The sequence below is a fragment of the Hetaerina americana genome, unplaced genomic scaffold, assembly GCF_022747635.1.
Source record: "Hetaerina americana unplaced genomic scaffold, ioHetAmer1.1.p SCAF_8, whole genome shotgun sequence".
Taxonomy (NCBI): Eukaryota; Metazoa; Arthropoda; class Insecta; order Odonata; family Calopterygidae; genus Hetaerina; species Hetaerina americana.
The window spans coordinates 30,582,937-30,727,115 of NW_027287427.1; the positions used below are offsets into that span (position 1 = coordinate 30,582,937).

General features: G+C 35.2%; 5 protein-coding genes across 10 annotated transcripts in view; 2 read left to right on the top strand and 3 right to left on the bottom strand.

Annotated features, from left to right (window-relative positions):
* The first annotated feature begins 5,135 nt into the window (after nt 1–5,135).
* larp (La related protein) lies at nt 5,136–24,327 on the top strand. 2 transcript variants are annotated; one of them, XM_071596605.1, is made up of 13 exons: nt 5,136–5,364; nt 6,055–6,244; nt 7,516–7,987; nt 9,488–9,612; nt 10,280–10,425; nt 11,726–11,939; nt 12,429–12,629; nt 13,571–13,845; nt 15,311–15,474; nt 15,562–15,706; nt 16,743–16,852; nt 17,691–17,824; nt 20,642–24,327. In XM_071596605.1, the coding sequence occupies exons 1-13, from the start codon at nt 5,246–5,248 to the stop codon at nt 21,182–21,184; spliced, it is 2,838 nt and encodes a 945-aa protein (XP_071452706.1). In that variant the 5' UTR covers nt 5,136–5,245; the 3' UTR covers nt 21,185–24,327. The 2 variants fall into 2 exon arrangements, with proteins under 2 accessions (XP_071452706.1, XP_071452705.1); XM_071596604.1 differs by having other exon boundaries at nt 5,137–5,364; nt 13,568–13,845.
* Nucleotides 24,328–28,624: 4,297 nt separating this feature from the next.
* Ufm1 (Ubiquitin-fold modifier 1) lies at nt 28,625–56,600 on the top strand. Of its 3 annotated transcripts, XM_071596975.1 has the most exons (6): nt 28,625–28,874; nt 28,956–29,143; nt 29,240–29,392; nt 29,565–29,758; nt 37,156–37,621; nt 53,388–53,474. In XM_071596975.1, exons 1-5 carry the CDS (start codon nt 28,726–28,728, stop codon nt 37,411–37,413), a joined length of 942 nt encoding a protein of 313 aa, XP_071453076.1. In that variant the 5' UTR covers nt 28,625–28,725; the 3' UTR covers nt 37,414–37,621; nt 53,388–53,474. The 3 variants fall into 3 exon arrangements, with proteins under 3 accessions (XP_071453076.1, XP_071453077.1, XP_071453078.1); XM_071596976.1 differs by lacking the exons at nt 28,625–28,874; nt 28,956–29,143; nt 29,240–29,392; nt 37,156–37,621 and adding exons at nt 51,811–51,867; nt 56,008–56,600 and having other exon boundaries at nt 29,576–29,758; nt 53,388–53,518; XM_071596977.1 differs by lacking the exons at nt 28,625–28,874; nt 28,956–29,143; nt 29,240–29,392; nt 29,565–29,758; nt 37,156–37,621 and adding exons at nt 51,427–51,553; nt 51,811–51,867; nt 56,008–56,600 and having other exon boundaries at nt 53,388–53,518.
* waw (Translation factor waclaw) lies at nt 40,231–50,996 on the bottom strand. The gene is made up of 11 exons (XM_071596974.1): nt 50,823–50,996; nt 50,447–50,628; nt 49,938–50,344; nt 48,246–48,514; nt 46,502–46,741; nt 46,288–46,415; nt 44,713–44,850; nt 44,402–44,616; nt 43,146–43,274; nt 40,518–40,601; nt 40,231–40,424 (listed from the first exon to the last, which is right to left on the bottom strand). Exons 1-11 carry the CDS (start codon nt 50,888–50,890, stop codon nt 40,299–40,301), a joined length of 1,986 nt encoding a protein of 661 aa, XP_071453075.1. The 5' UTR covers nt 50,891–50,996; the 3' UTR covers nt 40,231–40,298.
* Nucleotides 56,601–92,310: 35,710 nt separating the features above from the next.
* pod1 (coronin pod1) lies at nt 92,311–141,335 on the bottom strand. Of its 3 annotated transcripts, XM_071596304.1 has the most exons (20): nt 141,278–141,335; nt 140,791–140,988; nt 140,560–140,708; nt 131,636–131,822; nt 131,218–131,429; nt 130,945–131,027; nt 130,036–130,291; nt 128,397–128,543; nt 120,268–120,651; nt 114,670–115,504; nt 113,817–113,930; nt 113,239–113,409; nt 112,658–112,887; nt 111,699–111,889; nt 107,201–107,339; nt 105,422–105,628; nt 103,525–103,660; nt 100,876–101,024; nt 99,445–99,528; nt 92,311–95,535 (listed from the first exon to the last, which is right to left on the bottom strand). In XM_071596304.1, the coding sequence occupies exons 2-20, from the start codon at nt 140,948–140,950 to the stop codon at nt 95,527–95,529; spliced, it is 3,843 nt and encodes a 1,280-aa protein (XP_071452405.1). In that variant the 5' UTR covers nt 140,951–140,988; nt 141,278–141,335; the 3' UTR covers nt 92,311–95,526. The 3 variants fall into 3 exon arrangements, with proteins under 3 accessions (XP_071452405.1, XP_071452407.1, XP_071452406.1); XM_071596306.1 differs by lacking the exon at nt 120,268–120,651 and having other exon boundaries at nt 114,670–115,324; XM_071596305.1 differs by lacking the exon at nt 99,445–99,528.
* Nucleotides 141,336–141,762: 427 nt separating this feature from the next.
* Vps36 (vacuolar protein sorting 36) overlaps nt 141,763–144,179 on the bottom strand; it is a 9,178-nt gene continuing 6,761 nt past the window's right edge. Inside the window, exons 6-7 of the mRNA XM_071596848.1 lie at nt 142,163–142,378; nt 141,763–142,089 (exon numbers count right to left, since the gene is read on the bottom strand). Coding sequence (XP_071452949.1) covers nt 141,916–142,089; nt 142,163–142,378 — 390 coding nt within the window. The 3' untranslated portion in view covers nt 141,763–141,915. The remainder of the gene's footprint in view (nt 142,090–142,162; nt 142,379–144,179) is intronic.

Genomic DNA, 144,179 nt, shown 5'->3' on the forward strand with positions numbered 1-144,179 from the left:
GTGGCTTTTCACTTGCCGGTCGTACTTGACGGTGGTGTGTTGCGTGCACTCATCACGTCGCTTGAAAGTAATCTTCTTCAGCCATCGCGTGGGTTTCAGGTTTTGAGAGCGCAGACAACATATTAGTTCCCATTTTGTATGGCTTTCCTGATTCAAAGCGCGGCCTTATGCGAAAAAATATTGAAGTAGATTTTTCCACGTGACTAGTTTCCCGACATCTTGGGATTAGGAAAAATCCACGTGGTCACGCTTGGACGTCCATTTTACTCGCAACTCCAGCCAAGAATACTTCCTTAACATCTTTCTGTAGCAGTGAATTTCTTGCAAAAATACTTCCGCCAATTTTAAGGGTTCCCACGTGGGATCAGCCGTAGCTTGTGAATTTTACAAAAATGGCCGCAAGTGCCGGCGTGATGTCCAGCCATTCGGAATTCGTATTATGAAGGTTCTTCGTGTCCAACGGTACTGAAGCAGATTGGTGCCAGTTCTCGTGTCGTATTTGTGGTTATTCTAGGACGCAGTCAGCCTTCGTAGGCTACGGCAGCCGTAAACTCTTCCCGCGCTGCTCTTGCGAATTTTGTTCTGAGTCACGTGGCCCCGTCGTCATCGTGATTTGGCAGCCCTTGTATACTCGTTCGCTCCGTCAACCTGTTGCTCTCTCGCTTCCCTCTGGGTGAGGAGTTGTAGCGCGAAAGTATTTTGGTGGGGAGCGATGGCATCGCGTCTCGGAATATGTCTTCATCACCCCACATCACGCCTTGATTGCCGCGTTCGTAATAGGAAGCGTCGGCGTATCGTTGTTCTAGAATCGTCCTTGTGCGTGGATATGGACCCCGGAGGGGATGTACGCGGTGGAGGGTATGGCACCCAGCCTCCCCACGATCCGTTTCCGGCGTCCCCTTGGGCATGGACCAACTCGGCTTCATCCCAATCCGACGAGGTTAGGCGCTTCTGTTTTTTGATACGAGACAGTCGAGAAGCCGCTGTCGGAAACGTCTTGAGTGGCGTGCTGTTTCGGCTTGCCGAAAAGGCGTGGTTTTTTTAGAAATTATTTTCGTTTTGCGAAAATCTTGTTTTTATTCTAAACCTGTTATTTTTCTTTCTTTGCAGAGAATGGAACAGCCACGCCTGCCCAACCGACGGTAGTGAAGGCCAACAAGGATAGGAGGAAATACAATCACAAGGTAGGCAATCGGCCTATGAATCCGGGAAGTTCATGATGGTGTGTCGGGCGTTTAGGATAAGTAGCACGAGACTTGGGAAGTATCGTGCTACTCGGTTTTTTCGGGTGTTATTTCCAAGAAGCATTCACTACAGAAATTTCCGTATTAAGACGAGTGATAGGACCCTGCGGGCTATTTTTAATGATCACAACCCAGATTCTTGTCATCGCGAAAGGGAACTACTTTAAATCTATGAGTACTTAAAGAAATGTTCAAATATATACTCCTGAAGTGATAAATTTGCAAATATATAAAAAATATAGTTCAAGAGGGTGAAAAGATATCCTTTTATACTTCCTCTGCAGGTGTTACCATCGTAGTTACTCCTTCTGAAAATGGATACTATCGGTATGAAAAAAGCTCGAGAATTTGAAGTTGTATAATTAACCAGGAGTTATGAAGAAAATAATGCAATAAATACTTGTCTCAAGAATATCATCTTCCATGTTGTAACTTGTCGAAGGTTTGGCATAACTACCATAAGACTGGGTTTTTTAATGTACCCGCTTGTATAATACTATCTTGTGTGTGGAAGTTTCTCCTTTTAAATTTTGCCTTTAAATCGCCATCTTGAGTTGGATTTTAATCGTGTGGAATGCTCATCTCCATGTGTGCATTATTAAATGATTAGACATAGTTATTAGTGGAAAGTCCTTTGCTCTTTGTTGTACAGGTGCTGTATAAACTTTGGATCCTATCTTTAACATTAATTACTTTCTCTTTTAATATTATGTTCAACCACGTGTGCCATGTTTACTTTAAATGGCTCGGCATAAACTATGCCTGCATTATTTCTTAATGTTGCATATTTTATCTTGCTGACTAATATCATCTGTTCTATATTCTAGGCCAGTGATTTCACAGACATGGATGACTGGCCAACTCTCGGAGAAGTACACATAATTGAGGTAAGTTTTTTCTTTCCGTGTGAACAATCTATTTTGCTTCTTGAAGGTTTTCTAGAGTACCAATTTTCTAATAAACATTTGTGCTGAATATTCTGATGCTCTCTTGTTGTGCCAAAGAAGTCCTCATTGGTGCTAAACTAAATTCTTAAGATTTGCTTTTTAAGAATATTTTAATCTTTTATTTGACATTTTCTGTTTGCCTTTAGAAAAAGATGCCGGTAACGTCCACTTCTGCAGCTCCCAAAATGAATGGCCATGATAGGGTCTCACCACCAGCGGGAAGCACGACTGCTCAGTCCAATAACACGTCGTGCCCACCTGTGCAGAATGGGGTGAGCAGTGAAGAAAGTCATGGTGATGAAAATGACCAATGTGATCTCCAGGAAAATTGTGGCAATGCCCATTCGTCTGGTTCCTCTGAGAATGACCCAAGAGAGAAGAAGAAAAAAGGTGCGCTTAAACATTTTGGAATATGACCTTTTTTTATCATTAGGAACGTAAGTTTTACCCATAGAAGTAATTATTTTGCCATTAGTATGCATTTCAGCCTGTGGTAAGGTTCCAAATCTGTTAGTAGACAAGAGGTCTCGGAACGAAAAAATACTGTACCAAGCTGCATTTGTATGTTTGGCTGCGGCATCCAAATTATGTGCAACTCTGTCCACATGCTGGACATGGGGAAAATTACAGAAAGTCCTAAGTTTAAGTTGGAGGTTGTTAACGAGGAGGTTTGGAAGTGTTTTGGGTAAAAATGTGGTAGTAGGAATAAGAGTTGTTTAGTCAAGGAGATGGGGATATTTTGTAAGGATATTAAGAAAAGACTTGTTAAAATATTAATAGTGTGTGTGGTTCTGTGCATTGTGTAAACTTAATTGAAGCAAGACGAAAGGTATTTGATATGTGCGTGTAAAGAAAGGTAAAAAAGTTGGACAGAATGCAACAAACAAACTGTTGGGGGAGTATTGATAATTGTTGACACAAAGGTTATGATTTTTTTGAATGAATAGGGCAACTAAGTTAGTGTAAAAATTGTTGAACAAATTTTAAAATTGCAGGACATAAACTAATGCAGGTAGACCAATCCCATATTGGAAGTGTTTTGGACTAAGATGGTCAAAAATTGTTGGGCACAGAATTGTTTGACAAAGTAGGTTTTATGTACTAGGAGGGGATAAGTGGTAGTTGAATTATCTCCTGCCACACAACCTATAGGCTTCTTGAATGTTCGTGAACGTGGTGGAATTGAAGATGAGGATGTTTTATGAGAAGTTTAAAGAGAGAGAACTGTGAATGCATTAATAATGCCCTTAGTTTTGTACGCTGTAGAAACTTGGTTATTGAGGTCAAATGGAAGGTTTTAAGATAGACCAGGTAAAATGGACAAAAGGGAAATCTCTAAAAGAAATATCAGGCATGTGTAAGTATCGGAGAGGGTGGATGGGATAATTCAAGGAGCATGTGGAGCATTTTGATTGGCAATGGTATATAGATTGGGCAGAAGACATGTGGGAAAGGTGAGGTGGAGGGGAATGAGAATGTAGGCATGTTGGATGATATAGCAGTAAGTATGTGGAATTGAAGATGTGTATAGTCTAGTGGGGTGTCTGCGTATCGTTTGTTAGGCAACACTTGGAAGTGTAGTGATGTTCAGTCTGTCCATCCAAAACCTGCAATAAACAAACTTTTGTACCCTTATTATGTATGAATTTGCCATATGATATCAATATGCTGCTGTTCAATGAAATAAGTTTTCCATGTTAATGTTAAGATTAGATAAGTGAAGTTCATTATAAATTTGTGAAATTGGGCATTCAAGGATATGTGGTTTCAATTGTATATTTTCCTATTTATGTTACAGTTCTCAAACAAAAGTGGGTTCCCTTAGACATTAACCTTTCTAAATCAAGAGGCAAGTCATATAAGGCCAATAAATTCCATGGAGATCGTGGGAGAGCCAGAGATAGGAATGGAGACTCCGGTAAGTTTAATTATCCTAGTGTGCAAGAGTCAAATCACATTGGTATGAAAGAATATAAATCCCTAGTTATTTTTCTCATTCAAGAGGTTGTTTTTACAAGTGAAAATACGTATTAATATAAGTTGACGGTATGGCAATCATTTATATGTTTTTAGTTTTAACTTTTTTAGCATTCCTTTCCTTCTAAGAATTACCATACACTCACCCTATCAAGGCAAATGGTTTTTACAAATGAAATGCCTACCGTAACATAGGTTTCCTTTTGGATAATTTTATTTTTCCCCAAAATTATATCATCTATCACATATTTTCATTGTCTTAGCCCAAAGCAGTAGAGTAGCTTAGTTAGGTTGAAATACCATTTGAGTATTTTCTCATACTTTTTTTTTCTTTAGTCCTTTTATTCTCCTGTGTTTACATGGTGTGACTAGTCTTTTGTAAATTTTTGTCTGCTGCACTGATCTCACATTCACCATTGCATATTAATTGTTGTTTTAGGTCACCCTCTTGAAATTTTTGAAATTAATAAATCACAATACCATCAAATGCAGATAAATATTTTTCTTATTGCTCATATTTACATTATGGGTACTAAAAATATAGATAAGATAGTAAAAATAGCAGCCAACCTTGAAAACTTCTTTCAGTTGGAAAGTCTAATTACTGGCACCCTGAGATTGAAAGTATATGTAATTGAGAAAGGGATTTTGTTGTTTGGTTGTCTGGTTATGCAAAGCTTGGTAATGTACCTGTTAGTCTCTTCACCCCAAGCGTACCTTAAATTGTAAACTGCCTTAAAAAATAATTGACAGCCTGAAGAAATTTTGGTGCTATTAGCACTTGTGAGCTTCAGGTTGATTGCTGTGAGCATCCTTTTGTAAATCTAGTGACTTGTTGTCCCCCTAGATTCGTACAGCAAGGATGATGCCTGGAGTGGAGCAGAGGGTGACCGTGATGGTACCTACTATAGGGGCAGGGGTGGTCCCCGTGGGCGAGGAAGAGGGGGCCGTGGTGGGAGAGGAGGGCGAGGTGGAGGAAGGGGTGGGAGAGGTACAGGGCGAGGCAGCACCGACCATTCTGGGCGGTTTGTGGACTACCCAACTGACTACACCCAGGTTACCAAGTATGCATCTTTCATGATGCCATACATGGGTACATATTATTACAATGGGAACGTTGGTGGAAATTCAACAGCCCCCAACAACTATCTGAGGCTGGAAGAGCCAACCCTCAGGGAGTACATAAGGAAACAAATGTGAGTATTGCCTTTCTGTTGCATAAATTTCCCTTTAAGTCAATGCTCTTGTAGTGCTGAAATTGCTTATTTAGCCATGAAGTAGTTAAAATTCAGGCACACAATTTGTGTAGACTTTGCTTTATTGTATGTCCTTTAGTTTTCCACTTGAACATTTCAAGGGTTAATTTATGACAAATGACTAAGGCTGTTAAATCAGTTACTTCATCGATTTGGAACAAACTTAATAACATGCAATTAAAACTTGTTACTTTAATCAGCAATTGAATTTTTTTAAATTCCTTCAGCCATTCTGTTAAAAATCTAGTCCTTGGTTTCCATAAGATTCTTGAGGCCGGGGACTTTCAGTAACCAATGCTCTGAGGCTGTTATTAGATGGAACTGCAGTGTGTTAGCAGTACATTGTGGTCTCAGTTAATAGGATTTTCTATTAAATTTAAATTTATTTCCTTCCTGCCAGTAATGCATTCTGAATTATGTCAGAAAGATATTGAATCATATGGGGATCGCTGGATCAGGATAGATTTTAAATCCTTCACATCATTGCATGATTGGATCAGTGCTAGGGTGTTTAATGTCTATTGTAGTAGATTTTATTTCATATCTTTGCTTTAGGTTATATGTATAATATTCCTATATACCTCCATAGTAGTTGTATTATAACATGGCATACTTAACTTCTTATTTTAGCGAGTACTACTTCAGTCAAGAAAACCTCTTGCGGGACTTCTTCATGAGGAGGAAAATGGATGCAGATGGTTTCCTTCCTGTGACTCTAATTGCTTCATTTCATCGTGTGATGGCTCTTACGCTTGATCTTTCTCTCATCATCCAGGCAATCCAGGAATCTGAATTGCTTGAACTAGTCGATGGTGTAAAGGTATGTACCATTTCTTCTTTAATTCACATTAATCCAAAAATTGCACTCTGGCCTTATCATCAGGATTTTTTTTACCATGATATAACAACTGAAACTATTACAAACCCCCTAGCATAAAAATGGAAATAAAAACCACCTAAACAGGATCAAACTGGCAACCCCTGGGTTGGCAGGCTTAGATATTGCCCTGCTGCCCTTCATTTCCTTAAATCTGGTGTTGTAATGCTAAGTCAGTACATATCTCGGGAGTACTTGGTGAATTTTCAACTCCTTAAGAATTCATACTAAATGCTACAAAATTAAGTAGGCCTCAAGCAAACTTATTCATTTAGGTCTTTCCCGTCTTGGGTTGGTTTGGTAACTATTTTCAGATAATCACCTGGCTTACTATTGTTTCAAGTCTTATTTAAATTTGTGTGGTAATGTTATTATATGGCCTCTCATCTAATGGTGCTGCGTGTTTTAGTGGCAAGCAAAAGCTTTATTTTTACTGTGTAGATGCAACTAATGTGCTGAATATCGCCATGTTTTGTATGCATCGGAAAACAAAAGGAAAATGTGGTCAAGCAAGATGTGCCCAAACAATAAGGGATATGATCCAGTGTATGTGCATTGTGTGTCCCACAATGACATTTTTTCCTCGGAAATATTTATATAAATAGTGTATTATGAGATCACTCAGTGTTAGAATGGGAAGCATTTTACTAAAGAATTACATTGCTTGCATACAATCAAAACAAAATACTTGAAGTGCTGGATTACCTTAGCATGGGGTGGATGTTAATTTGCTTATCCCTCATAATGTATTTGTGCATATGGACTAAGAAAAGATGAAGTTCATGCTTAAGGTTACGCACATGAGTAATGAATTCTTGAGTAAAATTAAAGAACATCGGAAATGCCCTGTTAAGTGTTCAATGTACCTCCAGTTTTGCAGCCTGTTGTTGCTATAAGGTTAATCTGTTCCCTCTTGTTACCTGGCATATTGATGTACTGGTCATTTGTTAACCATATACTTCTGCTGCAGAAATATTTTTAGCTATGAATTAAGTTAAATATTATATTGATGTGGTTTTGCCTCAGAGATTTCTATTTGAGTTTTTAGCTATTTTTGTTTTACATTTAAGATTTATTTGGTTCTTGTATATTTCAAATTTTGAAGTCAATTAGTTTATATCGTTTGCTAAAAATTTTCCATGTTGTGTTAAGTACAGTTTTTTATTGTATATTAATATGCAATGTAATTGTAATATTGCTCCTGTCTGTCGTAGGTTCGGACTAAAGTTGACCCGACAAAATGGCCAATTCCGGATACAATAATGGTGCCTCAAGTTGTAGGCCAGGCAACGGCTCCAGCTGTGATTGGTGGCCCTCTGGTAGGCATGCCATTGGGCCCCCAGACAACTCCAAGTGCCATACAAGAATACCCAGTGATCCCTACCACAAATGGCATTGACTCTTACCCAAGCTCCAACGCTGATGATTCTGACAAAAAGAGTGTTAAATCATCATCATTTGGCTTAGATAATCTAAATCCAGAAGTTCCTGAGTTCGTTCCATTGTGTGTCCATGAGGTGGGGAGTCCTCCATCATTACCAGAAGAATCATCAAATGCTGAAGACCTTATGAAAGAAAGACTTGATGTTGATCTCCCTGTTGAGTCCTTGGCAGAGATGGTGCAATCTTCGCTAGAGTCTGATAATATTAGTGCCCCAGTTGATGCAAGCCCAGCTAAAGACACAGGTATGCTTATGAGGGTTTTTTTATGCTCCACTTTGTCATGATTGAACAGCTACAGGTATCTTTGCCATTTGTAGATGTTCTGGATATGTCAATAGGTCACTAATCAGCTGCATGTTGTGGCATAATGTGTTTCCGGTATAAATTATGAAATGTTTTGAATATTGTTATCTAGTGTTTCATTTTTTGTAATTCTAATATTTAAGAGGAGAAATGATTCCTTTTGTATTGTCAGTCTTGAAATAAGATAGGACTCTTATGATAAAACTTCATGAAGCTAGAATTTTGCTGAAGAAGTACGCTTAATTATGTTTGCTTGAATCCACAGTTTTAGGCTTCAAAATTGTGGTTTGTAGAAGTTTTTCCATTTACAACTTTAATGCTTCCTTTGTCTACATGGTCTTGCTGCATGGAGCTATTGCTCTAAGCACAAATTTTATGTGATGGCTTATTGCTGCACTGAGATTAAGTTGAATTATTGAGAGACATGGTCAATTAATATGACATGCAATGCAATGAGAACAATTTAAAGGATTTTAATAATGGCATGTATTGGAAATAATGAAAAATCAAGGTCAGATTTTTTGAGTGACTAAGAAATAAAATATTTAGTTGCTGTAAATGCAAGTTAAGTTTGGAAATATATTTCACTAGCTTTACACTTTTTTAAAATTAATTTGTCACAGGTAGTGAAAAATATGATTAATGTAAACACCATACATAAATGCAATCTCGTGTAACAAATGTAAAAGGAGTTCTCACAGTGAAATATTCGATTCTATTATCTATTGTTGGATTCCGAACCATTGAGTGTCTTAGGAAGAGAAGGGAAATGTCTTTGTCATTGTGTCGCCCACTCATTATATATATACACTCATTTATATATGCAGTACTGTTATTTGACTCTACTGGTGTCATGTGTTCCAAGTTTTTCCCTGGGATCCTGTTTTGTTGGACTGTGAATAAATTTGCTTTTGTCTTACTTCAAAAGAGTTATAATAACCATTTATAACTGAGAAACAGTAATATTGAATTTCCTGTCATTTGGGTAAATGCAGTTAACTTCTCCAGGAAGCATCAAATTTTGTTTCTTGTGTACTTCACATCCAATTTATTATTAGTAAGACTTGATTTTAAATTAACAATATGCTAGGTTTCGAAAATTTATTGACAACACAGTTGGAAATGAAGTCTTCATATGAGTTCTAGTATGAATTTCTAGTTCTAAAATTTTACAAGTGATGACATCACTGCCTATGGTCCAGTGAACACAATTTTGGTCCATGAGACATTATGTACTTATGAATGATGATAATTCTAGGTTTCAGGGTTTTCAGAAGGTGTTGGACTCAATGAATTTTCCGTTAAACTTAATTTTATTGTGTACATCATGGCGGTTGAAGAATAACCATACTTCTTTCCTTGGTCACTTGAAATAAGTTGATTCACTCTTGTGATTATGGGCTTTAAGCATATAATAATATGATATCATTTCTTTGTCAGAAATACCTCCAACGATACAAGAAAGTAATGTTGAACAAAGAGTAGCAGAGAGTCCAAAAAGTCCTGAAAAAGTAGTTGCATCTCAGCCGAAGAGCACCACATCCGAAGAAGACTTATGGAAAGAGGTAAATGAATGTTCAATTTCATGGTTTGTGCCTAGTTTATAGTATGCAGTGATGATAATTTTCTTTCCCCAACATAAGGGACACTATGTGATGACTATTTATTATCTGAGCATATTTTATCATTAAAAATCCAGGTAGAACATTTTTGCCTATTAGATTTTATCAACTGTTGCTAGCTTCAGTAATTGTGTTAAATGGAATGTCCATTAATATTGAGGGATTTAATTAATAGCCAGTTACTTATTTGAAATAGTTCACTGTTCTTCAGTGATGAGACAAGTTTCTCCAGTGAAAAGAATTCTAGATACTTTACAGCAAATGCACTAGACGGTAATTGTGATTTTTTTTCAATTTCAAAGAAAATCTTCCAATTCCATGACATGAAATGGTTTTTGGAATCTAATTTTTCTAAGACAAGAATTTAAACAATTCCCTGGCATGCAACATCTCAGGAAGCATGGAAAAGTGAATTTTCTGGGGATGGTATACTAGGGAACTTATTGTAGAAATGTTTGTATTGACACATTACCAGCCGATGTTATTTTTATTAAAAATTGGGCTTAGTGTAACAGTATACTGATATAATACATGAGATAGCTTCTTTGAATAAAGTAAATATTTTTATTCAAGTATGTTAAATTTTAATTGGTAATATTTGTTGGCCCAGGTTAAGAGGAAAGTGAAACCGCCTCCTAAGGACAAAGTTGAGGAAAAGAAAGAGAAAGAACAGTTTGAGGACCGTGAGGAGTTGGACTTTCAGTTTGATGAAGAACTGAATGTACCCACAGGCCGTGTCAACACATTCACTGACTGGTGAGTTATATTTTAAAATCAAAGTGCTTCAGCTTATTTTTGTTACTTGAATTCTTATTTTTCTGCCAGTGGAAACTTATTTTTTACATGAAAGCTTCAGCAATTAATGTATGCTGTGATGAAAACCTTCTTTCCCCATCATAATGGGACTATTTTGATGAATATGTTCCCTCTGAGCGTATTATTTGCTGAAGCTTCAGTATTTTCCTCTTTCAACATTTAATAAGTAATATTTTTCTAAACCTTTGTTTCAAAAGCCTTATTTTAATTGATACCACAACTATGTTAGCAGTTAACTATGGTTAGCAGGAAACAAATCAACCCGACCTTGGAGTTTAAAAGTTGTTTGTGCTTGGGTACATAATTTGAACTTAACATAAAATGTCATTTTTGGTTAAACAACATAATACTAGAATGTGTACTTTGTCTTAAGGTGTATTCTGCATAAAATGTGAGAAATGGTAGAAATGTGGCTGATACCTTAGTTTATTGTTAGTAGCTCTTTGTGATGGTTCTAACTAAACCTCGTATCACTTTCTCTGGTTCCCTCTTTATAAATGACCATTCTTAGTCTTTTTGTCTCCAGAAATTAAAGCTTGTGGTTGCATAACCTGTGCTGTATGTATAAATTTAGGTTAGTAGTCATTGGGTTTGGTCAATTGTAGGAAAAGATTTGTCAAAATTCATGTAATAATTCATAATAAAAGTCTCTTACTGCTCACCGAATGGCTCCTCTGTACTCTTGTCATGGATTTCCATAGCCATCATGAAATTTTTTTCAGAGTTATAGATTTCCAGTATGTAGAATGATGGCCATTGTATTTTGTTGCTTGAATTATGTTTGTAAATGATATTTTCATTACAAAGAGAGGAAATCTTTTTTAGTTAACATCTTCGTTCCATAATATGAACATAATAGGTGTTCATGGGTAGCATAATGTCAAAGTAATTCACATCACATTGTCAACTGAAAGTTAGCACAACCCATACTACATTAAACTGTTCTCTAGTTCTGTATACTCATCCTGCATTTAAAAGCCTTTCATTTTGTCCAGCATGCCTATATTGACAACATCTGTAATGGTTGTGCAAATTCACCTAGGCCACCTATTTAACTATATTATCTGTGTTGTATTCATTGATTCTACCTACCCTTCTCAAAATCTACGTAAAAAAAGAAATATATCCTGATTGTACTCTTGGTCTCTGTATTAGTGACCTCATTACAGTTTGCATTCCATGGTAATGTTGTAAAACTTTCGTGCCTTTAATCACTGCCATGATGTATGATTTTTTTCAGGTCTGATGATTCAGACTATGAGCTAAGTGATCATGAAATTAATAAGATTTTGATAGTCACACAAACATCACATTCTTCAAGATACCCAAAGCATGAAGGCTATGACAGAACAGGCGATTGGACCACAAGGGTAAAAATGACCCAGGAGTTGGGAAAAGCCATTAATGATGGACTTAATTATTATGAAGAGGACCTTTGGGGTACACATGAATGGGTATGTATTTTAGTTATTTTTTATTTCATATTTGTGGAGTTAAGTTATTAGTATATGCAACTAGGCAATATATTTCTGTTATTGTTGCTGTTAAAGTATTCCCAAGGCTCGTATTTTTTTAAATTTTTTCTTGAATGGAAATATGCTGTGATGATAATCTTCTTTCCCCGACATAAGGGATTTTATGTGATGACCATATATTATCTGAGCATAACTTTGTATACTAAATATGTAGCATCCTGGCTCTTAGTTTTTTTTCCATTTATTTATCATTTGTACTCTTTTAATGATGCAGATAGAAAATGCTATTAACCCATGAGACAAGTGCCTGATAGGGTATGGCTTAGGGGCATAAAACTCGAAACTAAATTCTAGCAAATCACATTGCTTTCAGTATGTACATAAGGACAGGAATTTCCCTTTATTATATTGGTTACATATTACAGCTATGATGGCAGTGCATTGTAACAAAAGTGAAAATTTTTCCAGGTCGCTCAATCCCAAGGTAGCTATAAGACTGTCAATGTGATCACTCAGGAGGCTTTTGCCAAAATTGCCCCAAGTCAGCCTCGTGTGGCAAATCCTGAAGTCCCACCACCACCACCTGTCTTCCAATTTGATGGTGAGGAGGAGGACGACGACGACGATGATGACAAAGAGGCAGAAACTGCAGAGGAAGCACATCCAGAGGTTTGTTTCTTAATTTCCTTGCATCTCGCAATTCAAAGGTACCAATGTGTGCCAGGAACATTTGAATTGAACAACTGAAGTATTCTGGGCTTGGATGGCCAAGTTGTTCAACATTTTTTCATTTATATTTAAATGGACTGACATGGGGCATTCAACCCGTTGGTATTGGCATATCACAATATGTTATTTTATTGGTATTATGTTTGAAATGGAAAGTGTTTTGTCTCTTTAGCTTTAGCTAAGTAGCTTAAACCCAAGTTTTTGGAAGTAATGGTCTATTTACCAGGGAACCTCTGTAATCAACCAAAAATTTGGGCTAATAGGATAAGGTCCTATCTTAGAGCTCACCCAATACTAAGCCCAATGGCTTGTGAAATTTGCACAGGGTGGACTGGCCAGCTCCTTTTCTCTTTGCGACACGTTGTTTCAAGTAGGTTTTAGTTGGCAGGAAGATTAGAAAATTGCACTGCTTGGGTGAAACTTGATTCCCAAGGGGCATCAACTTGAACTCAGTTCAGAAATCAGTTCCCTCTAATTTCATACCTATGTGAAAATGAAACTTTGTGTACTTCAATAATCAATGAACACAAATGCTTTAGTATAACTTTACACATAGACAGATGCCTCTTCTTTTATCTTAATGAATCAGCATGCTATATAATTATACTCGTACTGAAACTGATTGTCCATTCTTAAACTACTTGACAAGAGGATGTTAAGGATCACATGCTTAAAACTTTCTTTAGTAAAAAGAGTAATTTACGCGAGCTTAAATTCTAATGACTAAGATTTGGTAGGTGAAATGTGTAGTTAGCAGTATGTCAATGCTCTGTCCTCTCAATCATTAGTTAAAGTGCATCCCTCTATTATATTGGCATCATGTTCATGTCACTCTGTGTGTTGACAACCTTCCTCACTATGGCATGTATTCTCTCTAGCAGAGGCTGAGTCCTGCTAAAAATGAAAGTGAGAAGGTTCCTGTTCAGGCCACGATCCTGGCCAACAGGCAGCAACAGCAAAAGCGCAACTATAACCAAAGGCAAAGGCGTCCGAATGCTACACACTTCTTTGCTGTGGTTAAAGATCAATCCCCTCCAGCTGATGGCCAAACACCGAGGAAACGTAAAACAAGGCACAGCAATAATCCACCCGTGGAGCACCATGTGGGATGGATCATGGATGTCCGGGAACACAGGCCTCGTACTACCTCTGTGGGGTATGCATATTACTCTCTTGTTTTCCAGATTTTGCTCTTCCTAATCACTTTTTTAACTGAAGCAGGAATTACTGTTTAACACTTCAAAGACAATTGTCATCAAATGTCATGTTAATTTATGGTTTAGGTGCACTATTAGATTCAATTCCGGGTCATTTGTGTTGAAACTTGGCACTCCTGTACATGACCAATTACCTGTACTGACAGTTTTCATGTGAAATAACTTAACTTCTGCGCTTCTTTAATCATTTACAGGCTTGTGCATTTCCAAATTTCCTGATGAGCCTGTGCCTGTACAGTTTGGAAACAATATTTATCAATTATATTTAGTAAATTAAACAAGAAGTTTTCAGCAATTAAATTTTAGGTACACGGCAACCTAAAAAGGGATGATTCATGAAATCTCAAGCCTCTTGGAGTGCTAATTATTACCATTGGCGATTTTAACCTAGATAATTCCTTCATCTTTTAGGGTATTGCTAGCCTTACTGTGGGCATATGGCATGATTAGAATAAGCTAGAAAATATATATTTTTGCCCGTAAATTTTGTCTTATGGCAACATAAGGGGATTAACTGAGCATTGTTTATTTTATGATGCTTCAATACTTACTAATGGAGTTACCTTCCTATACCTGGAGTTACTGAATGTGCACTTGCTAGAGCCTTCATTCTTATAATTGGAATGAAAGGTGTGGAAATAGTGCTATACCATTCAGGATGTCTTCTTTTTCTTGTTTATTGACATTATGTTAATAAGCTTCAAAGGCTTCCGACACATAACTTATCACTCACCTCTAATGATGCTCTGAACTTCTATAGAAAATGGAAAGTACGTATGTAATAGAATGAAAATCACTCAATGTAATTTGGGCTTGATAATTTTTTATTAATTTTATTATAGCTGTGGTAGTACCTTTCAGCCTGAATATGTTGGTATGAAACAGCCTCTGTTAATTCAAAACTTTTGTATGGCAATATAATTGATTAGGATGATAACTTAGTTATATTTGTGGGGTGCCAGTCTTATAGCCAACATAAATTTATTTTGGAACTCAACTCTAATATTTCAGTCTATTGAGTAGCCGAAATATTGGAAGCCAATAGTGCATATCTTCATACTTGTTGAGACATCCGCCATAGCTAACAAGAAGCAAGTAATCTAGTCTGGTTTGCTAAATGAAAAGATAATTTTTATTTAAGGAATATTATTTTTAACTGGTCATTTTTATCTTCAATAAAATCTTAGCCCTAAAGGTTATGGCATTATAAAGCAACACTTTGAAAAATCTTATGTCTAGGGAAAAGAGTTCTTACACATTCAGGACCATAAGCAATGTAGTTTTTATAGCCGAGGTTGCTGCTTAAAAATAAGTGGTAGATTTTCTGATCAAAAAATATGGTAAATGTTAGAATTGTTCCAGTTGCATGTTCGTTCATATGTCATGTGTCTATCTTCCCAATAGGAGCAGCTGTAGTGGAACTAGTCCATCCGAGAGCCAACTCTCTACCAGTTATGGAAGTGCTCCTCAAGCCCTTCCCAACTTCCAGCATCCATCTCACTCAATGCTCAAAGAGAATGGGTTCACTCAGCAAGTATATCACAAGTATCACTTGAGGTGCTTGAAAGGTGAGGTGGCCAGAAATTTCTTTCTATTTAGTTAAAGTGTGAACTTAATACCTTAAGTGTATTAATTCTTTGTATTAAACTTTGCAGAGAGGAAGAGGCTGGGTATTGGACAGTCTCAAGAGATGAACACCCTTTTCCGTTTCTGGTCTTTCTTCTTGCGTGAAAATTTTAACAAGAAGATGTATGAGGAATTCAAGACTCTGGCTGTTGAAGATGCCCTTGAGAACTACAGGTTAGTTTTAATTTGCACCAGTAATGCTGTTGCTAAATGATTAAGAGATGTCAATTTTTCAGAGCATATATGTGGTGGGCACATCAATTGGGCATACTGCACCTTCAATTTTTCATATTCTTGGTTCATTCATGTACTTAGCACAAGATAAGGTTTTATGGGGAGAACTGTGTATTGTCTCTCTTTTTTGTCTTGTGCGAAAGGAATTGGGAGGATTCGCTGACGCCACTAGGGTCTGTGGCCCGATGGGTGGAGTTTGATAGTAGACCTCTCAACAAAGTTTGTACTAACTTAATTGCTAATTAACATGTAGCAATATTGATTATATTGCAGTAGATAAACTGGTTTGTATTGTTACACAATGAGGTGTGTGTGCAAACAGACGATATAATATATAAACTGTGGACTTCTTGCTAGGTGAAATTTTGCAATCTTATGAAAGTTGCATTGAGCTTTTCAAATATACAGATTGGAAGAGATGCCATTAGATCTGGACATCCGGAGGCATTTTCTTTTGCCAATATTTGTACAGGAATGTATAACTAATAGATATTAATACAATTTTAATTACAGCATTTCAAGCTTCAACAGCAAATCCAGATTTTCACTTAACACTTAAGAGAAGTGTTTATACTTCATTCTGTAGAAAATTTGGTTATTTAGAATTTAAAGCTTCTGTAATTGTATCATGGGTCAAGGGAAAAGAAATTCATATAGACTCCTAATATATGTCATGCTTGGTCGAAAAGTATTACATGGTGCTGACAAATTAAAATGCTTTTTTATCATCATTCTTAAAAGTTGCGTAGTTGTGAGATGTTTTCATGCATAAAGTGCCCCAACTATTCTTTGGATTTGGGTAGATTTGTTCCATATACTAATTTTGTAGCTTTAGCATGGGTTTCACTGGATGTCCAAATGCTTTGAAGGCTTAAGCCCCCATGCCCTATAGAATTCATAGCGACATAATGCTGAAAGATCAATCTTGGTAGGAAATGTATTGGGGACTTAAGAAACACTTAAAAACTTTTTCCAGGTATGGCCTTGAGTGTCTATTCCGGTTCTTCAGTTATGGTTTGGAGAAAAGATTCCGTCCTGATGTTTATCAAGACTTTCAACAGGAAACTTTGGATGATGTTGCTCGAGGTAAATATGCATTGCATTATAGGAAATGAATTTGTGACATTCTAGTAATTGTCAATTTTCAACATGCTTGCCTGTAACCTTGTATCCGAGTTAAGTCAATTATATTTAAAAGACAAACCGCCTTTCATAATGATCAGTTCCTAAGTTGTGCGAGTATTAAATTTGATCTTATAATCATAGGCATCTGTATTTCAATTCAAAGATTGTTTTGTCTGAGCCATTTCCGGTTTTCTATTCTTTGTTGGTCCATGTTTCCAATGCTTCCATGTTTCTGTTCCATCATGTGTAATATTGTATATGAAGGTTTCGACAAATTACTTTCTTTGCTTGATGTTGGTTGAACTTCTTCCATCCAAAGTTGTACTTATGCCCAGATAAACTGATTCCACTTTTAACAGCATTTCCTCTCCATTCCATCTGACCCTTATCATTGGTCCTTGTTATGTATGCATATGAGTGCAAGTTTGCGCCCTGCTCTTAAAAGTATTTCTTTTTTTAATTCTCAAAATTTTTTTTTACTCACAGTTAGTGCATTTCCCCTCACTCTTACTCTTTCCCCCATTGCCGCACACACGCAATCAGATCAATCCTGAGTTTTTAGGAGTGATTGTGATGATGTGCTAGCACGGATGGAATTTCATGCTCATAGTTTTTTGTAACTATGAAGTTTATCTGTCAAAGTGCAAAATTAATATTCTCTCTAAGCCAAAGGTACTCTGGCATAGATCATTGCATGGTATCCTAGGATGAGAGAGATACATGAGCAGTCATGTCTTTTGATATATTGTCTTATTTTATGCCTCATACTTTTTGGTTAACTGGAGTCCCTCAATTTCAGGTCAACTGTATGGTTTGGAAAAATTTTGGGCATTTATGAAGTATTATAAACACAGCAAGGACCTGCAGGTAAAACCAGAATTGCAGGAGTGTTTATCGAAATACAAGAGCATAGAAGATTTCCGTGAAGATACGGTGAGTGATTTTCATTAAAAATATATTTTTGTGCATTGTAATTTGTATATCCTTTTAATGGGTGGTTCCAGTTATGTAGTCTCGTAAGAATATTCTGTGTAGTGAGAACACTTGGTCGTTGATTGAGTTGCAATTACTAATTGTTTTCTATTGTATGGAACATGAGAATGGCAGTATTTCATATCTCAATCGAAGTCCTATATTAATGTTGGATTTTACAGGTCAAAAATTATTTTAGAATTTAGTTATATCTCCCTAACCACTTAAACATTTTTACACGGCACACTGATACACGTCTAAGTGTGACTGGCAATGAAAATGATGGTTAGTTCCATTAACCATTGCTAATTTGCCAGCCAAAATTGAAATGGCTTGTCATAGTACCAATGGGAAATATTATTTGCCCATTGGGTCTCCCAAACATCCGACAGTTATTTTAGATTGGATTTTCACCATTCCATAAGACACACACACGACCCATTGACTAATTTGATTTCCTCCTCTGGAATATCATTACTCATCATTTATTTCCATGGCTCCATGGTCTCCATGGCTCAATGGATGAACTGCCATGCCATGGATTATTTTCTTTAGAAGCCTCATGTATTATCCAAAATGGTTTTAATGTGGAAATATGAGGGACATGTATTGCATGGTTCTCAATATGTTAAAGTTTGCTGCAGAGGAAAACTTGAACAAAGGAATGAAACCATGGTCTCCATGGCTCAATGGATGAACTGCCATGCCATGGATTATTTTCTTTAGAAGCCTCATGTATTATCCAAAATGGTTTTAATGTGGAAATATGAGGGACATGTATTGCATGGTTCTCAATATGTTAAAGTTTGCTGCAGAGGAAAACTTGAACAAAGGAATGAAACCATGGTCTCCATGGCTCAATGGATGAACTGCCATGCCATGGATTATTTTCTTTAGAAGCCTCATGTATTATCCAAAATGGTTTTAATGTGGAAATATGAGGGACATGTATTGCATGGTTCTCAATATGTTAAAGTTTGCTGCAGAGGAAAACTTGAACAAAGGAATGAAACCATTAAGCTCGAAGTTTCATCAAGCAGGAAGTTGAACACCTGTTTCATCTCCATAATATGTATGATATTATTGATTTAAATGTACTCTGCCAAATACAATTTTATTATTAATTGGGGCTGTTACTGATGATCTCAAGTTTGCCATAACTAGAAGTCCTTTTTCTTCTATGCTGGTGAAATCACTTTTATGAAATACCTTCTCTAGCTGCTGATCTATTCTGACAAAATCAGTTCATGTGAGGGTGTTCTGTGGAATCTGAAATTTAAACTCGACTCAGTAACTTAAGTGCTGCAGACTGACTGAGATTGTATTGCAAATAAATCACAAAAAGCATCTTAGTCCAGAAATTGTGGGGTTAGCCAAAGGCTGTTAGAAATTTGTGCTCTTGACATGATGTAAAGATCCAATTTTCATGGTTATTTAGATTTATTTCAAAAGTAAATCCTAGGGCTGTAAGCTGTCCCTTACTGCCTTACATAATCCAAGATTCCTTTTTTTCCCTTCTCCTTGTATCAAGCTTCCTCTGCAGTGTGAATCTGGATATAAAAGTTTGAGATATGTGTAAATACTCAGGTAGGGAATTATATTCGAGCCTTTTTTTTTTAATTCAAATGAACATGCATGAAATGCTCGTGTGACCCTTTCTTTTGTTGACTACCATTTTTCTCGAAGAATTCTGCATGTCCGGGTTTTCACCGCGTTGTTGTTTGAAGCCGACAACAGTTTCGCCGAAGTTTCATCCGGCGTCTTCAGGTCGAAGATGAGGGACTCAGATTTTGGCCGTCCTTATATAGGTGGTCCCGTCCAGGTGCTGCTCTGCGATTGGTCCTTTTTCGGAGGACTCTCTTCCACGCGTTGTGGAGATGGTAGCCTTCATCTCTATTGAAATTCGCCGGGTTTTTGGCTATCTCAATAGCTTCAAGCCACCGCCGCAAAAATTTACGCAGCCATATACCATTTTTCTCTTTGGCCTTCATCCTACCAGTCGGGGATGTCTGACTTAATAAATAGTTTTTGGACCTGACAAGCCTAATCCTTCTGTGCATCCCCCTTTAGATTCTTCTCTTTGTGATTTTCTGATTGAATTCTCTGAAGTAGCAAATTTATTTGGAGGGATAAGGGGATTCATTCATTACTTGCAGATCTTACAAGCATTCATGCTTTCATTATGTTCAGAACCTTGACTGCCACAATGGTCTCAGGAAATAATAAATTGCATCTGTACACAGACATGTCTTGTGATTTTTCCCACTTTTCTAAGTAGTGCAATCTTAATAATCATTACCACGCCTATTTTTTGACATTGGTGTTGATTGGTAATGATTAATAACTGTGTATCATGCAAGGGGGCATTAAATACTTCAGTCGCATAATTTTTTTATTGCCCTACTTCCTGATTAACTGATACAAATCCTTAAGGGTGATCAGGATGGTCTGTCCGTACTTTAGGTAGTCTACTTATTGATTTTAGTTTTTGGGTTTTCCTTATTGACTATTAACCACCATCTGGGATTCCTCCGAGGCTGTATATCTTACACTTATTTACAGAAGTAACATTTATGTAAGCCAATTCTGAATTGAGTAATGATGAAGTAGAGAGGTGATACCTGTTAATAATTAGTATTAATTGTTCATTCCTATAATTTATTCTCTCTTTCATAATGTTTGTCATTCACATGCCCAAAAGGTGCATTTGGTGATTGAGTAGAAGTATTTTTTCCAGTTGATTTAGATTTTAATGTTTTGAATTTTTTTTATCCGCAGGACGATCCTGATAGGCGGAGAAATTTAAGTGGTAACAGGCCCTTTTCGAAAAGGAACCGCAGTGTTTCTGAAAGCCAGAGTGACTCACGCCATAAACAGGGGTCAGATGGGACCCATGGAGGAGGGAGGGGTCCATATGGTTTCTATGGATTCTCTGGCCAACAGCAAGGGAAACAACAGGGTGGAAGAATAAGGAGGATATCTGATGGCTGCGAATTTTCTGGGAGATCCAATTCCTTTGGAGGGGATTCAACCAGACCTCGTGTGACGTTCCTCAACACTCCAAACTCCATGGCACCCCCCATGAGGGGGCGAAAGGTGGTAGGTGGTGCCATACCCAAGGAAAGGCAGGAGAAGACTGTGGTGATTCAGAAAGAGATCCACAGAGGGGAGAGTTCGATGGGGACTTCGAGGGGGGCTGTTGCAATGGCAGCCACAGCCCACCCGAGGAGTGGAAAGTGTGGACCTCGAGCAGTGGCTCAACAGCAGGTTGGGAAGTCACCGGAGGGGATAACTGTCTCCAGTGGGAGTGGCAAGAATTGAACTGTGTTGACTTGAAGAGTTAATGGTGGAAAATTTAAAAAAATTAAGTACACTTTATTGATTGAGGATGGGCTATATCCTAACAGATCATCAGTAAATAGAGGGAGTCCTAGTTCACAGCAGTCATTCAGCATGCTTAAATTCTGATCTTGCTGTTGTGGTTGAGCTCCCTTGCCATGTTGAGAGCCACAAGATTTAATTCATGCTCAACGCTGCTCTCAGAGCGTGGGGTGCAGATTCAAGTTTGGTCCTACATTAAGAAATTCCAGCCTAATATGCTTCGTGCATTTAGTGTGGGTGAGTTAGATATGTATTGCCCCACACCAGGAATCATCTGAATCAGCAGCACTCTGCCCATTTTGTAACTCAAAACGGTGGCTGCATCAGTTTAGGCATGACCTGCGGTCAAGCCCACTGGCTAATATATACACAACCTCATTCCCAGACTGTTGGAATAAGTTACATGTATGTTGGATCAAGGATGTTCATTATCATTGGTGCTTTGCTCAATTTGCATGCAGAATTCTGACATAAGACGGTAGGTTCTCTTTCATTTATGAACTAGTGAAACTATTGAATCAAGTGGTGTAGGTTTTTGTTTCCTGATAATGTGATCACACCAAAACCTCATCAAACATCCTCTCCAGGAGAGGTTTTTCTAATTGCATACCAGTGCTGCATTTTTGTTTTGTGTTTGGTCTTCCAGTGCAATAATAATCATTCAAATTTGATAGCCAAGGTGTGGTTTAACAGGGAATTTTCTGTTGCAATAGACATTTTGGTGTTTTTGATGATGCCAGTAGTGCTCGAAAAACATATTGATTACCATTTGAGAGTGTCATGGGGAAGCTAACGATGCTTAGCTACTGCTGTGATGATAGTTTGCACTTATATTTCCTAATGCTGTACTCATTGTCTGTTTGATGATAATGAAAGCCTTTGATTTCTGATTTTCCCAGATGAATAATTTTTAGGAAAATTCACTTACCTCAAAATTCATTGCTTGTCCTTAATGAATGACAATGATTTGAAGAATGTCTAGGATGGATGACGATAGTTTTATAATTTTTTGTGACCATAGATGAGTGAATGTGCTTGACTGAGTACCATATGAAAATTAAAAAAAAACACAGGGTTCCTTTTAAATTTAGTTTTTGACTATGTTAAATTGGCTTCTTGAATTAGGTCAAATTTGTAAGATGTGGATTTTTAGTTTTAATATTCTGATGTTTAAATCATCTTGGGTGTTATTAGAATGTTCTTTTGCCAATTATCCCTGAAGTTTTCTCCAGAATTGATTGCTCATCTTGTATATAATATTAATACTCCTAGTGCTGGGAAGATATTTTCCTTTTCTTGGTATAATTAATTGCCTAAGAAGTTTCAAATGAAATTTTATTTGATACTTTAATTTGCCATGTGGTGTGTGTATCCATTCATGTATTTGTGGGTAGTTATCATGATTTACACAATCAGAAAAAGTGACTGTATGTATGAGTTAGTTTTGCAGGAATTATAATTTTTTCAAGATCATCATAGAAAGTTATATAAGCCAGTCATATGTTATCTCCTTAGTGAGTAACTTTTGATCATCACTATTCACCTCTAAACTGTTGTGTGATTGTGTGGTGTTAATTCATTTTCCCCACCACAAAGATTGATTATAAACATGTTATTCTATCCCATCAAAATCTGTATGTGATGTTGACAAGGGGATTGATTATATGGTTTTTTTAGGGGCATAATATATTTATTTTGTGCCACATCTGCAAGTAATACTTACAATATCAGGGATTTTAATTCCCAATGGTTATTGTCATTTTGTATCAAGGATTAGATTCCTTTTTTTTTGGTATGGGGGTTTGGGGATGTTGGGTATATTTCTTTATTGTGCGAGTTTATGGGGAGATATATTCGAGTCTTTCACAACGAAGTAGCACTGCTCTCCATTGCTGCTGAAGTAATTTTTGCATACTGTTTACTGCCATTTGTGGGTGGATTAATGTTTGTGCTTCAGTGTACTGTTCTTTGGCGAGGTTGATTGACAAGCTTCAAGGGCCAGCAGCTGTGATTTGCAAAGATGACCTTGCGTTAATATTAGGAGGGTGGAGGTTGAATCTTGTTAGTGACTCAGTGAAGGTTAGAACTCGGAGACTCTTGGGTGCATCGTATCTCAAGTTGCAGTATCTTAGGCATCTTTAAGCAAGAACATTAATTAGTTACCCTATCATATATGAAATCTTACCTACCCATCATTTAGCAAGAATAATCTGCATAGGATGTGGGTGTATTTAATTTTAATCTGAAAAAAAAATCGTTCCCCAGATTGTAATCATCATGTAAATATTGCAATTTATTTTCCTAAAGTGGTTGATTTATTTAGGAGGCAAACTTCATTTACATATTGTGCTAAGAGTGCCTTTTCATGTGTATGATTTGGTAATTGAGTCCAAATTGTCTTTTGGTACTGTCTTGGGCATCAGCCAATTCTTGTAGTTTTCACAAAGGTTTGTTTTTGGGCAACATGCGTGATTGGGAATGTATATAAAAGGATAAAAGAGAAAAATTTAGGCTGCTCTTGTGTGTGGTACAGGCTGATGTAATTGTAAATTGTCCTGTGGGACTTGATGATTGAGTCCAGCATCTTCCAGAATTGTAATACAATGAAATTGTTTTGAAAAAATCTGTAATTTACATAATTCCTCTCATCTTTCAATGTGTACAAAAACTTGTCTTGCTGTTACCTTTCAAAATGGAAATTTGTTTATAGTAACTTATCTTTTACTCGTCGACTTTTCTTCCACTAAGTTGTGTTCTGGAGATCATGTAAATAATCATTACACTTAAGTAGTTCTTTATGGTGGGTTATGCTTTGAAGTCAACTATTGAATGCTTTGAATGAGCCTTTTGATTCTTTTGACTGGTTGGTCCACCCAGTTTTGTAATTGTGGCTGTCAGAATGATTTAGAATGCCCTAGTATTTGTGGTTGGTTAATGGTAGATATTGATGGTTAGTCAAACAAAAAACCATTTGAAAAAAAATTAACCACCTATTTTTTATTTTGTGTGTTATTGCTATTATCTGTGTTATGGAGTCATTTTAATGAACTTGTGAATATTAATAAAAAAACCGTAATCAGCTTTATGGCCTACTTAATTTTTGTACATCAGATCATGCCAACCTTACTTGAATCCTACAATTTTACCAGAATAACTTCTTGCCACTAACATTAAGGAGATGTGTGCATCTGTTTTCATTGCTATCGTAGACACTACGTCATCAAATTATTGAATGATGAGCATTGTTTAAATTGAGGTGATAGTGGTGAGTATTGACTTGGTGATTCTGGCTCTGGACTTGTGTTGAGCTTCAATCTCTAAAACAATTCGTCAGAATGCACCCGCAAAGCAGTTGTTCATTTGCTTCAAAGTCTCTAGTAATGGTAATTGATGTTATGCATCCCATGTAGTATTCGTGAAAAGATAACTGAATTTTTTTGTCTTTCGATCATGGAAAAAAGCATGGTTGTCAGCAAGTATAGTATTCTATGCAATTTTTTTCCCTTGGCCTTGATTCAGTAAATACATTCCTTTGGCCCTTGACTGAAACAATGGTCTGCATGAGCGTCACTTAAGATGTAATGTACTCTGGATATGCTTCTACCATTTTAATTACTTCATTTTGTGCTGTTCAGTAGGTTTCAATTTTATTAGTGCTTATGATCTTGTGCACAGAGTTGTAAAAATTGTAATTAAATTCCTATTCCTCTAATCTATTACTTTTTATTAAATTTAAAGACCCCTGTAGAAAATCAAAGATCTCAAAATTTTCTTGATTTTATTTTACATAAGGGCATGTGCTTTGCCTTAAATGCCACCTTGTGGTGATGGGCTGCATTTGTAGTATACCTACTTGAGCACCATTGTGTGTTATCAGAGATGTTTACATAGCTACTGGATTTGCCAATCAAAGGAAATTTTTAGTGCTGTCCATTTCTCATGAAATTATATGAAATAACTGTGCACTTGTATGAGATTAGTAAACATGTGCATGGTTTGAAATCTCAACTAGATAATGAAGTTTTCTGAAGAGTATATAAATTCTATACACAAATATTCAGCACCCTTACATGTTAATGCAGTTCGTGGAATATCTTTGAATATATGGAATGCATTTGTGGTATGAAGCCTGTTCTGCATGTTAGTGCCATAATCCATCCCACTTCGCCTTAACCACAAAACTAGCTGTAACAACAATTATAGCCAAATGCTTTGTAATCTGAGGCAGACCTTGTTTTTCTCAGGGAAGGTAGAAACTACTTCCTGAAATTTTGATGGATATTAATATGATTCTCACCATTTCGTTGCACAATAAAATCCCTCGAGTATAACAAACCCCAGCTACCATATTCAACAACCTAAGTTTAGTGTGATAAGTGAATGTAGAATTTGCTTAATGTCAAATCAATATGTGAAATTCACACACCCAAATAAAGGAGCCAGTTCCCTTCCCTGTGCCACCTTTGGTTTTCAAGGAAGATACCTGAAAAATCACTTTAGTATGAACCTGGGTTCAGGGTGGTGCAGTTCCCACACCTGGGGCCCAGTTGTGAACTCCATAGATGGCGAGATATTTTCAGTGGTATCTGTACTGGGGTGCTACGTGGAGAGCACAAGTGGAATAGCCATCCTTGGAATGGGATTTTAAGCTGTGTACCTCAGTATGCCTTTCATCGAGAGTAGGCTAAACATCTCAATCCTAATTTCACCAAATTATCCACATATCCTCATTAGCACAATTGATCTTAGCTGTTGATTGCCTCTCCTAATACTACCACACTGAAGCAAGTGGCATCACCTGCAATAACCTCAGGTCCCCCAATTCTCACTACGAGTTACCATTTCCATATAGCAGTACACCAGCAATGGAGAAATGGTATTACAGCAATAAATAAAGTGAGGAAAGACAAAACTACATTAGTGTGTTTATGGTTTTTTTATTACAATTGAGACACACTTTGATATTAATTAAAAGGTGGTTTAATTTATTTGAATCACTGTATACTGGGACGGGCAGTACACTAAGAGAGATAGAAACAACAGAAATTGATACCTATGAAAGAAAACTAATATCAGTGCATGGGCATAGGCAGGTTGGAAAAATATGGGGTGAATCGAGTAGCAAGACAAATGAAACCTGCTCACTAATCATTAGTTTCTTTTTCTTAAGTAACCTTTGTAGTGGTCTCAAAATGTGAGTCATTGTCTTTGGTATTCAAATGGCACATAGTTAACACAATTTCCTTTATCAGGAGAAAATTCTCTTCATTTGTTGCAGTCATATGGGTGACACCAGAAATGATAATATGGTAATTAAATTCAAACCCAGCTTCCCTCAATTCACATTTCCAGTTCATTCTGTAATGCTTGTCAGCTTCTCGAGAGAATATGTTGCTTTCATTTTCCACTGTGAAGGTCAATACTGTTAAAATAGTATCCACGTTTTCTGAATTTCTTTTTATGCACAAAGTTAAACAGGTGTGTGAAAAAATTCACTAAATGGAGGTATAATGAATGAATAATTATTTGACTCAATTAAAAAACTTGGATATGTTAGGCTTGTGCTGGGTGAGTTGGAAAGGTAGTACAGGCATTATTGGAGTGATAGTTTTAAAGTAATATATTGCAGAGATGCAGAGTCAATGTAGGGTAGCCATTATAGGGAATTGGGGAAAAGAATAGTGAACATGGAACAGGTAAATGACGATGTTCTTCGTAGAAATGAGCTGACAAGAGTCAATCCAGGAGTACATGCTGGCATGTAAAACTGGATTATCACCTCTCACACAACAGGTAATCTTAGGGAAAAAGATTAAGATCTGTGCATGTGATCAATTAAATGAAATTACTGTGAATATACTGTAAACACTTACATAGGTTGGGGATTGGAGTGTAGTGGTTGGTGGAGGGAATGATGTTAGAGTGTGCCGTCTAGAAGAAAGGGATAACTGAGGTAAGAAAACTATCGATTTTTGCAGGAGAAATGGCTTGATTATAACAAACTCCTCATTTTAATACCACAGTAGATATTGGTATAGATGAGAAATACCTGAAGATAACAACAAGATTATGCATGGGGATTCATTTTTAAGTAATTATTACAAAGAAATAACTGAGAAAGAGATGTAATTTATTGTGCATATTAATTAATCCTTGTGTGCATTACAAATTGTGTAGTTTCAGACATGATGTTGGGGAATTCAAGCCTATTGGTGAACAGAAGATAACATTTTTCCACTGGGTATTGATTTATTACATGACTTGTGTGGATGCACTGCACCATTATCAAGTAACTTGAACATGATGTATAACATCGAAACAATATCTGATGGAAAAGTGTGGTCATTCTTAAGTACTAAATGTTTTAAGTTACAGCTATTAATGTTGATTTTTAATTTGCTTCATAAAGCTGTAGATTGAAGTAACTCTCAGAATGGTGAAGGTAGAGGCCTAGTGTGATTAAATTCCTTCATTTTCTAACTGGCCACATTTCCCTGACAGATAATGGTTCCGCAGTGATGAAAGTGGAGGACTTTACCCAATTAGACCGGAAAGAGACCGTCCAAATGATCATGAGTGAGACTGATCTTAGCTATGGCATTGCGTGGAAAATTATTCACATAGAAATGTACATGTCAAAGGTTTTAGCCCTCATGGTTCCACAACTACTGACCCTTCAGATGCAAACATGTCACGACTTGGTGTCAACAATCACAGCTCATGTGGCTTTGAAATTTTATTGCATCCAGCCTTTTCTCCCAATCAAGGGAGAAAGGTCAAGAAACATTTAGAGAAATTTATAACTATGGATAGTGACTATGCAGAGAAGTCTTAAGAATAATTTAATAATAATATCTACCTAAATTATTTTTAGTAATAATTGGAAGTTTGCGATACCCCACCATATCATGGTTGGGCATGCATTTAGGAATAGCATGATCAAATCTCATTATTTTTCAGGAGTAGATTCAGATAACAGTTAGGTGCTCAAGAAGTGTGGTGATATTTTCAAGAGAATGTAATGTATACAAGGTTTGATGTACAGGACAAGGGTACATGTGTGGGTGTGTACAGAAATTAATATAAGCTAGACTTCATTGCCGTACTATAGGTATGAGAATAACTTTCATCGGTGATTTGTTCTTTTATTAATAATTGGAACATATATGATGTGATTTTAATTCGGGTTTAGGAGTACAATGATATCTGGTGCATAAAAACCTTACGGCTAGCAACAATAATTCAAGCCCCGTAATTTTAATTGTGTTATGCGTAAATGAATTATTCCCGTGATCGCCTAATTAAAAGTACCGCGACGCCGTCGCTTCTTATAGCATGTAATTACATTTTTCAGTTGTTTTTCAGCGTGTCATTCTTGGTGAACCTTCAAACGCGGAGGAAGTTATTTTTTGATATCGGAGTACTCCGAAAGATTAGTTACCTCCAAGTTGCATACATATTAATGATTACGACTTTCTTGTATGGTTCACCTCTGTGATCGTGAATGCCATAGAATGAGTAATTTGGAAAAACGCTTATTCTTAACAGGAGCATCTGGGCTACTCGGCAGGGCTCTATTTAAAAAATTTACTGAAAATGGATGGGAAGTAATGGGTGTTGCATTCTCAAGGTAAATATTATAAACGTCTAATATAGCATGTTCTTAACGGAATCATTAAGATAAACTCATGTTCTCTTAAAATGTTTTTAGGGCTTCTCCTCCCTTGGTTAAACTGGACCTTAAAGATTCAGCAGAAGTTCAGAAGGCTTTCGCAGACTTTAGTCCATCTTTGGTGATACATAGTGCTGCAATGAGATATCCCGACCAAGTGGAAAAAAATGCAGAGGAGGCAGTTCGTATGAACGTGAAGACTACTGAGCAGATTGCTGACATCGCAGGTAAAAATTGTCTAACATTCAGATTTTCTCAGTACAAACCTACATAAATACCTAGTGTATCCTGACAATTCTTTATTTGTTATGTGATACTGCTAGATAAAGTGGGAGTGCCAATGCTTTATATCAGCACAGATTACGTGTTTGATGGTAAAAATCCGCCCTACAAGCCTGACGATCCGACGAATCCCACAAACCTCTACGGAAAGACGAAGTTGGAAGGTGAAATTAAAACTCTGAAAACAAACGAAGGTACTGAAACCTGAATTTAAGACATCGACTTTAAATTTTTTTTATTGTTAAACGAAGCACGACATGAATTATTTGAAGGTGTACGTTGACAATAATGAGCTCAAATTACACCTGCTTGTTATCCGATTTACGAATTCCATGATAGATTTTATCTTATTAATGACATTAATAGAAAATATGGTGCTGAGGATTCCGGTATTATATGGCCCCGTGGAAAAACTTGAAGAAAGTGCTGTAACTACTCTTCTCGAGCCCCTAATGGACGTTTCCAAACCATGCAACATGTCTAATTATGAAAGACGCTATCCTGCTCACACCCAGGACATTGCTGAAATTTGCCTATTACTTGCTGAAAAAAAGTGCAAGGTAAGCTGGAACTGGAGTAAGGAGGAACGGGTTGCCTAATTTTTCCATAGTATGGTTTTACCTGAACTAAGTACTTATTTTGTGTTGTGCATCTACTAACATAGTTCTATTTTTTTTACCATTGGCACACCTAATTAATCAAACCACAATTATCAACCCAAAGATTGGTCTGATAAGTGAGAGTAGTCTGATAGAGATCTTACCTAGTACTAAACCCAACGTTGTGTGCAATTCGCACATCAGAGTAAAGGGGGTTCCTCTCCCTGTACCACCTATGGCTTCCCATGAATATCTGGTATCTGAAAAGTCACACAGCTCGGATAAAGCTGAGGGTGCCCCGTGACATCCCTAGGAATTGTACCTGAACTCTCTGTCAGTAGTACAAAACTACCACTTGCCATTAATTAATTAAGTTATAATTGAAGAAAACTGCCAACATTCCTTTCTCTCTTTGACTATTTTTTTCCCCATACATGGGATGAAGGGAAAGGCCAAGAGAGGTATATGGTGGGTGTTGTGTTTTGTTAGGAGAGGCAAGGAAATTGTCATGATACTATTTGGTAGCTTGTGTCCTTCCAAAACCTACTTGAACTGGTAGATTACTGTTAATAATGTAGTATTGATCTTGTTAGTATTCGACAGTGACTGTGGTTTAGCAGTTATTAATACTGTCAATAAATGTTTATCTATCTTCAGTGATTTTAATTTTCTTCAAACACTACCATCCCAACTCTCCATTCACCTCATGCCACTGAATGGTCAGCGACATGTACAGGTTGTGGATGGTCTCCTGTCCTTCAAATCTGTTCCTATCTTCTGCTATATATTCATTAATATGACCCAATTTACTCTATAAATACCTTCTTGAAATCCATGGAGCAAGCAAAGACATCCTGTTTTGATTTTGTTTCTTTCTGTCAATGCCTCTGTGGTCATCATCTCATGAAAGCCTTGCAAAACAAAACCTTTGAATACTTTGTGAGATCAGTTTTAGTTCCTATTCTGAAAAAGGAAAAGGCTACATCATGTGAGGACTACAGAACAAGTAGTTCGATTCCTCACACAGCTGAAGTTGTTCCCTGGACCATCAACAAAAGGATGGAGATCAGAACAAATGATTACTTAGGCAGTGATCAGTTTGGGTTTAGGAAGGGGAAAGGGATGGGTGATGCCTTCCAATAATGAGTTTACTATTTGAGAGGAATATATAATACCATGAGGACGTTTTTGTCTGTTGTGTAGATTTCGAGAAGGCGTTTGATAGAGTGAATTAGGAAAAACTAATGAGTATATTGCAGAAAATAGGAATAGATGGGAGGGACAGGAGGCTAGTCCACAACCTGTACATGTCTCAGACTGCTCAGGTGCGAGTGGAGAATGAAGAGTTCAGATGGGTAGTGTTGGGAATAGGAGTAAGGTAGGGCTGTCCATTATTATCTAAGCTCTTCAACATACAGGTATGTGTGGAGAAAATGATAAAAATAGGCATGGGAAGAACTGGAGATAGGAATGAAAATCGGCAGTGAATTCATAAAATCAGTTAGGCTCGCTGATGCCCAAGCTCTAGTTCATCAGTCAGTCAAGGGGTTGCAAGCATCGCCGAGTAAAAAATTCAGTGTAATAGGTATGGGATGAGAATCTATATAAATAAAACAAAGGCTCTCTCTTCTTGGAAAATCACATAATCTAAGTTAAATGTTAAAATAGAAGGGCAAAAACTAAAGCAGGTAAAACAGTTAGCATATCTTGGAAGTGTTTTGGACCAAAATAGTGAAAGCAGTGGGGATATAAGGAGAAGAATTGCACTATGCAAAGAGGCTTTCACAAGGAGGAGGGTATTGATGATAGGGACACTGAGTAGCAATGTTAAGGAGAGGCTCGTCAATACTTTTATACGGAGTATAGTTATGTACAGCACAGAAACATTGTCTCTGTAGCAGGATAATAGAATTAGATTGGAGGCCTTTGAAATGTGGGTATGGAGAAGGTGAAGTAGACAGAAAGGAAAACAAATGAGAAAGTGTTAACTATGGCAGGGATTGTTGGGAGACATCATAAGGAGGCAGGAAAAATGGATGAAAAGCATATTGATCGGCAGTGGGATGTTGAAGACTGATAGAGGGGAGAATGTTGGGCAAATGAGGAAGGGGCAAAAATTAATAGGGATGTTGAACGGGATGAAGAGAGGGAGGAAGTACACAGAGATAAAGAGAGGCCTGTTGTAGAATGCGATGGGGATCGAGATGGTGCAGGAGCTAACACACTGGCTTCCCAGTGGCGGTGTTGAATATTTTTCAGAGGTATCTCGATCCCTACTTGAGGTGCTTTGTGGAGGGCACTTTGAGTGAGTATGCCGTCTGTCAGATGGGAGGTTAAGCTGCGGACCCCTGGGCGCCTTTCGTAAAGAGTAGGCTAATGCCGACGCCGGGTTTCTCTCCACGCTTCATCCTTTCCTGTCCATCCCCTATGGTGCAAATGACCTCAGCTGTTGGTCGCCTCCCATAAATGCTACTACTACTAGAATACGATGTTGGGTTGTGTTCTGTTGAGAGAAATAAACTATTTGTTTGATAGTTGTGTCCATTCAAAACCTATCATGTAGATTACCTGATAATAATACTGTAATTGGTAAATATGAGATTTTGGAGTTAGTGGGAGTTTCAAGCTGAACCAAAAAACTTGGTCATTATTCTGCTCTACACGGCAAAAAGTAGTTATAGGGAGGAAGAAATAGACTATGCATAATATCAATTAGAGGAAATATTTGAGTTTTACTTGGAGTTCTGTAGGAGACTGGATATAATCACAAAGAACACTTGATTAAAACATAACAATAGACATGAAAATAATCTGGAAAATACCCTGGGATTTGAAGTGGTATAAGTTAGACTATATTATGGTTAGGCACAAGTTTATGAACAGCATAATCATTTTGCTAGTCTCCCAGGAGTGATTCAGATCAAAATTTGATACAAATGAAGTGTAATGTTAGATTCAAAAGGATAAAACAGAAGAGAAGCATTAATTTGGGTGAAAAGAAAGGAGTAATAGGAGGCAATAGAAAAAATTTTGAATGCAGATGGGTCAAGTAGAAAAAATATGGAAAGATATCAAGAAAGGAATTTCAAAATCTGTAAGCAACACTAGAGAAACAATTAATAGGAAAAGATCAAGAAAACCATGGGTTATAGATGAGATGATTAAGAAAATAGACGAGGGAAGGTAATGGAAGACTTGAAACACAGAATTAGGTAGAAGGAAGTACGAGGAGGTACATAAATAAAAAACTAAGGCAGGAAGTCATAAGGGTGAGAGAAGTGTAGTGTAAAATGCTGTGCAAGAATATGGAGAGTTTACAAATGAAGGTATGAGGGAAAGTACCCTCCCTTTTCGTGTAGTTTGATAATCAGTGGAGGGAGCCAAATGTCAGTACACCTCGATATGCAGTGGTTGGAAGGTCACGACGCTTGCTGTTTGTTTACAATAGCGAGTGACTTTTGTTCAGTGATAAGGTTTTTAATGGTAAAAAACTTCAAAACTTCTTGACATTCATCAGAAAATGTGCTTTGTACGGACCAAATGTGATGAGTGACAAGAGTTAAGCATCAGTGTTGTTTCAATTGTTTCTGGCTCAACCTTGTGGAAATTCATGTTAATGAAATTAAGAATACAAAGTAACTTTCCACTGTTCTTTATTAGCGTACAACCAGTTTCAATGCTCAAGCGTCATCATCAGGTACAAAATAAATCAGTCGCAGTTCACTTATATACCAATCATGAGGGAGAGGAGGGGTGGGTGAGAGAGGGGGGGACGAGGAGGAGGCGAAAGAAAATGGAGTTGCGATTGGCGTTGATGGGGAGGGGGAAGAGGGGTGTTAAGTGTCAGGACAGGTGTTTGGCTGGTTTAGAGTGGGGTGGGTGGGGGGGTTTGTCGGGTCTATCTCTGAGGGAAAGGGGTACTTCCAGGATTGGGGAGAGGTATTCAAACAATTAATCGTTAACCACATGACCCGTTTTTAAGTTCTTTTTGATTTCAAATTCTTCCCACTTGTCCATCCTCATTCCTTTTTCACTCTTGTGTAACAGTTCTGGGTTGAAATCACTCCCATGGTTTTCTTCCCATAAATGTTTAGCGAAGTGCGATTGTTTTAGGTCACAAGTTCTAAAACAGCATTTGTGTTCCTCCGCCCGTGTCTTTAATGACCTCCCCGTTTGACCTATATATTTAGCACCACAGTCCCCACAAGTTAACTTATACACACCACTTTTATTTTGCGTACATATTTTGTCTTTAGTGTTATTCAAGAATGATTTTAAATTATTATTATAATAAAAAGCTATTCGAAATTTCTCTCTAGGAAAACATCATCAGAACCACATCATCCCCTCCAACTCCCGTCATCACATATCGCATAAGCTTTCCACTTTTCATTTCCTTTTAAACAGACTGTTAGCCATCCCCCTTTCCAAAAGTAATTTTGCTAAAGAACTCAAAACGATTAAGGGTTTAGCAATGAAAAATGGTTACAAAGAAAATTTAGTGGACAAAATGCTACAAAGAAAATGTTCCTCCAAAGCACACAATCTTTTGTTCAAACCTATTAATACGGAGGAAATAGGTTACAAATGGTGCAAACTCCCATATTATGGTTTAATTTCACAGAAGTAAGCCAACCTTTTTCCTAGAGAGAAATTTCGAATAGCTTTTTATTATAATAATAATTTAAAATCATTCTTGAATAACACTAAAGACAAAATATGTACGCAAAATAAAAGTGGTGTGTATAAGTTAACTTGTGGGGACTGTGGTGCTATATATATAGGTCAAACGGGGAGGTCATTAAAGACACGGGCGGAGGAACACAAACGCTGTTTTAGAACTTGTGACCTAAAACAATCGCACTTCGCTAAACATTTATGGGAAGAAAACCATGGGAGTGATTTCAACCCAGAACTGTTACACAAGAGTGAAAAAGGAATGAGGATGGACAAGTGGGAAGAATTTGAAATCAAAAAGAACTTAAAAACGGGTCATGTGGTTAACGATTTATTGTTTGAATACCTCTCCCCAATCCTGGAAGTACCCCTTTCCCTCAGAGATAGACCCGACCAAACCCCCCCACCCACCCCACTCTAAACCAACCAAACACCTGTCCTGACACTTAACACCCCTCTTCCCCCTCCCCATCAACGCCAATCGCAACTCCATTTTCTTTCGCCTCCTCCTCATCCCCCCCTCTCTCACCCACCACTCCTCTCCCTCATGATTGGTATATAAGTGAACTGTGACTGATTTATTTTGTACCTGATGATGACGCTTGAGCGTTGAAACCGGTTGTACGCTAATAAAGAACAGTGGAAAGTTACTTTGTATTCTTAATTTCATCAGTGTTGTTGTTCGTTCTTGAGAAAGTTTTCCGCAGATTTCTATGACTCTGTTGCATAAAAACACGACTGAAAAGTTTGGCTCCCACATTTTTTATGCTCGTCTCGATGAGGAACTGCGAGATGCCATCATCGGTTGGCTGTGATCTCAGGTGGCAGAATTTTACCCTGAAGGAATTTGAAAACTAGTTGGAAGCTATGACAAATTTTTAAATCTGTTTAGTGAATATGTGTAAAATAGTAGACTTATGTATTTCGAGATGAAAATAATAATTTTTTTGTGTCTATTCCTGTGTATTTTTTATATCATAACAGAGGGTACTTTCTGGGCAGCCAATGTACAAATAGTTGCACTGTTAAGAATGGTGAAATCACTATCAGTAAGTAAGAATGGAAAAGCAATTCACAATCTTGGAGGTATGATAGGAAAATTATTAATAAAAAACCTTGAAAGATTTAAGAGAGGGAGAATACATAGAGAATCTATATGGTAAAGATGTCAGGCCTTCAAGTTTACTCATAGAAAGAGCATGTGATGTAGATTGTGATAGCTTAGGACCAGAGACAATGTACTTGATTGTGAAATAGCAAGGGCCTTAAAGAAATTGAAATCAAATAAGGCTGTGTGGGTAGACAAAATTACAGTGGAACTACTTAAGGGTTTAGGAAATTGTGGAAGGAAGAGATTTTGTGAACAAATTCCTTTCATTTATGAGGGGAGTATGAGTCCAGAAGAGTCGGGTTCCATCCCAAAAAAGGAAAGGCAAACAGATGCGAGGGCTATGGTATAATTAGTTTGATTTTGCTCACAGCTTAAGTGTAGGAGTGCTATTAATTATGTAATATGATAAGGGGATGATCAGTTTGGGTTAAGAAAGGGTATAGGCACATGTGATGCAATGCAGTTATGAGATCATAATAGAGAGGAACATAAAATACAACCAGGATGTATTTTTTTATTTTGTAGATTTTGAGAAGGCGTTTGACAGTGTTAATTAGGTAGAATTAATGAATGTATTGCATAAAATAGAAGATTAGAAAGATATGCAACTTTTCTTCTGTCTGTCTTCCCTATTATTCATTAGCTAGGTTATGATGTAAATCTACATCTGCTCCCAGAAGACTGTGTGAATTGATTGTACTGTTCATAAATCTGTGCTTAACCATTATAAAGTATAACTGATATTTCTCTGAATGACTGGGCATTTTACACTTCTGTTTTTGTCTCTAAACCAAGGTCAGTTATGATTATACTATTTCTCCTGCCTTTCTAGTATTTCTCCTTTTTTGTTCTTCATAATTACTTGAGATAAATAATTTATATGGTTTCCCATTGACCTTCTCAATACTGTTTCTAACTTGATACCATCACTAAAATGGCTACTCTACTGGAGTCAAATGCCTTTGCAGCCACCTCAATAAGGAACAGATGCTGCATGAACCGCCTTTCATTTGACTCCAAACCCTTCGTCCCAACTGTTATGGAGCATCCTACTAGGCGTAATTATCATTGCTCCGACCAGTACTGCCCCTAGGGGTCATCAGAACAAATAAGTCCTTTCATTATGTGGCTTATTTATTTATTTATCGACTTAATTGGGCGAGGTTGAGACCTATAGTCCCTTCTTCCACCTTACCCTTACATTATAGACATTACATTGAAGACAATCACATACAACCAAGCCCTAGCTCGATGAAAATCCACCTAGGCAGGAACGAATCCGCGACCCCTGGGTTGGTAGGCGAAGACGTTACCCCACCACCACCTGGTGGCGGTGGGTATACCTAAGCCACCCCACCGCGGTGGCTTGGGAGGGAATAAACTGGTTATTAACAATTCAGTGTGTATCTTGGCAAAACTTATTGAAGATAAAACTGCTTAATCGTTGGTGATTTCATGTAATATCATAATAGAGAACTACCCCATTCTTTGGCTGTAATATTGTGGTGTGAGTAAATGCTATGAGGATGTGTTAATGTGACTGTTCATTGTCCCCTCTCTTGTTTCTCAGGGTCCAACTTTTAATGGAGTTTTCCAATGGAGTGGTAAAGAAGCACTTACGAAGTATGAGATGGTACTAAGAATGGCTAGTGTATTTGGCCTTCCTCATGAGCACGTGAAACCAATTAATGGTCCAGGATCTGGTGGCGCAACTAGGCCATATGACACTCAGTTGGACTCCACTTCACTGGTGGAAGTGTTGGGAATGACCCCACCACATACCCCATTTAATGAAGGAATCAAAGCCTGTATTCAAACTTGGGTTTGAAAATAGAGGATATTTTTTCGTCAGGCTTGTTCAGGAGTCACTCATTTCATCGTAGGCATTAAATCTATGGTTGGCCAGAGAATATTCCATTCTTAATAATTGGAAAAAAAAGTTTGGCCATGCAATTAAGGAGTCACAAAAGTATTGAATAGAAAGGGGAATTGTTATAGCCTAGTGCTTACAAGCTGCATGGTACTCCTGATTTTTGGTGAGTTATGATCTTTTTTACAAATTCAATTAATAGGGAAATGAATATTGATATTTTTGTTTCAAATGGTTTTTATAAATGGCAGATAAGTCTGACTCCCTTCTCTAGGGGGACATTGTATACTATTGGGATGAATTTCAGCGATGAAAAATTAAGTACTTGAAAATGCAAACATAACATTGGCATGACTCCTCCTTTTACGGCCTTGAAATGCTGTGAACTTGCTGCTTTGATTCAATTTTTTTACCTTTACACAGGATATGAAATATTGCTTTTCTCTGCATTGGAATTATTGCTTGTGCATTTAGTGAGGATTTCGAAAGCTTGTGTCTATAAATTTCTGTGTAATTATCAATTATTATTTCATGAAGACACTTATAGAAACATGAAGTAAATGAATTGGATTGCCAGTCATTTATTGTGGGTTGTGTAGTCTTGATTTAATCAGAGTAGTTTTTGTATATACATGCATATTTATGAGGATTTTGGGATGTCACTGAACAAAATTTGCCGTATCCAGGATTTGAACCCGGGCCTTTTCAGTGGGAAGCCAGTATGTTAGCTCCTGCACCATCCTGATCCGCTTGTGTCAAACGTACCTTGTTGCCGTGAGGAACATGAATAATCTTTCCATAGTTGCTTCCCTAAATTGGATAAATGCAAAAATATATTGTCTCTTTTGAAGATACTATATTATTATTGGAAAATAAAATAAAAAAACGTTTAGCCAATTTGGTGATAGTAAATTAAAAACCTTCTTTCATGCCATGCATTTTCATTGCTAAAACATGCATTCCAAGGCAGGATTTCCTGTCTCTCATAGTAGTATACAGGTATGTTATCTGGCTAACCCTGGAGCTTTCATGATTAAATATTCCTGGTATGCAATAGTTTTGTATTATGTTGCCATGAACCAACAAATTTACATTTTGTGACCGGACCAGTAAAAAAATACATAAAATTGAAAATGGGGAAAACATTCTAAGTTATTCTATGTTTCATGAATGGAATATCTCGCAAGTTTATAAAAAAATGTTTATAGATTATAACTAGATTTTAACAACAGTAATTAGTGAAATAATTCAGGTGCTATAAAGATAAATTAGAGCTATAAATAATCCAATGATCATTTAAAAAAATTATGGATGTACACCTAGAAAACCTATCAATTAACTAAAACATTACTTTAACTATCCTATAAATACAGTTCTGGTCAAAACTTGGGAAAAGCTTGAGAGAAACAATTCTTCATCTTCATAGTCGGAGAGATTTAATGTTGAGTTTCAGTTTTAGGAACATAGATATGAGGTTTTCAAAATGTAAATTTGAGAATTATGTGAATTTGGTGTCTTTAAATTTGAGGTTTAATGGGATAGATTTTGATTCAGCGAACATGGATTGACCTTGAGTCTTCCATTCAAGACTTGGGAGGGAAAGAAATACAAAATCTATCAGTAAATGGCAAGTTCATATGTGGTACAAAAAGCTAGTGAATCCTTGTTTAAAATAGAGATATTAATTATTGGTGTTCAATTCAAGGAAAAAGTGCATGAATTACATAATGATATATTAACTGTAGTTTTCGTTTTACCTTGCTGAAATAATATCAGCTAACTCTATTAGTTATCGCTTATCTTATGGCCAAGTGCAAATGTTTTCCATATGCTTAAATAATATTTTTTTAATCAATTCTGAAAAAGGTGTATTTGTTGCAATTATACACCATGCTGGCCTGAATATAAGAGGTATATAACACCACTTGTAGAGGGGTTGAAATTCCGAACACATCATATTGTTGATCCCTAAGAACCCCCAGCCTTGAATTGAACCTGCACAGGTTCATTGCTATATTATGTTACGCGTGCAATAACTTATTCCCCTCAACCGTGAGTTCATACTTAATCCTAGAATGATCATAGCCAGAAATATTGCATTTATGCAGACCAGATGTTGCAAAATGTTGCTGTAACTTTAATCACCATGTTATCACAGTGACTTTTATCACCATGAGGGAAAATAAATGAAAATTTTGTGATTTATGCAAGGTTTTCATACAAAATTTATTATAAAATATCAATCCTTCGTAGAAAAATCACATTATACACTTCATTTAGGATTTAGAGGCATCAAAAGTTGATTTTCTTAAATGATTGGTCAAAAACCCAAATAGTCTTTTCTCCATTGCTGTCTTTAATTCTGGCTGTTGAGGCAAAAAGTCTGACTTATTTTATCAAGAAAAGGTTAAACTGAAATGGGGTAAATAATTCTAGAGATGTACTATTTTTTTAAAATATTGACCCCTGCTACTTGAAGTACAAGTGTGAAAGAAACATTAAATGGCAGAAATCACGTTGTTGAAAGATAAATAATGGATTTAGCTTTATAAGGAGGATGCTTGAAACATGCTTGTTTTCTGTTTCATGTTTTTAGCTATTTCCTAATTGATTTAAATGACTTGTAATACCTATGTGTATACTTTAAGGATGGATATAGGCTTAGTGCCCTGTATTAGATATTTACTTCATATATTTTTCCAGTAGCCTCTTTTTGTACAATTATAAAATTTATATGGGATTATTGGAGGTTGAAAGTATTTCTACTTTTCAATGAAAGAAAGTTTTAAATGACTGAAGCAATTTATTTACAATAAGATTGATTTGCAGCCTAACATTGGTTGTTACCTCTTCAACACGGATATGAATGTATGCTTTGGAACCTCAATGTTTCCAATCATTCTCATTTTCTTCTTCCCTTCGGCTTGGCGTTTCAGGAGTTTCATTTTTCGGGAAATATCACCACCATACTGGGTTTCAAAATATAACATTGGAAATGCAATACATTTATAGAGCAATAGAGGAGTTCACAATGACAAAGTAGAAGAAATCACATGACTTACGCATTTCGCTGTTACATCTTTCCTCAAGGCCTTAATGTTTTCCCTGGCAACCACTTTAGATCCCACAGTTGCTTGCACAGCAATCTATTAAGATGAAATGCAAATTGAAATACTTAAACATGTAGTATAAGCCTATTTCTATCATATCACAAAAACCCTCGCAATCAGCATATTTTATAATGCCCGGACTTATCCAATTATACCACAGTTATGATAGATTAACTGTGCTGAAATTAAAAGGATTAATTGGTAGCTGAATTCATTACTTTCTCTTCCCACCCCGCACAATAAAAAACCCTAAATACTACTTCATATCTTCTGCTGCATAAAACCAATATAAATTTGACCCTGAGTTGTCTCCCAAATATATTTTTAATCATTGGAGGAAGCAGTCTCAAGTCAAGTGACTGTCGGCCAATTGGAGAATTTTCTTTGAGGAATATCAAAATTAAAGTTGCATAAATGTGCAACTTGACTTTGTTTTTCATTATTTTAACATTTAGCTGAAGATAACCATCAATTGGCTAAATACCAGAGCTTACAATTCCTTCTAGTAATTACCACAGTATGTCCTATTACATGCATAAAAATTAATTGAACAATAAGTTGACTAGTACAATCATTCAGAACTTTGATGTAGATACTACTCTGGTGTTATTCAAACTTGACACCTTAAGGTTAGTAGACAAGGATACATAGTAACACTTTATAGAAATATTTTCTACATGGTATAGTATTTATACGTATCAGAAATGTACCAAGTAAGTTCATTATGTCTTAATTTTTCTTAATGACTGAGAATCATCCCATAAGTACTATTAAATGAGTGGATATATAGGTTATCCTTATTATTAGTAATCAACCAGATAAGGAAGGGTTTTGAATGGTCACAGGCTACACAACATTACAATGACAATTGCCTTGCCTCTCCTAACACAACAAAACCAGATATTTAACACCACAATAAGCCACTCTTCAATTCTGCATACTTCTTTCCTCCTTCCATTCCATCCAACATGTCCATCCTATTACAGCCCCTTCCTAATTTGCCAAACATTCTCCCCTATCTCCCAGTCTTCAACATCCCATCGCCAATCAAAATCCTCTGCATCCATCTTTCCTGCTTCCTCTTTATTTCTTCCAACAATCTTCTTTTCAATATAATTAGAAAGTGCAAACAATTAGGAACTAAAATCCAAAAGATCTTTTTTATGTGCCTGTGATATTTGAGGCATTCCATGTAAGGGCTTTTTTCACAAACTATCCCTGTTGTTAATCCTCCTGGGTGATGTTGCCCATTGGTTGGGTACACATCTTATTAATTTTTGCTGCTTTCTCTTAGTAGTGGTGCTATTATTGCTATCAACTTTTGGATCATTGGCAGCAAGTATGGGAAGCACTGAGCAAGCTCCAATATTCAGAAAATTTCCCTCGAGGGTAAAAGTTTCTAATTTTAAATTTCAACTGTATCTTTTCAGATTTAACTATACAAAATTTTCATCACAATTCAAAATAACCTTTGTGATGTAGAGCTTCAAGGAATTTGTTTCCTTTCCTCCAAACATTTGTTTGTCATATACTACATGGCTTTGGGTCTTCGGAGGAAGTCACACGCAGTTTTCATGGGGTGCACATAAAGCTTTAAAAACTTTATTGTGGATTTAATTATGATACAAAAAAGTAAGGAAGAGAGGACTGATTAGAACTAAACTAGAAGAGTAATGACAAGATAAAAAGGACATGCATTATGTTGGCATAAACCTTCCCTTCCATTAAATATCTACTAAAAATAAATAACTTTTCCCTCTACCGTTTTCTCCTTCAACTCTCCCTATTTCTGTTTTCACCTCATGCCATTCATATAATCTTTACTTTTCCTCCATCTTTTCCCTAACCCAAGAAGAGCTTTAATTAGCTTCAACAGCTGTGTTGTCTTTGGGTACATCTCAATTTCTCCTCTCTGCACTTTTCCAATCTTCTTCCCCACAGCCCTTGGTATAAATACTTAAAAACAAACACAGCAGTAATGCCAGTGCAAACGTTTTACACTAAGAAAATAAGAAACCCATATTGGACTGTCGGAGAAATAAGAAATCAAAGAAAAACCTGGCATAGAAAAGTTGCAGACTGACTACACTTCCTTCACTGCTCCTTCAGACACAACACAAACCTTAGTTGTCCAGTAAAAATCACTTGATGGCATTGAATGTCAACAAAACCAATGCTGTGTTAATATATTTATGTGTAGAAAGACATGTTATAGTTTTCTTTTCTTACAGTCATACTTATCATAACATTAGAAGTGAATTTGATAGTTTCTTTTCTGACTCCACAATCAAGATTATGGTAGAAATCAATATGACTTTTACAGAGGAAAGTAATGAATTGGATTTTTCTTCAAAACTAAAGATGGCAGGAGGAGGGAAAAAATAAATGTCATATTAATTTATGGTGTTATTTCTTCCAAAAAAATCACTTAGAATTTCTTAACTCCATCAATTTTCACCCATTCTTCACTTAAATTAAATTCTAAGTTTTTCAATTTTGGCTTCCACCCGGAACTTCAACTTTATGAATAATCATCCACATATGCAATTTATTGACTGTTGTCCTGTAACATGTACTAACCTGAAAAAGCTGTCTTGGGATAAGGTCTTTCAATTTTGAGCAGAGCTGACGACCCACTTGTACAGACTTGCTTAGGTGGCAGATTGTACTCAGTTCATCAACAACATTTCCATTTAGAAGAATGGTTACCTTTAGAAAAAAGCATTATTAGCCAATGTGGAAGAACACTTGTCTAACTAAACCTCTGAAACAGGGATAAACCCCCTAAACCACTGAGTGGTGGAAAGTACTTAGCCACTTTGATATATTGGGCCTCAATTAATGTTCTTCTATTGTTTCTATCACTATTGCCTTCTGTGAATGCAATGTGTGTGGGTGAATTCAGAAATACCATTTGAAGCAGAAAAACTGCATCACATACTTACGTTATATGGAACTCACAAATTTGTAATATAAAATATGGTTGACAGTTGTCTTAGGTGCGGGGTAATAAAGGGTCTTTATATTCCTTAAAAAACACTGAAGTCTTAAGAAAGGTGTCATAAAAAGATTTTATTTCATTGAGGCCATTTAAATGTTTATATTGTTGTGGCCACATTTTTAATATGCACTAGTATTTAGTATTCAATGGAATTAATGAATGATGACGGTTGATTGATAGATAGTCTTCTTTATTTCTTTATTTTGGCACAAGATTGAGACTATGGACTCTCTTCTACCACCTAATCCCTCGTCACACATTTACAAGAGTAAATTTACAGATAAATTTCATGGAGGAGTTAATTACAGTTCAAAAATGATCCCCATAATAATAATACATATTTACTGAGATTGATTTATCAATAACTTCCACATAGAACAAAATGAACTACTGATCATAGCACTTTTCCAATTGATAAAATTTTTATTTTTGCAACTGGGTTTCGATGTTTTTCATCATCATCATGTCTGGTCGTCAGGTCGATGTAATAAATCGAAACCCGGTCATAAAATATAAATGTTATCAACTGGAAAAGTGCTAGGATCAGTTGTTCATTATGTTTGACTTCCACCACATCACGCCCGAAGCTACTCAACTTCCATAAAGTTATCTGTAAAACTAAGAAGTTTATTTTCTAGCCATCCTTTTAATATTTTCATTAGAACAATAAATTAACTATTTTAGCAAACCAATAATATTATCATGAAGCCATTACTTAATCTCATGCAAGATAGAGGCACCCTAACTTAATACTAACTCTAACTTATGTTCCATAGCCTTTTCCAACCTTTTTCTTATATCTGTACTCTCATTACCCTGAAATTTCATACTATACCTTGACTAGTTTGGAGGGAACATATTCAGTCGATTCATAATCAAAACTTGCATATCCAGATGAGATGGATTTGATGCGGTCATGGAAATCCATAATTATCTCATTGAGTGGCATTGAAAACTGCAACATAATTCGTTCATTATCAATGTTGACAGAACTCAACTGAGTGCCCCTTCTTTCAACACACAAAGATATAATTGGCCCCAAATATGTATCTAGGAAAAGAGATTAAAGTAAAATTATTTAAGTGAATACAATTTTGGTAGGGGACAATGAATTTTGAATGCATCAGAGATTTCTTCAGTTATTACCAGGAGTTATGATGGTAGCAAGCACCGTTGGTTCGTATAATTCTGATATTATCTGCACATCAGGAAAGTGAGTTGGATTTGAGAATGAAATTTCTTCTTTTCCATATTTTTTAATATTTTTGGTGCCTATAATCTTTGCTGAGGAAAAAAGCAAATTATATCAATGCAGCAATGAAAAAATATTGAATAACTGGACCATTAATGAAATATGGTTAGCTAAAATTAAGACATTGTAAGACTGAACTCATCTAGAATTTCAAATGATTTTCACTTACTCTTAAGATGTAACTAATTTAGATTATAATAATGTGCTGAGTAGTGACTAGTAGGAAAACACTTGAGAATGTACCTTGATAATTTCAATGATATAATCCATACTGAATAACAAAGAAAGAAGAGAATTGCCCTGAAAAAAATCATTTCTGAGACTAGGGTAAAATGTGGTTGAACAATTTGCAATTTACATTTAATTGGCAAGCCAAACTCATTGCAGCTGGCCAATAGTTAAAGCAGATGTGAAATTCATGAAATCGTGTAAGTATAGGAACTAAACTCTTAAATAAACTGCATCATATTCACCCTATCCCATGTCATGACTCATGAAGGACTGCAGAGTGAGTCATTTGATAACCTTTAAGTCCAACCAAATCCATTAAAAGAGAAGGCAAGGTAATTTTACAGAAAATCTGAGGCACATACAGTTTGCCATCAGTGATAAATGGCACAGCACTAGTTACTTGTCTACATTACAAGGTACACAGATTGGAAGGTTTTATATTATGGTTAAGATTGTACTCAAGAGAACTTTTAATTAACTTGTAGCTTTGAGATACACTTGACCTCTGCTAGGAAGAACCTTGATTTAAACCCAGGTCCTATAATTGTTTTATTTTTAGGGTTTTGACACCAAAATTCCAAATGTCTAGATTTAAATTAAATAAAAATATAATTCTCTTAAATTACCATATTGATAGAACTGGTACAGTTTCAGTTTGGAATGTATGGCAGTTGAAAATGAAGGGAAGTGAAACCACCTAAGAATAAAATATGTACACTGAACAAATTCAATTTAATTAATTCACTCAAAATGTCAGGCTAATAATTTGCAAATAAATGATCAGTAGCCATCTTCATTCTAATGCATTTATCAATCTTAATATTCTATTTGTAGGATAAGTAATTGATTGCAAGACATGGAGAGAGTTAAGCACTATCTTCCAACGCGCTTCTTCACTTTTATTTTACAGCATAAGTAGATAATCCTTCAGTCAGGTTTTATTTTCATTTTTTTGCCCCAAGTTTTCATAATGAATTCCAAGGACTCAAACATTCTAACTCATTAATTTTAATATTACATTGAATTTTGTTAACTCCTTATTTTTAAAGAAATATGGGTACTCTCTAGAGATTTATTTCTCCTACAAATTAGGATAACATTAAAAAATTAACAATAATTTAAGGTGTCACGGTTAGTGCATGAGTATTGAAATAACTTCAAAGATTTATCATCTAGTATTGATAAACTGTGATATTCTCCCATTGCAACGACATACCATTTTGAGAAACATGGCTAACCTTTGTAAGTAACACTTGGTGCAGTTATTACAGGTTCTGCACCATACTCCTGTTCTAAACGCTGACCAAATACCTCCATGTGGAGCAAACCCAGAAATCCCAGTCTCCATCCTTGCCCAAGGGCTGGACTGAAACAATATTAATTGGTAACATAAATAATTGTAAATGGCTTTTATACAAATGATTATTTTTGTACATAACAGAAATGTTTTACCTTGAATCTGGCACTAATGAAACGGTCGAATCATTCAGCACTAGCTTCTCTAATGCACTGCGTAGGGCTATGTACTGGGATTGATCATTCGGATATATTCCAGCAAAAACAAGGGGTGTGGCTTTCTTAAGATCTGGCAGCTGCTCCACTGATTGACCTTTCTTGTGAAATGTATCACCAATGCACACCTCAGCAGGGGTTCGCATGTTACAAGTCATGAAACCCACTTGACCAGCAGTCCTAAATGAAAAAAAAATCACTTTTAAAACACAGATTGAACAGTATTCTTCTGACTGGTAAACTCAATGGAGAATTACTATATCAATCAATCAGAGTGGATACAAATTTGATTTCCTCACAGAGAGGATGAGGTGAGGTGGCTTCACTCAAAGTGGTAGGGGAGAGGGTTGAAAGTGAAGTATATATTATTGCACAAATTCCAATAGGACAGTGGTTACTGGTTTTGAGAGCATTACATTTAATTTTATTACCAACTGCAGAAATAGAGAAGCTTGCCTTTCACTAAACTTTGATAATATTTTTCACTGAGGAAAACCCCTTCAAAGGGGTGCGGAGTACATCTTGCATCTCCATCCTCCCTGGGATGCATGCAGAAAAAATATCCATCTCGCTATTCATAACAAAGGCAACTTCCACAAAAGGTGGGTGCGAGTTTTGTAAAAGTGAACATAAATGGAAACCCTGGAAATGGTTGGAATTTTAGTTACCTAATAAAATAATCACTTCAGTCAACTTTCACATATAAACTACTACACACAGACTAATTTTGACCCAAATATGACCCTACTGCGGTAGACATTACTATTATTAACCCTCATCTTTCGTGGAAAAAATAACATCTTAAATCTATCTGTTCTACACTTAACCACTCTAATTTTATTTACATGATCTCTGCTACTGTAGTATGATGGGGGTAATAATACATTTTCAACATCACTGCTAAAGAGACGTTTCCAATTTAAGCAAGAGATTTAATCTGTAATTTAACTTTCAGCTCCATGAGTGATTCCCAGCCTAGCTCCTCTGATATTTTGGATATGCTACTAAGTTTATCATAACAGCATTTTACAAATCTAGCTCCTCTACGCTGCATGCAATCCAATGCGGTAATCAACCCAACTTTGTGAGGATTCCATATACTAGCAGAATACAGACCAATACACCTGTATTCTAAATAAGGCCTAACCAGCAAATGATCATATTTCTCTCTGACTTTTTCATCACATTTACCCAGTAAATCCTAATTTTTTGTCAGTTTGTCCACATATTCCCTGCATGTGTTTCACCCAGGAGAGTTCATGAGTGGGGGTAACGCCCAAGTAATTAATAAAGTCTAAACATTCTATTTTAGTGTTCCACATGCAGTAGGCATTCAGGAGGGAATTGCTCTTTTTCCAAATATTCAACACTATGCACTTTTTTAAGTTTAATTCTAATTGTGAAAAAGTGAAAATTGGGAGGAATTATAAACCAACTGGTAGTTTGGAGAAACATGATGAGGCATATGGAATCTTCAACTTTGTCTGAACCGAAATAAAATTATTCATCATGGGGGATTGAACATTAGACCTTGGCCAGTTAGGTACATGCAATCATTCTCTCACCAAAACCAAAAATTTGAAACCATTGAGATTTACCATTTTCAGTCTATTGGAGAAAATGGGTGTATGTACACATGTGCAATTTCTATGAGCTAAAAATAACAATGCCATCTTCAACTAACAGTGTTGGAAGAGGTTTCTCTTGTGGTATCAACATTCCAAGATTCTTGACTTCATAAGTGCGCCCTGAATGGACAGATATGATCTGATCACCCATAGAAAGGCTTCCATCATGTACATATAGCAAAAGAACAGCTCCACGATGACGGTCAAACCAACTGTCAAACAGAAGACCCCGGAAGAGCTTACTGGGCTGGGCAGGAGGACTAGGTATTTGGCTCACAATGGCTTTCAACACATCATTCACACCATCCCCTCTTTTGGCAGATATCTAAAAAGCAAATGACAAATCATTATGTTAACAAAAGCTAAGCCCCATTATGGAATGATGAGAGACAATTCTGAACATCAGAAAATGAGATGATGCGTGTGTTGAACATCAAGTTTGGGAGTCATTGCTAGAGAAAGTTACTCCACATGGATTTCAGATTATATGAAATTTATTTAAGTTTATTAACTTATTATTTTAAGTATATAAATTAGTTAACTTTGCCTGTTAGTTTTAGTACAGGTGCAATTTCTAATTTTGGAGAAATAGATTGGACATATCAAAGATATGGCCACATGTAATGAAATCAGGTGAAAAATAATTGGGTTGAAATAATACTTATCAAATAATGATACGCCAATTTTATTCATGATGCTCTTTGTTTTGAAAACACTTTTACACATTATGTAGGTCACCAGACAGTATGTAATCTTAATGAAAGCATACACTTACCAATAAGCCATCACAGTGATGGACATTATGGGGGCTCACAAAGAGCATTTTAAATTACCTTTACATTTCTCAAAATGCATTGAAGTTACACATTACTTGTTGACTGATTTAAGGTATATGAACAGACAATTTAATGATGATTACAGATAAGCTTTCATAACAAGCTTTCCTTAACCATATCAATTTCTTTACATCCAAAAGAGAAAGAAGCCAAGGAAATTGTTATGAGATGGAGATTGTAGATAGTGTGGTAATTATCTTATGAAATTAAAAAACTAGGGAGAATGCATTTTTGCTCCTGGGGACACAATATAAGTCAGGCCCCAGTCGATGGTTAGCCTCTGCTAGACTACTGTCTCATCTCACAGAAATTGAGGTTTCAGATCCATTAATATCAGAAAAACCATTCACAAATTTAGAGAGCAGCCATTTGCATACATCCAAAACTCACCGTGAATAGAGGATAGTGGATGCAGAAGACATGCATTACACCCTCACAAATCATTATCCCCCCACTATCTATGTCATGGACTTCCGACATAAATTCTTGGTAGTATTCAATCTCTGCGTTAACAAAAATAAGTTCCCTGGACATCATAGCGGTTCGATTAAATGAATAGGAGCCAAATCTTGGAGGCAGGAAGAGTCTCCCCTGCTGGCACCAATGAAATCATTACTATGATTTCATACATTTGATAAATCATTTTATAACATCCTCATGTTATTATAACTTACAGTATACCTGAAGGCTGGGTTGACACATTTTAAACAATCGTTGACGGAGTCTTTCTACTGAAAAAGCTTGAGTGATCTCCTCTTTTTTAAAGAATTTTTGTCATAAAGGTGGCCAGCTACTCTCAATGAGTAAAAAATTGTCAGTCGCTTGAGCGAGAGAAGCAAGGAACCCCTACTCTAAGGGAAAGGAGCTGACTTGAGAGTATTATATTATAAATAAACTACAATAAAAACTTACCCTTAGAATTGTATCTTTTGCAATGCCAAAAAGGGTATTCATCTGACCAGCAACTCTTTCAGGATCGGCATTTTTGAGATCTATCTTATTTATCACAGGTACAATAGTCAAACCCTTACTGATAGCAAGGCGATAATTCGCCGCAGTTTGTGCTTGAACACCTTTATTGGCATCTACTATGAGGACGACACCTTGGCATGCCAATAAGGACCTTGAAACTTCTCCACTGAAATCCACATGGCCAGGAGTATCAATTAAGTTAAGCAGGTATTTTCCTTCAGATACCTTCCCATCACCAGCATAATAGTAGTTCAAAGAAGCTGTTTGGGCTTTAACTGTTATACCACGTTCCTTCTCCACTTGCAATTTATCCAACACTTGATTGCCTGAGTCAAATGCAATAGCACCTGAAAGCAAAGTACAAATTGTATGCACTAATGACTCAATATGAGTACAACTTTGATCAATTCACCAACTATAGTCTCATAAGATTGGAGAGGTTGAATTACCAGTGATTTCCAAGAGACGATCTGCTAATGTACTTTTCCCATGGTCAACATGAGCTATGATACTAAAATTTCTAATCCTACTGACAGGAAAGTCTTCATTCCGATCATCATTTACTTCACAACATGGTGACTTAGAAAAATGTTTCCTGAAGTCCGAATTGGAAATAATGTATCTAATTTTCCTAAAAAGAATAAGAGTCTCCTTACTATAGCAGTTGGGTATTCGATTATTTGGTTGATGGAGAATAGACGGAATTACACGATGGAAACCATTACAAGCTAATTTTCACCTTCGGGTTATAGGACTCATACACTAGTGTCAATGGGTATATTACAACTTTCCTAGCACAAGGAAGATTAGTTTATTCATACTCACCGTAAGTAAAAGTACAAATGAATCGGCTTATTGGTATGTATTTTGCGTATGAGGGAGCTACATATCATATTTCACATAATACTTATAGTGCTAAGCACTACGAGTTACTCAATCATTCTTAGCCAGCTCTGCCTGACCAACAGAATAGTAAATACATACAGAGGGCACGTGCGCATACAATAACAGTAATGTGTTTTGTTTCAATGGGACCGGCGTAAGTAAAGAAATTGCCTTTCGACTTATTAAAATTGACTATGTCAGGTGGTCATTATAAGTTGTTAATTTAAGTGTATAGATCATCGCTAGGAGGAAACCAAGGAATGAAATAAATCGAAAACTTAAGAAAAATTAGCCTGAACATACGGAATCGAAATTAACTCGAATAGAGTAGTAATACTCGGGTGTATTTATTACACTCCATAAATTGGTTGGCTTCTTAGTTTAGGAATATGGAAAATGCACCCCTCGGAATAAGTAATGACATCTTATTTCTTTCAAGATTGGGCAAGTTTTATTCAGAGATTACCAACCAGAGAGGTACTCATTCCGTTTTGCGGTCTTTGTATTACGAAATGACAAATGAAAGCTGAAAATACAGAGGATGCAGGGCATCTGACATACGGAAAAGTTGAACGGACGAGTAGTTTGCGTGGACAAGCCAGTAGTTGCCCTGTAATTTTTTTATTTAAGGGTCTTGTGTATTGAATATTAGTAAATGCGTAGAAAATGACGTAAGTTAATTGCAGTAGCAGCCCTACCCATTCCATATTTTGTCTCATGCGAAATACTGGGCCAAAAGTTTCAAAGTGACAAATTAAATTTGCTTTACAACAATGTGTTAATATAAATTATTTCTCTTAGTTAAGTCAATTAATCTTTAAAGTCGTTCTACGCGTTCAGCATTGCCTTTTGTACTCATATTATGTTAGGAATTCTGTACTTTCGAAAAGTCTACCGAAATTAAGCTACCATATGTTTGGTTTTTCAGGTCTAAAGTTACATTCAAGATTACTCTAACATCTGACCCAAAGTTGCCTTTCAAAGTGTAAGTATTTTGTTAAGGAATTTTTGTTTCCTTCCACGCAATTCCGTTTCACCTGTCATCAGTTATTCGCTGCTGCCATCAGCCTCATTTGTAGTTAATGTTTTTTGCCTCTTCAATGGAGTTCATTTTAAGTTTGTCATGATTTCGCTATAGAGAATGAAAATTAAAAAAATTCGATGAGACTGATGAATTAATTTTTTAGTAAAGTCAGTTTAGATGGTGTTCGTAATAAAGAATTAATTTATATCACATAACGTTTTTATTGTATCTATTGACAGATGAGAGAAAGGCTGATGAAAGTAGCTTCCAGGCACCGTCACTTGTGATTGGGGAAGGATTCAGAAGTTCATAATTGATATGGAAATCGGAAAAGAAATAGTTTCTTTATTCTTAGCTTTTGACAATTTCCTTGAGATAACTGAAAATTTGGATTGGTTTAAAATTGCTACCCTTGACCAAGTGGAAATTCTTTTAACCAATGCATCCAAGTTGGAGAGTGTTTGCAAAGAAATGTCAACAAAAGAGCTGCTATCTCAATTTGAAGATAAATTGCATAAGTGGTGGTTTCATAGGCAAATACCATATTCATATGGCATGAATTATTTTAAAAATGCTTGTGATATAGTGCTTCGTAATACGCTGCTTGGTTCGGATTCTGAATCTGTATTGGAATATACCGTGTGTTGTTACCTAAATGAATGTGGTGAAGATCGGTTTAGGAAGTTTGTGAAACATATTATGATTGAGGGGATATCATATCGAGTATTATGTGGTTTATTCTTAACGCACAAATGTGGAATTGATTTGGACGTACGAAGTCATTTAATTCTTGCGTGTTGGGCGAAAGAGTTGAACCATAATGGCCAACGAAGTGTTGCAAAGCAGGTTCAAGAATGTAGTGATTCATCACTCATTGTAATTTTTAATATTTTGACTTTGGATTTAAAGGAAAAATTAGAATTACAAGCTCAGGAAATAATCTTAAGAGAGCTGGTGGGGAAAATGGAAAATGATGAAACGGTTTTTATAATAATTGCTGAGGACGTTGAAATTTTATCTAATTTATGTGAAAAGCATCCGTCACTTTTTAATGCAGTTGTAAACAACTTGACCCGAGTTGGCAAGCGTTTTCGTTGTAGCTATGGCGAGCACGGGGTCAAATGGACTTCTAGTCATGATAATGTATCTTTTGAATATATGGTGCATCTACTGAAATGCTTATATAACAAAAATTACCATATGAAGTCCAGATTGCGAGAGGTCATGCAACAGTTAATTAATGAACCTGGTTGCTCACTGTGGGAAGATATAGGGAGAGAGTCCTCTATTTTCTAATGATTCGATTTATTCAGCTCTCTGTTGATGCATAATTTCTGTACCTGAAAGAACAATTATCATATGAACGGTAAAGGTATTTATGTAAAATTTAAATAGCCTATGCAACTTTGTTGTGTAAAAAATAAAGTAAATTTATATTTATGTATACTGAAATAAAGTAAATTTACATCCTGTGAATTTAGACTCTCGGTTCCTGAGAATACTCCATTTACTGCTGTTCTGAAATTTGCCGCTGAAGAATTTAAAGTCCCTCCAGCTACATCTGCTATCATAACTGATGATGGAATTGGAATTAATCCACAGCAAACGGCAGGTTGGTATCAATTAGAGATTTCATTACCTCCATATTGAGAATGGTGTTAAGCCCTGTAAATTTCATTGGCAAATGTGCTCAGGCTTGCGTAATAAAACTGTTCTGTATTCCTCATTTAAACAAATATTTGTTTATGACGTAAAATATATTATGTCAATTTGTTTTCGCATTTTGTAAAGTTGAGATAAATTATTGCCTTTCATGATTATTAATGATCAAAGAGATGATTCCGAATGAGACCTGAGTCTATGGCCACATGGCTGTGATTGAATTGGCAGGTTTTCAACGGCCATTACTTGTTAGCTGTGGAGAGAAAAGGGAATGGTAACTCAATTGCTTCTTAGAGAATCCATTGATTATGGGTGTCTGTGGGATCAGCTGGATGTTGTTACCACTATCACTCATATTTGGGTACCACTAGATGAGTGGTTACCAGGGTATGGATGTGGTGTAAAGGAAGATGAGGATAAAGAGAGGTGGGATTGTGAGGGATGAGAGGTGCCCTAGGAAAAGTTTCAAATGAGTGGGAAAAGGAGATTGAAAATAGGAAATCACAATGTCATATGGATGGCAAAGCCATATCCATTAGCCAGTGCATGACTACAAAATGACTGCTCATCTAATTTTGGCCACAAAAAGTGAAAGGTGAATGGAGGAATAGGGAAGGAACTAAAGGGAAGATGGGGTTGAGAGCAGGTGGAATACGCGAGAATATTTGGAATAGGTCTGAATTTAAACTATTGATGGATGCATGTATAAAGGTACATTCTTTAGTATTGAAATGAAATAAGTAACTTATTGATTCCACACTCTGTGTTAGAACCTGCTTATTTCATGTCACTATGTTGTGTAAATTCAATAAAGTTACACCACAGACCACAAATTGCATTCTTAAGGGCCAAGGGAGTGATTGAGGGGACATTATAAAAAAAGGAAGTTTCCATTAAGTGTTGGATTATCGATTAGGCATTTGTGGGCGTTGAATTTTTCTATTAAACATTTAATGTGTATAAATGTTCTTTTAATCTATGAGAAGTTGGCATTTGGTTTGTCTTGTGTATGTTTTGCCATTTGCATCTGTTATGTAATCTCCATGGATTTTTGTGTCATAAGAACTAATTTAACTCAGACCAGTCCAGCAAAAGTGCTATTTCATAGTTGATTCTTGGCCAATTTGAACCCTTCTGGTTTGCATTCTCTAGCCAATCACAGGAAACATACTGCAAACAAAATAATCTGGTCAGAGGAACCAAAAAGAACAGAAAATAATTTGATTTTGTAAATGAATTTTCATTCCAGTCAGAGTTTTTTGATATCAAAACAAAATTAACTACCTTCAAGGTTATAGCTAACAGCCATATTGTAAATTGGTGTATTGAGCATTTGTCTATGTCAGTGTAGACACCCTATATGATGACTTTGAGTAAAAATAAAACTGACATGCAAATACAGGGGAAGAACACGCATGATGCTGGCCACTTATTGAACACTAATGTCTATAGTATTCACCGTAATTGGGTCATCGCTGTTGGAATGTCCATATCCATCGGATCATAGGAATGAACAGCCGTGTCATTATGAAGCTGCTTCAAATAGTCCACACGTACAATTATTTCATTATCTTCTTCCAATTTATCACTCAACTCTGCAAAAGAAGAAAATTTGGTGAGTTCTCAGCATCCAATAGCACACAGCTTGACTTTTCCAGGAAACCCTGTAAAAATCTCCTTGCTTGGAAAATGACCCTAATTATGTACTGTGCTTTTTATTTAACTAATTAAGCCTAACTAAGAAATCATAGGATATATCACATTAAATAGATGCCAGTACATCTTCCATTTTCTTTCCTCTGTGAATGTTCCAGCTGAGTCCTACAGATTGACAGAACAAGGAAGGCATATTTTTAGATAAGTCACATACTCCCATAGCAGAGAGCATGCAAAAATCATGTGAGGTCATTGTTATTGCTCTTGGAAAACTCAAAACAAGTCATCTTGAAGTGCATTTGATTTAATGTAAATTACCACTGTTGTTGAAATCTCTAAGGACTCATGCAAGTACACTTCTAGTGTTTTTGAAATCAAGTGTTGTCAGTGAACTACACAGTGAATATGGCATCCATTTTCATGTATGAAATAAATCCACTACTGTGTCTACTTGTTGTAGAAGTAGTTTGAATATTCTCAAGAGGGGTATCATTCTTATTAGAGTACCTTTATGCCTCAAAAATGGTTTAACCTATTGTTTAATTTCTTTTTTAAGAATTTGAGCGTATGGTATTCCTTCTTTCAATGCACCATAAAGGAAATATCTAACATTTGCCATCATTATTATATTATTTGGTAAACTTGTTTCATTAATTTTCCTTATTCTTAGTCTGTTGATGAAGAGCTTCAGTTTTTATTTCATAACTATACTATCTCATCTTATTATGTTATATTTTGTGCTAAGTGTACTGAAATGAATCAAGTTTTCTTCTTTATTTGCAGGAAATATATTCTTGAAACATGGCTCTGAGTTACGACTTATACCTCGAGATCGAGTAGGAACTAGTTTTTGAACCTGCATTTAGTGTATAAAGACTGCAAATTATGGTGGAAGTATTTTTGTGCTGTATTATTCCAGTTCAAGGTTGAATTCCAGTTTTTGAAATGTTCAGAATGTCATGTTTCTAGAAGAATTCTGTGCAATTTTTATCTGTACATATATTCTTTCTTTTAGACCAGGGAACATTGAAAGACATGTGTATGCATTATGATAATTGAGTAATGCATGGGCGTGGCATACTATAATTTATTGATATTAAGTTTCATATGTTATTATAAATGTTAAAATTGAAGAATTTTTTAGCTGATTTATTTAGGCAATTGAATGATGAAGAATATTGTAAGAAAATGTCAATTATGAATGTTTCTCATTGGTGTCATCACCATAATTTCTGTGAATGGGTTAAACAATGAGTAATACTTGTTGAATATGTATGCAAGAAATGCATAAAAAAATGGAAAATGCATATCATTCTGTTCATTTTTTCCTGGTAAACCAATAGTACATAATCTTTTCCTGTTATGGGTTTCATGAATTTGCCTTTACTTTATTTAAACTTTATATATTTTTGAAAACTTTATTGGCATTTTTACTTTGAATAGAATAACCCTTTGCTGTACCTAAGCAACACATCAGGTTGACCAATCAGTTTGGAAAATCAGGAAGGAAACGGGATTTATCCAATTTCTTAAAAAAGTGCAGAAAGAGCTGAATTTTTTAAGTCTGGAGTTGAATGTGCGAATTGGGAACATGATAGGGTAATCAGAATTTCCCAATGAGAATAATATGTTTCTTTCAATTACAATAGTAGTTGGTTTTTTCAATAGGCCATCACACTAGCAGTCTCTGGCAAACTAATCGATAATGTCTGACTTCATCGACGCCCAAATGCACCCAAATCAATGGGAGTGTAAAAAAAATATGTTTTACCTGTACTCTAAGCATTCATTTAAGCAGGATGATAACCATCAATTGGAGGCTTTTGAAATGTGGGTGTGGAGAAGGATGGAAAAGGTGAAGTAGACTGAAAGGAAAACAAACCAGAAAGTTCTAGTTAGGGTGGGGGGGGGGAAAGAGAAGATTATAGGGAGAAATAAGAAAGAGGCAGGAGAAATGGTTGCAGAGCATTTTGATTAGCAATGGGATGTTGAAAACTGTGATAGAGAGGCAAGCGAGTAAGGGGCAGGAGTACAAATACGATAGGAATGTTGGGCAGAATGAAGGGAGGAAGGAAGGATGCTAAATTGAAGAGGGGCCTATTTTATGTTAGGATGTCAGGCTGTTTTATTTAGAGAGAAAATGGAATCATCACAATGTTTTGGTAGCTTGTGCCCATGAAAAACCTATCTTAACTGGTAGATTACCTATAGTAATAATCCCAAGCATGCGGGAGAATAATCAGGGGTGCCTATACCACTGCTTGGTTATCTTCCCTAGTCTGACCGTACATTTATTGTAGAAAAACGCTTATAACATTCAGTTGGGGATAGGGGTTTAGATGGCTTGCTCCAGTCAGGCTGCTGATGGAAGGTAATTTGTGATTTTTCATTTGAACATTGGTTCCCTTTTTTAAGTTGTTGATATTCCATGAAAACACTCCTTAACTGTTCGTTCAATATTTAGTGTCAGCAAGGAATATTTTTGTGTAGTTGAGTTATAGTTTACAGTTAATGTGATATTCATGCTCTGATGGTTCCATGCTTGCTTTTTCTGCCCTGGTTTCACCAGTGTTTCTAGGTCAACTTCAAATGGTAGGCAACCATTCTACAAGCTTAGGTTTTCAAAATATGAATATTTGGTTTACTGAGGCTTAATTTTATTTATCTATGAGGGTCCATTTATTTTCAGTCCTAAGATAAATTACCTGTAGCCCTCCATTCTTCCCAACCCAGTGCCAGCTGAGATTGTGTGCTATCAGTGGTGAATTATGGAGAGACAGGTGGTAAGAAAAATCATAAACACAGTAATCAGCCTACAGGTCGGTTTGTTAGGTGATGGTAGAGTTCACCCAATACTATGGCTATAGCATATGTAATTCACCCATCAGGGTTGGGGGTCCAATTCCTTTCCCTGTGACGGTTATGGTTTTCCAGGAAGATCTGGTAACCAAAAAATCATTCAGCTCAGGTGGAGCCTGGAAATTTGAGGGTTCCCGTGAATTGAACTTTGGACCTCCAGTCAGTAAACAATGCTCTACCCATGGACTACCTCATCCCCTTACAGAGGTGGTATGAGATAAAAAAGGTAGGGGTCATACAAAAGGAGAATGGAAACTTTAAAGGCACAGCCACTCACTGAGGAGTCCAATGGTGATGGGCACTTAGAACAAGTTTGATGGTTGGGTTGGGCACCAGGGTAAGGATGTAATAATTTAATATGTGGAGATGCCTTGAAGGGCACAAGGTGACTAAGGGAAAGGGTGAAGTTGCAATGCTATTACAGTGGCATCAGTCAAGGTGAGGCTGCCAAAATCAACTGATCATGAGAAAGGAATGGAACAAGGGTCAGGTCAGTATGGTATTTCTTTTCCCCCCGATACTATTTCATCTCTCCATATTTTAATATTGATAACCACTGATATCATGCCCACACAATGGATCTACCTAATTCCCTTGGGCCATCCACCCAAGGGCCTTTACTGAACCGCAAAATGAAATTATGACATAGTCCAATGAATACAATATGATTAACGTTAGCAGTATGCTGAAACATATTCTGAACAGAATTATGCACAATATATGGTAATGGCACAAGAAATGAAGTAATGTTTTCATGACAAATGTCATACATGGGTGTCTTATGCATTTGGTAAAAGGGAGAGTTGTATCTTGTGAATTCTGGAAAGATTTATTTTTTACTCTACATCCTCTACACCACTCCATTTGTCAGCATAATACCTTTAAGCTGTAGGTAATGTCATTACTTAATCATTTGGAAAATCCAGGAGTTTTTACAATTAGAAACTTACTATATTCAATGAGTGCAATAAAAATAATAAAATAGAACTTTTTACTCGGAAAGCTACCTTTTTTATTTCACTTTTACATACCTATATGTATGCACTGCATTTGTCAAAGGACAAGATTCAAGGCCCAATTGTATCACATATTACTTCTTTACCAGAGTGAACCCTTAAAAACACCTGTTGACTATGGGATACTATACTATTCCTCCCTGTTTCCACTTCATTCTGTGGTATCCCTGATCACTAAGGATTTTTTTCTACATTTTGAAATTCTTGAGAAAGGAAATTTACTCTTCCTTCCCCAGATGCATGTCATACAATGCCCTTGATGAATATGTGCCTCACTCAACTGGCCAATTAAATTTTTAGACAAAGTTTTAAGTCTCTTCAATTATTAATATAAATAATAAATAAGTAATTATTTATTTACTTATGTTAATATTTAATGAGGCAATTATCGTTTTTTTTATTAATCTACTGGTTAAGGTAGGTTTTGGATCGACACAATTACCAAATAAATATTTTGTAACTCCTAACAAAACACAATCCATTGACCTACTCTACATCAGGTCCCTCTTCATCTCTGATCTACGACATCATTGAATATAAATTAAAACTAGGTGCTGTTTTCCCATTTCTAAAAATAAAATAAGTAAAATTTTGACTGTTTATGCCATACACTTCTTAAGCTATTTTTGAGAAATAGTTGTGCTTGACACTTAAATCGATGATAACGAAAACTGTAAGTTCCCTGAGCTCTCGGTTTACTTTTCAATACTCATCCTCAATTTATTTTAAACTGAGTTGTCTTAAGAATCACACGTGATTCAAATCATTTTATTAAGTGGCATTCTAATACAAGCCAGAAATGAAGTCATTATGTAATGCATTTTATCCAAGGTATTCTCATTTATTTAATCACCTATTCCACGTTTTCAGCAAAAAGTTCCTCTAGCAGCCATTAAGGTATGTGAGTCTTCTGATACAGCAGAAAAAATTTCTACTTTTGGCAGTCATAGCAAAGAAATTATTAATAAATATAAATCAATTCGAAAAAACCAGCAAAATCTTAAGGATTCCTGAGATAAATGTGTGGGAGCACTAAGATAATGCAGACGACTCAAACTTTCGAATATACACCTATCACTCGTTTGATTTAAAACCTTACACAGAAGACAGTGTTGCATGACATTGGTTGGTTAAGGTAAAATGACTGCCAAGCCAATCAATATTTCACCCTGCCAAACAGCCCAATGGTGGCTTGCAGAGTACCATACTTATGAATAGAGTGAATCATTTTTCAGCGTTCTGGCGAAGGTTTTGCCGGTTTCCCCCCGCCCATGGGCAAATGCTGGACCAATGCCGCTCCTGATGAAAATGTATCTAGGTTTACCACTATCACTACACTATTTTAAGACCCACCTTTTTTCAATTTGGCCCAGAAGAGGAACTTGTTCCTAAAACTGTGATTCCGAATCGCATCTATTATATCATATTATTGTTACTGTCATTCTTTTGTGCCTGTTACGATTGCGGAATTAAAACTCTTTGGACTGAAATGAAACCTCTCACAGTGCATGCCCCCCCTGCCCTCATCGTAGCTTGTACGGAAGCATTTATGTGTTTTTGCATCATTACAGTCGCCATCCCATTGAGCCAATGATAAACCAAACTTCACCTTTACCTGCATTCCATGCAGCATCCTTATCCTATTCCTGTACCTTCCTCATGTGCCTAAATTTCTCCCCTCTATTACAGTCTTCAAGATCCCATTACCAATTAATATGCTTAGCATCCATTTTTCCGGTGTTGTTATGCTTTGTCCCAACAATTCCCTCTCCTCCCCCACCCTTCCCAGTACTTCATTTGTTTTCTTTCTGTCCAGTTCACCTTCTCCACATCTGCATTTCAAAAGTCTCCAATCTATGTCTGTCATCCTGCTTCAATGGCCTTGTTTCCGTGCTGCACATAAAAGCACGCTCCATATCTAAGTTTTTTCAAAGTTGAGCCTTTTCTTAAAATACTTAATCAGCGGCCTGTAATGTCTCTCCTAATTTACATTAATTCTCATCTTACACCTATGGCACTGACTTACTTATATATTCAGGCTGCTGGCTATCCATTGTCTGACTGACAAACTAAGGATTAATCATCACCAAACCTGACTGATTTGATGAATTCTCTGCTGACTTTCATTCCTATCTCCAGTTCTTTCCATGTTTCTTTAATCATTACCTTCACATTTAAGTTGAACAGTTATGTTATGAGTATAGGTTGATTATGATGCAACAGTATCAGAGTGTAAAATCATTAACCTTGGCTGGGATTTGAACCTGGATTGTTTTTCAATGTCAAGTTGAGTGCTTTAGCCAGTTAAGCTACTAAGGCATCCTCTTACACTCCAAGATTTTCGGGTCTTTAAGGGAACAAGATGTTGTTACAAGACTAAAGCACTGGGCCAGACATCGAGGGATACCGATTTAATACTGGTCAAGGTGAATGATCTTTACTTTCTGAAATATTTGCATAGTAATGCACATTTAGCAGATGACTCCATCAAAAGTTACTGTTGCAGCATCTCCTGCAGTTTCTTGGAATTTAGCATGGGTGATAATGAACAACACTACCTCACTCCTCTTCATAAAACTTCCCATTTAGACTCTCTGCCCTCCTCTCGCACCTGAGCTCATTAGTTTTTCCTAATTCACTCTATCAAATGCTTTGCCCTACTGTCCATCCTCTTTTGATGATCCTGAGAACGACTTTAGCTGCAGCAAAATTAAACTTATTATTCTCTAGTTTCACATGATGTAGCCTTTACTTTTTATGGGATAGGAACTAACACTGATCTCACAAAGTTTTCTGGCTAAATTCTTCTCTCATAAATGCCACGAATTAGTCCTTAAAAACTCTTCCTCGCACATTTACTAAACCTTTATGTTGTTCTCTCATAAATGCCACGAATTAGTCCATAAAAACTCTTCCTCACACAATTACTAAACCTTTATGTTGTTCTGCAGAATTGTTATCAACCCCCATGGTATCATTTGATTTCATTTCTCTCCATGCCCTTTCTATTTCTTTCATTGTCAACCATTCCTGGACCAAAGCTGTCTTCATCTATGTCATATTTCCTTTCTATATCTGAGCTTGGCCTAAGTTCTTGACCATACAGTTCTTCTATATATTCCTTCCATCTCTCCTGGGTCTTTTCTGTTTCACCTATTATTATCCCCGACTTATCTGTACATTTTTACACAGATTTCCCCTTCTTACTTCCAAATAGTGTTTTAATTCTTGCATAGCACATCAATGTCACCCTTTTTCTGTCAACTTTCCATACAGCCTCCTGAAATGCCTTCCTTTTCCATCTGGTTACAAATTCCCATCTGGTTCTGGGTGAATTAAGCATGCTGATCCTAAATCTGAGCCTAACCATAATATAATCTGATACCTTTCTGAGCCACCAGTCATTTTTCATGTATACTTACATCTTTTGTGGTGTCTAAACCTAGTGTTGGCGATGATTATCCCTGGCCTCCTGCTGAACTCAATTGCTTTCTATCCATGTCATTCTTCAAACCTTAACCATAGTCCTTCCTTTGCCCACTGTCGTATTTCAATCTCCTATCACTGTTAAATTTTCCCCGCCGGAACACGCGCGATTTTGTCCTCTAAATGATCGTGCACCCTGTTGACTTCTTCCTCCTTATTATTGCTTGGTGGTATGTATACCTGAACAATTACCAAGCTCGTCAGTTCTTCTTTTACTTCTGCTAGTAATATTCTATCTGTTGCTTTCTCTATGTTGAATATACATCTTCCTACCTTTTTATTCAATATAATGACAACCCCTCGCTGGCTCTCATCCCCTCCCCTGTTATTTATCTATAACTATTGCTCAAGTAATCCACACATTCCTTCTATCTTGCCTTGCAAAGGCCTAAAACATCAATGTTTCCCCTTTACATCTCTCGCTTTATATTCTCTAATTTGCCTGTCCTCAATATTGTCCTAACATTCCAAGTTCCTAACTTATTCGGTCCTCTGCATCTTCTGTGCTGCTGCTGTCAATTTTGCTTTGCAAGGGTTGCAAAAGATGATGACCAGATGACAAGGGGGAGAATCGGAGGATACTTTTTGAGTAATGGAGGGATCAGGTTGATGCCAGATATTTAATAATCTGTATGAATTTTTGCAAAGCATAGCTACTTGAAGGATCGTTCTCTATTTCTTGTAAATAATCATAATGCTTACTCACCATTTTCCTAATTGAAATAGTAGTTGAATTTATTAATAATAATGATATTTTTATTGTCCACTGACCATACACATCATGAAGGTATAGGAATCATCAAACACAAATAAAGGTACATTTCTACACTCTGACCATGCTTAGTAAAAAAGAGCATATACATGAAAGTATAGAATAGGAACACGATGCTGCAAAGAACACTGCTTATCTTTTAAAAATTCATTCAATGAATAATGACACTTCATTTGGAGAAAGTTCTTTAGATTCAATTTGAAATTACTTAATTAATCACTCGTTTTCAATGAGTCTAGGAATGTTTCAATGAGTCTAGGAATGTTTCAATTAGTCTAGGAATGTTTCAATGAGTCTAGGAATGTTTCAATGAGTCTAGGAATTCTTACTCCGATTGCAATTGGGCTTTTATGTGAAATTACTGATTAATGGTAACTTTTGTGGATGTGGTGATGATTTCTAATTGAATGTGAATAAATATCACTGTTTACGTGAAAGAGATGATATTATTTTTGATGAAGACTGAAATGGCAAATATATGCCTGGATGGAATAGTAAGAACATTTAATTTTTTGAATATGGGCCTAAATTGTGTCCTATAAGAAGCACCAAGTATGCATCAAATAACTTTTTTTTAACTAAGAAAACTTTATGCAACATACATACAGATGACCCTGGGTACACTAATCCATATGATGCTGTAGAGTAAAAATTTGAATAATACACTAAAGACACTGTGTTATGCAGGAACCTAATGGTGTACATCACAGTGTGCAATGTAGAACACAGATTATTGACATTAATATTCCATATTATTGTTACAGAAGTCATTTATTTTACCAGCCCTTAATTGTATACAAAAAGAATTGAAATTGATGGGGAGCCTTTGTAAAAAAAAATTAGTTGTTGGCTATTTTGCTGATAGTTTGATATAGTTGGAGATATCTTTGTGATTTTCTTTAATTTAGGCTAGGGACAGTACTTTGTGCTGACTGGCTTGTGCAAATATTCTTCAAAGCTCATCCCTAATATGATCTTACCATTTGTCAATTCAATTCCTTCTTTATAGTTGTTGTAGCTTCCATCTTGCTTTATTCCCTTCATTAATTTCTTGCTTTAAAGTTTCAATGAATTTTTTGTGTGATGGGGCTCAGTGCATCAAGTGTTTTTCAGAGGTGATTACTTTCCACTTTAATTGTAGAAAGTATTCTTACCAAGGGAAGCCCTTATTTAAACTATTACAGAGGCATACAACAGTTTCAGAGTGTAAAAATCATTCGCTTTGACTGGAATTTGAACTTGGATCCCTCAATGTCCGGCCAAGTGCTTTAGCCAGTTAAGCTACCAAGGCATTCTCTTACACTCCGAGATTTTGGAATTGTTGCATAGTAATCCGCATTTAGCAAATAACTCTATTAAAAGTTACTTTTGTGGCATCTGCCACAGTTTCTTGGAATATTATAGAACTGTTGAGGAGGACTATGTCTTCAGAAAAAACTTTTTTGTAGTCTCCTTCAACAAGGACTGTCCATGGAAAACCTTATAAGTCCATTGGATCTGATCTATTTTGATGAACAGAATCTCGTAAAAGGACCATTTTAAATTAGAAAAATTTTAAAAGCTTCCAGAGCAATTGTGTATGCTTCCAACTTGCAGTTTAATTTGAAATAAAATACCCAGTAAATAATAATTTGTTTGATCCTGTTGTTTGGTTGTAAATCTGAGATATAAATGTACCTTAAATACATGTTATCCACTTGGCTATGATATAAAACATCCTTTGAGATTGTAGTTGGTGTTTGTAGATTGTGTTATGAATATGAATTTTCCACTCATTCCACAGGCGAAGTAAAATTAAAAGATGTCCATCAACTTATTTAGGCTACTGAAGCTGAATGCATGATTGATAATTCTTTCAGTAATCTCTTTGCAAGATTTTCTTTATTTAATTGGTGTTAATCTCTTAAAATCTACCAATTAGTCATGCAACTGATATATTTTTACCATTTAAAAATTGATTGAAATATTTCAACTCAGTCCTCCCTGTACTAAAGAATGATTGAAATTGAAAGAATTGTAATGATCACAAATTGCATAGTTTGAATTTTTCCTTTACATTCAATCTCATTTTGAAGAATAAATACTCTGAAATCCCTCCAGTATTGTTTGTTTCAGATAATCCAGATTGTTTTTATCATACATGTCATAATTTTGTGGCATTAATGCAAATTTTGACTTCTTCTTTGGGTCCTAGTGGACTGCCTTAGTGGATTCAATTTGGTTCAGGAAACAAAATATATTTAAAATTCATTGTATGTTCATAGCGCCCCACAGTAATGTTGATATATTTTGCGGAGAAATAAAAACAATGACTATTTAGACTTTTAAGGTTTGCATGCGATATTATAAGAGAAATAAAATTTGGGCATTCTGTAAAAAGATTATTTTTTTAAATTTTTGTAGAGCTGAAAAAAATCTTTGTAATACTTCCTATCAACATGCAATAATATTTTCACAACATAATATGAGTAATGAAAGAAAATGTTGCGTGCATCCTTTCTTACGATTGGTAACTGTCAATATTCTACAGAAATCATCTGAAGGAGTGGAAGTAATTTTGAGGCAGTGTATATTGTACAAAGGGATAAAATTGCATCACCCAATCACTAATATTGAGTAAACAGATTAGTTCAAAGCAGAGACAATGCACTGAAATGTAGAAGTAATTTTTTGCCTAGTCTGTGGGAAATGTTTTGCAGACTTTCAAATGCTCTCTGGCTGGGCGACATGGTAGAGGTAGGATGTTCAGGAGATAGGGGAGAGAAACTCAGGTATTGACATTATTCTACTTTTAATGAAAAGTGCCGAGGGGGTGATGTCATGTTTTTAGAGGTTAGGTGGTAGATGAGATTATAGCCTCATTCTCACCTCAATAAAGTCATTAAATAAATAATAACTCCACTTTAAGTGCCCTCAAGATTACACCCATAAAGAAATTGGAATACCTATGAGAAATTCGATCATCACAGGATTCAAACCTGGTTCCTCAGGGTGGGAAGCCAGTACACTAGTCAGCACACCAATTTGATCCTCACTTTTCTAAATGGGGTGCGATATGAAGATATGGATGTCATGTTTCCTTGATATGTCACATAATCAAATTAGTGTTCAGAGTTTACAATTCAATGTGATCATAACTACCATCTGACAAGATCAGTATTTTTAACTTATAGGGCCGCAGTTTCTCCATTTTACTCCATTTAAGTACAGCTGTGCCCAGTTTTAATGAAAGCCTGGCGGTTCTGGAAATCCAAGTTTCACTCGGTAAGTCGCTCCCTCAGTCCACCCTCAATTTATTTGGTATAGCAGAGTAAAACCTATTACGATGCTTGTATAAATGTAGAGGAAATGGTATGAGCCATTTTTAAATCATCAGAAGTGGTTAGTCAATGCTAATTAATATTGTGGGATCATCAGCTATGCAAGGTTTTCCTATTAACTGGGAAATAAGTGAGTCTCATGTGCTGCTGATGCATTCATAATCACTGGTTCATCCAGGAGTTTAAACTTTGCCTATTCTTCATATTAAAAGATTTAATTATTTCAGGCTATCACATGGAATTGTTTCAAGTTAATTTAAGTGTAATTTATATGTAAGAACATTTAAAATATTTTAGTCTATGTTATATTAATATTTTTAAATGAATTACAGCCTGATAATGTTCATAATAATTCTGTATAATAAAAAAATTATATCATACTGTCTTAAGTAGAAATGTGCTAATATGATAATGAACACACATTTGCTTCCTTATTAGAAGCATCAGGTTTACCGTAACAATGGATGTCCTCATGTCAATATATTATGCAAATATCTACTCCTGTATGGTATATAGTATCCTTTTCTGGGGTTCTTCTCCGCTTGCAGACACAATATTTAAAATTCAAAAGCGAGCCGTACGGCTAATTGTCAAAGCAGAGCATAATGCTCCTTGTCGTCCATTATTCCATAAATTGAACATTCTACCTTTGCCATGTATTTATATCTATGTATTACTGGTGTACACCTTTGTAAACCTTTCAATGTATGACACAAATTGTGATATTCACCACTATGGGACCAGGTCTAAAAATGATCTGCACCGAACTTACGTAAGAACTAGAACCACCGCACTAGGCCCTAAATCTATGGGTCTCCTTATGTTTAATAAGCTAAATGAGGACCTGAAATCCAGCACAAACATTTGTCTATTTAAAAGGAAGTTGAGAGCTTTTCTTCAAAGGAATTTGTTCTATTCTATTAGGAATTTCATGGAACATGAAACTTAGAATAGGTATATGTATTACATTGTGTATTATTGTATGTATTGACGTGTCCTATACTATGTGTACAATTTTTTTGTATGATGCAGTCTCTGGACAAATAAAAATTATTATTATTATTATGAAGATACCTTAGGATTACAAATAAAAATGGCACTTAATGTGTTTTAGCAATTAACAGAATTACCAATTCAATAGTTTTTAAGTTTTGGATTTGCCCCAAATATTTTGCCTACAATTTGGTTTGGAAATATAAATGTGAAAATTTCTGCATTGACTTGATAAAAGAGAACACACATATTTTCCCAAATATTTCTCTTTTTTTCTCAATATCATCAAAACTTCCTTTTCTAGTTTTTGAAGCCTGAATGTATACTCTCATTAAAGGGTGGTAGTAGTTTATTGGGTAGAACATTGGGCTACCAACCGGAGAGGGCCTGGTTTCAAATATGGTTTACTTTGGATATCCTCAGCTCTACCCAAGCTGTGATTTTTCTGTGACCTACCAGATCGTCTTCCAGGGAAACTGCAGTCTCTTCAGGGAATGAGGGATTGGCCTGTGTATCTTGATGTGTGAAGTTTGCATGCCGTGTAGGACATTGGGTGAGGTGAGCTTTACCCTAGTTTTACAAACTAGCCTTACCATTGACTTTGGTTTACATATAATTTATTAGGAACTAGTGCTTGGCCAATAAATGCGGTTGTGGACTGGTTCAAAAGCAAATTAAATTAGCACAATTGATACTTTTGAAAATTTTTCCATTGTTTATTTAAGTCTATCTAATGCTGACATTTTTATCATTATTGCTCTCTTCAGATTCTATTCTAATTTAATACAACTGAATTCCTATGAATTCTTTTGTCAAAATTGTTATCCTTTCATTAACAAACCTTAGATTATTTTCCTTTTCATGTCTTTGTAACATTTATTACCAGCATCCTCACACTAATGTGCAAACATAGAAGCCTGGCCCCTACCTATATTTTCTCATTAATCATTTTCTTTTGCAATTCATTTAATAAAAAATAATACATGTGACTCAATAACCATGCTCAGTTCTTTTGATTATGGTCTTTTGTAATTTCACATCCTCCCTGACTTTTCAAACTCTATGACTCCTCTTTACTCAACTATTAACAAAAATCTGCTGGTAACAATGAAAATCCAACTCAACCTTCCTATTTATTAGGTTTCACTCCAAATTTAAGCAACAGCCCAAAAAGCTTTGTTAAAAAAAACTTGTTTCTTAAGTCTAAATATTTTTTTACTTTACAAAGTTCACTAGCTGAAAGTCCATAATATGGACTATTTTCCCTTTTTGCTTCTAGCCTTACTGTTCTTTTTTTTTCATGTTAACATAAACAGGAAATAGAAAAAATTACTATCCTAATATCACTTAATCGGTTGTGCATTCTCTTTACAAACCATGGTTGTAATACTATGCTTCATTTAGTTTACTACAGCATTATGCATTGTAAATGATTGCATAAGTTTCAGTTGCACTTTTACCGAGGTTGAAACAAAATTCGATGCACATATTCAAGACTTTCATTCCTAGTGACCCAAGAATTTGTATAGCAAGCATTTGCCAGCTCAGACAAGAATCACTGTTGTGTGACGACAAGTCAAGATAAGGCCATGGGCAAGGCAGTATTTTACTTTTCACAGACGCTGCTATTTGGCAACATGTCACTGGTTGCGATCCATAAAGCAGTTTGTGCATAGAAATACCAGTCTCATCTTTTATTTTACAGACCTTGTAAATGCAGAAAGCCTTGACTAGCATGTAAAAATAAGAATTAATTTTTTGCACTCTAATTGAAAGGCCCGTTTTCTAAATATTTCAAATTTTAGTAATTAAATTTGATACACTCAATGGGTTAACATTTACTCTTGACAATACCTAAGTGCAGGTAGCGTATTGGTGCACTTGAATACATCAATCATTTGCAGAAATGTACCAGAGCCCTAAAAAATTTTGCCCAAATGGTTACGTAATTAGATTGTCTGGCTTTCAATGCTCAATGGAATCAATGTCATTTTTATTGGTCATCAAAAAGCAGTCAGGTAATTGCAATCATGGAAATAGTGAAACATATTTTAATGCATAAATTTCATAGTGTAAAAATCATACACCTGGACCAGGATGCATGTTAACAGATGACACCGATAAAAGTTACTGTTGCGGCATCTCCCACAGTTTCTTTGAAACATAGTTCGTTAATTTTTCAGTTAACAAACAAAGAAAAGTTTTGAGATCATAAGCGTGTTAATGATAAATATAATTGGACCAATGATACTTAACTCTTTCGTCAATCTTAAATAAGCTGATCCATGCCGAGATGTAGATACTTGATTTGATCAGAGCAGGAAATGTGGAAAGGAGTGAAGCAGGGGTTGTGGAAAAAGGAGCATGTGTTCTCATGGTGATGGTAAATAAATATTTCATTGATGAAATGATTTTATGTGGCTCAATTCTATCATGTATTGGCTGTATTCTCGTATATTTTGATTATTGTATTACATCAAAGAGTTATGCCCTAAGTTCAATTTTCTCTTGATTGATATCATGGGCATGCATCTACCAGAATGACAGAAAAATTCAGCTGTCTGAATGTAAATATTCTTTTGAATGTGTAAATTTACCATTAAATTTTGAAGCTACTGGTACCGTCAAAATGTTGTTGAACAGTGTTTAAAGAATAGAACTCTCAATTTGCAGTTTAAATTTTGTTAGTCAAAAATGTAATATTATTTCAGCAAATTGCTCCACCAAAAACTAATAGTTTTATTTTCATACATTTCCTTTTACAGAAATGCGTATGTATTAGAAGGTAAGAAATAAGCATTCATAATCTTACTTTGCTGTGCTGAAGTTATTTTTGAAGTTAATGACATTTCAGTACTCATGCAAGCCAGTGAGAAACCTTTCATCTTATTCGACAGTTAATATACCTGTATGATTAAAAAGCAATTATTTAATTTCCTTAACAAAATCTCATGATTTAAAGTGTCTGAAGCCTTAGTAAGATCAAGGCATATCACGAGGGATAAATACTCAATGCCCATAGTATGGAGTACATTTTTAATGAATTCATGGAGTACTGAAGATGTTGATTTAGCTTTCCTAAAATCGTTTTGTTGGTTTGAAAAAACAGAGTGTTTTTCTTGGACGTTTACAATGTTTTAACATAAACTTTTCAAAAATTTTAGAAAGACCAGGGATCAAACTCATTGGTTTGTATTTTCCTACTTCCTTTACATCACCTTTTTGGTGAATTGGTATATCTTTGCTCAACTTCAGGCATGATGGATAAATACCAGTGGACAGACACAGGTTGCAGAGATACACAAGGGGCTTAGCAATTTGAAGGATAGAAAACTTAATTACTTTGCCCCATATATGATCTTTCCTTGAGCAAAAGCTTTTTGCTAAGAGTGCAGGTAATTTCATCTCTGGTCACAGAATATTATTTATGGAATGTGGAACTGTTTGTGTATGGGTGAAAGATTCAGAAATAGAAGTTAGGCACATGTAATTGGAAATAGTTTATTCCTGGGATCTCAGTGAAAAAATCATTAAAAACCATTAAAAATCATCATTTTTTTCAATGACTGTTGGATTTGATGGCACAGCACCAGCTGTCATGAGTTCACAGTTTCTGTGAGGACTAATTTCATTTGTTTCCCTATGTATACTTTTCCGAGAAGTCTTGATTTTTTTTATTTTGAATTTGTGATCAAAATACTTTAAGACCTGCAATAATTTCCTTGAGGAATTTGCTGCATTGTTTATATTTGTGTTTAAGAGTTTCATTTTGAGTTATTTTGGCGAGCTGATATAAAAAGCTTTTTTCTTGCTAAGGTCCATTATTTCACTTGTTAGCCAGGTATGCTTTTTGTTATAGATATTTGTGACTTTGCATTTATTTACTGGAAAATATGTTTCAAAGTTGAATTTGTCAAGAAACGCACCCAGTTGGTCAGCAAAAGTATTTTTAGTATAAACCTCTTTCTAAGATGTACTTTTTATATCAAACTTGAAAGCTGCAGTTGGTCCTCAAAAAACGTTCTCTTATAAACATAATCATAGTCACAGTATTTATATTTTCCGACTCTACCGTCAAGCAAAATCCCACTGTGGTCTGAGAAAGCAGAGTATTAACATAATAATTATCTAAGTTTGTCATCATTTGCTAGTAATAGTTACAATAGTTTCTTCAGTTACTGTTGCATGAACTTTAAATGACTACATAACTGACTGAATTTGTTAAACTTTTTCACTGTGTATATTTGAGAAGTTTACATTAAAGTCACCACATAACACAATTTGATTGGTAAATATTGTGATAAATATTCTCCATTAAAATCATCAACTTCTTTATGAAAGTATCAAAATTTTCATCAGAGGATCTGTATAGACAGACAAGTCAATTTATGCTTTGGTATTGAGTGATTGAAAATTCACAATTATTTCAATTACAGCAATGTTTGATGATTTAACAGATTTGAAGTTATTACTATGTTTAACATAAATGCAAGTGCCTTAATTTTTAAATACACTATCATATGAGTAGCTTCCCAGAGAATTACCCATGATGTTAAGGCATTTTAATTCTGATAGGCTTAACCAGTGTTCTGAAAAACATAAAAATCAACCACACAAACTAGGGGTAAAATGTACACCAATTGCCTAAGGGAGTTTTTTAATTAAATGAACAGCATTAAATTTTTACATTAGGTTCTTATTCGTGGTTAAATTTATCTTAGGGGAATTAGAGCATTTTGCCGACAGGATTTTCAAATTATGTAGCATTGTTTAATTCAAATTCTGGTATTACCCCAAAGGTATATCTTATACAAGAATCAAGCATTCATATATTTGTATTTTCATTGAAAACTGAAATTAGGGGCACACTTTAATTTACAAAAACTAATGATTTCTTATTTTTAAACCAGGCCTGTGTAGCATCATTTGGCCTTAGGTGTTGTCACAATGATGAACTCCTATACAGCTGGCTCCAGCCGACAGTGATGTGGTTATGCTGTAACCACTCTCCATATTGGACTACACCTAATAAGAATCAAAGCTGTTGATGCTTGCCACATTGTATTGAAACGAGTCATCTACCATGGAAGAATTTAAACTGCCACATTGGAGTGAAACTTCATGTATTCAAGACATTTGATCCTTGAGAATTTACTGTCTTTCAATACATTTTGAATACATTAAAAATACATTATGAATTTCTTGTACATGGACCAAGCAAATAAGTTTTTCTCATCCGATAGAATTTATTAATTTTCCAAACCATGGAGTTGGAATTTTTAATAGTTTTAGAATATTGACTTAATTGGTGTGTTTACATGTTGGGCTTGATAATTATGGTTCCCATCTGCCATAGTAAAAATAAAAATGTAATCCATATAATTGTGAAAGAAATAATAAATATATCTACACATGTTTTAACATTAGGAAACTGTGCTCCATTTAAGAACATTTTTTAAAGTGAAAGAATGCCTAAAGAGTTGCCATTAAATCCAGCTATAAGTGGTCACTAGTCAGCATCGAGAAGTAAGCAACTGAATTTTGGAAAGGATCTCAGAAAAAATTATTCCATTAAAACAAAAAAAGCCTCTCATTGCATTTTCAATGGCGAGGAAAAAAATGAAATGAAAATGTCGTTAAAATAAACTAAATAGTTACTTTTATCATTATATTTCATCAAATTGTCAGTAAAATTAACATGAATATTCAAAATAAAGTAAAATATTATTCAATTAAAAGAATAATCTCAAAATTTGCGATAGTCATGAAGGAAAACACGAAATGACAAAGTCAAAGGAGTGTGATACGCTAAAAAACAAGAAATTTTCGGAGATTTGTATCCGGCGAACATAATACGCTAGGAGGTATCCTCGTAGACGGTTTCACTTGACTCCTGATCCTGTGGAAATTACCCCACACCACTCCACCAGTCACTGGCGGCCTATTGGCCCTGTGATCAAGTAGGTGGATCCTCGACTCTCCTCAGGGAAAACTAGCCAATCATAATTTTTTTCGCCCTCCAGAATGGGGGAGGTGGTGATATAACCGGATTGGCCGATGCCCTTTTATATTTTCTGTTAACTCCGCCTCCCAGTATTTACTGCCTATGGGCTACTGCCGGGCGTGAGCGAGGGGGGAGAATTTTCCTTCGGTGGAAGGAGTATGAGTTAAGTGGAACCTCCTACGAGGATACCTCTTGTCATGTTATGTTCGCCGGATACCAAATTTCTGAAACGTCGGATTTTCAGCGTTTTGCCGTCTCCGCTGCTTCTGGTTGCCGTCGAGCTTTCATCAGTTTCGTGCTTCAGTTCATATTTAGCGCATGATGTGCAAAAATATTCCTTTACACCACATGCCAGATTACATTCTTCTTTACATTTATTCAAGGTATACGTAATATTTCATGAAATAAAAAGATACCCCAACAAAGTGTTTGTTACACAGCGATGGTCGGGGTTTAATCCTTTCTTCAGAGCGTAAAATATTATGCGGAAATAAATAATTGTTTTGGACGTTTAAGTTTCAATGTAGCGATGCATAGTGTGACAGATTATTGTGTGACGATTATTTAAACTTTTCATTCATTTGGAATCGTTCACTTAATGGAGATGTGGTATATAAACTCCCGTTTAAAACACTTTATAAAATTAGAGTCCGGCTTACCTTGTTTTATTTTATAGTACGCATTACTTATGAAAATATGGTCCAAAGGGTCTTTTGTAGCTATTGGTTGCGTTCAAGTGAAATATTTTCTGTCACAAAATCGCAAAAAATCGACATAGGAAATGACTTTAGCGATAACTATTAAAGGTGTTTATCATGGATAATAATTTCCATAAATATGAGGAGGCTATTGGAATATATTCTAAAAATAAAAAATCAGGCTACGCTCCTTTTACTACCTGTGTATAAAAATTATAGTTTTGGATTGGCAATTCACCAATTATTACATAAACCTTGGATAAAAATAAAAGTAATGTAAGTAATATCGAATAGCTAAGAAGGACATTTGAAAATTGGGCGACAAACAACGAATTTTGCGAAATGAATACGGACGAAGTTTCTGAGATTTGTATCCGGCGAACATAATACACTAGGAAGTATGCTCGTAGAAGGTTCCACTTGACTCCTGATCCTGTGGAAATCACCTCACACCACTCCACCAGTCACTGGCGGCCTATTGGCCCTGTGATCAAGTAGGTGGATCCTCGACTCTCCTCAGGGAAAACTAGCCAATCATAATTTTTTTCGCTCTCCAGAATGGGGGAGGTGGTGATATAACCGGATTGGCCGATGCCCTTTTATATTTTCTGTTAACTCCGCCTCCCAGTATTTACTGCCTATGGGCTACTGCCGGGCGTGAGCGAGGGGGGAGAATTTTCCTTCGGTGGAAGGAGTATGAGTTAAGTGGAACCTCCTACGAGGATACCTCTTGTCATGTTATGTTCGCCGGATACCAAATTTCTGAAACGTCGGATTTTCAGCGTTTTGCCGTCTCCGCTGCTTCTGGTTGCCGTCGAACTTCATCATTTTCGTGCTTCAGTTCATATTTAGCGCATGATGTGCAAAAATATTCCTTTACACCACATGCCAGATTACATTCTTCTTTACATTTATTCAAGGTATGCGTAATATTTTATGAAATAAATTGGTTATGTTACAATTACAGTTACGCAGCGATATTCGACGTCGTCCGTCTACTGTCTTTTCTGAGACGTCTTCCAAGCGCCTACAGCTTGACTAAATCGGTTGCCATTCCAATATTTGTATAAGATTGGTGCATTAAATTGATTTGCCTTGCGTTTTTTTAATAATTGTCATTTCAGATCTTTGAAAGTAAATATAAAATTCATTGTCGTAGCCAAATAAATAATACTTTTTGATATGTATCATAGGCGCACTAGACGACTAATACTTGTTAAAAAATTTTTAAATTTGCAGAGATTTGGTTACAACAAAAGATAGTTAATGGGTAGTTTCCACTTATACCTAATTAATACTTCTTATGTCGATCGTGATCAATTTTCATTCTCTCATCTAAACGCTATTTGGCAGCTACTAGAGTTCGTGGAACATTTAAAACCCAATATTCTCCAGATAAAAAGCTACCTCAACGACGAGAGCCAGATAAACTATACATATATCTATGTATATTTGAAATGTTATGTTTATTTTGCTTTTTTTTGACACGCTTTTGCATTGCCATTTGTTCATTGTTTACGTTTTAAACTCTCATTCCGTTGACATCGGAGGGAAAAGGGGTGCACAGCATTTTGTAAATTCTGCTGCGTGGACTGAATAAATGATAATGACTTTATGCTCATAACCGTTGCTTCAATTCGTCTTGAAGTATACACTTTCATGAGTCGTAGAACTTTTTAATATGAGTTTTCTGGATGTGATTGAGTTGAAGTAATAATTTCTCTACGTTATCATCAAAGAATTGACGCAGCGTTCAAAGATTTGCCGTCTTTCTATTTTCTTACGTGCATATGTCTTTTGAAACAGATCTTCAGCTATTGCCGACGGTTCTTTAATATATGTTAATTTTATACAACAATACTGCTGCGCTAATGTTTATTAACATGGGCTTTCCTACCATTGTACAATGGGAGTAATTATAATTTCCAAGACAGGCTTAAGAGACATCCTTCCAATTCATGAAAGAGATTCAATCTGTAATTTAACCAATGGTCCCAGAGTGATTCCCAGTCTAGCTCCTTAAATATGTTGGACACTTTATTTAGCTTATCATGATAAAATTTTACAAATCTAGCTCCTTCATGCTGAATGCAATACAATTAGGCATTTAATCTTTCTTAAAGAGGATCCCATTCACTTGCAGCATATTCTAAATGAGGCCTAACCAGCAACAGATAACATTTCTCTAGTGTCACCATAGCCACTTAAGTGAATGATACATGGAAAGGTAAAGAAAATCAGGACTTCCAAAATTGGAGGCTGTTGCTTTTTCGTAATGTGTCCTCCATAATCCCTGGAATGTTGCCTGTTGACAGGAGTTTTATCAAACAATGTTAGGTGGAATAAACTCCTAAATATGAAAATATTCCCTAAAATTATAGCAAAGTTATTACTTCATCTAACTCTAGTTGACATGTAGCCAAGAGGAAAAAGATCATTAAACCCTAAAAAAAAAACCTTTATTTAGCACGATGGTATGCTCATTTGGGCTACTTACATGAGGACGAAACAATTATCCAGTTCCATTGCCACTCACAGATTTCTCCTGTCCTGAAAATGTAATGGCCATAAACAACAATTTCACTACTTGCAAATCACCACCACATAACAGCTGGCAAATATACCCAATTTTTGGTTATGGACAAAGAAAAAATTCTATAGTCTTCCATAATAAAATTTGAATTACTTTAATGCTTCTTGATTACAACATGGAGAAGAAACAACTCTTAATGGTCTCTTTGGTTAAATATAAGATATTTCGGTTTCACTCATCCTGGGCCACAATATTAAAGTTACAGAATATATTACTGTGCAATAGTGCAAAGTTGAGGACACTGTGTTAAGTTTAACATGCCACAGGCAACAAAAAACTTATAACATCATGAACACTAACTCCCAATTTTCATCATCTGTTCAGAAAGGAGATCTTTCAATGGGATATTTTGCATTAGGTTAAGCAGGCAAAACTGGACATGGTAAGTGAACCTTTCCTTCAGACTATGGGATAGTGGTAAATCATAAGGAGATGGTGTCAGCATATCCCATGAGGTATATTCATCTGCATAATTTGAATAGAAATAACCTGACCTCAGCCATCCATAGCATAATATAAATAATAGTCCACCTGCATCCCTATTCAGGAAGGTTAGACAAAGGCCCTATGCAGAGAAATCCTCGACTCTTCAGAATGCAGGAAGGATAGGAAAATAAAAAAACCTAGGAAAATAAAAAAACATGGAAAAATCTCATGAATGGCCAGAGGAGTCAATGATATGATTTCAAACCTGTAAAGAGTCTCCAAGTAATGTTCTCCTCCCACCAATCTCTTAGTGAGATTTGTTGGCCTCGGCCATATCCTCACTAGTTCTTAGTATACAGCAGCTCACCAACTCAATAGAAATTACATTCATTATACCCAGCCATTACATGGTTTGTCCCAGTATTTATTTATAAACAAATATTTACATTCAATAAGATCTTTGGGAAGTTTTGCTTTGATGAGTTGTTAAGAAATATGATCAAGTTAATTCAATATCATGGATGCACCTCATTTGACATCACAAGCAAGCAACAATATTCATGTCACATAATAGAGATGAGTTTAATAACAATTATAACATTCCTTAATTGAATAAATAAATAACATTTAGTACTGAACATTAATCCATGTAATTCAAACCTTCACGTATAGAATACGGGTGATTTTTTTAATCACATCTCTGGAAAAAAGGTGCATCTTACATGCCCTGAAATACAAGAAGTACAAGGTCTTTTCTTTTGGGTAAGAATTGGTTCACTTGATGTAGCTCCTTATTACTTTTTTATCTTTAAATCCAAAATCACCTACCTGAATTACAGACATTGCATAGCACTGCTCCCAATAGTCCAAACACTTGAGAAACAGTCTTATGAGGAGACTATATACCCTAATTACCAGTAAAAGGATTGGGGAACATGACCACACCAATTGGGAAATGAGAGAAATATGAGCAACACTAGTAATTATATGATTGTATGTAAAGTTTATTTTTAAATATACTTCCTAATCAGGTGTACTATATTCATTTTTTTCACATTTATCCAAAAACACAACTTTGGCCTTAACATCAGATTTAAATAATGACATAACAATTGCAAACACCCAAGCCCTAAATGGAGGAAAACCCATATAAATGGGAAACAATCCCATAACCTCTGGGTTGGCGGGCAAGGACGTTATCCCACCATCACCGGGGCTGACAAAGAGGGTTTACCTCAAGATTGAATAAGTATTAACTAATTCAATCAAGAAAAAGAACTTCATGAAATGCAGATATTTACAAAGATGATAATATATATTAAGACAACTATTCACATCATCCTAGGAAATATTCTTCCAAAATGTTATTCAAATCCACGCTAATTAAGATTATCCTAAGTAAGGTTTTATCATTCTCCTTATTTATCTTTTATAATGTTCACATTTTTTTCATTCAATTAGTCAAATAAAAACCACAGGTTACATTACAACAGATGATTAACAGTAAATATCACAGGACCAATATTTTAGAAAAATATCAAAAGTGGTACCAATTGATACAATAAAATTAACGAAGGGTGAGTGAGCAACATAATTGAAATCTCAATGAAATACTTAGAATAATTTGGGAGATAGGTTCATTTGGCATTCCAATGGCTCCAGTCTTATTAAGCTTACCTTGCAGAAGATATGCAGCACATGTAGTGCTACTATGAAGCTAGCATATGCTTTTGAGGCACTTAATTGTAAAATATAGTGATGGAAGAGTGCAAGAAATACACTATTTTCCATTGAAGTCATCCCCCAATGAATTATTGTATTTATAACTCATCTCTGAGAGCTATGATATGATATTTCGACAAACTACAAAGAAAAGTTGACCAGTGCATGAAAATTGCCAAGAAAATACACCATAGCACCCACTTCACAGCTGCCACATAATCTGTCATTGAGGACAAAAACTCATCACCACTTAAAACATATGTTGGGTACATACTCTTTCTTTGGTGGAATTTTATTGTAATGTATTCAGTGGATGAATAAAAGATTGAATTATGACAGAGGTTGGTATTAAACAATTAACCTTTGAGAAAAAGTCCCAAACTTTTGTGGACATAGTTTGTCATAATATAATGTGTTCATCATAAATTCAAACAGATGTATTAAAGTTTTATCAGGTTTCTGATGCCTATCAGAAACTCTAGAAGTTCTTGGTTATTATATTGACATAGTTAATTTTCTCCACATTACTGTAGGTTTTATAGTAAGTAAACAATATAATACAGATATTACAATACCAATATATTTAAAAATTACATTCACAATGCCATAATAGAGCTCTAAGCATTATGGCATTCAATTAAGCACAATGTTAAGGGTTAGGTATGTGTGTAGGTATTCATGTAACCACTCATTTCTCCCCTTATTTAAATTAGAACAAATTTTGCCATAAATGAACTAAATATCAACTTTCCATGAAAATAGTATGTTTCCTCATATTTCATCTTTACATTGTAGGAAGGCAAATATAAAGGCTGAAAAGAATAAATAAATCAGATTTTTATCTGAATTCAAATTTAAACAAACACCATTGAAACATATGAAAGATAAAATTAGCTCAATTACACTTAAGGAAATATATTTTTAAACCTAAAAAAAACTATAGACAGTGTTAACACTGGGTTAGTTCATTCTTATAAACAATGATAAATAGCAAGAGAAAATAGTTCAAATTTTACACCTAAAGAGAATTGAAAAGTATGAAATTTAAAAAACATTCTTCGGAGAGAAATATATTAGTTTGAATTTTAACTAAAACTATTGTTTTTCCAACCTTACTTTGAATGATACAAAAAATTTTCCAGTGAGGCAAGTATTTATCCAAGACCATTGCCAAGCCAAACAAAATAATCATATTAAGTCTCAATAAAAATTTACAGCAGAAATCAACTAGAATGGAAATATTAAGAATATACATAAGCAAATGATGTCTAAGGAAGATTATCTCGAGATAACATTTCAGATGTACCATCATTAAATTACTATTCTAATATACCTTCCTCAACAAAACACATTCCTTTAGAGATACTTTAGATCTGCCTCTTTGTTCAATTATTTTACAAATCATTCTCATCTATTTCCATCGTACTCCTCTTCATATATGCCTTCTTTTGATGGCCTCTTCACATGTGCCTTCTTTGAATCCTCTTCATATACGCCTTCTTTGAATCCTCTTCTTATGTGCCTTCTTTGAAATCCTCTTCATATATACCTTCTTTGAATCCTCTTCATATCTGCCTTCTTTGAATCCTCTTCATATACACCTTCTTTGAATCCTCTTCATATATGCCTTCTTTGAATCTTCTTCATATATGCCTTCTTTGAATCCTATTCATATATGCCTTTATGCCTTCTTTGAAATCCTCTTCATATATGCCTTCTTTGAATCCTCTTCATATCTGCCTTCTTTGAATCCTCTTCATATACACCTTCTTTGAATCCTCTTCATATATGCCTTCTTTGAATCTTCTTCATATATGCCTTCTTTGAATCCTATTCATATATGCCTTTATGCCTTCTTTGAAATCCTCTTCATATATGCCTTCTTTGAATCCTCTTCATATATGCCTTCTTTGAATCCTCTTCATATATGCCTTCTTTGAATCCTCTTCATATATGCCTTCTTTGAATCCTATTCATATATGCCTTCTTTGAAATCCTCTTCATATGTGCCTTCTTTGAAATTCTCTTCATGTATGCCTTCATTCTTATACTCTGTATATTCCTTCTTTGAAATCCTCTTCATATAGAGAGAAATAGATAGCTGTCTTTATTTGGGGGCGAGATTGAGACTATGGAGCCTCTCCTACCACCAAACCCATCGTCACACATTTACAATATTAAACTTTCAGATAAATTACATAAATTATACAAGCCCTCTTTGAAATCCTCTTCATGTGTGCTTTCTTTAAATTCCTCTCTATGGGCGATTTAAAAACCTATGCATATGCTGCCTTTAAAACAAGCTCTTCAATTACCCTCAATGATTTCTCCAAGATAGTTTTAATATTGATTTCGTACACCTAGACAGAGAGTCAATAGTTCACTGAAAATTGTCATTTTTCATGATGAATGAAGTTTTCATAAGATGGGATTATTTATGTCTACCTACAAAGGATTTGAAGAGTTGTGGGAGATACTATGAATTTCTTAAATTGTTTTCCGATGATATGTACAGAAATGCAGAAATTTCACGATGTAAAAATCATTTGTCTAGACCGGTATTCATACACAGATCCATCAATATCTAGAAAAATGCTCTAGTTAGCTAAGCGACCAAGGAAAACTCTTACAAAATGAATCTTTTAAGGTTCTAAAGGAATGCAATCTTTCTGCATCTATAATAATATCACATTTTGAAGTTATCACAGAGTATAGCACTTCCTGGTAGACTTTCTTTGAGAAATTGAGGACTGTTAAGGTCAACAAGTTACATTGGTTAACCATAGGTAAATATGAATTTTTGGAATTTCAAGACTAATAATTTACAACCTGATATGCACACCATTTAGCCTTACATAGATGCATTTTTAGAATCACAATTTCATATTTCCTCCATCATTTGCTGACCACCTCCCTCCTTGGTATTGTTTCCAGCCAGCATCAAATGGCAAAGACTACCTCAGAAATCAAAGGAAAAAAATGGTTTTTATTGTGTTGGCTCATTTCACATGCAGTAAATTAATCAGCAAGCCACTATTTACCATGGATTTATTTCTTCTTGCATTTCACACGTAACCTGGAAAAAGGCAAAAACACATTGTAATCTTCATTTTATTAACTTAAATATGTTACATTCTTAAATAAAATAGAATAACTATACCCATTGTAAGAGAAAATTCATTTTAAAATACTACAACAGTATGATCAGGTTTTGTGTGACAGGGCCAAGCCTTTTAATATTAGGTATGAAATCATGACTGTATTTAGTTTATAAATGTTTAAGGCTCTGATTCATGTGAAAGTTTATCTAGAAACTTACCAATTAAGATCTCACATTCATGACTACATCATAAAGGGTAAATTGAATTTAAAGAAAACTCAACTGTAGACTGTCCTCAACTTAAAACTCATTTCATTACATGTGACAGTACAACGGTCTGCTTATTCAGTTGAAATCAGACTGTATCCCAAATTTCAAGAATAAGGTATATACCTGGTTACTCGCTAAACCACTTTACTCATTAGATAAATTCTTTTGTTACAATCTTCATCACATTTTAAAACTTATGTTTATATATTAAGCAAAACTGATTTAGATGTGATTTAATATGGTTCCAGCATTTATCAAAATGAATAAAGTGTTATTATTGAATTATCCTTAAAATGGTTCTTACATATTAACAACTTCTAATCAATCTAAACTTAGTGCAACTCTTTCAGGTGATATATTTGTTTTTTAGTACTCGCTGGAATATCCTAAAATATATTAATCATTTGAAATTTCAATCTCAATTATCATACGGCATTATATTCTAGGGTGGCTCAAGCCAAAGTCAAACAAATTTTTAAAGTCCAGAAACAGACATAGGAGCTATCTCAAAATTACCTTCCAGACACTCCTGCATACCTCATTTTCATGAGCTGCAAATTATGCCACGGGCCACACTTAATATATTAAAATCTAATCTTATTTGTAAAGGATAACGTATGAACATAACTTAAATATCCATCACCATGATACACATACTAAGCTTGACATAGCCATTGAGGCAAGATCATCTAATTAGGGTGGTGAGGGACCATCCCACCCCAAGGAGCCAAATTTTTAAAAATGCTTCATGGCTTGAAAGCATCTCCTTCAAATAATTTCAAGCGTAATCTTACAGCATACTTGATTATTTAACCTTTGTACTCTGTGGATGAATATATTGCATTATTGAATGAGAAGTCTGAAATGTTTTTGCTAAATATCCCTATGTAATGCAAATAAACATTTTTCATGTGATATATACTTTAATTTAAATGAAAACTTATGCACAATTTTATGACGAAACCATGCAGAACCGGCCAATGGTGAATAAGGCATCACTATCATTTTTTTCAAATATGTTAAAGAGAGTTAACTTCACAATCAAAGCTACTGTGCAACCAATGCATTTAAATGTTTCTCTTTTATTGACTAATTCACTACATAGGGTTTAATTATAAAATGTCTACATGGCCCAGGAACTAATTTTTATTTAAAGAACCAATGTTGATTAATAGACACGGATGTTATATAACTTGTGGCTGAACTCGTTAAAACCTAGTTAATGAAAAATTACTCTTCGCGATGATGACTGTACTTCTGCATTAATTTTATCCGGAGCAAAATAATTTTCTATATATTAATATTAAGAAGTAAAATGGTAGAAACCTCCAATTAGAAGGTAAAATTAGGAGAAATATAGGAAGGAAATTGGTAAATTTCTTAACACTCCTATCAAAAAGTGGTCGGATATTTTTGTTAACAATACTCTTATTTCACATGTGTACATCAATACTGTTGTACCTATACAATCTGAAAATATTGCACAAGATATGTCAACCACAGCAGAAGATCCGTTTCAAAAGATAAGAGACAACCAAGAATATCAAACGTCGGCAAACCTTTTCACAGCTGCTTCGATGTTAGCAATCCTTTGATTACCACTTATAAAGAAATTGTTACTTCAAACTAAACATATCCCGGAAACGTGGATTAAAAAAGTCCGAAGACTCATAAAAGTATTTACTTCTTCAATAATCGAATCAATGATGATAATCATATAGCTATTGTCACCAATGCAGTCCACGCAGTAGGATTAAGAAATTTCGGTGCACTTTTTCTCTCCGATATCCACTGATTATGATTTCATACGGTAAGAAAATTAAACAACGAACAAATGGCAATATTAAAGCGTGTTGAATCAAACGGATAACACTTGCCAAAAAGTTAGACATTTTCTGAACTTATTGTCTGGCTTTGATCGTAGTGTAACTCACCGGGAGCTTAATCCTGAAATCAAAACCGGTACTACAGCTGCGTTCGAATGGGTTAGCCCATATGGAACATGCTTTTAAGATGCGTTCACCTTGGTTAGGCTTCAATGACTGTGACCAATAGGATTGTCATGATTTTCTGTCATCAGAAATAAAGATAATTCAAAGGTCCGATTATGGATCGAGCAGCCTCGGTCATTCCTACTTTTATCCATTCGCTGTCTGGCTTATTTAAAATTAATAGGTACTTTTCTTTTGCTACGCAACCCGCATTACTCCAAGATGACTCAAATGAGTCACTCACATGAGTGAGCCATTGAGGTGAGGCGATCCAATTGACTCGAGTCAGTAAATTGAATAATTCCCCCCACATCTAGCCAGCAACACAATCAGCCGTCCCAAGCATTCCCAACAGCCATAAGTTCACTAAATACTCGTTGATCTCATTCCTAACGAGTCGAGTCATCACCATCACTTGAGTAACTCGTTCAATTGAGCGATTCGTGACTGACTCTAGTTAGTATTATTCCGGTGAGTCGGCGTGCACTGACAAGGAATCTGAAGACAAGATGCTCAAACTTATCAGAAAGGTTCTGTCGCATTGTCCGCAAAGTGATAGTTACTCTTGAAATTATTTATGGACAAAATTAATTAATAATGCATGATTGTACGTTCCACCTGTGGGAAAGATTATGGCAATCCTCTATCAAGATCAAGATCCTGCTAATGTAATTTAAAAGAGCCCATGGAACTTAATATTTACGGCAAAATAAGGGTTAAAAAGTCAAATAAAATTTCAAATTATTATTAATAGCAATGCCAATAATGGTCACATTTATTTGTCCTCCGTATGGGATTCTGGTGTCAGCTCTTCTCCTTTATCATTCTAATATGTCCACATCATAAATGATAAGAAATGCGAGGCTGATTTTCTTATGGGTTCAATTAGCAGAAATTTGAGACCGAATGAAAATACAAAAGCCATTAAGCAGGTGAATTCTGAAGTATTTTGAGAAATTCTATTTAAAAATTCACCAGCAAAAATAATCCTTGTGGTATTACTAGGATGATAAAGAGTAGTCCCAGCTCATCAAAGAAAATTTGCAAATCTCTCTTGGGTGAAATGCAACAGAGGTGAATTTAGAGTCATTACTGATATCACAAAATTTTTTTCAGAATCAAAAGAACACAATCAAGGCTGTGTTCTCTTTTATTGTTGGCTGGACCTCCCATATCTGGCAACACTATGAGTAAAAATGGCCTTCTAGACTAATTTTCTATTTTTAACTCTTCAATGGACTAACCTTTCGGACAGCATTCTGTTAGAAACAGATTTTTTAGAGTATTAGAAATCTGGAGTGTTTATTTTACAACATGAAACCAGTAATTCTAGAAAACCATTTTTAAGTTCAAACATAATCGTTAGATACTTGTGAAAACTTTAGATGACAATATGATTAGAAGTAGACAAGAGGAGGAAATGAAAGAATGTATATATAGAATTAAATGGACGTATGAGTTAAATAATTAATTGAGTTAAGTAACTAATTGAGATAAAGAAGCATGGTGGAAGATGCAGTGTGAGGATATGGAAAGTTATAGAGAAAGTTTGAACTTGGTATGTTAAGCAGGAAGGTTAAAATACTGCCAGGAACTAGAAAGGGAAAATAGATGTGAACAATCAGAGACGACAGGAAATATATCAGTTGAACTAGAAGAGATCCAAGTGAGGAGGAAGGAATGTATAGGAGAATTACAAGGTAAAGACATTAGGCCAGTAAGATTTGACCTAGAAAGAGAATATGATGTAAATAAGGATACCTTAGATCCAGTTATGTTCTTTAAAAGTTTCAATGAATTATTTTTTCAATCCCTCAAGTGGGAAATCCCCCCTTCATTTACCATTAATTCATCACTGCATTAAGACAACAAAGACATATCTCAGGAATATTGCCATCACTGAGCAGGACTAATTAAAAGACTAGTTACAATATAATTATGCTATATTGACATCTGCTCCACTATCAGACAAAAGCTGAGAAAATTTGCTCATATATACCTCTATGTATCAAAATCCCAAATTAGAAAGTCTAAGAATTACATTTGGAGTCAAATTTTAATCAAAATGTCTTTCATATTTGAGTATTTTATTTTTGCTTCAAAAAAGTTACAGCTTAATCTGAAAGTTGATCAAAGAAGTCATTAGAGCAGTGCTATCTGGCAAAATAACTAGCAACATTTGTCTCATCTTAACTCCCCCCGGTCAATATTAAATACTTTTAAATCTTTCGATTCTTGAAAATTTCACATCCTATGGTTTTTTATCATATTCTGGCAACTACCATTCACTGAAACATTTCATATTGTTTTCTTCAGGTACAATGTATGCCTATGTGAAAGGTGTAATCCATATCAGTCTGCAGACAACCCAGGAGTGAAATGAAATTATATGGCTACTATATAGTAGGTGAATCAATGTTTTTTAGATACGTAGAAATAAATACAATTTTTCATATGATTTCATCCATAATTTTCCATATTGTCAAACTGGCGGTCTTAGCTTTAGTCAATTAACGTTGGACATATGCTTTTTTATGACAACTTTAAAATTTTCTTTGGATATTTAAAGAAAACATAATATGGCTGAGTTTACCACTGGCAGAATGTATAATGGCCATTTTGTGGGTACATCAATTTTTATAACTAGAAGGTAGATTTTGATTACTTGATTTGGAAACTCAAGATTTATGATTTGATTCGTGGTTCAATTTAAAATTCCATGCATTTTCATTCAAATGGTGTATTCTGTGGTACAGTCCCTTCTTCCAGTTATATTCCTGTCAATATCCATGTAGAATTCATCATTAAAAGTGTATGGCAACCACTTTGGTACACCATCAATTTTAGATTCTTCTGGATTAGGTTCCCTTTAAAGATTGAGAGAAACATAAAAAAATAAAATATTGCGAGAAATATCAAGTATTATTTTTCTTTGAATATAAATTTTAAGAATAATAGTCACTCGTAACCATGTCATTGAAATTATTATTTTGGTTAGATTTTCTATTAAATGTCTGTATTATCTGTGGCTATTGTTTTGGATGCAATAAGCTTACCCATATATCGCAAAGTTAGGCCAATTACCAATTATTAATTACATTATTATTTTGCACCAGATAGAATTCATGCGGAAGTACTGTCATTATCACAGATAAAAGAAACAATTGTTGTTGCTGCCCAGTACCTTTAATTTTGAAGTACAATGCTCTCCTACGTATTTAGTTGATCTTATGCATTTTCTAAATACTAGTAAGAATAAATTTCTTTGACTTTCAAGTAAGAACACTTATGCATACATATCCTCTTTGTAATATTATTATTAGGTAATCTACCGGTTAAGGTAGGTTTTTGGATGGACACAGTTAGTAAATAAATATTTTGTGACTCCTAACAAAACACAAAATCCAGTATCCTACTTTCCATCAGGTCTTTGTAATATATACATGTATAATCTGCAATTGTATATTCATGTAAAGCTTGATGTTAAACCAGAATCAGTCCCTATTCTTGATGAATTCCAAGCCTAATAACCTGCACATCCTCTTAGGTGGGGTTGTACAAAATGTTGTAGCAATTGCATATAACTAGGACAAAAATTACAGTTTCACCATCATTTTTCTTATTTAGTGGCATTTTCCTGCAGAATTCCATAATGCCTAAATAATTCATGTGAATACTGGATATTGCCGGCCAGTTTAAAGTTAAAAAATACAGGTAGTTGTCCTTGGAAAAATGTTAGGTTGGAGACAAATTTGATGATATGAGACAGGCATATATCCAAAACACTTAAGTGTCACCAGATCCACATTTGTAAATGATACAAGTACATGGAAAAAGAAAAGAAAATCAGGACTATAAACATTGAAGGCTGTTGCTTTTTGGGAATTTCTCCTCTATAATCCCTGGAATTTTGCCAGTTGACTGGAGTTTTATCAAGCAATGGTAGGTGGAATAAACTCCTAATAATGAAAATACTCTCTAAAATGTTACCAAAGTTATTACTTCATCTAACTCTTGTCGACTTGTAGCAAGGAAGAAAGAGATCATGAACGGAATTTTTGTATCACCCCCACTCCCCCCTCCTATATCTACCACTCTTTCACATCCACTGCTCCCCACAAGGGGTATCCCCCTCCCAAACAAACCCCCATTAACGACCAACGATTTACACCAAAAGATGTACACCTTTTTCCCTCCCATTTACATTTTAACCTTTTTACCCCTTCACCCTCCTTTCCCCTCCCTCTCTGACCAATCTGCCACCCTCTGAAGTTATACATGCATACAATGTTGGCTTCTGTGAGGACCACCTGATGAAGTCCAACGTCAAAACCTAGTTGGCGTTCTAAATAGTGTTTGGAATTACTGTTATTTGTGTTATGAATTTTGAATTATGTTATTTATTTCATTTCAATATATTATGTCAATTCCATAAAGTTACGCTGGAGACAACAAATATATTTTCAAGCTAGGATACAATTTATAAATTTTACAAAGTAGTTCTAAACTTGGGGGTCACTGTTCATGGGTACAGGCAAGGCATTTGAATGATTTAGTAATTTTTTGATGAAGAGTTTAAATATCTCTAGGAAAGAAATTGTTCCGCTTCAGGAGAAGTATCTTTTAATTTTAAATCAAATTACTCTTCAACTTTTGGGCAATCATTAGACTGGCATCCCTACTGCTTCTAGTGTAGGACATAATTTCTGGTTTATGAAGGAGCACATTCACTGTCATATCTAAATTTTGCCCGTTACTAATTTCTAAGATCATTAGGTATGATGTGCTCACATTGGGAGACTGACTCCTTCTTTAATCCTTTTGCTGTGCTCAATATTCCACGCTTCCAAAGAGCTTATTCATATGTTATATCTTGCATTTTCCTGGATATGTTTATTTATCATTCTCTGTCACTACTTATTGTATCTTCTTGTGTATCGTTAACGAAGGAGAGTTTCCACATTACACTTGACAGCCACAACTTCAGTTTTTGGACGAATGATTGGGGATCATAACAATGTTGTCCAACCGCAGTAGGGTCACGTTCGGGTAAAAATTAAGTCTGGTGTATTCACCCCCTACCACACACCCTAGTGGCAGCTTGCAGGGTATGTATATATATATACATATATACATACATATATATATATATAAGGGTCGCGGTAGTCCAGGGGGTAGAGTGTTGAACTACTGACCAGAGGGTCCCGGGTTCGATTCCCGGGCGAGGCACTCTGGGCACCTGCAGCTCCACCCAAGCTAAAGTGATTATTCGGGTACCAGGTCTTCCTGGGAAACCATAACCGGCACAGGGAAAGGAACTGGCCCCCCTACCCTGATGTGTGAATTTCACACGCCGTATAGGGCTTAGTACTGGGTGAACTCTACCTTCAACTACTAAACCGACCTTCGGGTTGATTACTGTGTTTATGGTTATATATATATATATGTATATATATATACATATATATATGTATATATATATGTATATATATATATGTATATATATATATGTATATATATATATATATATATATGTATATATATATATATACATAAATAAAATAAAGTAAAAAAAATATTAAATGAGTTTGTAATTTTTCACAGACTTTATTTTACAGTACAATGCATTTCACTGACTTGTGGCATCATCAGGTACCAGTTAGACACACAGCTGTTGAAGATGTAACCATTGGACAGAGGAAAAGTCGGAGGGTTAAGGGAGGTCATGTTTTCCGGGACTTCGAAGTCGGTGGTCAGGGCTTTTTCAGTGTAAGGATGAAGAGGAGGTGGCGCCTTGCTTATGATTACGCATTGGGTATGGTCTGGGTTAATGGGGGGGTAGGGGCTAGGGGCAGATGGCTTCGAAGAACCATTGGATTTGTTTACCCTTGAGGAGAGGGGTGGCTGTGTGGGATCGGGTAATTTTTCAGAAGTGAAAGTCGGTGGTCGAGCGAAGAGAAAACGAAATGGAAAAACAATGATGTCTTTGGTCATGATGATGCATAGGGTTTTGTCATGGCGTAGATGCAACTGAATATGTTAAACCGTTTGATTTGTTAACCCATGAGGTCAATTTTTTCGAGGGGGGAGGGATGGGCGTATAATCACTAATTACAAAGTATTGTATAGGGGTCTGCCAAGCACCTTTGAATCTCGATTAGCTCTGGAGCATTCATTTTTATATGGGAGGGCATTGATCGAATGCGTGATTTTCAATTTTCCTAACTTGTCACCTTGTGTTTGCCAACCCCCTTAAACATACTCAGTACTACTCAAGTTTACTGCCTTGGCTATTTCGTTTTATAATCGTGATAATGTTAGATCTTCCAAGTATTCTGTAGATTTTCCCTACATTGCAGAGAACATTTTCCCCAGGCATTTCATTTTGCCTAGCAAGCTCTCCTTGTTGGCTATACATTTGATCCTTCATATTAAGAGGAGATGCCAAGATGAAAATTGGTTCACTGACCAATCTGAAGACACCTGATCCCAGAACAAACGTGTATGCACGAATTACAAAATCGAAGAGGAGATTGTTCCGAAAATGAAGGTTCCAGATCGTCTACATTTTATTATTGTTACTGTTTCTTCTGTATCTAAAACAATGGCAGAATAAAAACCTTTAAAATTGGAAAAAATTGACACAAAACATCATTCACAACATGAATAGGTTCCTTACAGAATGGTGCGGTTGCAAAGAGCCAAAACAAATATTTTTAGGTTAGTACCACTGTTAAAATGGTCATAAAATTTTCAAATCAAAATATTGTTATATTGTGTTTCCCTATCATTCCATCAATCTTCTAATGTCTCCCTGTATCTGTTTCTTCGGAAGTAATTTTTATTCTCCTAAGTGAAGAGATGGCCAACCAATGGAATGTCTTGATGAATATTTTAAGTGCTTGGTACAGGATGAAGCTTGGCATGCTAGAGTCATACTTTGTACAAAAAAGTAGAGAAATGAAGAAAGATTTAAGTATAGTCTTTAACTTGATCAGTCATTTGTATCCTTCACTCCTACTCATGAAACACAATTTCTATTAGAGCTGACAGAACTTGGAAACTTTTTCTTCACTATTTTTAGAATATATCTGTAAAGTTTGCTTTTTCATGCTTAGTTTTAAAAAACACTATTTTCATGCAAAAAGCAGAGCAAAAAAAAAAAAAATATATATATATATATATATATATATATATATATATATATATATATATATATATATATGTATAGATTTATGTTAACCCTTGCAAGCACAACTAGGTTATTATACATTGTAATATTGACAAGACAACTGAAATTTCTTCCTTTTTCCAGACTTTCCCTACAATAAATTCAAGAAATTTTGGCTATAACAGAAAACATTTGGCTCCTGATCAGAGGTTTCAGAGTTTAAACTCAGGTGGTACTGCTGGAAGTCAGTTACTTGTGAGAATGAATTCAGCATTGGAAGTGAGCTAACTTAACTGAACTGGAACCATTTAATTCTCCATTTCATGCTAAGGAACCTACAGAACTTTGAACACTGCAAATGAAATTTGGTAAGGTCCTTGATGAAAAATACCCAAGGGGAAGATTGAATTAGGATATATAAAATAAAAGAATCAACCGACACATACATACTCTGATAGCATAGCATCTTTCATGATAAGTTATCAAGCTTAAAGAAATTGTCAGATTGACGTAAGGGTACATTCTTATTCTCTAATAACTGCGAGTAGTTTATGCAACGACTCTCAATGGAACAGTATTAAGTTATTTGTATCTGCTGCATTGTAATAAACTCAACAATAAGCTGGCGATGCTATCAGAGTATATACTTGGAAGCTATACCAGTGTGATTTGGATTATAAAATTTACTTCTAGTAGAAGCAAAACATTTAAAGAGGCATTATGTACATTTCATTTAAGTATTTACTAAATATCAGTGTACACTGTCTTGAATCAAGAGAAATAAGTTAAAATACATCTTGCAATAAGACAACACATATATTTTCTATAATGAAAATTTTGCATAAAACAGCATGGGTTGGCAACTTTATAAGCATTTTTACCTCCCTGGTAATAAAATTATCAATAGTTAGGAGCTTCCATTATGGTAATGGAAGCATTATAGCACTAGAAAACCATTAAGTTCCTCAAGATATGGCAGATACAAATTTGTTAAATAATAATAATATATATATATATAGACTCTTATATAAAAATGCCTCTTTGAATCTAATTGAGTCAAAAAAGCATTAAGTACAATATAAAAGTGAGCAAGATTTATCAACAAAAAATGTCTTTTCGATAGTATGAACAGTCAAATTTTCACTAGTGCAGTTGGCATTTTAACCCTAAGAATTTAGATATACACAAAGTCTAGTTTGGAATGTTACTCATTCTAAAGCAACATATACATTATATGCTGTACTGAGACAAAATATCACAATTATCCAAAAATAAAAAAAAAATGATTAAACACAAGAAAACACTATTATTATCATCCAGAATCACATGCACATAATGCAAGATTATAGACAGTGTTTTACATTTCCGTTTTCTCACAATCAATACATTTTATTTTTATCAGGTTACAGATCAATTACAGTGTACCTTTTAAGTAGCTTGATATATCATGGCTTTGGAGAACTACACTGGGGACCAAAAAGCATTCTCTCCATGAGGGTTTGTGCCAACTGGAAACATCATTGACAAAACCATACCACAGCGATACTAAACTCTGTACTGCACTAATTCGGATTCCAAGATGATGTGGATACTAGCTAGAATTTATTTTAGCAGTAATCCAGGATAGTTAAAAATCCTTTAAAAAAATAAATTATTCTGCTTTGAGTACGCATATTCTCATACATAATCCATATACTCAGGCTGTAGAATGAAGTCCTCTCAGTCTAGACTTCATGAGATGGCATGCAGATTTTGAGTAAGCATAAATTAACCCACAAAATTCTTGAAAATAAAATAATATTATTATAATATTGTAACAGAAATAGCAACCACCTCCATTGTTAATAGGTATTGAATTAGATCACATAAGAAAAAATCATTTCTCCAACAAATGCATGTCATAAGTCTAATCAAAGCCACATACTATTGAGCTTTAAAGCAAGCGCGAATTGCTCAAAATGCATTTTAAAGGAATACAATTAGAAATACCCACAGGAAGGTGGAATGCCAATAGAGGGGATATACAAAATCTACTAGAAAACATTTCTTTGTCAGAATGAAATATTCATATAGAGTTCAAAATAAGAGCTCATAAGCAACTGGAACACCAACTTGACTTTTCATAACCATTTTTATCACAAATGATTACAGTTTTCAAACATTTGCCACCAAAACCTTATTATTATCACAGAAAATTGGTGTTCCCAAAAATTAATGAACATGATTTCGCTACATGCAATTTCATCTGATTAACATTTCTTTATTTTCAAGAAATATTTTATTTCATCATTCACCCCACAATTTGCATGATGAATTTAAAAAATGACTCATAAAAGATAATTGCACTTCAAGCAAAGAAGCATACTTAACTATTTGTGAATAATAAGCCCTATCCATTGGTACTCACTGAGTTGACACACTATATCCCAAACAAATATAATTAAAACCCTGCTCGTCAAAAACCATTTGAGTAGTATTTCCTTATGCATTCTCTCTTAACACCATGCTAAATCAAGGATACACTGTATTTGGAAAATTGTACATGCCTCAGTAAAATCTTATCCATCATTGCTTGTATTAGCACAATGGCGGACAACTTTTATCACATCAATCGAAAGTTGAAATAAAATGCATGAACCATTGAATGTATGATGTAATGCAGTTCACGAAAACTTGCATTTAAGATATGCCAATTTCTTCCTGCAACTGTCAACTTTAACTCTGTAGGTTGATGCATTAAAATGAAGTCTTTTCTGAAAAATCACATTATTACTTCGTTGTGGTGAAGTAGATGTTGATAAACCTAAAAGATATATGCCTTTCTTACTACATTGTACATGTGCCAGTGTTGGCTAGACACTACCTATTTTAATCCACAGAGAGAGAGAGAGAGTGCTCAATGCACAATATATCTGAATAAAAGTGGCCCACTTTTTTCAACAAAATCTCAACATGTTTCCAGAAATAAATTACAACTGTACTATCATGTGCTTTGCCTGGAATTTCTAATATTATTCAATAATATGCATATAAAAGGACCAATGGTTAGTTGATTACCAGACAACTTTAATCTTCCGAAATAATGGGAGAATACTATTATTGTAAATATCATGATCTGGTACCTTTAATGAATACAATACTTTTTAAAGATTGGAAATTTCTGAATAAATAAAATGGGCATGGAACATGACCTTAAACAAATAACTCTCACTTACATACCCCAGAATAGCACCAGTTAATATAACATAAATTGTACTATAATACTTGGAAATATATTCCATGGAGAGTAATTATTATACAAAGAAATGAAAGATTCGCAAGATTTCCAAGAAGTTTTCCCATGGGAATAAAGATGATTTGTCCTCTTCCTCCATCATTATCATGGATATAAAAAAGGAGAACTACCTGCTACACAACTGTGCATTTCTTATCTTTTGACTATTCACAAAAGTATCAAAAATGGAGTCATGTATAAGAATATTTAGTATCACAAAGACAGATCCATGAACAACTGATTTGTAAGCTTCTGAGATATATTCTTTGAGCCAAATAAGCCATCTGTACAATTGTTCATCAAACGACTAGAGAATAGCCTTGAATATGTTACCTTCAAAACATTACAAAAATGAGCAAACACTGAGTCATCTAGTAGACCTCGAATTGGAAAGGGGGAAAATAAAGCATACTTTAGTGGCTTTTCAGTATCATCAATTTCAGAAATAAACAGGCCTCACTTTTAATCTCCAACAAAGTGACTAGAGAACAGAAGGCCATGATGAAGGCATGAATTAATCAAAATACTTGATCAATCAATCTTACACAGAAATCATGAAGGTCTTTTGCTGTCATTTACTTCATCATATGTTGATTCCTGCATGCAGCTATTCATCCTGGAAAGTAACAAGAATAGAGATAATCCAAGATAATTCAAGGAAATGGAGAACTTGGTTGATACAGAGGTATTGATAAATATCACATTAACTTTCAAGCAGCCGTTTTTGGTCGCAGAATCCATTTTACTGTTAAAGGAATAACCCAAAACCATCAGCTATTCTTTTAGTTTACAATCAGCCTAAAAGGTATATGACCAGGGAAACAGAATGCAAAACACATCAAGACCTTTGCACAAACGTACAACTCAACCTTGTTCCTACATCAAAGCTCGTACTGTGTGAGTACATTTATTCATTATTTTCATCCATTACAGTATTTATTCATTGTTATTTTTTCCTAATACATTGAAAAAAAATTATCAATCTTTCATTGTCCTTTCATGACTACCAGAAACTGCCAAAGGAGCTAGAAACTGTTTCAAGAGGTGTGTGCATGGATTATGATGCAATGTACTGTAGGTATGGAAACTTTGTCTACATAAGTAAATTCATCTAGCTTCTTTGTTAATACCTTTGAAATACTGTGAATACATGTTTAAAAAATTCAACTATTTCTTAAAAAGGATACATCTCATATTTGTAAATCTCACTTTGAATACAAGGCTTCTTCTGGACTACAAAGATAAGGAAAAAGATGATGATACCACTGACTTGAGTGTCTGATTCTCTCATTGACTTAGTCAATATCTTGCCAAGTGTAAAAAACGATTTATAATCTTCAAAGAAATTACCACCTTGTTGAATGTCATAAGCAAGGCTTGCGAGAACTTTCTTCACACCATTGCTAACTTTTTACAAACAATCTTTAAGAGTTTTAAAAATTTTCAAAACTAAAATTTAATTATACAGACTTTACAAATAAAAGTGCAATGCACAACAAAGTTTTCATGATGAAAATGGTTGGATAACATTTAGGTTCGAGCATTTATATACCATTCACATCATGGAAAGGTAAGTAAATAGATAAAAGTAGTATCCAGTATTTTTTAGGCATGTAAAATATTATTATTTGATTTCATTAATAAATCAAGGTTATCAAATCAAAAGTTGGTTTGATCAGTGAGGATAGAGCTCAACTAGTACTAAGCCCAATGGCATATGCAATTCATGCATCAGGGTATGGGGGCCAGTTTCTTTCTCTATGGTTTCCCAGGAAGATCTGATAACCAAAAAAATCACAAAGCTTGGGTGAAGCTAGAGGGTGCCCAGAGGCATCTCCAGGATTCAAGATATTAAGCGAGCAAAATTTTTTTCCAGAGGGAAGCCCTTCATGTTGGTTTTTTCTACATCAATAAACTGAAATTAATGAGTTTCAAAGATGGTGGACTACCAAAATTCATACAAATAACCATCGGGACCTATGAAGTACATACGTCAAGGAAACTCCTAGGCCTATAAATAAACCTCTACATTAAGGCCAACATCCAATAACTTGCGCTCATGCATTTAAGGATTTTGAAAGGATTAACAAATTTCATGATTAACAGCACATTCATTCATTAAAAATTTAGTAATAAATAGTTTAATATAATTTAAAAAAATAAAATAATTTTTGGTGATAACATATTCTCTAGAATTTCCCTAGTCAAAAGTAAATGTTGTAAAATTTTTATTATTACAGCAATAACACTACATTATCACTTATTATGTAGAAACATCATAAAACATTATTAATAAATACATTTCTAAATGTAAGCAACCCTAAGTGAAAGAATAGAGGTAATGAGCTTTCAAAATGATTCTTTTTAAGATTGATCTGGTTTTTTTAGTTAAAAGGCAGGTTTTAATAAGTTTGGATTAGCTTCAGCTCAGGAAAATATTCAACAACTTAGCCTGGAGTGAACTAAGAAATTATATATTAAACTCAAAAAATGTAAAGGAAATTCACTTCTAATGGAGTACCAACATGCGAGTTTATCACCTAATCTTTGTCACAATATCATTATGTAATTTCCATTTCAAAAATTTATCTGACATTCTTTTGAATGGTAAGACAAAACCAATTCAAATTTGTGCATTTTGCACATATTATGTTTTTTTGACGCATTTCCAATCCATTTGATTGAAACCAATTTCTTAAATTAATTAGATCTGATTGTATATTATTTTTGACTTTTTCCCAGTATGCACCATAATAATTTAAAAAGACATCATCTTCAAATGCTGCCACATGGCCTTTGAATTCATAACTACATAAGTTGTTCAAATAAATGACTCAAAGCAAAACCTTGATAGTCTCAGGAAGCTATCACATAGTAGTTACCACATTTATGGCCAATATTAACATACTTCATTCATCGACAAATAACTATTGAACCATTTTAATTGTATTCGCTGAAGCTATATTATATTATCATCAATCATGTCCAAAGATTTGCTAATTTTAATAAATAGTTGACTATTCATTTATTTGAGTTAATTTAGTAGTAAATATGAGTCATTGGGTGGGCATTTTCATATTTTTATTATCAGTTATGTTAGAAATCAGTAGTCCAGCCCTTTTTAGAAAGCCATCAGGTGGTAAAATCTGCTTATGCAGTAGGATGGTTCTTATTCCTAAAATTTGGTAATTTAATCAAGTTCAAAACATCACCAGTAACTTTAATAATGTCTGATTATAGATTTTGTAATGCCTTAATGAAACATTTTAAAATGTAATTACTTGCGGTCAAGTATGACAATATTCAAACTTTTGAAACTTTGGAAGGCTATATGATTCATCACAGTCAAGTTTTAAATTCATAGGGTAGAAAAAAACTCATTCAGCTATTTGATTTGATGGTATGCAAAGAGTTAATCAAAAAATTAGTGATTGCCATTAGGCTTTTAAAAATGTTTTTAGCCTTGTAAATGTAGTATGTTGTTGTTTTTAGAGGCCTGACATCCTGAATATTATACACAGGGCAGCCTCCATTTATCTTTCATTATAATAGACCAAAATTAATATTTCTTTATAACCAAATGGCTATAATGCAGAATAAGCTGCAGCACCGACTGCAGTCTTCGGCGTGTGAAGAGTAAACAGAGTATTCAGCGTCATCACATCCTAAATTACAGTAGTGCTTCATTCTTCATCATATATCTCCATAAAATGCAAGATAACATAGATGGACTTATCGAAGTTACTTAATGTATAATAATAGTTCAATGGTGAAGCACCTATGTGGGGAATTCATGTCATAAATCACGACAAATTTTATGTCACATCTAGATTCATGAAATTTTGGAGTATTATCATGCAATGGTATAATTTTTCATGGATATTAATATCTCTAATACTCTTTCAGGCATTTTTTTGTAACAAGGGACCATGCACCCCATGCACAAACGTCAATACAATTACAAAAGTTTTCTGTCTAAGGAACTAGTAATGGAATTTAGAACATGCTTCACTGAATGCCTACCCTAACAAATTAATGTCAAAATAGAATAAATGTGGAGGCAACTAATGGCCTGTTCTTATAATACCATAGTTACTGAGAAACAGATAATATGAAACCTGGAAACACAGGATTTGAGATTTGATGATTTTATTTCACTGCTCGATTCGCATCTTGAATCCCTGGATTTTCCCTAATTTCCGAAGTATTACTCCTATCAATAGGTCAGCTCAACTTGAAGTAGGTTACACCTGAATTCAGATTATAAAATTGTCAATACTTTCACAGGACAGAACTCATCCCATAATTAATTATTTTGCTAAGCTAAGTAGCCACAAATTGGTGGGTGATGGTTACATTTCCTGGTATATTTATCATAATAAAATTTGCAGGGCATGAAAATCACGAGTACTTATTGTATCAAGTTTTTATTTTGTAATTTTTGCAAATCCTGAGCAATTGAATACTGTAACTATGTAGACACATGATCTAACTGGCTATCTCCAAAATAGAGTTTTTTTCTTACCCATTCCTTCTCATCAACACCTTCCATGTCATCTTGTTCAAGTTTAAGGTTAACCTCCATACGACTGCTTACTGCGCGTTGAATCTAAAGGAAATTTAGAAACTCATAAACGTCTAGTCATATTTTAACCTTAATTACTCAAGATACCTTTTAAAAGATAAGGTTCTTTAAATATTTTGTTTGCACCATAAGTTGGGCCTGGTAGACTGATTGATTGAGTTAACTGATTGCATTGCATTAGCGCCATTCATAAAATTGAGGTTTTTAAATGTGTAAGTTAAAGGCTATACAACCTTTAAAAGCAAAAATTCTAAGGTATAAGAACTGTAGAATATTAAATTCCTCAAAATTTTTTCTTTAAGGAAGTAACTTACTCGTAAGTATGTGTGATTTTCTTATAAATGTATACAGTTTAGTTTCTGGATTGTGTGACATGTATTAGATTGCAAATGAACACATCCCAAATGGCTCATTATATATACACCCTTAAAACAAACCTGATTTATGTAGTGAATAACAATATATTCTTGCAATGACTGTGAATAAAGCATTTACATGTAATAATTGATCATGAAAAAAAATGCCACAGCTTGTTTGCTTACCAAGTTCTCAAATCCATAGAATATATATACACATACAACTGCTTCCAAAACGATTTTACAGATTATGAAAATTTTTAAGGGTGTGTGTATAATCTGAAGTCAGCATATCATTGGTGCCAAAATTTCTAGGGTCGAAAATGTAGTGAGCATGAGTAATGCAAATAGAGAATGCAAGAACAGGTACGAGATGACTTCATCCACCAATGTTTCTCAGAAACTTTAATAAGGAGTGAGTTTTCTGCAAAGCCACTGTTATACAGTTCTTTGATTTGACCAATAGCACACATATGTAAGGTACGTTATAAATTGGTTTTGGCTAAATATTTAATTCACCCAACAGAGACTAAGAGGAGATTTGAAATGAATGAGGTTTTTCGATTTGTATAGACAGGTTAAAAAATTATATCATATCTTCACTAAAGCCTCAGAAATTGAGACCTGGACCAATTTGAAATCTTTCCACTTCTAATATTATCATCTTTTTTATAATTCATTCTTTCATGAAAACTTAATTAAGCAAGTCCTCAGTTGACTGCTTATTCCTGTAGATGATCTAAGTTAGATCACAAAAACTGATTTTTTTTCAGCCTTTCTACTGATTTCCAATAAGTCTCATGAAATAAATTCAATTTTGGGTAATAAAGAATTAAGATCTACCTAAACAAATATAACATGTAAAACACATAATTCAACATAAGCACATGCAAAACTTTGACCTTCATGTGCCATTATCAAAAACTTTGATCGGGCTGACACAAGATCACTGTAATGGACTAGAATGAGCATGAAAACATAAAATATGAATACCTTAACTACTCTTTGCACTTACTTGTTCTTGCTTCTCCTTAGTCTCTCCTGACACATCTGGATTCCATCCTAGACGATTAAATGGCACATTGGCTATGCTCCCAGAACCTTTGGCACCACCTTTTTCAGTTCGTTCTGGAGCAGCATTAGATCCTCCTTGCACATCAGACACTGAAGAAAACACCAAAAATTATATATACTTTGGAAATGAAGAACCACATAGATCAGCTCCATATAATTTTGCTTTGCAGAAAATAACATAGGTACATGAGCCTGGGTATCATACTTTAAATTAAATATCTGAGGTGGGAGTGAATGGCCATCCCATTAGACCATCATAGGGTCTTCTCATAATGACACAAGCATTACGTTTTTAATTTGTTCATGCAGGTTCTTTGGTTAGTTTGCATCTCAATGAAAGTTTTCTGAGCCTATTTTCCTATCGTAATGCTGGGAAACTTAGAGGGTAGGTAATTTTGAAGCAGAAATTACACTGTACAGAACATGATCACAAATATGACATAACATCCACCCTGCCATAAGACATTTTTAAAAACATATTTAAAAGTTTAAAAAAAAAGTAGGAATGTAAAGTCTTTAAATTAATAAATCATGTTGTTACCCAATAAGAAAACATGAAAAGTAACTGCAAGCCAATTCCATGCCTTGCTTATGGTATGATTACAAGTACCACGGTACACTGTACTTGCATAGTGCAGTCAGGGAGATAAACCCTGAATACTTTCAATATGATTCGGTGATGCTCAATATAAAAATCACGTAAAATCACAAAAATGTATGGTAAATCACTACTGATAGGTTTCTGGTTGAAACCATTAAACCAATAATGTACCATAATAAATAATAATAATGCATGTATTTGTCTGGAGATTTGGTGCACTTTCACACACACTCAAATATAGGACACGTCAGATATAAACTTCAAAAGTTTAGAAAGAAAAAATACACACAGACATATACATATTCATACATATGTATATGCGTGTGTGTGTGCATTTGTATAATACTACCTCGATCAAAAAGTTCCCGGAATAACCACCGTGTGGCGCTCCCATCGTTCCGATTTGAGTTCTGTTTTTTTTGTTAAATTGGTACATCTGTTGTTGATATTCCCTTTAAATCTTAGTGTCATAACTTGACATTTGCAAAAGTTACGGTCGGTTTTCGGTATGTCCATCAGTGCTTCCTGCGATTTTTCCATTACTTCCTCTCGGCTGCTAAAATGCGTTCCCCATAATGGTTTTTTAACTCGATTGAACAGAAAGAAGTCACAGGAAGCCAAATCAGGTGAATTCGGTGGCTGTTGGATGGTATTTGTTGCATTTTTCGTCAAAAAATTACGAATAATGATAGCACTGTGCGACGGTGCGTTATCATGGTGCAAAATCCACGAGTTTTCTGCCCACATTTCTGGTCTCTTTTGGCGAATTGCTTCACACAAACGTCTCATAACGCCCAAATAATACTCTTTGTTTACTGTCTGGCCTTCTGGCAAAAATTCATGATGCACTACACCGTTGTAATCCATGAAAACCGTCAGCATTGCCTTCTTTTTTGACTGAAAACGACGTGGTTTTTTTGGTCTCGGCTCATTTGGTGAACGCCATTCACTTGCCTGATGTCTGGATTGCGTGTCGTACTCATAAACCCACGTCTCGTCTCCAGTAATGATCCTTTTGATGAATGTGGGATCGGATTCAGCCTCGCAAATCATGTCTTTTGCGACGTCAACACGGTCTCTTTTTTGCATGAAATTGAGGTCTTTCGGCACCAACTTTGCTGCTACACGACGGAAACCCAAATCATTAACCAAAATGTCTTGGGCGGATCCATAGGCAATGTTCAAGTCCTCCGCTATTTCTCTGATGGTTAATTTGTGGTTATTGACCAACATTTCTTTTACTTTATCAATTTTTTCACCGACTTTCGATGTCGATGGTCTGCCACTGCGTTCATCATCTTCGATTGACTCACGACCACTTCTGAACCGCTCGTGCCACTGGTAAACGACCGTTTTTTTTAGAGAATCGTTGCCGAAACACTTTTCCAACATTTCCAACGTCCGTGCGCCACTAAATCCGTTTTTTACACAAAATTTAATACAAGTTCGTTGTTGCAAATTTAAATCCATTTCTGAAATTGTAAAAAATCGCCAACACACACAGAGATAGATGTACTCTTGGCTACGTAACTTTTGCAAATGTCAAGTTATGACACTAAGATTTAAAGGGAATATCTACAACAGATGTACCAATTTAACAAAAAAAACAGAACTCAAATCGGAACGATGGGAGCGCCACACGGTGGTTATTCCGGGAACTTTTTGATCAAGGTAGTATATTAATACATTTTTTTATTATCTGGTTAAGTCAGAATTGATGCATAGTTATAGTTCCAGAAATTCATTTACAGAATAGAAGATTATTTTTCAATACGTTTAACAACTTTTTCTTGAAAACAGGTACTTTTCGTTTCATATTTGATTTCATGGGGAAGTTTATTGAATAACCTTAAGGGTACTGGTGATAAACCAAGTCTTCAAGTTTCATACTATTCTTTTATGAATTACCATTATGGGGTAATTCTAGTGTTTTCTTTTACCCAGAAAATGAAATAAAATTAATGGAAATAAAGAAATGTAAATACGTACAGTTTTCCATCCCCTCAGGTTTTAGATTTATTCTTTTAGGCTGCCGGTTGAGACCACGGAACCATTCCTCACTTGTTAACGTTGGACTCCATGTAACTTTGGTAGGTGGAAACAAATCATCTTGGAAATAATCCACCTAAGTAAAAAAAAATAAGTTTTACAAACATAAAAAAGAAGAGAAAGGAAAATATTGATTGGATTTTTAAAAAAGAACTCATAAAAACTCAGAGAAGAGATTGTAATTTTAGCTATCCACCAAATGTCCAAATGATAAATTAAGTGAGCACTGCTAATAAAACAGTGATTAATGAAGAAGAGTCCAGCACTGTATAACTAATTAAGTAAAACCAAATATATCTTAACTTTAGCATCGGATGGCAGTTGTTTCGCAAATTTCTTAATCATACAATTAAACTCGGCTAATTCATATTTTCAGGATACACAAATAATGAACATGTTAACATGAGACTTGTACTAACCTGGATACTTGGATAAAAACTCAAATAATTGCAATTTGATATTAGCATTCATAATTACACAACATCTTTGGAATTGAAGTATTTAATTAGAATTAGAATAGAAAGGAATTAGAGTACGCACAGCAGAATGGTGTAATGATGTTCACCAAGATTCATTGATAAACAGATAAAATCAAAAACCTAAGTCATTTTTCTTGCTTTACTCGTTCCTTGAGAGTTACCATAATTTTAAGACAAAGTTAAATAGAGAAATTTTTAAGATATAAATTCTATGAGATTATGTTATATAATACTAATTTTTAACACTAACAACCTACTACCCCAAACTGCAGTCTCTCCCACCAACAACACATTGTTTTAAATAACATAATGATATTAGTGATTGGATTAGATGAATTGGAAAAAAGACTGTGACCAATGGAACTGCCACGAATGAAATTAATATTTTTCTTCAATTTTGGTCGTTTAATTCTCATGAGCAATGACAAATAGTTTGGTTGAATTAGGCACACTTTGTTATTCCACAATAAAATTTAATGGCTGACGACCATGGTTTTGATTAATTAACATTGTCATCAGGTCCTGATGACGACATTAATCCTAGAAACCATGGTCATAAGCTATTAAATTTCATTGTGGAATAACAAAGTGTACCTTATTCAACCAAAATATCCAGCAAATTCAATGAAGTATCGCTGGAAACCACCACCTTTAATGATAGATAGTTTTATTTTTGTGTTAGATCAATGAATTTACTAACCAGGAAAGCTTTACAATTGAACAAATTACAACCAAATAATTTTGCTGATGCTTCTATTGGAAGGAATCAGGATCTCAAAAAGTCAGAAACGTTGAAGAGAAAATAGCTAAATAAATAAATGTGGTAACCATGCTCCAGTGCCCACAGGATCATGAAATCAATGTCATGACATTTATTGCCAAAATGTTAAAAAAGGAGAATTTGGATGTACTTACTCCAAGACAAAGGAGATGAAATTTAACCAAAATAGAAAAAATGACTTAATTGAGAATTGTTGAGCATATTGCATTTAATGACAAATAATATCATTGCATAGAATTAAGTAATAATTAAAAATCCTCCTCAATGAAAAACAGTACCACTAAAAGTAGTATGTGACTCAGAAAAAACTAACAGTACATCCTGATGACAGCTAACCCACATTAACTTCGATTTTAATAAACACTGAGATATATAAATTTCACATCACTGTAATAATATTGGCCGGTTTTAAATTATCAATGGCATTGATTCCTTAAATACACAGGGTTACGCTCCATAAATTATTTATTCATTAAACTATTTTCTGCAAATTCAAAAACACTTTTCAGCAAAGTGATTAAAAGGGATGACAGAAAATAAATAAAAATAGAATAAGCTTACAATAAATGCTACTAACCTTTAGCCTTGGCACAGTGAAAGAAATAGGTTCAATAGTATTATTAGTGAGCCTTAAAGCTTTGGCAAATTCTACACCTTGGATGTCACAGGCACTCTTAGGTAGGAACGAAAGCCCTTGGTGTAACCCAGAGCAACGATGATGACTTAAGGGGCAAAGGTATGGCGATTCAGTAGCAACTTCAAATGCATATATGGTCCAATCACCCTGTATAAAAGGAAAAATGAAATTAAAAAAAAATATTCAAAAGCCTTTTTAAAAAATAGTTTTTTTTTCAGTTTACATTACTTTTACTGGGTCACAAGGAAAGATAACTGAAAAAAATAATACATTTAACAACCATTAAATAATGTTCCAAAAGGTAGGACCCCGTTTACTGCAGTGATAAATAAAATGAAGATATAGTAGACAAACTGAAAGCACAATAATTTAGTTTTACCATGATCATAGGAGAATTAATTGACAATTACTTCAAAATTTAATAGATTCAGCCAGCACAGTAATCTGTACTACACTAATCATTATATTTCTGTTAAAAATTGAAAGAAAAAAATGTCGAAAATCAGGCAAAGTTGGAAATTCTGTGAAAAGGTGACAGGAATATAGGGAAATTGCCAGGAAAATGAAAATTCATATTTTAAATCTATCTATTTTAGAAAAGAGCTCTAGCCACGCAATAACTATGATAACTGCTTTTCACACTTTACATATTGGGACATTCCGCAACAATTTAAAAAGGACTGAATTCTCTTTGTTTTATGGGGTAAATGTCCTTGCATGTGTATTTCAAATAATTACCAACACATTTTTAACTTAAGTGCTACAACTGTGTATTAATTATTTTTTCTCATTTCCTCACTTTCAAAGATATATTTTTATTTTAGTTAATTTAAATTTCTTTTCATGCATGTAATCTTACTTTGAGAAATTAAGTTTAGGTTAATTAAGGTATCTAAGAAATCAATAAATAACGATTAACATCATGAAGGGTAGAATCCCATTCAGCTAAAACATATTTAGGAAAATTTTTATTCTTTCCTTCTCCTTGGCACTTAAGTTTTGGATGAGCTTTGGGCTCCCACAAAATTCACATCCACTACTTTCTTTCTGATCTTTCTCCTAAACTGTTATACACTTTCTTCATGCAGAGATCTCATACACATCCTTTAAGCATGTCAAACATTTCTACAGTCAATGTTTCTTCCTGGTTGTATTTAATTTACGATTTCACATCCTTTTTAGCATCGCTGACTCATTCATTCTTTTGACATGCCCTAACCACTGAAGTCTCTGTGAATTTATAGACATTACTAAACCTCCAACTTTTATAAGTTAACAAATGTAGCAGATTCTATAATTGCTACTTTTTGCGACTGTCCCAAACATCTTCCCCAATTCCTTTTCTTAACATGGTCCATTCTACCAGACTTAAAAGATATTATTTCAGTGCCACTACTGGTGGTATGAATGCGTTGTTAACCTATACCTGGATTTTTATAGCCAACAGCTTCAATGCCCACATATACAGGGTGTTATGCTTAAGTTGTGACACCAGTCCCTTGGAAAAATCTTGCATCCACCCCTTATCTTTCCCCACTTTTCATTTTTTATCTGGGCCTCTTAAATGCCATTGCCATTAATGCCAATAAAACCATAAATGCTACTGCCATGTCGACTAACCAATTGATGAAATTCAAAAACATATGAATAACACAAAAAGAACATGTTTTAAACTTCAATGTTTGCAACATACAACAAAAAAACATCCAACTTTCTTACCTTTCCTGTGAGGAAAAGCGTAGATGAATCTTCATCATAAAATGGAATGAGAATTGCAGGGGAAACATCCAAGCTCACAGTATTCAGTGGCGTTGCGAGGTCATTAGCTTTGAAAACAGTGATTTGCCTCTCAGAAACCCTGAAAAAATAGCAATCATTACTAAGTGTCTGACCCAGCATAGAATATGGGTTTACAAGTTTTCGCATATAAATCTGGAACATTTACACATTCAGGGAGCTAAAATTAGATTCCAGTTATTTTTAAATTATGATTATACATTAAGAGAAGTGAATAGAAAGAGAATTTCAATTTATCTCACATTTACCAAATGATTGCATTAGCACTTTACACTTAATTCCCATTTAATCTCACTTGAGTAAGTTTCTTAGTTTTCCTGATTTGAATCCCCATATTGCTATTCTTGTCGAATTTCTTTTTGACAAACCAATATTCACAGCAAATTCACAAGGTCTCAATCTTTGAATTGGCCAACTCAGTCTCTGTGAAAGGTTTCTGTCTCGGACTTATACTAGTGAACTGGATATAAGACAATTAATCTAATATACGTCCCACATAAAGGCACATCTGCACAGCACAATACAATAATTAGAACAAAAAGCATTTTAAGATGGGCTTAAAACATTGCATTTGTGATGATTTTTTAGAACCAATTTCTTTTATAGATTTTAGCTCCTGAATTCACCATTGGCTCCAGTAAATATTATAACAGCTTTAGAACTGTGACACACTACTACTCTAATTAATTAGGATAGTGGATCAAGATAAATCATTTTAAGGATTTTAAAGATGGGCATAATTAAATATCAATTGATTCATTCAAAAAGTGATGATTAGTTTATCAATTTTTACCACCATATTTTTTATGAAATTGATCATTTAACATTGAACTGTGCAATGACAGGATGAAAAACAGGAGAGCAATATAAGGATATAAAGATTTTAAAGAGAGTGTAGCAAATGGGTCTGCTGTACAAAAAGTGAAAGTACAGTCCGAAAGTAAGGAAGGAAAATCCATCCAGAATAACAGAAAAATGACAAGGAAAGTATTAACTAGAGCATAAGAATTTAAGACAAGATAAAAAATTGATAGGTGGATATAAAAGAGAAATGAATAAAGATTAAAATATTAATGCAAAGACATTTTTTAACATGCAAAGTTGAAAAAACTGCAAATAGACACAAAAAATGTAAGTGAATGGATTTAATGAAAGATTTACATACTCCACAGGTGGAACTTAAACTGAAGGTGGGATTAGGTATTACCTAGGCACTATGCGTAAAGATTTGTAAATAGTTCACACTCTTTGATCTCTAAACTAAATCTTTTGTGCATTAGCATAAATGTGCACTACAGTGCATTTATGGGCAAGATTTTAAGTACATATACATGAGTGATCTGAAAAGTTCTTCACCTGTTGATGATAATGACAATTATGTTTTCGAAATACTTTTATTTTTCAACATAATCAATGGCCTTTAACATAATACATTTCATCCAGTGGTGTTCCAGGGTCATTACCCCATCTATGTAGTGTTCTTACAAAATATATAGACCAGCAAGAAAACTATTGAGTTTACAAAAGAGGTGGAAGTCTGAGGGAGCCAAATCTGTGGAATAGGGTGCATGTTCCAGTACTTCATGGAGCAAATCCCTCAATTTTCCCATCACCAAGACACTTTTGTGGGTAGTTGAACTATCCTGATAGTAAAGGATTCGATAGATGGTTTTTTCCTCATCAAGCTGGGTTTGCTTTCATAAATTTTTACGTTCAGTTTTATTAGAAGGTTAGAATAATACTCCCAATTATTTTTTTACTTTTTCAAATTATTCATTTGACAATTCATTTTGCATCCCAAAAAACTGATGCCATGACCTTTCCTCCTGATGGGACTGTCTTTGCCTTCTTTGGACCAGAAGAACTGTCTCTATTCACTACCTGCGTCGCTGTTTTGACTCTGGTGTGTAATGGTGAATCAATTTTTCATCCATTGTCATATATCGATGCAGAAATCACTCTTATTTTTCATAAAACTCACCAGACACTGCATTGAAAGAGTCGTCCGTATGAGTTTTTGATCCACAGGAGGAATTCGCGACACCCATCTTGTGCAAAGCTTTGTTGTGTGCAATTACTTGTGCAAAATGTAACTGAAGCTCTTTTGATGTTTCTGCAGCATTAGCAATTTCACGCATCTTCGTATGCCAATCTTTTAAAATTATGTCATGCACTGTTTCAATGATTTCTGGTATGGTTACACTCTTCGGATGTCCTTCATGTGAATCCTCTTGGAGGAATTCATGACCACGTTCAAACTCGACTTCCCATTGCTTCATATTGGAATTTGAAGGAGAAGAATCCAATAGGTATTTACATTCCTTGAATGGATTTCGATAGGCATTAAACCTTCTTTTATAAAGGATTTGATCACTGCACAATGCTTAACTTTTTCCATTTCTAACAACACACGTATCAAAACTGATTCAAATGACAGCCAACAGCAAAATTAGTCCCCCTCTTGGGTCATACATAATTCCATTAAATTTTTGGTTTCCATTCAATAAAAACTTTCAAAATCCCTCACCCAAGAAAAATCTCCATTATCCACTATTTTTATAAAGTTGAAATTTCTGTCAATTTACCATTTCCCTTCTCCCATCCCATCTACCTCTCATTCACCTATCTTCACTATTGTCCAGGCTATACTTTGATTTTTCATGCTTTGAAATTTTTTTTCATAAAGATGTCTGCCAAAAACAATGAAATAAATCAATGACAATTAAACACTTGTCTACGTCTTGAAATTTGATGGATCAAACCAAAATTAACACTCAAATCCAAGGTCTTGCTGTGGGTCTCTTCTCGCAGTCACTTTTGGTTGATATTTACATGGGCAACTTGTAGTGAAAAAGGCTTCCCACCCGAAGGCCAGGGTTCAAATTCCGGCGGTGTTGAATATTTTTCAGAGGTATCTCGATCCCTACTTGAGGTGCTTTGTGGAGGGCACTTTGAGTGAGTATGCCATCCGTCAGATGGGATGTTAAGCTGCGAACCCCTTGGTGCCTTTTGTAAAGAGTAGGCTAATGCCGATGCCAGGTTTCTCTCCACCCTTCATCCTTTCCTGTCCATCCCCTATGGCGCAAATGACCTCCATTGTCGGTCGCCACCCCTAAATACTACTACTATTGAAGTGTAAAAATACATTTTGTGCATGGAATGAATGAATAAGGCAATTAAATGTCTTTGACAACACTCTGAACAAACTTAACCATTACATTCAATTCAATAATGAACTAGAATGGGACAAGTCCCTAAACTTTCTGGATTTGAAAAGTTCCAGTGTACAAAGAAAATTTTTAAATCAGGTTGGTGGATGGTCAAGTTTTAGTTTTCCACGTAGCACGGGGCTGCAAACATTGCAGAGCACATTGAAAAGTCAGTGCAATAGAAATGGGATGAGAATAAATGTAAAAGAAAGCAAAGGTGGTTTTCCAGAAAGAGGAATCTAAGCCAAATATTTAAATAGGAATTCATACTCAAAGAGCATGTGGAGTAGTTTACCTATCTTGGAAATGTTTTTGACTGAAATGGTTAAAGTAGCAGGAACACAATAAGAAGAATTCATTAGGAAAAGATTTCACAAGGAGGGTGTTTAAGAGAAGGATGTGTACAGATGTTAAGAAAAGGCTCATTAGAATTTGACATGTAGAATATTATTTCACAGCTTGGAAACATGGCCATTGAAGTAGGACAATAGGCATAGATTTGGAGACTTTTGAAATAAGGGTGAGAAGAATAATTGAAAAACTGATTTTGACAGTAAGGGAAGTAAACAAGGATGTGCTAGACATGCTATGGTCAGAGAGGGGAGAAATACAAAGGAGGCAGTACAAAGAGTTTTGATTGGTGATGGTATACTGAAGATTGTGATAGAGGGGAGAACGTTAGGCAAGCAAGGAAGAGGCAGGCAAAAAATAAGTATGTTGGCCATTATGAGGCAAGGAAGGGGAAGCATGCAGAATTGAAAAAGGGATTATTGCAGCGCTGGATGTCAGGTTTTTTTGTCAGGAGAGGCAAAGAAATGCATCATTGTACTGTTGCATAGACTATACATCCAAAATCTACCTTAGAATACCAATAATAAATTAAATATTACTATCTCAAGGAAATGTGCAGCCATAAGTCAACTAATTTACACTTCATCCTAATACCAAATATCACATAAATGCAGCATTTAATTCATTATTACACATCATTCGGATAGTGACTGCGGTAGAAATGAATTTGATACACTAAGGGGATGAATGCCCCTTAACAAAATCAAAAGACCATTATGCTTCAATGATAAATGAACATACTAGACTACGGTGACAATGAAGAGGATGAGATCTCTAAAGAATAATTGAAATAAAATATTAAGTCGAAATCAAATAAATACAGTACTATGAGAGCAAATGTTGAATAATAAAGAACATACTTATCGAAGCCAGTTGTTACAATGAAAGCACCATCAAGTGCCCAAACAACTCTGGCTCCTCTCGCTCCAACTGGTCCTTTGCCTTCAGCGATTGGTGTACATGACTTCCGAGGCTCATATATGCGTAGGCAACCATCCTTACACAAAGTTGCACAGCGAGTTCCACATGGACTCCAGGCAAAACTGAATATCTGAGAGTTGAACATGCAAGTAAATACATCTCTGGTTTTATCAAAGAAGAAGTTCACAGATAAGGAAACATACAAATCTATAGGTCAATCTTAGAGTTACTAATCAGGACTCATGCAAATCTTCAAAAAGGTTACTATCACTAACTATCTGATACCATAAGGATGGTGAATTTGAAAGGAGGATAACTAATTGATTCACTAACATTTGTTAAAACTCTTAATCAATTTATGGTTTTCCAAAAAGTGTAATTCACTTCCCACAACAAGTTACTGTTAGAACAGCAACAGGGAGAGTGCATCCACCCAACTGGCATTAGTCTTGCAGTGGTTACTATATAGGCTCTGCTAAGACACCTCGAAACGAAATATCAATGCTCATTTATGTATTAATACAATGAAAAATATTATCAGCTGGAAGATAGAGCAAGGTGTACACCAAGTTGGAAGGTATAACTATAACTCATGTAATAGGAATACTTCTAAATTATGTGATATTATTTATTACACATCAATGTGTTGCTGTATTTAAGTCAAGAACTATGAAAATGAACAAATATGGACAAAAATTCTTAAAATTCAAAAAGGCACAAAACTTATGTACCTGTAGTTCAACATCAAGATCTACTTGAATATTTCTTGAGCATGAGCATTTATTAAAAAAAAAAAGAATTACCTTCATGTGTGAAATGATCCTAGACTGACATTCTTCTATATGAGAAAACTCTACCAAGGACTTTAATATGCCACAGTTTAATAATATACACAAACCTGATCCGTGTGACCTTCTAAAATAATGCGTTCTGTTCCACTGGCCAAATCCCAAATTCTCACTGTCATATCATATGACCCAGAAGCAAGGACATCAGAAGCCAACGGATGGAATTTAATGAAATATATTTTTTCTGAGTGCCCTGGTAATGTGCACTCCGCTTCATTTGTAGGCTCCAATAATCCTCCATCAGGAATTTTCCAAAGTCTTATCATGCCATCATCACATGCTAGGTAAAAAAGATATTTATTCATGAGAATCCAGAAAAAAAGATAAAACCTGAAGAAATAATTCCATAAAATTACCAAGAACAAAGGAAATGGAGAAGTTTCAAATAATTTTAATCATTAATACTAACACTTCACACCATTACACTCATTTGATAATACTTTCAAAAAATTTAATGAAAACTATTCAAATACTGGACAAAGGTAAGTTTTTGTGGCCCCTGAAATTGTATTACACCGAGAAATCTTGTTAAGAAAAGTAAAAATACCTACATTCTTAATTGGTTAATCAAATTAAATGAGGACTCCTGTACTACTATTAGATTCGTTTCTTTGACTGGGAAATGCCTTACCAACTGCTAATCTGCTATAGTCAAAAGGATCCCAACAAAAATCCATCACATTGGTCCCATGCACTAGGGTTGGGATAACCCCATCAGGCAACTTTCCAGTCTTGCTCAATTCAAACACAGCAATTTTCCCTCCAGGGCCACTAAGAGGAACAGCAACTCGATCAGGATTAGCTGTAGAACAAAAAATAAACATATTAAACTGGACATATTAGCCAGAAATGAGGAGAACATTCATTAACAATACATAAAGCTGAAATGTTTTGAGCAAATATACTTATCCGGACAAATAATTATTCAAAAATTGAAAAAATGTAGCTCATTGATAACACAGCAAATATTAATCACTTAAATGCACACATAATCATGACAAATACCATGACAATCCTTCTCTGTGTTATTTTTTTTCTATCAGTTGCAACACTCAGGTCAATCATTTAAGGTGGGATCTGAACAATATGTTTTCCAAAGTTAATAATTTCAGAATATGTATTACATACCTGTCGTAATTTTCCATGCCTAGAGTAAAAGGGTAAAATCAACTGTAGGAAAATATGGCAAAACAAAAGGAATGAACATACCATGAAATCCATCACATTCTCCAGAGATTTGGCGACTTATATTCCGCACATTTTCAATGTGGGTAGACTTGTGTAATGGGGTGCCTTTTAGATGACGAAACTTAGACACACGACCTGAAATACATACATTAAATATTTAAAAAATGCAAAGAAGGAAATATTAAATTCCATAAAGACAGACCAAAATGAATGTAAATCAAGACCTTAACACATGGTATGAACATGATTGATTAATTGTAAGACAATGAGACACCCTTTGTGCAATTTGTGAGTAAAAAATTAGTTCTGCAAGGTGAAAATGAAGATAATAAAAGTAGCAATCAGTCAAATATATGCATATGCACTTCAAAATCTAAAAGAGTGATTCAGCAGTACTAGGTGTCAATCAAAATCATATAAGAGCAATATTTTAAAAAAACTAAAGAGTAGCTATATGCATTAGTCTGATCTTGCAAGTTAATCAAATGATTCGAACTTTATCTGGTGGATGAACATTTGGTGGTTGTTGGAATGTGTATTTCACTGCTTAAGTTTCTATTTAAATACTTTACATCTGATATCATAACACTTTGAGCTTAATGACAATAAAAATGAATCTATGTAAATAACAATATGATACCAGTCATTGTTCTTAACTCAGGAAGCAACAAATTTAATCAGCTTAAAACAGTGTGACTGATAGGTAAATACATTGGTAGGAAACAATTCAATCATCAAGCCTAAAAATAGGCAATGGCAATGTGCAGGAAACTGGGAGCCTTAGTTCAAAATCAAGATATTATATTAATAATTATTTAAAAGGAGTCTCCTTCTCCACAAGATTTATAATGGTGAACTTGCAAAAACCCCTTACCAAATACTGTTGAAGTCCGCTTGGTGGTGGGAACTGGCTCTGGGGCCTTCTTTTCCCTCCTAGCTCTCCCGACTCCACCACCTGTTCCACTTTCCAAGGAACATTGCCTCTGAACAGATGGTGGACCATCCCCACCACCCCTTCTCCTCATGGGCAAAGGAGATGGCCCTCCAACATTAGCCTGTGGCACTCCCATGGTACTCCCTTCCTGCACCGATGCTGATCTGCTCTCATACATCTTCCTCCTCTCTGCAATGCTCCTCCTCTGGAGTGACTCCCGGCTGCCAAACCCATCCACCTCCTCGTCCCCCACTTCATCCCCATCGCACTCTCGCTCCTCTTCCTCCCCCCCTTTTACCCCTTCGCTAGGTGAGGTGTCCCCCACATCCTCCTCCCCATCCAGTCCCTCCTTCCCATCCTCCTGTGGGGATGCGTCTTCCTCATTTTGGTTGTTGGTAGTGCCACTGACCCCTTGCTCCTCTGCCCTCCGTTCAAACAGCCTCCTCCTCTCAGCTGTTGTCGGAGTTCGCAGCGGATCGTAGTCCTGGTCATCGACTTTCCCATCCCCTTCCGAGTCCTCTCCTGAAAACTTGCCCACTTCTGGCGCATCAACATCCGAGGCTCCATCTTCATTTGGTGGCTCGATCGACACTGTCTGTAAAGATTCTTCTGATAGGGTACCTGAAGCATCTGCAGTGTCTCTTTTGGAACCATTTAGCTCTGGGACAGAGGGCACTGAGAAAACCTTATCAAAAGAAAATGATGAGGATCCCATCCTATCACCAACAGCACCGTTCAACTTTGGCGGGGTGAATGGCTTGGGACCAAGAAGAGGCTGAAAATGGATGCATAGCATTGAATACACAAGGCACTTGAAAGCTAAGAGAAACACGTCACAAAGCACTCACACGATTAGGTAGCAGATAACACATTAAATGAAATAGATTTATAAGATGAAATTTGTAAGTATAAAGATTAGAAGGAAGCAGTAAGTCAAAAAGCTGCTAGACCAAGTGCCTAAAGAAGTTGGTTTAGTGTGATAATTAAAACAGAGTGGCCACTCAATCGATGACTTCAAATTCATAGTTATTCACAATTTTTCAAGACTAAAAATCACCATTTTTTTGGTTTTTGGAGTTATCTTCTGAGTCAATAAGAATTATAATCTTTCTGTTTAGCATAATGACTCAAAATGAAATAGTAATAATAAGCATGCATCATTTATGCCCAACAGAACATTCTTATTTTAATAAATGGATCAAACTTAGCAAATTTGCCTCTCTAGGATTATGAGTTTTTTTAATCAATGTGATGGAAACATTAATTGATACAGAATGATTTTCTGCATAAAGAAATAACACAATTTTTTGCGAGACATGGTGAAAATCCTTCATGAAAAAAGAAGATACTTTGCTTTCCCACCCGAGAAGTTTTATTTCTGACCTAGGTTTTGGTACACCGTAACATCTTCAGGGGATTGGGATGGTGCCGTGGCTAATGTACTGGCTTCCCACCAAGAGGCCCGGGTTTGAATCCTGGAGGCAACAGATATTTCTCAGTGGTATCCTGATCCCTCCTTGAGTTGCTATGTGGAGAGCACTTTGAGTGAGTATGCCCTCCATTGGATGGGGTTAAACTGCGGACCCCTTGGTGCCTTTTTCTAAGAGCAGGCTAATGCTGACATTCGGCTTATCTCCAACCTTCCTACTTTCCCATCCGTCTGTAATGGTGAAAATGACCTAAGCTGTTGGTGGCCTCCCCAAACTTTTTATGAGGAAAGGCAAAGTGTCTTCTTCCATCATTTTTCTGTATACTAAAATTTATCAACTATTGCCAAATATTGTGCTTGTGTGCCATTCACTAATGCGTAGTTACTGAAATAGACTACTATGGTTTAGGTCCAAATAATACAATGTATAACTTAAAAAATTCAATTATGCTAGTGAATAGTACGATTGAGATTGAAGAAATATAAGGCTGTTTTGGAAATAGGTAAATGGACCAAGCAAGGAAATGGTCAAGGAATGAATACCATAAAGAATAAAAATGATGGCATTGCTGCAAAGTGATATATTGATGATTACTGTACGGAATATTTCAGAATTTGTATTATAATGGTGCAGAGCATGAATGTGAGATCATTAGATTTTGAAAATTATCATTGGAAAATTAAGTGAAATTGAGGTAAAAAAATTATAAGAATTTTGAAGAACAGAACCCCTGTGGGCAAATATTGTACATCAAGCAAAATATTGATGAGCAAGTTAGCAATGATGAATTCCTGTAAACTGATTAATTTACACTGGCCAACTTTAGATGTATGGCTCTCAAACAAGGAATACAGTGGAACCTTGCCCACATACCGAGTAATTCGCATAACAAGTAAAAATAATTTAAAGAAATGCCTCGCTTAAAAAGTGCCTTTTCTCACAATGAGTGATAAGGAGTCCAGAATGATTGCACTCCTGCTGTTTCAGTTTGTGTTTAGCACTCATCCCACTACCATCTTAAAGCTGCTAATGACCCTACATTTTTTCAAACAAGTACTCACACATCATTTGTGATTATTTATACAAAGTTTAATAATATTTTGAGCTTTTTATTACATTTTTCCTCAAAGAAAAAGTCATAAGAGAATAAAAATAACTAAAAATGAAAAATCAATGAAAAGCGAGAATGAAATATGAGCGTGACTGATCTGCCATGCACATACCATCAGTCGACATCAACAATTTACACTATCCTCAAGAACAAGATGAAATAAGAAGATAGATGCTTCAAAGGGAGAGACAAGAATATCTCCACAATGGTTCATATTCTCAACTATGTTGAAAGGTTGGTTCTCATATGGATTAATGAAAAGCAAATGCAAGGTAACTCTTTTAACAAGAACATTATTTATGAGAAGATGAAGGTAACTTTTGCTGACCTTTATAAGAAGATGCCAGGATCATCAATGGCTAAAAAAGAAGTTTTTATGGGATGCCTTGGGTGATTACAGAAGTTTACGGGAAATACTGGCATACAGTGTTGTGAGACATGGTGAAGCAGTGAGCTCAAACTCAAAGGCAACAGAGAACTTCATCGCCAACTTAAAGGAGCTCTTAGATTCTTAGGGTTACATGCGGCAACAGGTTTTTAATTCTGACAAGATGGGACTCTTTGAAAAAGATGCAGAACCTATAAAACAGCAGAGGAGTATGCATTGCCAGGCAGCACGCTAATGAAAGACCATCTCATGCTGCTATGTCATGCCATGCGAAAGTGGCTTGAAAATTAAACCCCTGCATGTTTACCATTCAGAAACTCCACAAGCCTTCAAGAAAGGTAAGCCTAGAAGAACTTAAAGAGATTAAGCTAAATGTGATGTGGAGGTCATATGAGAGGATGGGAAGCTCTTGCATTGTACATTGAGATGCATCACCCACTTAAGGCATGCTATGAGTGCTACAAATTTATTTGATGATAATTCTGTGTTGCATTTTCACAAAATTTTCCAGCCTCGGCAAAAGACAATGGTCCTAGACAGCTTTCTAGTAAAAAAGAAATAGGATTGAATTATAAATAATAAGCTAATTATTTTGATTCTCTTTTGTTTTCTGCAAATGAAATGAATTCCAGGTTAGTTAATTCCATGAAAGAAGAAAAGAAAAACATGACTCATGATCCTAAATAATGTATTTAAAATTTTATTTGAATAAACCATGCATATAATTTTTTTTGCATGGAAAGCATTATCATATTTTACATTAATTTATATGGGAAAAATTGTTTCGCTCAATGAATGTTTCAGTTTAAGAGAGAGATTTCAGAATGAATTATGCTTGCTGTGCGAGGTTCCACTGTATTAGAACCCCAGGTACAGAAGAGCATGGATGAAACATGATTAGAGCATGTTTAAGTCAATCAGAAAGAAAATTGTGAAAGGCAATCTCTTCTAAATACACATCATGCAGCTTTTCAATTTGCCTACCTCAAAAGGGAATGACATGAATGTTTTAATGCATGTTACTTTGGCTATTTCAATGATTAGAAGAATGCAATAAATGCACCTTTGTACATAATGAAGAGAAGTAAGAATTAGAGAGCAATTAGTCTTTTGAGTGCAATGGGGAAAAAAAAGTTGACTGAAATATAGAAAGAAATATGTTAGGATAAAATCTGGGATGTGCGATGTGGTTTTATGCCTACTATGGGCAGTCAAGTACATTTTTTTGCACTACGGAAATGTATGGACCAGCAAAAATTATGTTTTATTTGGAGAATTTGTAGCAATTTGAAAAATATAAAAGAAGGGCTGGATCGAGGAAAGTTATCGAAGGTTTTGAGAAGACTGCTTAGTGAATGAGCTGGCACTAAATGCTATAAAAGGGATGCATGAAAAAACTGGGGCTAAATAAGAACAAATGGGGACTTGAGTGACTTAAATGAAATAAGAGTGTGAAACAAGGATGTGTAATGCCACTATGGTGGTTCAGGCGTTCAAGAGATGCAATGATCAGATAGGTGGCAAGTGTTTGAGATGTAAATGTTCCCATTCTTGTACACGAGTACACTGTTGAAGCCTTACTGTAGACTGGAAACCTGGACCTAGTCTAGCTATTGTAAGGTAAGAGAAGGAATAAATTGAGGGCTAACATTCCAAAAATAAAAGTAGTCAAGTTTGCTACAAATAGTATAATGTGGAATGTGTAAAAATTGAATGTTTGTCTAATGCAGGAAAAATGGAAATGTATCTAAGTATACTTCTAACACACTAATTTATTTTACGACACTGGGAGAATGTGGTAATAGCAACTTTAGTGGAGTCACCCATTGCAATATCAAAACGAATGCCAACCAGACCATGGGTTTGGCATATCTGAGGAGTCTACGTGTGAAAATTGTTAAGCTGTTTTGGTCAGGAAAGGAGGATGGCTGAAAGTCAAATAATATGAGAAAAGAGTTAAGTGTTGAGAGGACGGGGTAAGCCGAGGAAGAAGAAAGTAACTTTGTTTTCATAAACAACAAGAATCCTCTTAATAGTACCTATGCCCAATGGAAATGGTGTATTGTGTATGTATGCATGCACATTATTCAATATCCTTTAGTAAGTCACTCCACAATGTGTTTGTGGGATATTATAAAGGCAATTTCCAGGTTGCCTCAAAATTAGATAAAATAATTCATCCGAGAACAGTCTTCTAGAAGCTTGATCAAAAAATTCACTGCACAATCATGATTGAATGGCCATTCTGTACACAAAAAATAAAAAGCATGCAATGAAATAAGTGATACATGCAGTCCAAAGATTGAAGAACTATTGAATATTCAAGATTTATTATTTGGAGTTCAGGTAGCACATAAAAAACAGAAATAGGAAATGAATAGTTTACGAGATATATAGATAACATGAAGTCTAGCCCGTACATATGATCCACTAACCAGCTCAGACTTTACATTGAGTTACAGTTACCACTACCCAGCATTGAAAAAAATCAACAGATCAAATATAATACACGCACATAAATCAAAGCTTTCTACTCTAGTTGGTTAGCTGCTAAATATGCTTCCAAGTGAGAGAAACGTGGGGGAGAATGGGGAATAAAACCCGCTGACCTTGAATATGGGGGCTGGGGTGATAGTGGTCACAGAAGAGGTAGCCAGGGGGGCTGTCCGTGGTCGGGCTACTGGGCGAGGGGGGGCTGCAGGTGGTGGGATAGTGTCCTCCACCACGGTCGTCGGTTCAGATGGCACTGAACCTCTGGACCGAGGCAAGGGCTTTGGAGGTTGTTGTATGGCGCGATCATCACATGTACTACCGTTGTGAGCAGGGGAGTGAGCACCTGATACTCGTCGGCTTTCAAACTCTGACAAGGGTGAATTGCTCATTGGCTTGTTCGCTGTTGCTTCAACCTTCCTCTTCTTTTTCCCATTGTCCTCCTCTTCCCTCTTCTTCGAAATGAGTCCCTTTTTCAACTCTGACAGTGGCCCACGGTGTACCTGGGATCCAATCATTACAATATATACATATTCACACCCACATGGGCATAATACTCTGGGAAGGGAATGCATATCTTTCAAGATCTGGATGATGTATCTAAAATATTTACAACCATGTCTTTAACATGGAGTTGAACTGTGGGCATTTTAAATGGTCATGGTCCACATCCATACCACTCTGCACCATGTTCAACTCCACAAAAAATATGTAATCACCAACTGGCCATCTCCCTGAGGTATGAAAACAATTGAGATGCTCATGATTGTAACTCTTGGGCCACTTACTTTTCCAAATCCCACAAAAATACTTATCAACCAATGCACACTGCTTTGGAACAAACATTGTATATGAATCAAATATAGGACATGTGTGATTCACAAGGAAAGAAATTTCTTCAACAAAAAATTTAAATTTTTCTTCAAATTTACTTTAATCACATTAATCTACCTGAAGGTTGGTTTGATAGGTGAGAGTAGAGCTCACCTTGTTCTAAGCCTTATATGGCATGTGATATTTACACATACAAGTATGGGGGTCAATTCCTTTTCTTGTGCTGTGATTTCCTATGAAGAATTGGTACTTAAAAACCACACCACTTGGGCGAAGCTGATAGAGACAATAGGCATCACCCAACATTGAAACCTGGACCCTTTCATCAGTAGCCCAGTGCTCCACCCACTGGTCTATCACACCCACCTCAAATTTACCATTAAATTAAAAATTACACTTGAAAAATTAAAATAATTAAGATCTCATGGGTTGTTTTTTTTATTCAACTGTATCAATTGAAATTGCACAACACATACTATTACAATTATGATGAATTTTTCACAGTAAAATAATTCTAAATATGTGAACAATATTGCACCTTAAGAATGCAATAAATTTTGATGAATGTCCTTTTATCTACATGAGTAGTAAAAAAAAAGGATATAATGATGCTTGTTGACTATGTCTTCTTGGAAAAAATGAATAAATATTATGAGATAAATATGCACCTAAATTAAATATTCAGCGATCGCAGTAGTTACTAACCAGCCTCAATTAATATACTTTACACTTTCAGGCTTCACTTCGCGGATTTGTTTGACGCCCATATTAAAAGTGAAGCTTGTAATTTTCCACATACTTTATTTCACAGTAAAATGCGTTTCACTGACTTGCAGCATCATCAGGCACCACAGTAATGCATTTTACTGTGAAATTAAGTCTAATGAAAATCACAAACTCTTCTAATATGGACAGCCTTAATTAATGTAATGATACTATCATTACATGCAGCTATCTAAATTTACAAATCCATGCATTGCGCAAATCACATATTCAAAGCAATACAACACATCGGGGAAACAAAAATATAGAATCAACAATCAAAAATCTCACTCTAAAACTTAATTGAAAAGAGATACAAATTATAATTCAATTATAGTGTTCTCCTTTATAAAATAACTAGAGTATTATAATTGAAATACCTAGTTATTCACTTGTAATGGTTGTGACATTTAATGAGGTAATAATGAACAATTGTGGATGAACTAGTTGGAGCAGTTGTTTGAGAACATGACAAATATGTAAAGTAGGAAAGCTACAGTACTGGTGAAGGACACTGAAAATGGGGAAATTTCCTGATTCCATCAAAGAATTAAAAGGTATGGTTTTTAAAACAAAAGAGTTATAAAGGCACATTTGGAACTATGATAAATTTTCTTACAATAATAAAAGGGTTCCTTTCTCTGCAATAATTTGCATAGCTTCTCTGTGTTATGACAATACTTTAAACTTCATTTGCAAAAAATTTCTCCCTTGATGTTAACTCAATTCCACTATTCTTTGTATATCCTATATTGATTGAGATATTGACAATCTCATTATTGCACAAGGCCAATTTTCCTAACGATAATATTTTTTTCATAGAGTGGCACTTGTCACCTTGAATTCCATAAAATTAGGCTTAACCTAGATTCCTTTATAACCATGGCTGATTTTCAACAAAAAACAGCAATTTATACCTACATCAGAACAAGTTGCAATCTCAACTCAACAATATAAGAGGACATTTTAATTGAGCATTTCATAAATAATGTGTTTCCTGGCATGTTAAACACAGTTTAAAACAAATTGCATGTGATAGAAGAAGTATTGAATATTTTATGCAAAAGTTAATGAATACAAAAATATGTACTCATATGCAGATTAATGGCAAAATTTTATTAGTCAGATATTTTCAACAATGCAGCAAAAAAATTTTCCCTTCAATGTTCACTCACTACATTATCACCATCAATGCTATGGAGTGAGATATCACCGAAAATATTTTGTTCCATTTTATATGTACTAAGTCAGTCTACAGAATACATTTGGAATATGTTAAATGTACCTAACTTTAAGTCAAAATTCATGCATATAACACAATATTGTAAGAATGTACACCACTAATTACAAACAAAATGAGCAAATGAAATAACTGCAAATTAAACTTAATAAAAAGCAATAGAAATCATTAATCCACAGAGAAAGCAATGAAAAAATAAACTCAAACTTAAAAATAAAAATTACATACTCGTACATACAGATAATAGTGCAACAGATGTAAGTGCAGATACAAGTGATATAACTATTGCAAAACAATTTGCTTTTAGCTATGCATTAATCAACCATCGATTAACAAAATCAATCTTATTTTTTGTTTAAAGAGCAAATCACAGAAAAGTTGACATAGATTAGCATTAACCAGTGTTTACCAATGGGTTTCATTGAATTACAAATTAGAAAATACAATGATAAAGAACACCATATGCAAATGGCAAAATTTCAGGACCTATCCATTTTTTGTTACAGGAAGAAGTGAAATATCATTATTTTGAGGTTTTACAGGCCATATACCTGAGTTAAACACTTTCAGAAGATCAGATTCTTTTCAACTGACCTAATATAAAAACTGTAAACTGAGCATGGGCAAATGAAAAAGTGATGTATCATCTCATGTCAGCTTTGTTTAAGATGATTTTTTCAAGAACAGAACTTGTTCTTGTGTACAATATAATAATTTTACTCACATTTGTCAAAAATAGATTAATAAAAAATAAAAACAAAATTACATTAGCAACTGTTAACATGCTTCTGACCTAAACTATTATAAAGAGCCATCAGACAAATTCAATGATACTGCGATCTATTCCAAGTGAATAATCATTCATTCTTTTTTATGCCAGTTGCAACGAATGCCATGTGGGTGTCCCAATTATTTCATAATTTTTTAACTTTTAATCATATTTAAATTGATATATCAAAACCAAATTTTACACATGGAAAAAATAAGACACATTTTAGAGTTAGTGTTAATAAATTTATATTTCTGAGATTTAAAATACCCGAATTTCTCTCTGAACACCAGTGACATTTATCACTAACTTTCTCTAATAAAATTTCCTTTGGAAACAAAAAGTAATGAATAATCAACTTGCATGTTTGAATAAATAGAAGGGATGATTTTAGGGAATATTTCACATGAAACTTATAAATGTATACATTTACTACCAGTGACATTATCACAGCCAGCTACAAGCTAAGATACATATAACATGAGGACAAGCAGATCGCTCAAATGCAGGCGAGACATCAATATGCTGGCATGCAGTCAGGCAGATGTAAATGTGAACTCATTTCAACAACAAATATTATGGACATGAAATATGAAAACTTGACTGTAATAGAACATAAAAACATAAAGGTGTATTTTCTAGAAAAATTTACCCAAATTAGAAAGATAAACTGCAGCTTATCCAAGCGTCAACAAGCCCATGAATAGATAAAGAATCAGATAGAGTACATACCAGTATATCAAACTTATAAACTTTGCCATACAAACAGAATGAGCATGAGAACCTAAACTAGGTAATATATTACATGGATAAGTGCTGATGGTGGAAAACTGACAAAATGATTCCATTTGTGTTGTGTTAATTGATACTGACCTATTTAATGAGTTATGCTTCCAACAAAATATATTTGATGATTTTGCTAAGTGAGCAAGATTTCCTTTACCCCATTAAAAGAATAACCTCCCATTAAGTGATTTGGAATTTTCGGATAGCAATTATAATCCATTTTTTTCTTTAACAATGATTAACACATTATTTATTTTTGAAAAGGACAAAATATAAAGGGTGGTCACGTAAGAGTTGAAATGAAAATCAATTATATAAGAGCATTGGTCATCCATGGTAATTGAAGAGGTGACCCTGGATAATAGGGTACACATAAAATTCCAGGCCTTATTTTTAGTGGTATATAGTAAAAAAGACTATCATTTAAAGTTAAGTGATTTGATTTTTTCTTCATGATTTCCTTGAATGAAAAATTCATTGTATTCACTCTTCTGAAAATGTTCACGTTTAATATTAATTTTAGTTGATAACTTGAGGTTTATTAATATTCAGAAAAATCAATTGTTGTTTTATATGCACAAAATTTAGAAAATTGCAAAACTCATTCATATTCTCCCCACTTTTGACACAAGTCTGGCAGTGTTTGCTACACTGTATGCACTAGTTAAATGATTTTATCGGTCATCATCCACTTCCTGCAAAGCAGATAATCAGAGAACATGGTATCAGGGAATGTGTCCCTCTGGTTTTCACAGACAGTGGTGTACGGCCCACTGTGAGCCAACCTTTCAGAGGTCCCAGACTATATGATAACTGCTATCCTTCTAACAAAGCTATGAAGGTCAAGGATCTCACCAACACACCTAAAATTTGGTGAACTAGACTCTACCTATGTTTTCATTTACTACACTATGCTTACAAAATGAACATTTTATGAATTTATTCCAAATAACTTTAACTGCTCTTTGGGATAGGAATGCTTCAAGGGGGGGGGCAAATAGATAATCCACCCACTAGATACTGGGACCCTGAATTATCAGCACTCGGCTGTATAATAAAGGTGGGATTACAAACACTTAATGACATTTGCCTCTCCTATCTCTGTAATTTTGAGAATTTATCAATAGTTTCCTCCATCAAAAATCAATTATCCATCCAAAAGGAGAATGGCCCTAACTACTTCAAATTTTATGAGGGCTGACTTTAATTATATTGCATGGAACTATATACTCAGGCAGTGACCAAGTAGGAATCTGCATATATTTAAAGAAAAAAAAGGTGTTTTACTAATAAAATCATGTACATTTGAATTACTCATTGCAGTAAAAATATTAAACACAACAATTATTTTTGTAGAAATGCAGGCTTATCACATGGAGAAATAAACATTTTTCTTGAATGACACATGAAAACACCCAGTTAATTGTCAGGTTATATTATTTTTTATATCATAATAATTTTTCTTGACAACAAATAAGAAAGTATGCAATATATTCATGCTAATTTGAGAGAGAATAAGTTTATGCCAACAGCCACAATAAGTGGAAAAAAGAATACAAGAAAGGGGTAGCACCAGGGTGATAATGCATCTCCTAATCATGCATTTCTTTGTTAAAAAGGGCAAAAAGTAGAAGACAGACGTGCGGGTACACATTTGAAGCTGTCAGTTAGCTACATATAAAATACTTGAGAAGAACAGGAGGAGGATAAACTCTTAAGTGGGAACACAACCTTACTTGTTACAATTTTGCACACTCAACTAAGTAGATATGTACTTTAAAAATGGAACTGATATATTTCTATCCAATATATATAATTGTATTTATCTAACCAACACTCCTTGGAGCTGAATCCATAATTAGTTCTCCAGCAGCTGAAGAGAGCAAACAAATTACTATCTCAAATAAAATTTATGCTAGTGCTCCATTTTTTTGTATCAGCAGATTCTAGTGAATACATTAAATGCAATACGTTAGAATGTTTGTAAAATATAGCATTATGCGGTTTTGCTTTCTATGAGACTTAGATAAATTCATCCCAGTAACTAAGCATCGTGGGGTAGATGATAAGTTCAAAAACAATTATACTGAAGCTACGTGAGCACAAACTATGACAATGTACAGTTTTGAAATCACCTATTGCCTGTTCCATGAGGAAGAAGTGCTGGCACAATTTATGGCGAGTTAGAGCTAGACATATGCAAAGGATCAATCAGCAGATGTCTGTTTCAACAATGCTGTCCATTAGGGTTTTACACATATAGATCAATGGCCAAGGTACCACTTATTATTCGTTCTCAGGATTTTCCAAATCCTTTTTTGAAACTCTTGCTACAATAATAGCAACTTCCAGACTTCATCAGCCATTTTGAAAAAGACTCAACATTCCTTGTTCAATATTTTCTAAATTATTTAATGAAATTGTGTGGCAGCTAGTTGGCATTAAATCTTTTTTGGCCTACCAGTCTCAACCGAGAATTGCTGAATAGGGGGAGATAATCTCATATGGAAACACCATACATGAAAGCATCATGCTAACAACAGTTTTTCAACAAGCAAGGAGACATTAAATAGGAGTGCAAAGACTAGAAAGAAAGACACATCATAACAGTAATCACCACAGAGGAAAAAAGTCAAAGACAACAAGGATGACAACATTCATTGCTATGCATCACATTAACTTACCAACATTGCAGAACAGAAAAAAGAGCAATTGGAGGCCAAAATGGAATAACATCCATAAAGGTTTTCTACAAAAGTAATCCAAAACACGAGACAAACAATATGGCGAAATATTTGGCAATTAAATAAAAAATACACAAAATAAAATCATTTACATGATATCATGCACCGTGGCTAAGTCATAATGAATCTCATTACACTAATAAAGAAAATGAATTCAAACTGAATTAATTGTTCTAAATTTTCATTTCTAAAAACTTTTACCTTTGCTTAACATAAAATGCATTAAGCTTGAAAATGAAAGTGTATTTTGATATTCCTTTCTGAAATAGGTGGCTTATGCAGTCTAGTAGGGAAGGTATTTTGCGACCAACCATGAAGTTGGTGTTTAAACTCTCAAAATACCTCAGTACAGTACTAGCTAAGAACTCAAACTGTGATATTTTCAAAGTCCCAGATCTTCTGGGAAAAAATTAAGCCTTGATAATGAAACTGCTCTATGTATCTTGCATTCATGATTTTATTAGCTCAGCCAATATTTAGCTAAGTGAGAATCCTTGAAATCCAAAGAAATATACTAAAGGTTACTTCATAAGATCAAGATTCCTTAAAAGAGAATGATTTAACACTTGCAAGGATTGAAAAGAATTTCAAATCACACACAATAATAATATAGCCTGGGACTTTTATATCTTATCACTATGAGCCTTCTCATGGAAGAGAGAAGAAAATGAAATAAAAGTGATAATGTCATCTAAATGGACTACAATGTGATAAGCATAATTTTTGAAATTCTTACTTTTGGGTATTGGACAAGAGAAGTGGTAGGCTGAGTGGGATTTACAAGTTTAAAAATTAAGAGATTTGATCCTTTTTCACAATAAGTTCCAGGAGCGCAGCAGCTGTATAGTATATGCTACAGCTGCTACTTTCCTAAATTTTTATAACACTTTTCTATACTCAACCAATAAAAAATAAGGTGATTTTTGAATTCAAGGTCAAATCGAATAATACAAGTTTAGGCAATAACAACTAACAAATTGCTTGGGAAAATTATTCAGATTCAAGGAACCATTTTCCGAGACATTATATCACATTAAATCTCAGAAAGATGGGTGAAGATGTAAAAGACTTGGCTTCATAATAAAACAGATCTTAAAATATATTAAATCTTACCTGTACATTATCATTTCCCCTTTTTGATGGATCCAGACTAATTTTTGGAATAGGCAGATTACTCCCCTCCATCCACTGTTCTGCAGTCAATTGAGTTTTACAGCCAGCAGTGTCAGGAAATAGGTCTGCATGAAAGTCTCTGTAAGACTGGATAGGTAGAAAATACGAAGATTAAATATGCATACAGAATTCCCCACTTATGTACATGTACCTTCAGGAAATGTTTTGAAGACCTAGCCATAAGCGGTATTGGCTGTAATTCCAAAATGAAATATGAAAGTAACATGGCCAGAAGCTCGCTCTACCTAATTAATGGCATGTTACTATGCGACGATATAAGACCCTGATTCCTATCAATTTTATGTGCAATCTCATAAATTGGTATAAACAACATAAATGTTGTACATATAATGTTATTACTCTATGCTATGAAAAAGAACTTTGAGTTTCTGGATCAGACAGGGTGAATATCATCATCTTTACCCACAATTCTAGCACACTTTCGGGTAAAGGCTACAGAGATCAAGACGAGCCAAGATTTAAAGGGATCTTTCTCCAAAAATATCTAATTCAGGCTGTACCATCTATTTTCTACAGACTTAAATTTCTTTGCAACATGAAAGAGATGCATAATTAAAGCACCCATGACTATCACTAAATGCATGCTTATGGACCACCTTTTTCATTTTTTTGGGCCTACAAAAAAACCTTCAAGACTTTAACCTAAGTGGATCTCCCTAGTTAATTAAAGCGACCAATATTAAAAATGATCAAAATCTAAATTAACTTCTTCACCTTCTTCTCTAGTGGCAACAACCAATTTCTTTCTTTTCTTAATAACAAATTTAGAATAACCTTTTTGTTTGGAAGGCATGTTAAGTAATACAAATTTTGCTCAAATAAAAACATGCAACAACTTCATGCATGACCGCCACATGGAAACATTGGTTTTAGGTGAGGTTTTCATGCAAATTTATGAAAGAATTCATATGCAAATGGTTGAAATTTTCATCTATTCCAATATAATTCCATCAATTTCCCAAATTAATGCCGTTAAACCAAAACAACATAGCCTATTTGATTTATTTCATTTCCTGGAAAGACTTTTGCAATTTTTCTCAAAACATATTACTGCATTGTTGAATTACTCCAATGAAAAAAGATCTTTCCCACGTCTTTGCCTGTCATCTGTTGTATTTACTTGGTCTAACAACAATGTCTTGTAAAAAATATATACTGTCAGCCTTGATGAAAATATTGCAATTTCAGATACAGGATACCTTTTCCCTCTTTCACTGTACAAGACAACGAATTCTTGCATGCACAAAATATACAAACCAGTAGCCCAGCTTATACATTATTTACATTTCTTGAGCTTCTCTAAAAATACCCATGACAATGAAGAACTTTCACATGGCAAATGACATTTATTTTTCCTTTTCAATCCCAACAGAATATCAGCCAAAAGTAATTACAGTTGTGAATTTGCATCTCAAAATTTCCCTGGTTCTCCACTTTGCTTTGCCTATTCAACCTCAGGTGAAAAGTTACCTATCCTCCGTAACCATAAGAGCTATGCTACTTGAGAGCCCTCAGAATTTAAATATAACTCTCATCAAAGACCAGTAATTCAACAAACCTTTCTTGGAACCTGGTATGTGATAGGGATAACAGCAGTTGATGTCAGTTGAAGCACACGATTCACCTCCCCTTCCATGACTTTGAGTGCTCTTTTAGGTGCAAGGCAAGCTCCTTTTGTTTGTTCCCCTGAATGACGAATACCTTCAGCCAAGAAGGGTTCTCGATCCATCACCTCCATATAAGCTATTGTCGTGTCCCCTTTGCCAGCAAGGAAGAGCATATTTGTATCCGGATCAAATAAGGGAATGAGAATACTGCAAAAAATTAGAAAAACGACGATTGTATTTTCACATAGTGCTAAATCAATGATGACTCATCCTGGAAAAAAATAAGGTTGGTATTCTAATTGAAAGGAAATTCTTAATTGCATATTCCATAAAATTTAGAGACTAAAGTAGAGGCACAATATTCTGCTTTCTATGTATGCAACAGTTGCCCTTACCAGATATTTTCCTTAAAAAAATTAAGACAATGTAAAGTATGTGTGAAATTTTGAATGACAGATATTCAATTTGGATGTAAAAGTCATGCCGCTCAGCAAGGGCACAAGCAAGTGCATTCTGATGCTGGTTTAGGATGTTGATCATTGGATGCATAGAGACATCAATTGGGATGAGGGGGGAGCAAATCAAGGAGAAATGGTGCCACATAAAACATTCATACCTGATGCGGCCAAAATGCCGCCTCAAATTTTAGATTACACCCATTTTAAACACACCATCCTGAAATTGTGACAGTCATTCAGGATCACAGTTATGGAATTAATGATAGAATAGATTGGCATCACCTATTTGTATGTTTTCAACAAAAACACAAGTGATTCAACAGAAGTACTAAAGATTAGACAAAACTGGAGTGAAATGACGATTCAAGGATATCACATTTAAATAGTTATAAAAATGCTCACCCAGTAGAGCTATCCAGCACTAGGGCTTTTTCTGTTTCCTCAAAGTTTCTAAGGTCTCTGATGTAAACTTGTCTCAGACGATTCTAGAAAAAAAGGGTACGTATTATCCAGCTGAACATTAGTAATTTGCACTTTTGAAATGACAAAAAAATAACATTATTTTCTGAAGCATGAGATAAATAGGAGGTTTTTACTAATAGCTCATTTATAATTTAACAAATGCTTCATAATTAATGAGAAAAATTCAACATAACAAAGAGCACACACACTTACAGCATCAAAACCAGTGGTTAATATTCTGTTTGAAGATCCTAGCCATACAACCCGTGAATCCTTTATGCTCTGATGGCTATTGGCTACGTGGGTGAAACAACCACCTCTAGGATCTAATACACGAACTTGCTTGTCTTTACAGGATGTCGCTAGCAGTGAGCCATCTGATTTCCATCCTACAGCTTGAATTACTTCACTGTGTTCACTATTAGCTGAAGGTAAAAGCCAATTTAATCAAACATATGACTACCCTACACAATATTGACAAATTGACACATTCTCTTAATAAGGATAGGTGAAAACAAAGCATGCCTTAATACATTTAAAAAAAAGTTAAAATAAAAAAATATGACTAGAAAATAAATTAGAATTTAAACTCATTCAGATGAAATTGCCATTCAAAGAAATCATAACTTACAATACATCTCTTTCTCGGTCAATATATCCCATAAAGTCAAAGTAGTGAAAGATGTTGATGTGAGCAAATTCTCTGCAGTAGGATGAAACAATACTGTCTCCACTCTCCTTTGTCGATGAGAAAAGGTGCACTCAGGGGTTGTAATGCTTTCTGTCAGCCCATCTTTGGGGATATGCCAAATCTTAACCTGAAAATGTAGAGGGTTTAAATGTTAGTTTGTTCTTTTCCATATGTCTGATTAGCTACATTTCACAACACTTATTACCGATGATAGATTTTTCAAAATATACACTGAGAAGGTAGCATATAGACATATATTAAAAATGTTCGTTCGAAGGTTTCCGCGGCGATGAGTAGGTGATTTCCACATTTTTCAGGCTGCGTCCGCGTATGTCGTTTAAATGTACAACAGTTTCGCCAGCTATCCTGCTGGCGTCCTCAGGTCAAGGATGAAAAGAAGCTTGTTGTCCCGTCTTATATAGGAAAAATCCGGCGCCAATACCGGGAAATTTCTTGGCCAATCAGGGAACGTCCTCATATTTGCGCGGAATTATTCGTTTCCACGCACTGTGGAGTGGATATCCATCCTCTCTGTTAAAATTTTCTGGCCTTTTAACGATTTCAATGGCCTCTCTGATTATTCTCTGGAAGTATTTTCCTTCTTTCGCTATTATTTTAGCGTCGTCGAAGAGAATAGAGTGTCCAGGTTCACTCCAGGCGTGCTCAGCGATGGCCGATGCTCTAAACTGTTTGGCCTTGGTTGCCCTCTGGTGTTCACTCATGCGTGTTTTCAGCGCTCTGCACGTTTCACCGATGTACCATTTGCCACAGGAGCATGGCACTTGGTACACGCCTACTGATATTAACGGTGAAATTCCATCCTTGGGTCCGGGTAGGGTGTCAGCTATCTTGGTGACGCAGTTGAATCTGGTCACCACATCATGTTTCCTTAAAGCCCTCGCGATTCTTTCCGAAGTCCCTGCGATGAAGGGGATGGTGACGTAAGCCTTCGGACGTGGTCTGGAGTCTTCCTCTCTGTCAGGAACAGCGGTGGTTTGTCTCTTCTTTTCTTCCTTCTCGGCCCTTTTTTGGATCATATGAGCGCTGTATCCATTCCTTTGCAGGGCATTTGTCAAGTGTTTCTTCTCGTTGGCAATAGAATCGGAGTCACATATTTTATATGCTCGGTTGACAAGTGTGTCTACCAGTGAGGTCTTCTGACTGGGATGGTGGTGCGATGCAGCATTAAGGTAGCGGTCGGTGTGAGTAGGCTTCCTGTATACTCTGTGTCCAAGCCTCCCATTCCCTGTATTTCTCTTCACCATGACGTCCAAGAAGGGCAGTTGATGATCCTTTTCCACCTCCATAGTGAAGTGGATGGCTTGATGCTGTGAGTTCAGATGTTTCAGGAACTTTTTTAATTCTTCCTCTCCGTGTGACCAAATGACAAAAGTGTCGTCGACATATCTTAGCCACAGTGAGGGCCGCTTGTCGCAGGATTCCAGTGCTTTCTTTTCGAAGCTCTCCATGTAGAGGTTGGCCACAACCGGGGAGAGGGGTGAGCCCATCGCAGCTCCTTCCATCTGCTCGTAATGGTCACCATTCCATAGGAAGAAGGAATTGCGGAGGCAATGCTCCACCAATCCTGGAAAGTCCTTAGGGATTCCGCGGGAGGTGAGTTCCTTGATGATATTCAGCGATTCCTCAATAGGGACGCTGGTGAAAAGCGATTCAACATCGAAGCTGACCATGAGATCGTTGTCGTGGATGGTGATGTTTCTTATTACGTCAATGAAATGCGTCGAGTTTTTTACGAAGCTGGGTGTCTGTCCGACGTGGTCCTGCAGAGACCGCGCCAAGTACTTGGCGAGTTGGTAAGTCGGAGCGTCGATCTGGCTCACAATCGGTCGGAGAGGTACATCCTTCTTGTGAATTTTGGGCAGGCCGTACAGTCTCGGTGGTTTCGGTGCAGTCGGAAGCAGGCGTCGTTGCTCTTCTTTTGGAATAAGCGATCGTTTAATGATAGCCCTTGTGCTTCTCTCCGTCTTGGCAGTCGGATCGCTTTTCAATTTCCTATAAGTCGGACTGCTGAGGATGAGCGATATTTTCCCTTCGTAATCCTCTCTATTTATCAGGACTGTTGCGTTGCCTTTGTCAGCTGGTAAAATGATATATTAAAAATTTTATGCCCATACTTTTTCCAATAATCATTTCAGCAGTGATACATGGCAAAAAATGGATTGTTTAAATATCATTTCACAAGAGAATTTCTCATACACTTAATTTGAAAGCATGAATAAATAATGATAACACTTATGATGTGATACATCAAAATTTTAATGATATGTCATTTCAGTGTTACTTTTGAAAATATGAGAATATCTCCTACTGTACCAAGGTACATTACTGTGCATGATGAGCATTTATATATAGATGAACATCAACCCAGTAAGTCTGGAAGTCAAGGCATATGCCATGTAATGCTGGGCATGGGTGCATTGTCATAAAATGTCTTTTACAGAGATCATTACACAAAGTGATGGATTTATCTTTTAGAGAAAACAGACAATCAAATTAATACTACCATGATTATTACTTCAATAAAATTGAGATGCTTAACAACCCAATATCAAATGGGTAAAATAACCATGAAGGATTGATATTATTCGTCTTCCCGCAGAATAAACAGTTTTTTATATTTCAGACCCAGTTTGCTATACTGTAACATGCTCAGATACAGGACAAGGATCTTACCTACATAGTCTCTTAGGTTATAGATAGGAATGGGGGAGGTGGTACAAGAGGAAGAAAAGTTTATCATTAGTGGATGGAAGGAGGGATGTGGGCTCAAGGGAAATGATGTGCCTCGTGGCTTCACAGTGTGACTGGAGGGATAGCCAAGCAATCAGAGAGGACTGAATAGGGGGGAGGAAGGGCTTGCTTTCTGAAACATAGAGAGGAGACCTAGGAGAGGGGAGTGGAAGAGTTACACGTTTTCATTAGTATTGTGCTAATCTTTCTGCCACATGCTAGATAAAATTTCCCATACAGCCACATCCTTTTCATCATTATGTGTAAAATCTTTTGCGAGAAATGGGCTGCAAAGGGTGAATCATCTTCTCCGTTGTTAAAGCACGTTTGTGTTCTGCTGTCCTGATTCAAATGCTCATGCCTGTCTGTCATGCGTATATATTGTACCAAAGTGCCAGTCAGAGAAGTGAAGCCAATAGACTTGTCAAGTTTGCTAATGGAATTTTTTGCATGGGGGTTTAGGTTATTGTAGAAGGTTGTGTAAAGGTTGAAGTCTTTCAGCAGTTTAGCTACTTTTTCTCACAAAGGACCAATATTTATTGTCCCAGCTTCTTTGCTCAAAAAAGTCACATTTTTTAATTTTGCCAACATTTGATGATCAATTTCAATAACTTTACTGATCACAGATTGAGACAATTCTGACAAGGATTAACCAAACAGGGGTAGAGAATGGCAGGGTTGTTCAACTGATACAATGCCTCTTCAGAAATTAAAAAAATACAAAACTTACTGTTTAAAAAATAATTTTTAGTTCAGCCCTACAGTGATCTTTGACTATTATTATAATTATTGGAAGAAGTGAACTACAAGTGCTTTAACCTTTCAGCTGCAGTAGTTGTTTTATTATTTGTAAGAATAAAAAGTGACCGGGTACATCCCTCATTTCCTAGGGTAAAGGCAAAGCAGGTAAATACCCTTACAAGTGAGTTATTTTATTTTTTTGTGCCCTGAGGGATGGCCACCACTGAGTGGATCTCAATGACTCATTAGCAGAGATTAACATTTCATACATCACTTCTTAAAAATTTGTTCGCTTGCCAGTTTGCTACTTATTTGACGTTAACTTCAAGTATCAAACAATTTTTTTTATTTAACATAACATCAATTACTATTATAATGCGTGCTCAGTCTTTATTGCTTTTAGACAGTTGAAAGTTCGTGAGCATCAAAAGTTATGAAATTAATGGGTTTTGATCATAATGGCAAACCCCTCCTCAAAAGTGAGGAGTATCTGTTAATATATTTAAACAAGCACCATTATTTGCAAATTCCTCACTAAACAAATGTATCAACATTTTAAAGGTAAATAGTACCTTCAAAAGGTATTATGGACCATTTCATACATATTTTAAGGTATTATGTACCTTTAAAAGAAACTGGAAAGCTATTAAGCATTTGTTTACCTAATGATTAGTTCCATGACTGAATTTTAAGTTACATGGTCATAGTTATATCATAAATTACAATGAGGGCCCATTAATTCACTGAGAGAAAATAGGAATGATCCTTTTGAAAAGGTAAAGGGTATCCATATCATGTAATACACCAAAGAAACTATCAATTCCCATGAAAAAATTGACAAATATAAGAGAAAACAAAATAAATCAAACAAATAGAAAAGGTTAAAGTATTATAATAAGGAATTGAAACAATTAGCAATCAAGGTGACTTTCAAATTTTAAGAGAATAAAAAGAATTCTGACAGGTTAAAAAAAATAAACATAATTAATTCTGTCAGATCACTTTACAGTAATAAGAAGTATGTCCAATAAATACGTGAACTGAGGCCATAAAAACTTAGTTTTGCAAAATTTAGTCTGCATCGATTTTGTCCCCTTCACAGTACTCTCCATTCGTTGCTTTCCACTTGTTCCATCTTCTTTTCCACTGTTTAAAGCACCCTTGGAAGTCCTCGGCAACAAGGCTTTTTAGTTTTTTCATCGTTCCTTTCTTTATTGTGTCCACATCTTTCCAGTGATGTCCCCTCATCACATTTTTGCATTTTGGGAATAGGAAACAGTTGCAGGGGGCAAGATCTGGCAAATAAGGATGAGGATCAAGGATGGTAATTGAATTTTTTACCAGAAACTGGCAAACAATCAATGCTGAATGTGCAGGTGTATTGTCAAGGTGAAGGATCCATCCATCATGTTTGATTAAAATAGGGTGCACACTTGTTTTTCCTAACTTCAGTTCATCAGCTATCATTCGGACAGTTTTCTGATGATCGGTAAGGATAAGGGACCGCACACGATCAATGTTGTTGTAAACACAGGAGGTTGAAGGTCATCCCGGCCTTGCATCATCTGTGGTGTCTTGTCGGCCCTCTTTAAAACGGATGTTTTCTTCAGAGCATTATCACTGTGAACAGCTGTCAACATTTCAGTAATTTCTTGATAACTTTTACCACATTTCACCAAAAAACTTGATGTTGATTCGTGGCTCCGTGATTTTGTCAATTTTCATTTTTGATAAACTGTAAAAACAAGGACAACAGAAACTAACATAACTGGCACTATACGCACAGCTCGATGATCCCCAAGCATAGACAGCTCATTGGGTCTCAGGCAACTAGTGCTGCTAGTGGGCGGGGCTATAGTCTGCGTCATGGCTGCCATATTGCACCAGTTCGTGCATTTATTGCACAGATCACATATTCAAAGTGGAACCTGGATTCCAATGAAAATTGAATTTTTTGTTTGTTGAAAAAGAAATATAGAATCCCTCACTGAACATATATCTATCCCTCTTTAACCAATTTTGTGAACAAGGCACGGCCAAGTTTACATGTACACCTACAATTTTTATAGATCTTGATGTTATCTATCCCTTAGAAATCCCTTCATAATTCACCCCAGTTACATTATTAACTGCAAGTGTCCATACTTCCCCTGGTCCATGAGGCAGCTAACAATTTGTAAACATCTTTCCCAAAATTGTTATATGATGACACGGAAGGCTTACAAAAGTATATCATCACCTCACCAAAAAATCAAACTGAAATAACCTATAACTTAAAATGAAAGAACTGGAAATAACTCAAAACAGCATTTATCCACCTCAATGGAAACAGGTTTTACCATGAAAAAATAATTATTCGAACATCAAAGATGAGAAATGCATCTTTGCGGCAGTTAATTTCTAGGTTTGCTGCTTCCTATGTAAACCTTTTCAGATCTATAGCAAAAAGAGTAAAATTCCCACTATATTCAAGCGAAAACTTTGATTTTAAATTTGCAGGAGGGACCTGAACAATGCTCCACACATCAAAATTCAAAACTTGCATCAGTATTAAATGTCAATGGAATTTTTTGTCAGTAGATATGAGGGTAATATGAAAAGTTTTCAGAAAAGAAAGAAACGACTTACTGCAAAGTAACTTTTTAATTTTCAGAGTAGTCGACCCTGTGCGCAAACGTATTTCATCCCATCTCGAAAATTAGATTCGATCAGGCCTATGAAATACCTGGCTACTTTGGCTGTTAGTTCTTTGTTTGAAGAGAATCTCCGCCCACTGAGGAAAAGCTTGGGGAAGAGATGGAAATCTGATGGAGCCAAATAAGGGAATTAAGGCAGGTGTGATAGCAATTCATAACTTAGTTCACATATTTTTGTAATGGCACAGACACTTGTGTGTGGGCGGGCATTAACTTGATGAAAGATGACTTTCTTCTTAGCCAAACCTGGCCCTTTTTTCATGTATCTTTTGCTGTATTTGGTCAAAGAAGTTGGCATAATAACGTGCAGTAATTATTTGACCAGTGGGCCGAAAATCTATCAGCAGAATCCCTATCGCATCCCAGAAAATTGAAGCCATCACCTTTCCAGCTGACTGTATTAACTTTGCTTTCTTTGGTGGTGGTGAATCAAAATGTTTCGTCTGCTTTGACTGCTGTTTTGTCTCTTGAGTACAGCAGTGGACCAAAGTTCAATCTGTGGTCACAAACTGGAGCAGAAAATCTTGTTGGTTACTCTTAAAATGTGTCAAAGATTGTTTGGAAATGTCCATTCTGATGCATTTATGATCCTACGTCAAGAGTCATGGCATCCATTTAGCAGATAATTTTCTCATATCCAATTCCACTGTTAAAACGTGATATGCCCGTTCAGATGACATCCCTACAACTTCAAGGATTTATCACACTTTCAGTCAGTGATCCTTCATGACCATTTTATGCATTTTTGCAATAATTTCTTTGTTAGTGGCACATTTCGACCTACCACTACTCGGACCATCATCTAAACTGTTCCGACAAATCTTGACTCATTTGTCCACATGTCAACAGTTGAATATGAAAGAATAGAGTCCCCCAGAGTGTTCTGAAAGTCGGCATGAATTTCCTTTGCTTTCATACATTTCTTTATGAAGTATTTAATCACTGCTCGATCTCAACTTTTTCCATCATCACAAATTACTTCATAGGAACAACAACAAAGAGGTATCCGCACCACAGACCACTTCCCAGGGCACTGACGCATTACATGTTTATCCATAAAGGATTATCAACTACCACGCAGGAAACTTGTTGCACACTTGTTGTAACACTGACATCTGGAGGTGATTCCGAGAACCTTCCAAACTACCCTCGCATATACTGGGATGGCAGTGAGGCCAAGTGGAAAAGAACATTTGGCCTCTGGCATGATTGTTCAGCTAATTGATTATAACTTTACCATCTGGCAGTGTCAATTGCTCAAAACTATCTCAGTAAAATGGCACTGTAGTGTTCCTGACTCATAGATTTTCATGTGTATATGTCTTCCTAATGTTGCATGCTTGGCAATTAATTTTGTGAAACACTTTCATCTCCAATTTTTCCCAGTTCTTAATACTTCTTATTATATTTTTAACATTTGCTGTTGGGATTGAATAGAGTTATGGCCTTGTTCCCTCAGGAATTTTCCTATCCATTCTGTCACCCCTATCCCGTCATTTGTTCAGTCAAAAAGAAAATGACCCTTTGCCCAGACCTAATCTTTTTCTGTGAAAATAGCTAACAGTTGACATGTAAGGTGGGAGAAAACTGAGTCGGTGATAAAGAACTAGAAGTGACAAAAGTGATGTAAACAGTAATAATGAAATACATTAATTTCTGTTAACACAATGACCAAACAGAGAGATAAAAGATGTGTTTGGGAAGAATGAGTTAAGAGTTGAGCTGCAGGATATCCTCACAAAAAGAGGAAGATAGGATAACTGGGCATATTATGTGGCACAATTCTAAAGCCCAAAGGTAGAAATCATGTATGAAAAGAATTTATTTTAATACAGATTGAGCTATGAATAAATTCAATGAAATAATTGAAAAGCAAATTACTTGGAGAGCTATAAGAAGATGCACATTTGGACACAGAAATACTCAATAACAAGTCTGTAGCAGGCTTCTAATAACCATTTCTGGAATTTATAATATATTATCTGACAATACCACACCACTTAATTATTTAATGTAAAGTAAGGGGCACCTATTTACATTAATCCTGTGTTTCTATGGGGATATTTAAATCTGTATTTAACTGATTTCTGAACATAAGCCAGTCACATGATAAGCTCCTAAATACATCTGATAACGTAAGCAATTGAGATGGCACAGATTTTAGGAACTGTCAACAGCCAGCAACAGGGGGCCATAGAAGCTAAATCAGGGACTCAGTAATTTTACGTTAAGATCCCCCTATATAAAAATTTTACATGATTGCTAAATAAACAATATTTAAAATTTGCATAATTATGTTACATACTAATGTTAAAGGTCATAAAAAAAATAATTCTGCCTTTTCTGAATGAGATATTAATTACAGCCTTTTAAAATAAATACAGCTGGAGCAGTATCCAAGAACATACAATTGCGTTGACATCATGAAGAATGTTGATACACTGTTTGTGTTGGCAATGAATCGTGGAGCAGCATCTCCACACACGAGAAATCTAATGGAAACTAAATTTAAATCAGGAAACGGACTTAAGGAAGAACTTAGGAAATAATTGAGACACAGGTAACTCGTGTCAAAGAACATAATTGTTTTCAAAACAATATTTAGCTGTTATGATGCCGATATTGTTTCAAATACAACCCGCACATGCTTGGCTTTCAATGGTCGTACGTACTCACCAAACAATCCTGAGATCCAGTGGCCAAAAGACCATCGTGAAAAGGCGAAAAACCCATATCCGTTACTGTATCTGTATGCGCGTGAACTAGTGGCATTGTTTTGCTCTTCCTGCCACAATCATCAATGGGTAAAACTGCTATGCTAGATCCTGGAGGGTGGAGGTTGAACCATTATCTTCCGAAGATATATATATCTTAAGAGTATATGTTAAAGATGGAACACGAACTTACCATTATGATCAACATTAAAAGCCATAAAAGCGGCAGAAGCTGAAATGTTATTTCCATAGGTTTGGTATGAACCTACAGTGATATCCCTAACACAGGCTTCTGGTTTTGGAACTATCGGAGCAGCATTTTTGTACTTCGAGGCTTTAAATCTCCACGCCATTATTAATGGTTGGTTATATAAATTCGCATAGAATGTAACTAAAAGAAAAATTAAATGAACAGACACTTAAGATATTAACTAGACTGATGCTAACTTCAAATAATAATAATTAAATCATCTATTTTCACTAAAGGTAAACAATGCTGTGAGTTGTTTTCATAGCGTAGCATATACGGCCTTCTCAATGTTAAGAACTGTCTTACTGACATTATTAGATCATATATTACATAGAAGAATGAAATTAATGGATTTATTTTCAATGAAATCTTTGCAAACAAGCTTTAAAGATGACATTACCATTATTTTTTAAACAATATACCGGCTTACCTTGTTAGGGCAATACTGATCGTCAACCAACCAAACCCTTTTACGGAGCAGCGTCGGGTCTGACAGCCGGATGCGGAAGGTTGGCTATTTCCGGTGTAAATAAACTATTTAAAGACCCTAGAATCTTGACTAATTCGTTTTCTTTGTTTATTATTCCGCTGAATGTGATTGATAAATGATCCATTTTTTATGATATTATCGAGATTGATAAAAGAAGGGCATTATTTCAAAAAAGTTCAAGCGACATGAGTCAGCCATGTAAACACGACTGCAAATAACATCTAATGCCAACTAATCGCTTTCTTTGATATGTAGTCTATTTAAATAAGAATTAGTTTCCTGTATATGGTATTCTTGTACTCCAAATTCCTTCAGCTTGCAGTGCACTGGAGATATCAGTCATATTACCGATATACATCAAGGTTACTGCCGTTAAAATTAAAATATTGATGGAATAACGAAAATGCTAAATTTAATAACGGGTATATATTTTATTGTAACTTACATGTACAGTAATATATCATTAGGCACAATTGCATAGAAGTGAATTGAAGAGTTTTGCTTTCAAGTTCAATTCGTTTTCGCTTCAAATAGCCATGATCGTAATTTCAATGATCACTTCCCCTTTTATATTTGCGCTACCTGCTGTCACATAAAAATAAATTGGGATAAAACCTCAACCCTTCAATGCTGTCATCTCTGCAGGCTTTACCATATTTCTCTGCTATGATGAGGCGCTCTTTGGCCAATAAAACTGATATTCCAATTTCTTGAGCTAGTTCTTCAGGTGTCAAGGAATTCCTGGCCTCCAACTGAAAAATACGTAAAAAATTGCGACAGTGGAATAGCAAAATACTTCATTTATGACCAATTCAGGCAACCTACCATTGATAAAGTTTTTTCCACAATTTTTTCATCGCTGTGTGACTGGAGCTGCAATACCATGACTCCACTGTCAAATTGTCTTAATATTATTGGTAACTTCAACTTTTCTAGCTGATTACATGCATTCAAAAGATCTTCAGGGGGTATTAATTCTAAACCTCTTGCTCGATTGACCCTGCAGTATGCATCCACCAATCCCATCATGCCTCCAACTTCCTAAAAACAAGTGCATAATTCAAGTTAAAATCAAATATATTATACAATGTTTGCCGTGAACTTTACATAAATACCACGAAAGTTGAATGGGTGCGACTGATATATGTTCAAAGAACTCAAATGCCTTCTAAAACTCCTTGACAGTCATTCTCAACCAGTAAACAGTGACAGTATATCATTCATCGAGAATAATCTACCACCCACAGAAGTGTCTCGGCGATGGGACAATTGACGGATTTGGACTATGAAGTACAGGAGCATGCATTCTAGTCCCAATATTGGGCTCCCTTCGACTTTCACCTCTTCCAAATACTCGACAATTTCCTTGCTGGTTTATATTTTTAATCAAATAAAGAAGTGATTGCGGCTGTAGATGAGTACTTTGCAGCACTTCTAGAAGAACACCAGTTGTGGGATAATGACACTGTAACTTCCCTTGATGAAATGTATTAATGTTAAAGGCGATTGAATATGTTGAAAAATAAAACTTAATTGAAAACATAAATTGTCATTTCCATCACTAGGCCGAGAAGTTTTCAGATCACCCTAAAACAAATGAAACATTGCTAGTGTTTTAAATTGAGTCACACCTACAACTTCACCTTTTCTAACACCTTTTAATTATTTACTACATAATTTATATTATGAATTAACATTTCAAACTTAGAACTGAATTTTAACAATAATCCAGTCCGCTGATTGCCTACATCCCATCATTAAAACATATATTAGGAATATTTTTTCTAAGCCAATTAATTACGGAATTAAAGGTCAAATATATTACACTATGAGGAGAAATCAATGTATTAATCAAAACTACTTATAAAACAGATAAGGATGTTTTCAGCAAATGGATAAAATATTCAATAATAGTTTTTATGCCTACTTAAATAGCAACTGCATTCAAAAGTTTTATGTGACTACTTGTGACTTAAACTAGGTGTTTTTTGTATATCTTAGTAAATTAAATACATTTTAAAGCAATATTTCAACTATTTTTCAGTCTCCTTTTGATTAAGAAATTATTCATTATTATTTAACTTGTGGAATCCTGATCCCTCCTAAGGTGCGCCATTGTATGTTACCTGTGAATGTGAGGACAAACAAAATGTAGTAATTTGTAGCAACAAATTACTGGATTTTATTTAATAAAAATAATCCAACAAAAATTTAAAAACAAGCAATGATATGAAGCCAAAACTTATCATCTGGCAGATGCAAAAATCAAAAGAATGCCAACCTGATAACATAAAAGTGTCAAAACAAGATTAGCAAATATTAAAAAAAAAAGCTGAAAATATTAGCCATGGACTTAGATTGAATGGAGACCTCAGGGTCCAAGAATGCTACTTCATGGCAGAGGGGAGACACTTTTTGCATAATTTACATGCATGTAATTATCACATGAATTGAAGGCTCTCTATGCCCGAAACTGGATATTTTTGTACTTCGAGAGTTAGGGAGATGAACTATCATGTTTCAATGAAATCTGCCATGGACCTGGCCCTCCCCTATTTAGATATGACACTTTTTAGGGAATCTTCCATGCAAAATTACACTAATAAGGGATAGTAAAATGCCCTGAACTTCTGGCAAATTTCCCTTTCATTATGAACTTCAAGCCATAGAAATTATTTATCCATTCAATAAGATTGCTGTTGGTATCTAAAACTGAAAAAAGATCCACACTGTAATTATTATGCAACTAATTATATTTGCTTACAGGTTTGAATCCTTTTTCAGAAAAAAAGAATATAAAATCCTAATAAAATTTAACAAAGAATACTTAATAAAAATACAT

Excerpts from the sequence above, each read along its gene's own strand:
- larp (XM_071596604.1), top strand. The coding sequence starts at position 5,246 with ATGATGCCATACATGGGTACATATTATTACAATGGGAACGTTGGTGGA. Across the intron at positions 7,988-9,487 it reads AAGCCCAGCTAAAGACACAG|AAATACCTCCAACGATACAA; the intron begins GTATGCTTATGA and ends TTTCTTTGTCAG. Across the intron at positions 17,825-20,641 it reads AAGATTTCCGTGAAGATACG|GACGATCCTGATAGGCGGAG; the intron begins GTGAGTGATTTT and ends TTTTATCCGCAG.
- Ufm1 (XM_071596975.1), top strand. The coding sequence starts at position 28,726 with ATGGTTCACCTCTGTGATCGTGAATGCCATAGAATGAGTAATTTGGAA. Across the intron at positions 29,144-29,239 it reads GCAGATTGCTGACATCGCAG|ATAAAGTGGGAGTGCCAATG; the intron begins GTAAAAATTGTC and ends TGATACTGCTAG. Across the intron at positions 29,759-37,155 it reads TTGCTGAAAAAAAGTGCAAG|GGTCCAACTTTTAATGGAGT; the intron begins GTAAGCTGGAAC and ends CTTGTTTCTCAG.
- waw (XM_071596974.1), bottom strand. The coding sequence starts at position 50,890 with ATGATATGTAGCTCCCTCATACGCAAAATACATACCAATAAGCCGATT. Across the intron at positions 50,345-50,446 it reads TCGTCTCTTGGAAATCACTG|GTGCTATTGCATTTGACTCA; the intron begins GTAATTCAACCT and ends CTTTGCTTTCAG. Across the intron at positions 44,851-46,287 it reads ACCAAGTGTTACTTACAAAG|CAAAGATTATAGGCACCAAA; the intron begins GTTAGCCATGTT and ends TTTTTTCCTCAG.
- pod1 (XM_071596304.1), bottom strand. The coding sequence starts at position 140,950 with ATGGCGTGGAGATTTAAAGCCTCGAAGTACAAAAATGCTGCTCCGATA. Across the intron at positions 120,652-128,396 it reads GGGGAAATGATAATGTACAG|GTACACCGTGGGCCACTGTC; the intron begins GTAAGATTTAAT and ends ATTGGATCCCAG. Across the intron at positions 105,629-107,200 it reads CGCTTTTCCTCACAGGAAAG|GGTGATTGGACCATATATGC; the intron begins GTAAGAAAGTTG and ends CCTTTTATACAG.